The sequence below is a fragment of the Miscanthus floridulus genome, chromosome 9 (assembly GCF_019320115.1).
Source record: "Miscanthus floridulus cultivar M001 chromosome 9, ASM1932011v1, whole genome shotgun sequence".
Lineage (NCBI taxonomy): Eukaryota > Viridiplantae > Streptophyta > Magnoliopsida > Poales > Poaceae > Miscanthus > Miscanthus floridulus.
This window is the reverse complement of record NC_089588.1, coordinates 85,137,900-85,255,700: the sequence shown is the minus strand read 5'-3', so window position 1 is coordinate 85,255,700 and position 117,801 is coordinate 85,137,900. Positions and strand designations below refer to the sequence as shown.

The following is a 117,801-nucleotide window of genomic DNA, read 5'->3' as shown; positions in this document are numbered from 1 at the left end:
ACCCATTCACGATCAGTCAACGGTGTCTCAACTGGATGCCATTGGATGCTTAATGGGGTTGAAGTCCGAGTTAAACTTGAGTCGAGAAGGCTTCGATAAGATGTTGGCCGTGATTGGCACCCTGCTTCCGGAGGGCCACATTCTGCCAAAGAGCATGTACGAGTCACAGAAACTCCTTCGTGCACTTAAGATGCCATATGAGCAGATACATGCTTGTCCCAAGGGGTGTGTCCTATTTAGGAAAGGACACGAGCATGCAAAGTTTTGTCCAAAGTGTAAATCCTCTAGGTACCTGGAGGTAGACTCTGATGATGGCCAGAAGAGGCAACTTACGATCCCCGTGAAAATCCTACGGTACCTTCCGTTCGTACCGAGGATCCAACGGCTATACATGACCGAGGAATCCGCGAAACAAATGACATGGCATAAAAATGGCAAATGGTACAATCCTGACAAGATGGTACATCCATCCGATGGTGAAGCTTGGATCCGCTTTAATGATAAACATCGTGACAAAGCAGATGAGGCTTGTAATGTACGTGTCGTGCTGGCAACAGATGGGTTCAATCCTTATGGAATGATGGCTGCCCCATACACATGTTGGCCCATCTTCGTTATCCCCCTGAATCTCCCCCCTGGTGTCTCCTTTCAATGACATAACATATTCTTGTCGTTGATAATTCCTGGACACCCAGGGAGTAATATGGGTGTGTTCATGGAGCCCGTGTTTGATGAATTGGTCCGTGCTTGGGACGAAGGGGTATGGACATACGACCAAGCTACAAAGACAACCTTCAAAATGCACATTTGGTACCACTACTCCCTGCATGACTTCCTGGCGTATGGGATATTCTGCGCCTAGTGTGTTCATGGGAAGTTCCCATGCCCAATATGCAAGGAAGGTGTTAGGTTCATTTAGTTGCAGAAGGGTGGCAAGTATTCATCATTCGACAAACATTGTCAATTCCTACCTCTTGACCATCCATTCAGACAAGACATCAAGAACTTTACAAAAGGTGTCGTAGTGTCAGACCCTGCACCGTGGATGATGACTGGTGCCAAGGTTCATGCTCAGATAGATGCTCTCGTGGCCAATCAAGAAGGTGGTTTTGTGGGATATGGTGAGCAACATATGTGGACTCATAAGTCGGGCTTGACAAGGCTCCCCTATTTTGATGACCTTCTTCTGCCACATAATATTGATGTAATGCACACTGAAAAGAATGTCGTCGAGGCACTTTGGACAACACACATGGACACTAAAAAGTCTAAGGACAACCCTAAGGCTAGAGTGGACCTGGCAACGTTATGCGATAGACCAAATCAAAAGATGCAGCCTCCTAGAGGCGGAAAGAATTGGAGAAGGCCTCAGGCCAATTTTGTCTTGACTAGCAAACAAAGGAGGGAAGTACTTGAATGGATCCAGACGCTAATCTTCCCTGATGGGTATGCAGCGAATCTAAAGAGGGGAGTGAACTTATCTACTCTGCGAGTCAACGGGGTGAAGAGTCATGACTACCACATATGGATTGAGTGGCTTCTTCCGGCAATGGTTTGAGGCTATGTCCCTGAGCATGTCTGGCTAGTGCTGGCAGAGTTGAGCTATTTCTTGCGCCAACTTTGTGCCAAGGAGCTATCTTGGATCATCAATGATGACATGGAAAAAGCGGCACCTGTGTTGCTCTGTAAGTTGGAGAAGATCTTTCCACCCGGCTTCTTCTTGTCGATGCAGCATTTGATTGTGCACCTTCCGTATGAGGCACGAATGGGGGGCGTGCAGGCCCATTGGTGCTATCCAATCGAGAGATGTCTAAAGACTCTTCGCAAAAAATGTAGAAATAAAGCCAAAATTGAGGCTTCCATTGCAGAGGCATACATTCTGGAGGAGGTGTCAAACTTCATAGAAAAATACTACACTGAGAACCTTCCTAGCGTGCATAATCTGCCCCCTCGTTATAATGCTGGCGAAAATGAATTGAACCTCAGCCTTTTCCAAGGGCAACTCGGAAGCGCAAGTGCATCGACCACTAAGCACTTGAGTATTGAAGAGTGGCGCAGTATCATGCTATATGTGTTGACCAACCTTGTCGAGGTGCAGCCGTATGTGAGGTAAGTTCTCAACGAACTTGTTTCAGTATGCCATCACTATTCTGCATCCAACTCCCTTGTTTCTCGTTGGTACAGGAAATTTCTTCGTGAATCCTGGCATCAATCAAGGGATCCTACCCCACAGGAAAATGATACCCTTCTTTCACAGGGTGCAGGACCAGGGAGGTCTGGTTTCATTTCTTGGTTCAAAAATATGGTACCGTCCAATTTAGCTCGTACTTAGTTCGACATTCCAAGTTGCTCGTATGTTCGAATAATATAACGATCTATCCTGCTTGAGCTTGCAGGCCCAAACCGATGCGTCTATAAGTGATGAGTTGAGACAGGTTGCAAACGGCTATGCCTTAAGGGTCAGGTCATTTACCAGTTATGACGTGAATGGATATCGCTTTCACCCAGCAAGCTATGAGCAGAGTCGGCCTAATAAAAAAACCACAAATAGTGGAGTTTTTACGCCCGGCACTGATGGCCTCAACTATTATGGAAGAATTGAAGAAATATACAAACTTTCATTTTATGGTGCCAAACCTTTTTATCCTGTCATATTCAAATGCCATTGGTTTGATACTCTAGTAACGAGACGGACCCCTAATCTTGGGCTAGTCGAAATTCGACAGGATTCCGTCTATCCAGGAGATGATGTCTATATTGTGGCTCAACAGGCCACGCAGGTTTATTATACGTCATACGCGTGCCAAACCAAAGGGCATCTTAAGGGTTGGGATATCGTGCACAAGGTCTTGCCACATGGTAAACTACATGTCCCAAACGATGAAGATTACAACTTCAACCCACACACATATGACGGAGAGTTCTTTCAAAAAGAGGGGCTAGAAGGGAGGTTTGAGATAGACTTAACCGAAGCCATCGGAATGGAACTAGACAATGAAAGGGTTGATGACGAGGACACTGGAGATGAGGTGCAAAATGTGAAGGACTTTGAAATGCTTGAGCGATTACGTTTAGGCAATGACAATGAAGACAACATTCCTCCTTCGGATAGTGTTGATTATTTGGGCAATGACAATGTTGATAGTGATGACGAGACCTATGATCCAGCTAATCCCAATCATGAAGATTATATCTAATACATGTAATACTATGTTTTTGTAATTATGTTTTGTTTATTTTGCATCTATTTCTATTTCTAATTACGTCTTGTTTATTCTTTTTAATTGCAAGTGATTGAACAAAGATGGTGGGCCGAAGTGACTGTCACAGGGACGTGTCCTCGCTTTACCAAACACGACGCACTGCAGATGCCGCTCTAGGTGAGGGGCTGTTGGACAGGAGGAGGAGGAGCAGCCGCCGCAGGAGGCAGCCGCCGCCACCTCCTACCACATAGCGTGAGGAGGACGAGGAGGAGGCGAGGCCCGGGGACGATGACGAGCTGGTTCGGCAGACGGACGAGGAGGAGGGGGCGCACGAGGGGGAGGGGACGCACGAGGAGGATGGTACGGGTTTCGCTTCCTCTGGTTCGTCCAACGTCTACTTGCGAGGTTCGGCGAGCCTCCCTCCGGTTCTACTTCCTCACCAACTGTCGGTGTTTCGTACAAGCACCGGCAAGTAAATTTATAGTAATGCGCGTTAGGCTCGGATGGTGTGCTAAAGGACACAGAATTTATACTGGTTCGGGCGGAACGTCCCTACGTCCAGTTTGTTGCTGCTTGTGTTATTAGCACCGTGATCGGTCTGTAGTAAGGGATACAAACTGCCGAGAGAGGGACTGGTCCCAAGTCTCTTGATCGAAGGGCTGAGAGGTGGTCAAGAGCTTCGTAGCTGCTTGAATGTATGTAAGTGCGTTCTATTGTTCGGTCCTATTTTTTGCCCTCCGTTTGATGGAGGATATGCCTCCCCTTTTATAGATGAAGGGGCTGGCTTTACAAGGGTGAGAGCTCTAGGATGCGTACTCTTACCTTGTGGCTCATGTCTACCTGGTCCGGTCCTTCCTTCTGATGAGTGTGAAGGAAGATAAGTGCTTAAGATGTCGTCAATATCTCTGTAAGATGTCAGATCAGTCACAGCATGCTGCCCCCAGGGTATGGGCTGTAGTACCGTGGTTTTGACTTAGGGGCCTCCCCTAGCCTTGCTCCACACGCCTTCTGGTTCCCATGATTCCTGTTGGGAGAATTCGGGGTCGGGGTCCGGTGTAGCGCCGTGGCCAAGGCTCTCTGACTTGGAGGACCTGAGGGGTCGGGAAGAGGGCCCCCCCCCGCTTCCTCGGGTCCACAGCGCGGTGATGGAGTATCCGTCGTTCGTGGAGATAGCAAATCCGTTCTTGGAGTGTAGCGGTTGTCGTATATCTTCGTTGGGTTCCGCGTCCCAGAGCTGAAGGCGGCGCCTACAACTCTACAGAGTGAGGTGCACGCGCCTGTAATGCCTTTTGGGCTCTGCGGCGCCCGGAAGGGTCTAAAGCGTCAGTCCTGTTGTTCCCTGGCAGTTCTTTTCTTGTCAGGGTGCAGGGTATGGTCGTTGGAGCCATGGTTGACCCGAACGTCTTGTCTTGTCCTGTACCCATCGTTATGAGGGACAGATATCGATCAGGGCGAGGTTCGTTCTGGGCCGTCGGATGAGACGGAGGCTAGTCCCTATCTCTTGGGCGAGACTAACCCTATCCCTCCGGGATCGGGCGAGGCGGAATCTATCCCTTAGCCCTCGGGCGAGACCGAGCCCGCCCTATAGGCGTCGGGCGAGACGGAGATTAGCCTTGAACCTTTGGGGCGAGGCAGGGTTATCCCATAAAGGCGTCGGGTGAGGCTGACCCCACCCCTCCGGGATCGGGCGAGACGGAACTCATCCCTCAGCCCTCGGGCGAGACTGAGCCCGTCCTCAAGGCGTCGGGCGAGACGGAGCTTATCCCTCGGTCCTCGGGCGAGACCGAGCCCGTCCCAAGGGTGTCGGGCGAGGCAGAACCGAACTTCTGTCATTCGAACAAAGGATGACATGGCGCCCTTATGCGTCCAGAAGTTTTTTACGTTCGGTGGTTATCGGTTCCACCTTCTCGGGTACCCCGGTATTAGGTCCCCGATAGTAGCCCCCGAGACTCTAGGTGATTCGGGCAGAACCGCCTGGAGGGTGTTTTTTGATTTCGCCGAAGCTAAATTGCCGGAGGGTGCGCGCGAGCGCACCCGATGGGTGTAGCCCCCGAGCCCCTGGGTGACTGGAGTAGAGTCGCCCGGGGGGTTGTATCGGCCCCTTCGTGGGTAAGGCTGAAGGACTTAGTTTTGCATCAACTTGGTGTTTCTCCGAGTGGGTCATGGCGTCCCGTTCGCTAGGGACTGATTCGGAGCTGTCCCAACTGGCGCTTCTGCCCTTGATGGCGGATTGTTCACGGATTCCTTCTTAGTTGGGCCGGCCGGCGAGTTTCTGGGCTCTAGGTGGGCCAAAGAGAAAGGAACTAGCCTTTGTGGCCTGCGCTTCCCCGGTGGTAGAGAGTCTGGATTTGTTTGGGGAAGGCGAACTGTCCGCCGAGATTTTTGGGATAAGGAGATAGGGACTGCGGGCGCGTATCCCGTGACGCGACGTGGGGGCGCGCGTGGCAGGCCCGGAGATCGAGGCGGACGGTTGCCCTTCTCGTGTCCGTCGCCCCCTATAAAACCACGGGGTTCGCCCCCAGGGTTCCGTATTTCGCTCCCCTTCCTTTGCGTTCTGAGACATCCGCCGCCAATCTTCCCAGCTCCTCACGCCCGCATCGCCACCGTCGACCGGCCTGCGTTCGTGTTCCAGCCGCCGTTAAGCTCGCGCCTGCCCTTCCCCCCTACTGCCTCAATGGAGTTGTGGGGCAGATCAAGCATCTCCTCCCGGCGTCTGGAGGGCCTCGTTCGCCGTGGCCTTCTCCGCCCACAATCCGCCGTCCAGGAGTGGTTGCTTCCTGGCGATGAGGGCGAGCCGGTGCCGCCTGAAGGGTATGTCGTCTCTTTTGCCCTCTTCCATGAGCGGGGATTCGGGGTACCCACGCATAGATTCCTTCGGGGGCTATTAGATTACTATGAGGTAGAGCTGCAGCATCTAACTCCCAATGGGATACAGCATATGGCAGCGTTTGTTGCCCTGTGCGAGGGTTTCCTGGGGATCAATCCCCATTTTGATCTGTGGCGGCATTTCTTTAGCGTTAGTCTATCGAAGAGGAAGATTGGGGGGAAAGAAGTAGACGCACCGATGGGGTGTGCCAGCATTCACCTGCGCCATACCCGATCGAAGGGCTACCCGTACATGCGTCTGGCCACATCCAACAAGGGATGGCATTCGCAATGGTTTTATGTTAGGGATGATGCGAGTGCCCCCCTGCCGAAGTACACCGGACGTCTTATCGTGGATGCTCCGGCGTCATGGGGCTGGGGCGTCCAGACTAAAGACAAGAAGCACATCTCCGACCTTCTCTCCGCCCTCCATGCTCTGAAGGGTTGGGGTGTAAAGGGGTCGGGGATTATCGGTGCTTACCACGCGAGGAGGGTGGCGCCACTGATGGCGCGCGTGCTTCCCCTGCATCGGATGATGCCAGGGATATCGTTCGAGGGAACGGTGCTCGTTGACGAGGCGCTCCCTTATTCGGAAGTGGCGCAGCGTGTCAAGGAGGCGACGGAGCCGACGAAGGATTCTGCCGGCATGGTCCTCGACATCGTGTATCCGGTGCCCGGGCATCCTCCAATGCGGCCGGAGCCTGGGTTCTTCGAATTCGTAAGCCCTCTTCCCCTGCACTCTTTTCTTTCTCCTGAATCTCCCTTTTTAATACTTGCTTTTGTGATGTTGGGGCTAGCCGAGGGGGCTAGTCTTCAAGGATAGTCCGGCTCCACTGCCGAAGGACAGGGCTGTGGCGGCGGCGAATCGACTCGCGGCCGAGCGGGACAAGAAGGCAAAGGAGGAGATGAAGAAGGCGAAACGACTGAAGCAGGAGGCACGGGATCGGGGAGAGGACGTGAGCAGTGAGGATGACGATGATGATGATGATGATGATGGCGACGACGAGGTAGCCGTCGACGTGGATTGGGGCGTCCTGGAGGATGAGGAAACGCTGACAAGTGGCCACCCATCCGTGCAGGGGCCCTTTGCTTTTCACGCAGAGGGAAGTGAATCAATGAGATCGGTGGAGGCCGGCGAGTCCGCCGCTTCGCACGGCGTGCCGGCCGAAGATCGGTGGACGGGGGACGCTGGGCCTGCTGCCGCCGACCCTGAGGCGATCGTGGAAGAGGGTAGTACCGGGGCCGCGCCCGGCTCTGATGCCGCGCCCTGCGAGGTGATGGAGGGGAGCAGCTCCGGTGCTGCACCCCGCGAGACGAGGGAGGGGGACGGCTCCGGTGCCGCGCCCGACGAGACGATGGAGGGGAGTGACTCCGGCGCTGCGCCCGATGAGATGAACCCTCCTGCCCCAGAGCAGGGGGCAGGCAAGAAACGGTCCCGTCCGGACGAGTCAGGACAGGGATCTGGGGATCCGTCCCCAAAACGCTTCCGCCGGCCGAGGACATCAACGTAAGCTCCTGACTCCTCTGTGTTCATCTTTTTTCCATTTTTATTTTGACTTAATCGGTTATTACCTTTGTGTAGGTTCCTGCGAACGGGTCACCCCCTGGGGCTGGCGCCCAAGAAGAGTCTCGCCCTTCAAGCGGGACAGACGGCGTCGCCTGGAGTCACCCCTGTTTCGGGCAGGGGTGGTGCCGATGTAGGGGCCGCGTTGGCCGAACCGACGGCGTCCACGGCGGCTCCCACGCCCGCGGAGGCTATTGAGCGAGCAGCTTCTTTCGTGGCGGGCGTGGAAGAGCCGGCCGAGGACCGTGTGCCGCCGGTGATCGTGACTGCGCCGAGCCAGGATCAGCCGGGCGCGGTCGGGGTGGCACCCGAGGGCGTGGTGCAATCCACGCCGCCAGGTGCCCATGTGGATCCGCCCGTGGCGCCCGAAGTGGTCCAGACGGAGGAGGGTCCGGCCGGAGGGTCCTTGAGTACGGCGGTGGTGCCGCACAGGGTCAGGAGGGAGCCACCACCGGCCCCTTTGTCGGGAGGAAGCCGCTCCCCTGCGCGGGGGGAGCCGCCGCTTCAGTGGATGGCTGCTCAGGACCCGACGTCGGCTCTTTTCTCGCTCGATGATCATTCCGAGAGTATGGAGCGAGAAGGTCTTGACATCGGGATCTCGACCATGCTGAACGCCCTGGACCAGGCCAGAGGAGCCCTCCGTGAGATCGTTATCCCTACCTCTCAGGTATTTTCTGGACTTTTTTTTTTCTTCGTGTGTTTGTGGGTTCTCGCATTTTTGATATCAGTCTTCTTCTTCAGATTCTTGTTGCTCGTAGCCGGAAAAAATCCCAATTCCTCTGCGAGCAGAAGGCGGAGCGGGATCGCCTCTCCGAGGAGGCCCGGCTGCGAGCAAACATGGCCGCCCAGCTTGCCATCGTCCAGGAGCGGGAGGCTCAGGCGCGTCAAGATGCGGAGGAGGCGCACGGGATGTTCGAGGACCTGTCGGCGAGGTCTAAACTGGATGGAGAGGAGATTGCCAAACTCACAAAAGAGCGAGACGAGCTGCTGCAGAGGAATGCCGCGGCCAATGAGAAGGCCGGCGAAATCCTGAAGGAGCTGGAGACGGAGCGGGACCTCCGGCAGAAGGCCGAGAGTAGGGCCACAGCCCTCCAGCAGAGGGTGGACGAGGACGTCGAGGTGATCCGCTCTCTCCGGGCGGAGCTTGATGACGCGGTGAAAGGAAAGTTGAGTGCCGAGAACGCCGCCACCAAGCTGGAGAAAGAGGCTGCCTATACGCGCAGGGCCCTTCAGGCGGAGAGCGATGAGCATGATCTTCTACAAACTGCGGTCGGGGTGGTCCTTAACGCCCTGAATGTGACGGAGCCGGTGGAGACCAGCCCGCTCGCGGCTCGTGTCGGAGGTATCACGGCTCGGGTGGGCCAACTTGAGGAGAGTGCCTTTCACGCCGGGATTACCCAGGCCTTCACCGTCGCCCACGCCCATTATGAGAAGGAAATAAACCTGAGGGTGATGAGCGAAGGCTTTCCGTCCACCTACGAGGATGAAGAGCTGGAGGAAATGGAGAAGATGGTCGCTCCCCTTGCGAAGAACCTGGCAGACAGTCTGAAAGAAATGGTTCTCCCTTCGCGGGAGTAATTAGTCGAACAATTTTGAGAACAGCTTATATGTAATATGTGGACAAGTGTCGGTATTTTCGAGTCTGGACGCCTTTCGCGCTTTTGCGTCTTAATTTCGTTTTGTTTGATTTTTTGCGATTTGATTTTTTACGGTCTTACCAATATGTTCCCCTGAACTATGCCGCTGATTATAATGCGAGGAGATTGAGGAGGTAGCCGTACCTTAACAGCCCCCGAGTAAGGTCCGACCCCCGCACCTGCCTGGGGTCGGGTGTTACTGGAGACCGGAATCGTGGTTTTGGTGACAATGGACGTCATCGCAATAATCCCCGCCCTGTCTTCCAACAGAAATCCCAACTGGGGACTCTATGGGCTCGGCAAGGTAGGGCCTTTGTCCCTGCATTGTTTGGCCCGAGCCCCCGAGCCTTGTCAGGGTCTGATAGGGGTCGGCCGTTATTTGCGTGTTACCCCGTCCTCGGTTTTCGCAATCGGAGGGGCTGAGTGAACGACACTTGCCTCGACGGCTTGAGTACCGCGCTCAACGAGCTCGCTAACGGGTGCGTTCGTGCGGAATCCGGGTCCATCATTTGCTGATGGGGTCGGCAGAGCCCTCTGGTGGCACTCCACAACTTCTTAACCCGCCTCCCGGCAGATGCCTGAGTCGTTCGATAAGCTCAGGGGGCCCGATGGCCTCTCCTCGATGGAGATTCTGTGGGTTTGGCTCGAGGTTAGAATCGAACGAGAAAAGGTCGAGACGTCCCGGTTTGCTTCTGAGCGGGGTCGGGCAGGGCCGCTGAGGCTCGTCTCGGTTATCTCTCCCTGGCTCTGTTCGGCGTGAGGCGGCCTCGAGCCCTTCGCGGGCCGACCTTCGAACCTCAGCCTGTTGTTGCCTATATCGGATAAGGCGACAGCCGGTTCGTGGTGCGACACGAATCTTTGGGATGCAATTTTTTGCATATGAAAATGTTTTGAATGCAAGATTTAATTGAAAATAAAGGCGGTGACGTTACCTTGGTGGTATGAGTGGCGGAAAAGCTCCTACCAGATGGGTTCGGGTCCTGACGTTTGTGACGAGGTTGGAAAAACCTGCGTAAGAATTGCCATTTTTTTTGTGTCTCGGTGACGATCCGAGCCGTTCGATTAACTTGGGCAACCTGACAGCTGTAGGCGGACCCCTCCGATCCCTTCTTTGAGAAAGGCGGACGTCGGAACTAGAGACGCGAGAGGCGTTTGAGCATGATTTTTCTGGTGAACAGAAACATCGTAGCTATCGGGGCGTAGGGTTTGCTAGTTCGTCCAGTTTTACTCAAAGCTTTGTGCCTGAATGTCGCGCCCTTAGTTTCAAGCGTACGGAGGGGTCGGGTGAAGAGGATGTCTGGATTGGTAGTCATCCTCGACAGCCCCCGAGTGATGTTCGCGCCTCTGCTATTTGACGGGGTCGGAATCTTGCGAACAAATTTTAACGCATAAAATATGAAAGCTGAGAGGCTTATCTTTCTTTGGTCGTTCGTTCGTCGTGTCTTCTGGGCCGAACGGTCGACCCAGGAGATCTGAATGGTCCCGTCATCGAGTCGTCCGTGGTCCTGCATGGGGAGGCGAAAAAATTGTCTGCCTATGTGGGCGCCTTAATCGCCGCGTCCGAAGCGGGTCAGTGGCGGGCCATACCCAGGCAGTGTTCAGTCTGGTCAAAGAGGGACGCTTCGTAGACCGGGGCTCGTCCCGTCACTTCTGGCGCGTCCCCTCAGATATCAATCAGCATTGATTGCGTATTAAAAAAGGGGAAGGGAGAGGGTTTTTCGTCCGACCTTTCGCCTTTCCTGAGTTACTGCGCCTCCTCCTTAAATAGGGAGGGGGAGTGGAGTTCTCATCCCACCTCCCCTTCTGCCTCCGAGCCGCTATCTCTCCTTCTTCTTCCTTTCCGTCCAACGCGTCCGTGCGTCGCGGTGGTTCCTGAGTGAGGAAGAGTAATGCCAGGGAGAGATAGAGAACTTACAAACTTGCTCGTGATTCTGGTGCGTGATGTCGAGCCGGAGGTTATCCAACGTAGATGAGATGGTACGTGCGGCCCTTGGTGAGGAGTCGCTGCTGCTGAAGGAGAAAAGGCGTCGGTGGGTGTCGTGCGTCGTTGACTGCGCCGTCGTTCGCTGCGCTCCTCCCTTGGCTGGAGGCGTTTCCTGCCCCTACGCCGTTGTCGGGGTTATGGCTGGGGATGATGGCGTAGTCCCCAGACGCCATGACGGTGGCGTTGCTGCCGGGGTTGCGGCTGACGACGATGGCGTAGTCCCCGGACGCTCCGGCGGAGGCGTCATAGATGGTGGCGCCTTCGAGGGTCCAGCGAAGATGTCGCCGATGGAGAGCGTGGTACGGCGCCCGCAGTAGATGAGCTGGCCCGTGTACATGCCCTCGACGTCGCTGATGGAGAGCGTGGCACGGCGGCCGCAGTGGACGAACTGGCCCGTGTACATGCCCTCGACGTCGCCGATGGAGAGCGTGGCACGGCGGCCGCAGTGGACGAACTGGCCCGTGTACATGCCCTCGACGTCGCCGATGGAGAGCGTGGTACGGCGATCGTAGTAGCACTCGTGGTAGAGCTGAGCCGAAACTGTAATGAAATAACGTTGTGGGGAAGCCCCCGAGTAAACAATCTTCAGGGTATATTGTTCCTCCACATGTAAACTACATGTCCCAAACGATGAAGATTACAACTTCAACCCACACACATATGACGGAGAGTTCTTTCAAAAAGAGGGGCTAGAAGGGAGGTTTGAGATAGACTTAACCGAAGCCATCGGAATGGAACTAGACAATGAAAGGGTTGATGACGAGGACACTGGAGATGAGGTGCAAAAATGTGAAGGACTTTGAAATGCCTTGAGCGATTACGTTTAGGCAATGACAATGAAGACAACATTCCTCCTTCGGATAGTGTTGATTATTTGGGCAATGACAATGTTGATAGTGATGACGAGACCTATGATCCAGCTAATCCCAATCATGAAGATTATATCTAATACATGTAATACTATGTTTTTGTAATTATGTTTTGTTTATTTTGCATCTATTTCTATTTCTAATTACGTCTTGTTTATTCTTTTTAATTGCAAGTGATTGAACAAAGATGGTGGGCCGAAGTGACTGTCACAGGGACGTGTCCTCGCTTTACCAAACACGACGCACTCAGATGCCGCTCTAGGTGAGGGGCTGTTGGACAGGAGGAGGAGGAGCAAGCCGCCGCAGGAGGCAGCCGCCGCCACCTCCTACCACATAGCGTGAGGAGGACGAGGAGGAGGCGAGGCCCGGGGACGATGACGAGCTGGTTCGGCAGACGGACGCGGAGGAGGGGGCGCACGAGGGGGAGGGGACGCACGAGGAGGATGGTACGGGTTTCGCTTCCTCTGGTTCGTCCAACGTCTACTTGCGAGGTTCGGCGAGCCTCCCTCCGGTTCTACTTCCTCCACCAACTGTCGGTGTTTCGTACAAGCACCGGCAAGTAAATTTATAGTAATGCGCGTTAGGCTCTGATGGTGGTGCTAAAGGACACAGAATTTATACTGTTCGGGCGGAACGTCCCTACGTCCAGTTTGTTGCTGCTTGTGTTATTAGCACCGTGATCGGTCTGTAGTAAGGGATACACTGCCGAGAGAGGGACTGGTCCCAAGTCCTCTTGATCGAAGGGCTGAGAGTGGTCAGAGCTTCGTAGCTGCTTGAATGTATGTAAGTGCGTTCTATTGTTCGGTCCTATTTTTTGCCCTCCGTTGATGGAGGATATGCCTCCCCTTTTATAGATGAAGGGGCTGGCTTTACAAGGGTGAGAGCTCTAGGATGCGTACTCTTACCTTGTGGCTCATGTCTACCTGGTCCGGTCCTTCCTTCTGATGAGTGTGAAGGAAGATAAGTGCTTAAGATGTCGTCAATATCTCTGTAAGATGTCAGATCAGTCACAGCATGCTGCCCCCAGGGTATGGGCTGTAGTACCGTGGTTTTGACTTAGGGGCCTCCCCTAGCCTTGCTCCACACGCCTTCCTGGTTCCCATGATTCCTGTTGGGAGAATTCGGGGTCGGGGTCCGGTGTAGCGCCGTGGCCAAGGCTCTCTGACTTGGAGGACCTGAGGGGTCGGGAAGAGGGCCCCCCCCCCCGCTTCCTCGGGTCCCACAGCGCGGTGATGGAGTATCCGTCGTTCGTGGAGATAGCAAATCCGTTCTTGGAGTGTAGCGGTTGTCGTATATCTTCGTTGGGTTCCGCGTCCCAGAGCTGAAGGCGGCGCCTACAACTCTACAGAGTGAGGTGCACGCGCCTGTAATGCCTTTTGGGCTCTGCGGCGCCCGGAAGGGTCTAAAGCGTCAGTCCTGTTGTTCCCTGGCAGTTCTTTTCTTGTCAGGGTGCAGGGTATGGTCGTTGGAGCCATGGTTGACCCGAACGTCTTGTCTTGTCCTGTACCCATCGTTATGAGGGACAGATATCGATCAGGGCGAGGTTCTTCTGGGCCGTCGGATGAGACGGAGGCTAGTCCCTATCTCTTGGGCGAGACTAACCCTATCCCTCCGGGATCGGGCGAGGCGGAATCTATCCCTTAGCCCTCGGGCGAGACCGAGCCCGCCCTATAGGCGTCGGGCGAGACGGAGATTAGCCTTGAACCTTTGGGGCGAGGCATGGTTATCCCATAAAGGCGTCGGGTGAGGCTGACCCCACCCCTCCGGGATCGGGCGAGACGGAACTCATCCCTCAGCCCTCGGGCGAGACTGAGCCCGTCCTCAAGGCGTCGGGCGAGACGGAGCTTATCCCTCGGTCCTCGGGCGAGACCGAGCCCGTCCCAAGGGTGTCGGGCGAGGGCAGAACCGAACTTCTGTCATTCGAACAAAGGATGACATGGCGCCCTTATGCGTCCAGAAGTTTTTTACGTTCGGTGGTTATCGGTTCCACCTTCTCGGGTACCCCGGTATTAGGTCCCCGATAGTAGCCCCCGAGACTCTAGGTGATTCGGGCAGAACCGCCTGGAGGGTGTTTTTTGATTTCGCCGAAGCTAAATTGCCGGAGGGTGCGCGCGAGCGCACCCGATGGGTGTAGCCCCCGAGCCCCTGGGTGACTGGAGTAGAGTCGCCCGGGGGGTTGTATCGGCCCCTTCGTGGGTAAGGCTGAGGACTTAGTTTTGCATCAACTTGGTGTTTCTCCGAGTGGGTCATGGCGTCCCGTTCGCTAGGGACTGATTCGGAGCTGTCCCAACTGGCGCTTCTGCCTTGATGGCGGATTGTTCACGGATTCCTTCTTAGTTGGGGCCGGCCGGCGAGTTTCTCGGGCTCTAGGTGGGCCAAAGAGAAAGGAACTAGCCTTTGTGGCCTGCGCTTCCCCGGTGGTAGAGAGTCCTGGATTTGTTTGGGGGAAGGCGAACTGTCCGCCGAGATTTTTGGGATAAGGAGATAGGGACTGCGGGCGCGTATCCCGTGACGCGACGTGGGGGCGCGCGTGGCAGGCCCGGAGATCGAGGCGGACGGTTGCCCTTCTCGTGTCCGTCGCCCCCTATAAAACCACGGGGTTCGCCCCCAGGGGTTCCGTATTTCGCTCCCCTTCCTTTGCGTTCTGAGACATCCGCCGCCAATCTTCCCAGCTCCTCACGCCCGCATCGCCACCGTCGACCGGCCTGCGTTCGTGTTCCAGCCGCCGTTAAGCTCGCGCCTGCCCTTCCCCCCTACTGCCTCAATGGAGTTGTGGGGCAGATCAAGCATCTCCTCCCGGCGTCTGGAGGGCCCTCGTTCGCCGTGGCCTTCTCCGCCCACAATCCGCCGTCCAGGAGTGGTTGCTTCCTGGCGATGAGGGCGAGCCGGTGCCGCCTGAAGGGTATGTCGTCTCTTTTGCCCTCTTCCATGAGCGGGGATTCGGGGTACCCACGCATAGATTCCTTCGGGGGCTATTAGATTACTATGAGGTAGAGCTGCAGCATCTAACTCCCAATGGGATACAGCATATGGCAGCGTTTGTTGCCCTGTGCGAGGGTTTCCTGGGGATCAATCCCCATTTTGATCTGTGGCGGCATTTCTTTAGCGTTAGTCTATCGAAGAGGAAGATTGGGGGAAAGAAGTAGACGCACCGATGGGGTGTGCCAGCATTCACCTGCGCCATACCCGATCGAAGGGCTACCCGTACATGCGTCTGGCCACATCCAACAAGGGATGGCATTCGCAATGGTTTTATGTTAGGGATGATGCGAGTGCCCCCCTGCCGAAGTACACCGGACGTCTTATCGTGGATGCTCCGGCGTCATGGGGCTGGGGCGTCCAGACTAAAGACAAGAAGCACATCTCCGACCTTCTCTCCGCCCTCCATGCTCTGAAGGGTTGGGGTGTAAAGGGGTCGGGGATTATCGGTGCTTACCACGCGAGGAGGGTGGCGCCACTGATGGCGCGCGTGCTTCCCCTGCATCGGATGATGCCAGGGATATCGTTCGAGGGAACGGTGCTCGTTGACGAGGCGCTCCCTTATTCGGAAGTGGCGCAGCGTGTCAAGGAGGCGACGGAGCCGACGAAGGATTCTGCCGGCATGGTCCTCGACATCGTGTATCCGGTGCCCGGGCATCCTCCAATGCGGCCGGAGCCTGGGTTCTTCGAATTCGTAAGCCCTCTTCCCCTGCACTCTTTTCTTCTCCTGAATCTCCCTTTTTAATACTTGCTTTTGTGATGTTGGGGCTAGCCGAGGGGGCTAGTCTTCAAGGATAGTCCCGGCTCCACTGCCGAAGGACAGGGCTGTGGCGGCGGCGAATCGACTCGCGGCCGAGCGGGACAAGAAGGCAAAGGAGGAGATGAAGAAGGCGAAACGACTGAAGCAGGAGGCACGGGATCGGGGAGAGGACGTGAGCAGTGAGGATGACGATGATGATGATGATGATGATGGCGACGACGAGGTAGCCGTCGACGTGGATTGGGGCGTCCTGGAGGATGAGGAAACGCTGACAAGTGGCCACCCATCCGTGCAGGGGCCCTTTGCTTTTCACGCAGAGGGAAGTGAATCAATGAGATCGGTGGAGGCCGGCGAGTCCGCCGCTCGCACCGGCGTGCCGGCCGAAGATCGGTGGACGGGGGACGCTGGGCCTGCTGCCGCCGACCCTGAGGCGATCGTGGAAGAGGGTAGTACCGGGGCCGCGCCCGGCTCTGATGCCGCGCCCTGCGAGGTGATGGAGGGGAGCAGCTCCGGTGCTGGCACCCCGCGAGACGAGGGAGGGGGACGGCTCCGGTGCCGCGCCCGACGAGACGATGGAGGGGAGTGACTCCGGCGCTGCGCCCGATGAGATGAACCCTCCTGCCCCAGAGCAGGGGGCAGGCAAGAAACGGTCCCGTCCGGACGAGTCAGGACAGGGATCTGGGGATCCGTCCCCAAAAACGCTTCCGCCGGCCGAGGACATCAACGTAAGCTCCTGACTCCTCTGTGTTCATCTTTTTTCCATTTTTATTTTGACTTAATCGGTTATTACCTTTGTGTAGGTTCCTGCGAACGGGTCACCCCCTGGGGCTGGCGCCCAAGAAGAGTCTCGCCCTTCAAGCGGGACAGACGGCGTCGCCTGGAGTCACCCCTGTTTCGGGCAGGGGTGGTGCCGATGTAGGGGCCGCGTTGGCCGAACCGACGGCGTCCACGGCGGCTCCCACGCCCGCGGAGGCTATTGAGCGAGCAGCTTCTTTCGTGGCGGGCGTGGAAGAGCCGGCCGAGGACCGTGTGCCGCCGGTGATCGTGACTGCGCCGAGCCAGGATCAGCCGGGCGCGGTCGGGGTGGCACCCGAGGGCGTGGTGCAATCCACGCCGCCAGGTGCCCATGTGGATCCGCCCGTGGCGCCCGAAGTGGTCCAGACGGAGGAGGGTCCGGCCGGAGGGTCCTTGAGTACGGCGGTGGTGCCGCACAGGGTCAGGAGGGAGCCACCACCGGCCCCTTTGTCGGGAGGAAGCCGCTCCCCTGCGCGGGGGGAGCCGCCGCTTCAGTGGATGGCTGCTCAGGACCCGACGTCGGCTCTTTTCTCGCTCGATGATCATTCCGAGAGTATGGAGCGAGAAGGTCTTGACATCGGGATCTCGACCATGCTGAACGCCCTGGACCAGGCCAGAGGAGCCCTCCGTGAGATCGTTATCCCTACCTCTCAGGTATTTTCTGGACTTTTTTTTTTCTTCGTGTGTTTGTGGGTTCTCGCATTTTTGATATCAGTCTTCTTCTTCAGATTCTTGTTGCTCGTAGCCGGAAAAAATCCCAATTCCTCTGCGAGCAGAAGGCGGAGCGGGATCGCCTCTCCGAGGAGGCCCGGCTGCGAGCAAACATGGCCGCCCAGCTTGCCATCGTCCAGGAGCGGGAGGCTCAGGCGCGTCAAGATGCGGAGGAGGCGCACGGGATGTTCGAGGACCTGTCGGCGAGGTCTAAACTGGATGGAGAGGAGATTGCCAAACTCACAAAAGAGCGAGACGAGCTGCTGCAGAGGAATGCCGCGGCCAATGAGAAGGCCGGCGAAATCCTGAAGGAGCTGGAGACGGAGCGGGACCTCCGGCAGAAGGCCGAGAGTAGGGCCACAGCCCTCCAGCAGAGGGGTGGACGAGGACGTCGAGGTGATCCGCTCTCTCCGGGCGGAGCTTGATGACGCGGTGAAAGGAAAGTTGAGTGCCGAGAACGCCGCCACCAAGCTGGAGAAAGAGGCTGCCTATACGCGCAGGGCCCTTCAGGCGGAGAGCGATGAGCATGATCTTCTACAAACTGCGGTCGGGGTGGTCCTTAACGCCCTGAATGTGACGGAGCCGTGGAGACCAGCCCGCTCGCGGCTCGTGTCGGAGGTATCACGGCTCGGGTGGGCCAACTTGAGGAGAGTGCCTTTCACGCCGGGATTACCCAGGCCTTCACCGTCGCCCACGGCCCATTATGAGAAGGAAATAAACCTGAGGGTGATGAGCGAAGGCTTTCCGTCCACCTACGAGGATGAAGAGCTGGAGGAAATGGAGAAGATGGTCGCTCCCCTTGCGAAGAACCTGGCAGACAGTCTGAAAGAAATGGTTCTCCCTTCGCGGGAGTAATTAGTCGAACAATTTTGAGAACAGCTTATATGTAATATGTGGACAAGTGTCGGTATTTTCGAGTCTGGACGCCTTTTCGCGCTTTTGCGTCTTAATTTCGTTTTGTTTGATTTTTTGCGATTTGATTTTTTACGGTCTTACCAATATGTTCCCCTGAACTATGCCGCTGATTATAATGCGAGGAGATTGAGGAGGTAGCCGTACCTTAAACAGCCCCCGAGTAAGGTCCGACCCCCGCACCTGCCTGGGGTCGGGTGTTACTGGAGACCGGAATCGTGGTTTTGGTGACAATGGACGTCATCGCAATAATCCCCCCGCCCTGTCTTCCAACAGAAATCCCAACTGGGGACTCTATGGGCTCGGCAAGGTAGGGCCTTTGTCCCTGCATTGTTTGGCCCGAGCCCCCGAGCCTTGTCAGGGTCTGATAGGGGTCGGCCGTTATTTGCGTGTTACCCCGTCCTCGGTTTTCGCAATCGGAGGGGCTGAGTGAACGACACTTGCCTCGACGGCTTGAGTACCGCGCTCAACGAGCTCGCTAACGGGTGCGTTCGTGCGGAATCCGGGTCCATCATTTGCTGATGGGGTCGGCAGAGCCCTCTGGTGGCACTCCACAACTTCTTAACCCGCCTCCCGGCAGATGCCTGAGTCGTTCGATAAGCTCAGGGGGCCCGATGGCCTCTCCTCGATGGAGATTCTGTGGGTTTGGCTCGAGGTTAGAATCGAACGAGAAAAGGTCGAGACGTCCCGGTTTGCTTCTGAGCGGGGTCGGGCAGGGCCGCTGAGGCTCGTCTCGGTTATCTCTCCCTGGCTCTGTTCGGCGTGAGGCGGCCTCGAGCCCTTCGCGGGCCGACCTTCGAACCTCAGCCTGTTGTTGCCTATATCGGATAAGGCGACAGCCGGTTCGTGGTGCGACACGAATCTTTGGGATGCAATTTTTTGCATATGAAAATGTTTTGAATGCAAGATTTAATTGAAAATAAAGGCGGTGACGTTACCTTGGTGGTATGAGTGGCGGAAAAAGCTCCTACCAGATGGGTTCGGGTCCTGACGTTTGTGACGAGGTTGGAAAAACCTGCGTAAGAATTGCCATTTTTTTTTGTGTCTCGGTGACGATCCGAGCCGTTCGATTAACTTGGGCAACCTGACAGCTGTAGGCGGACCCCTCCGATCCCTTCTTTGAGAAAGGCGGACGTCGGAACTAGAGACGCGAGAGGCGTTTGAGCATGATTTTTCTGGTGAACAGAAACATCGTAGCTATCGGGGCGTAGGGTTTGCTAGTTCGTCCAGTTTTACTCAAAGCTTTGTGCCTGAATGTCGCGCCCTTAGTTTCAAGCGTACGGAGGGGTCGGGTGAAGAGGATGTCTGGATTGGTAGTCATCCTCGACAGCCCCCGAGTGATGTTCGCGCCTCTGCTATTTGACGGGGTCGGAATCTTGCGAACAAATTTTAACGCATAAAATATGAAAGCTGAGAGGCTTATCTTTCTTTGGTCGTTCGTTCGTCGTGTCTTCTGGGCCGAACGGTCGACCCAGGAGATCTGAATGGTCCCGTCATCGAGTCGTCCGTGGTCCTGCATGGGGAGGCGAAAAAATTGTCTGCCTATGTGGGCGCCTTAATCGCCGCGTCCGAAGCGGGTCAGTGGCGGGCCATACCCAGGCAGTGTTCAGTCTGGTCAAAGAGGGACGCTTCGTAGACCGGGGCTCGTCCCGTCACTTCTGGCGCGTCCCCTCAGATATCAATCAGCATTGATTGCGTATTAAAAAAGGGGAAGGGAGAGGGTTTTTCGTCCGACCTTTCGCCTTTCCTGAGTTACTGCGCCTCCTCCTTAAATAGGGAGGGGGAGTGGAGTTCTCATCCCACCTCCCCTTCTGCCTCCGAGCCGCTATCTCTCCTTCTTCTTCCTTTCCGTCCAACGCGTCCGTGCGTCGCGGTGGTTCCTGAGTGAGGAAGAGTAATGCCAGGGAGAGATAGAGAACTTACAAACTTGCTCGTGATTCTGGTGCGTGATGTCGAGCCGGAGGTTATCCAACGTAGATGAGATGGTACGTGCGGCCCTTGGTGAGGAGTCGCTGCTGCTGAAGGAGAAAAGGCGTCGGTGGGTGTCGTGCGTCGTTGACTGCGCCGTCGTTCGCTGCGCTCCTCCCTTGGCTGGAGGCGTTTCCTGCCCCTACGCCGTTGTCGGGGTTATGGCTGGGGATGATGGCGTAGTCCCCAGACGCCATGACGGTGGCGTTGCTGCCGGGGTTGCGGCTGACGACGATGGCGTAGTCCCCGGACGCTCCGGCGGAGGCGTCATAGATGGTGGCGCCTTCGAGGGTCCAGCGAAGATGTCGCCGATGGAGAGCGTGGTACGGCGCCCGCAGTAGATGAGCTGGCCCGTGTACATGCCCTCGACGTCGCTGATGGAGAGCGTGGCACGGCGGCCGCAGTGGACGAACTGGCCCGTGTACATGCCCTCGACGTCGCCGATGGAGAGCGTGGCACGGCGGCCGCAGTGGACGAACTGGCCCGTGTACATGCCCTCGACGTCGCCGATGGAGAGCGTGGTACGGCGATCGTAGTAGCACTCGTGGTAGAGCTGAGCCGAAACTGTAATGAAATAACGTTGTGGGGAAGCCCCCGAGTAAACAATCTTCAGGGTATATTGTTCCTTTTTTGTAATGACATCGCTTTGTAAGTGGTGAATTCGTGCAAAAAATGAACAAAACTACATCCTTTGCTCGTGGCAAGTCATTTTAGCGCTTTCCAACTCTTCTCATGGTCTAAGTCATAGGAGGCTAGGAACGTGGGCGAACTAATTCTGATTGAACTGGTGAGCAAAGAGGTTGTAGCCGCTGGGGCGTGGGTGTCTCGCAGTCCTACCAGTTGTATTCAGAATTAGCTCCCAAGATCTTAGCCCTCGAGACTCGTTTATGAGGCGAATGGAAAACTTAGAAAAATGTTTGCAAGTATAACACAGGGATTTTTTACAAGCGTAATACTTGTACTACACATGACATATGTTACGATCACATGCCAGCCCCCGAGTGAGGTCTGACCCCTCGCGATTTGTAGGGGTCGGAAATCACTATGGATCGGGGTTCTATTAAGACAAAAACTGATAAAGAAAAGTGTAAGCTTATTTTAAGGATAGAAACGACGTAGCTGCTCAATGTTCCAGGCGTTGGCGAAGACCTCCCCTTTGATGGTTTTCAACCGGTAGGCGCCTGGGCGAAGTATTTCCGCGACGATGTAGGGCCCTTCCCAGGGCGGGGAGAGTTTGTGACGATCCTTGTTGCTCTGTACAAGACGGAGGACGAGGTCTCCGACGTTGAAGGCTCGACCCCGCACCCGTCGGCTGTGGTACCGCCGCAACGCTTGCTGGTACTTGGCTGAATGGAGGAGGGCGATGTCGCGGGCCTCGTCCAGCTGGTCCATGGCGTCTTGGTGAGATGCCCCGGCTCCCTTAGCGTCATATGCTCTGATTCTTGGCGCTCCATAGTCGAGGTCCGTCGGGAGAACGGCCTCGGAGCCGTAGATCATGAAAAAGGGTGTGTAGCCGGTGGCCCGGCTAGGAGTCGTCCTTAGGCTCCAGAGCACAGCCGAGAGCTCAGCGAGCCAACGCGCGCCGAATTTGTTCAACCGGTTGAAAATTCTGGGTTTGAGGCCTTGAAGGAGCATGCCGTTTGCGCGCTCGACCTATCCGTTCGTCCGGGGGTGCGCGACGGCTGCCCAATCGATTCGGATGTGTTGTTCGTCACAGAAACGAACAAATTTCCTACCGGTGAACTGCGTGCCGTTGTCTGTGATGATGGAGTTCGGTACTCCAAAGCGATGGATGATGTCGAGAAAGAACAGCACAGCTTGCTCGGATTTGATTGTGGATACTGGCCGAGCTTCGATCCATTTTGTGAACTTGTCTATGGTGACAAGCAAGTGGGTAAAGCCTCCGGGCGCTTTTTTAAGAGGCCCGACCAGGTCAAGCCCCCAGACTGCGAAGGGCCACGTGATGGGGATCATCTGGAGAGCCTGGGCCGGGAGGTGTGTTTGCCGAGCGTAGTATTGGCACCCTTCGCAGGTGCGTACAATTTGCTCGGCATCGGCTACTGCGGTGGGCCAATAGAAACCCTGTCGGAATGCCTTCCCAACCAAGGTTCTTGGTGCGGCATGGTGTCCGCATGCCCCACCGTGGATGTCGCTCAGTAGGAGTTTTCCCTGTTCGCCAGGGATGCAAAGCTGAAGAATTCCGATGTGACTTCGTTTGTAGAGTTCGCCCTCTACAAGAACGAAGGATTTGGCGCGTCGCGCGAGCCGTCGGGCTTCTGTCTCGTTGGTTGGTAGTACATCGTGGAGGAGATAGTCGATGTAAAGCGTTCTCCAGTCATTGGGAGGATCGGACTCCGTTGCTGGGTCTTCTTCAAGCTCCATGACCTCGGGGTCAGGAGGAACAGTTGGCGGATCGGCCTTGGGGGTCGGACTAGAAGGGCCATCGTCGGCTTGTTCCGACCCCGTGTAGCGTACCGAGGGTTTGTGTTGATCACTGGCAAAGACGCCTGTTGGAACCGGCTCTCGGCTGGATGCCGCTTTTGCGAGTGTGTCGGCCGCTTCGTTGAGGCGCCTGGGGATATGATTGAGTTCGAGGCCGTCGAATTTGTCCTCCAGACGTCGGACCTCTTGACAATATGCCTCCATCTTGGTGTCGTGGCAGCCCGACTCTTTCATGACCTGGTTGACGACCAGCTGAGAGTCGCCCCTGACGTCAAGGCGTCGGATGCCCAGCTCGATGGCGATTCGTAGGCCGTTGATGAGCGCTTCGTATTCTGCAGTATTGTTTGATGAGGGAAAATGAAGCCGAACCATGTACCTCATGTGGACCCCGAGGGGGGATACAAAGACTAGTCCTGCTCCGGCGCCCTTCTTCATCAGCGATCCGTCGAAGTACATTATCCAGTACTCTTGATCGACGGCTGCTGGTGGCATCTGGACCTCGGTCCACTCCGCGATGAAGTCAGCCAGCGCCTGAGATTTGATCGCCGTTCGGGGGACATAAGAAATGCCCTGATCCATCAGCTCGAGCGCCCACTTTGCGGTTCTTCCCGTAGCGTCATGGCTACGAACGACCTCGCCGAGGGGGAACGACGTCACTACTGTCACGGGGTGTGACTCGAAGTAGTGGCGTAGCTTCCTTTTGGTGATGAGGACGGTGTAGAGGAGTTTCTGGATCTGGGAGTAGCGGGTTTTGGAGTCGGATAACACCTCGCTGATGAAATATACAGGGTGCTGCACCTTGAAGGCGTGCCCCTCTTCTTCTCGCTCTACTATCAAGGCGGAGCTAACCACTTGGGTGGTGGCCGATATATATAGTAGGAGAGATTCTCCATCGCATGGAGGAACTAGGACCGGCGGCTTGGTTAAAAATCATTTAACCATGTCAAGTGCTTCCTAAGCCTCGGCTGTCCACTCGAAGCGGTCAGTTTTCTTCAGAAGTCGATAAAGGGGGAGTCCTCGTTCGCCGAGGCGTGAAATGAATCGGCTGAGGGCGGCAAGGCACCCTGTGATTCGCTGAACCCCCTTTATGTTTTGGATCGGGCCCATCCTCGTGATGGCCGATATCTTCTCTGGGTTGGCTTCGATGCCACGCTCGGAGACGATGAAGCCGAGCAGCATGCCCCTCGGGACCCCGAAAACACATTTTTCGGGATTGAGCTTGATGCCGTTCGCCCGGAGTTTCGCAAAGGTACGCTCAAGGTCGGTGACAAGGTGGTCAGCCCGCTTGGATTTGACTACGATGTCATCGACATAGGCCTCAACGGTTCGCCCGATGAGATCTCCGAAGCAACTAAGCATACAGCGCTGGTACGTTGCCCCAGCGTTTTTCAAACCAAACGGCATCGAAACGTAGCAGAATGATCCGAAGGGCGTGATAAAAGATGTCGCGAGCTGGTCGGACTCTTTCATCGCGATCTGATGGTAGCCTGAGTATGCGTCAAGGAAACTGAGGGTTTCGCACCCCGAGGTGGAATCGACTATTTGGTCTATTCGGGGCAAAGGAAATGGATCCTTTGGACACGCTTTGTTGAGACCAGTATAATCAACACACATTCTCCATTTCCCACTCTTTTTTCGGACAAGAACAGGATTTGCTAACCACTCTGGGTGGTATACTTCCTTAATGAATCCTGCGGTCAGTAGTTTGGCTATCTCCTCGCCGATGGCCCTGCGTTTCTCCTCGTCGAAGCGGCGCAGGCGTTGTTTCACCGGCTTGGAGCCCGGGAGGATCTGGAGGGTATGCTCGGCGACCTCCCTCGGGATGCCCGGCATATCCGAGGGTTTCCACGCAAAGATGTCCTTGTTGGCACGGAGGAAGTCGACGAGCGCGCTTTCCTATGCGGAGGAGAGCGCGGTCCCGATTTGGACTTTTTTGCCCTCGGAGCTACTGGGATCCAAGAGGACTTCCCTGGAACCCTCTGCTGATTCGAACGATCCGGACGACTTCTTTGCGTCGGGTGTCCCTTCAGTGACCTCCTCCCTGAGGGTGGCGAGCTCTTCGGACGCGATGACCGCGGATGCGTGTCCGCAGCATTCGACCTCGCACTCGTAAGCGCGCTGGAAGGAGGTGCCGATGGTGATGACCCCACAGGGGCCCGGCATCTTCAGCTTCAGGTATGTGTAATTGGGTATGGCCATGAACTTCGCGTAACATGGTCGCCCCAGAATGGCGTGGAAAGTCCCCGGGAATCCCACTACATCGAAGGTGAGGGTCTCAGTCCGGTAATTGGATCGATCCCCAAAAGTGACGGGCAGGTCAATCTGCCCTAGTGGCACGGCTTGCCTTCCTGGCACGACGCCATGGAAAGGTGCTCGGACGGGGCGGAGGCGTGTTCGGTCGACGCCCATCTCGTCGAGCGTCTTGGTGTACATGATGTTGAGGCCGCTGCCCCCATCCATCAGTACCTTGGTGAGCCGCTTTGGACCGACGATCGGGTCGACGACAAGCGGATACCTTCCCGGGTGTGGGATGGCATCCGGATGGTCGGTCCGGTCGAAGGTTATGGCGGATTCCGACCACCGGAGATATGCAGGCATAGCCGGTCCTGCGGTATAGACCTCTCGACGTGCGACCTTTTGGCGGCGCCTGGAGTCGTAGGCCGTTGATCCTCCAAAGATCATGAGGGCACCGGTCGGTGTTGGGAAGGTGTCGTCCTTCTCCTCCGTGTCGTTAGTGGTGGGAACAGGCTCCTTCCCCTGCCCCTCCTTGTTCAGACCCCCGGCCAAGTATTTGCGCATAAGGCCGCATTCCTTGTATAGGTGCTTGGCCGGGAAGGCGTGATTTGGGCATGGCCCCTCGAGCATTTTCTCGAAGTGGTTAGGGGTGCCCTCCGCGGGCTTCCGGCCACCTTTGCGGTCGGCAGCGGCCGCGAGTGAGCTGTCGCGCCGTTGCTTCTTATTTTTTCCTTTGGCGGGACGGTTGGAGGCGCCTTCGCTAGCGTCCTTGTCCCGCCTTGTCTTTCCGTCGGAGCGATCAAAGATGGCTCCGACCGCCTCCTCTCCAGAGGCGTGACTGGTGGCGATGTCCAGAAGTTCCTTGGTAGTTCGCGGGCCCCTGCGTCCCAGCTTGTGGACCAGGGATTCGCAGGTCGTTCCGGACAGAAAGGCTCCTATCACGTCGGCGTCGGCGACGTTCGGGAGCTCGTTGCACTGTCGGGAGAAGCACCGGATGTACCCGCGGAGGGTTTCATCGGCCTTCTGACGGCAGTTCTTGAGGTCCCATGGGTTTCCAGGGCGTTTGTACGTGCCCTGGAAATTACCCACGAAGATCTCAGTAAGATCCGCCCAACTCTGAATAGCATCGGACGGCAGGTGCTCCAGCCATGCTCGTGCTGAGTCGGCCAAGAACAGTGGGAGATTGCGAATAATGAAGTTATCCTCATTCGCACCACCGGCCTGACATGCAAGCCGATAGTCTTCGAGCCAAAGCCCGGGATTTGTTTCGCCAGAATATTTAGGAATGTTCGTGGGTGGTCGATACCTTAGAGGGAACGCGGCGTTGAGGATGTGCCGGCCAAAGGCCTAAGGGCCTGGCAGGACGGGGCTCGGGCTTCGGTCCTCGTTGCTGTCGTAGCGCCCGCCATGTCGGGGATGATAGCCGCGGCGCGCTGCTTCTCCCTCGTCGCCGTGGGCACGTCTCCGAGCGTCGATGATGCTGCGCACGTCGCGGCCACGGCCGAGGCGTTGATGTACAGGGACGACGGAGGGCTGCCCGCCGGCTGGCGGTGTTTGGTGTACGGATGCGTCCTTGGTGGGACGCACTGAGGGTGCGTGCTGGCTGGTGTCCGGTTCGCGTCGTCGAGACAACGAACTTTCCGCCTGTTGCGCGGCTGCACGCTCGAGCAACGTGCGAATCTCCCGATAAGCGCGTCGATCTTCGGACGTTGCGGCCTCCGGGAGGCCATGCAGCAAGGCGGTTGCTGCGGCGATGTTCTGGCTGGCTCGAGCAAAGTGAGGAAGGGCCCCATCGTCGGTGAGGATCCTTTGATGTACGGTGCGGGCTGTGGCGCGCGCGCGCCCCCCGTCTTTGCGGCGTTCAATCTTGCGATTGATGTCCGCGTATTCCCGTGCGAGCCCTTGCCCGGCCTCATTGATCTCTTGCTAACGAGCCCTTAGCTGCTCCATCCTCAGGTGAGATGGGGCTGTCCCATCCTCCCCGGATCTGCCGTCAGGATTGTTTGTAGGGGTGGCCTCTTCCCTGGAGGCGCTTTCGACGTGACCCTCGGGGGTCTGCGTCATGTAGCATTCCCGGGAAGGGTGGTGGCTCCCCTTACTGGAATCTGAGCTGGAGAGCGATACAGGCTTCTCGTTGAGGAGCTCGTAGAGGGTCTCCGAATCGCGCTCAATCACCCCCACGAACTCGATATCCGTGGGTGATTGAACCACACGTAGCGCCCAAGGGCGGCCGGCGGTCGCCGCAGCGTTGCGGAGACCGAATGGAAACGTTGTCGGGGCGCTCCATACGGACCTTTCCGGATATATGGTGGTGTCGTGGGAAGCCCCCTTGGGTGACGGGACTCCCCGGGAGTTGTCTAGTGGGCCCTCAAGCCTGAGATGGTTGAGGTTGATGGAAGGGGGAGAGGGGGCGGCTGTGTGAGTCAGCGTCAGCTCTCCTCCTAGCGTGACGATGAAATCCAGGTTGCCAAAACGCACGTGTGCGCCCGGGGCCCAGGTGATTGCGTGGGTGGCCATCCGAGACCTGATTTGGAACGCGCAAAGCCCCTACCTGGCGCGCCAACTGTCGGTGTTTCGTACAAGCACCGGCAAGTAAATTTATAGTAATGCGCGTTAGGCTCGGATGGTGTGCTAAAGGACACAGAATTTATACTGGTTCGGGCGGAACGTCCCTACGTCCAGTTTGTTGCTGCTTGTGTTATTAGCACCGTGATCGGTCTGTAGTAAGGGATACAAACTGCCGAGAGAGGGACTGGTCCCAAGTCTCTTGATCGAAGGGCTGAGAGGTGGTCAAGAGCTTCGTAGCTGCTTGAATGTATGTAAGTGCGTTCTATTGTTCGGTCCTATTTTTTGCCCTCCGTTTGATGGAGGATATGCCTCCCCTTTTATAGATGAAGGGGCTGGCTTTACAAGGGTGAGAGCTCTAGGATGCGTACTCTTACCTTGTGGCTCATGTCTACCTGGTCCGGTCCTTCCTTCTGATGAGTGTGAAGGAAGATAAGTGCTTAAGATGTCGTCAATATCTCTGTAAGATGTCAGATCAGTCACAGCATGCTGCCCCCAGGGTATGGGCTGTAGTACCGTGGTTTTGACTTAGGGGCCTCCCCCAGCCTTGCTCCACACGCCTTCTGGTTCCCATGATTCCTGTTGGGAGAATTCGGGGTCGGGGTCCGGTGTAGCGCCGTGGCCAAGGCTCTCTGACTTGGAGGACCTGAGGGGTCGGGAAGAGGGCCCCCCCCCGCTTCCTCGGGTCCACAGCGCGGTGATGGAGTATCCGTCGTTCGTGGAGATAGCAAATCCGTTCTTGGAGTGTAGCGGTTGTCGTATATCTTCGTTGGGTTCCGCGTCCCAGAGCTGAAGGCGGCGCCTACAACTTTACAGAGTGAGGTGCACGCGCCTGTAATGCCTTTTGGGCTCTGCGACGCCCGGAAGGGTCTAAAGCGTCAGTCCTGTTGTTCCCTGGCAGTTCTTTTCTTGTCAGGGTGCAGGGTATGGTCGTTGGAGCCATGGTTGACCCGAACGTCTTGTCTTGTCCTGTACCCATCGTTATGAGGGACAGATATCGATCAGGGCGAGGTTCGTTCTGGGCCGTCGGATGAGACGGAGGCTAGTCCCTATCTCTTGGGCGAGACTAACCCTATCCCTCCAGGATCGGGCGAGGCGGAATCTATCCCTTAGCCCTCGGGCGAGACCGAGCCCGCCCTATAGGCGTCGGGCGAGACGGAGATTAGCCTTGAACCTTTGGGGCGAGGCAGGGTTATCCCATAAAGGCGTCGGGTGAGGCTGACCCCACCCCTCCGGGATCGGGCGAGACGGAACTCATCCCTCAGCCCTCGGGTGAGACCGAGCCCGTCCTCAAGGCGTCGGGCGAGACGGAGCTTATCCCTCGGTCCTCGGGCGAGACCGAGCCCGTCCCAAGGGTGTCGGGCGAGGCGGAACCGAACTTCTGTCATTCGAACAAAGGATGACATGGCGCCCTTATGCGTCCAGAAGTTTTTTACGTTCGGTGGTTATCGGTTCCACCTTCTCGGGTACCCCGGTATTAGGTCCCCGACACCAACGCCCAATGATTCGCCCCAAAGGGCAAATGTAAGTAACTTTAGATTTAATCACCACCACTTCATATGATATGTTGAAAATCGATAGAGAAACTAATAATTTTATTTAAATTACTTGTGCAGGAACTGGACGATTATGTCGGGTGGTGGTCACGGACGCCTGGTTAATGGCGTCCTGGGTCTTTTGTGTAGGCAACACTATCCTGGCCTGGTTGACTACACCAGCAGGAGGGAGCCAGCCTAGACGTTTGACCACTACGCCGCCTCCCCCGATGTGGGTTACCCCCAACAAGGCGGAGCGGGTGAAGGCGGAGTTTTGGGTAAGTCTCCCTCGCACTACACTGCTCAATACATCGGATTCATTGGACTTTTCTTGAAATAATGAATGGATACATCGCGTCTGTATGCAGACTTATTTCAGATGCGAGGAGGGATCTGAGGCCAGGGCAGATTTGGTGGCTACCAAAGCCTGTTAAAAACTCGTCACCGACATGCATCACGAGACGCGCATCCAGAGCATCATAACCTACTACGGGTCAAAACTTGGAGAGAAGGTCAGCAAAGAAGAAGCAAGAAAGATGACATTGACCCGGGACCAGTACCTTGAGGTAGATAAAGAACATTAATATTGATTCGTTTTGAGATTAAGTTGGTTTAATTTGATCTTTTTATATGTCAAATACTTGATGATGTGTAGATGTGTCCCTAGTGGTGCTCCTCGTATCCCGAGTGCTGGGAGATGATCGTGGACAAGTGGTTCACGCCCGCGTGGGCCGAGATGCACGAAGCTGCCTGGGAGCGGCGTTTGCAAATGCAAGGTCCAGCACACCATCAAGGCAACCACAACCTCACCGGATACAAACAATTATGGGTACATGAATTCATTTTTCTATTCTGACGCTCAATTATGCCTGATTTCTAATAATCTTGCTGTCTTTCTCGTAGTCGGAGGCACATGGTGGCCAGCAATGCTCTGACTTCCAGGCATGGTGTATGTCCCACAAGGGCAAGGCGACGTCCGCCGTCTCCTACAACCCGGAGGACCCGCCCATGGCGTACACCAACCCGAGCGTCCACACCCACATCAGTGAGTACACGTCGACGGCAAGGTCGGTCCATGGGCCACAGTATGACCCAAGCACCCAGGACTTTGATGCAGAGATCGTCATGAGGGTGGATGGAGGCAAGAAGCATGGGTGGTACTGGCTTGGTGACGGCGTCATCGACTCGACCTCTACTCCCTCTCTCTCCCAGATCCGAGCATGGAGCATGAGTGAAGGCCCGGCCATACGGCCACGGCCAAGCGCTTCACAGCAACGGGTCGACGCACTCGAGGTTATTCCTATTTTACTCGTCGTAGATTGATCTTTACATACCTTAATTAGCTTTGCATTATTGAAACATTGGAGTGAAATATTGCAGGCCCGGCTGGAAGAAGAAGCAAGGCAACGTCAGAACCTGGCGGCCCAGCTGCAGTCCGAGCGGGCCACGCGAGAGGCCCAGGCGTAGAGGATGGCGGAAATGATGCAGTTCATGCAGACTCTTAGGCAACATACGGGTCTAGCTATGCCACCTGGGCTGTTCGCTCCACCTCCAACTCCTGCAGTTGCAGCTACTCCTGTGAGTTTTCGCTTGTGCTTTGCTTGTATGACCTAGATTAGCTATCCAAGTAATCTTGTCTAACACATGCAATATCTTCTCCTTTATGCAGCCTCAGTCAGAGGGTTCAAATATCCAGCTCATGCGCCTCTGACTGATCCAGCTTTTCCTTCACCAGAAACTCAGTTTCCACCTTTATGATGAGTAGCATTAGTTGTATTTGCATTTGTTGTTCACTTCGTGATGGATTTCTGATATACTTGTCATGCACTAGTTGTATATTTGGATAACTGTGATATATGCGATAGATGTTTGGATTAATGTATGTGGTATATGTGATGAATGTGATATATGCGATGGATGTGATAAATATGTGATGCATATTTGGATGGATGTGAGATATATGTGATAATTTGTGTTTGTCGTGATAGAATTTTAAAAATGAAAAAACACTATTTTTGGTCAGTTTGCCGAGTGCAATAGTCACTGCACTCGGCAAAGCTGGAAAATGTAGCAACCCGTTTCCCAGCTTTGCCGAGTGCCATGACCATAGCACTCGGCAAAGATTTAAAAAAAATTAAAAACTTTGCCGAGTGCCACCCGTCCGGCGCTCGGCAAAGAAAGTTTTAAACAAAAAAAAACTTTGCCAAGTGCCATCCCGGGAGGCGCTCGGCAAAGAAATTAAAAAAAAAATTAAAAACTTTGCCAAGTGCCATCCCGGAGGCGCTCGGTAAAGAAAGAATTTTAAAAAACTTAAAAATAAAAAACTTTGCCGAGTGCCGTCCGGGTTGGCACTCGGCAAAGCCGCCGTCACTATTTCCTGGGCCGTTTTCTTTGCCGAGGGCTGGCTCAGCACTCGACAAAAGCTTTGCCGAGTGCCCGACAAATGACTCTCGGCAAAGGCTGCTTTGGCGGCCATTTTTTTCCGAGTGGCCATTGCCTAGTGCGGCACTCGACAAAGACTTTGCCGAGTGTATTTAGGGCTTTACCGAGTGCTGCAGGCACTCGACAAAACGCCTGAATCCAGTAGTGATGGGTATCCATCGTCATTTAAATTTTTTGAAAACTCATAACTCCTAAGTTTGTTTTTCTATGGATCTTTACGATTCCAACGAAGAAGCGGTTACACTGAATATTTTTCTAAGATTGGAATGGCCCATGGGCCCACATGACAGCACATGCAAATGTGCTCTCATCGACGCTTCGAAGTTGCAATTGCAGCTGAAGCTGGAATGGAGCCACATCGATGATTCGCCGACGACTGATAGAACTAGCATTTTCAGCCTTGGGTACCAGCGATTTGCAATACCATCATCTCGACGGTGACCCCCGGACCGATCTCCAGCGAGATCCCCCACTCGCAGTCACCATCTTGGCACCGGCGCCTTATCTCGTCGAGAACAAAGAAGACCGTCGCGCCGAGCATGTTGCCGTACTCGCTCAGCACGTGCCGGGAGGCTGCCAGCTTGCCGGCATCCAGCGTCAGCGCGGCCTCGCAGCTGTCCAAGATGGCACGGCCGCCGGGGTGCACAGCCCAGAAGAGGCCATTCCAGCCGGCACCTGGGACGACTGGGAGGCCTAGTGGCGCCAGCATGTCCGCCAGGCACCCCTTGATGGTGCCACGGAGAAGCGCAGGGACCTCGGCAGATATGCCGGGCTCCATGCCGCTTGTCCCGAGCTGCATAGACAGGGCATGCTCTGTCCCTGGCAACGTTGCCTGCGAAGTGGACACCATGTAAAAGATGGGGCGCTCGACGGCTGTCGGCTCGCCGGCGCCGATTATGACGGCGCCAGCACCGTCGCCGAACAGTGCCATGGCGACGAGTGCCTCCAGGTCAGCCGCGTCCGGGGCGCAGAAGGTTAACACCGTCCCGACCTCGCTGCTGGCCACCAGCATGTCACCAACACGCGTGCTCCAGGTACCGTCGCCACTGATGATTCTGAACCTGTTGGTCAAGCTGGCGGACCTGAACCTGATGACTCTGAAGCTGGCGGGAACATTCAGAGGGTCGCGCGCAGCAGGCGGCCCAATCCTTTCATCTACTGGACGAATGGGCATAGAAGAGCAGGAACTCGAGCCTGAACCTGAACCGAGCTATTTGGCGTCGGTGGCGAGCTCTCGGCGATCGCCGGAGTGTCGAATCGAGTATCCCCGAGCTAGCTATCCTCAATCTCCTCAAGTTCGGTTACATCCGGTATCAGAGCCATCGCACCATCTCCATTACCTCGATCTGGAGCCGTAATCCCTGATGGCAGGCTCTCCTCTGTGATTCACTTCGGTGTTGATCGCGAGGATCCGTAGGTCCCCGCCGAGGTTGGCTTGATCGGTAAAGGATGACGACGGACGACCAAACCCACCACAACCACCCGCACCTCACCCGACAATCCTCTTGGATGTCGCCTGAGGAACAATTTGGGCAGATACTGGCCCTATTTAGTGAGAATTCTAAGGGGATCTCAGAGCTAGAGTCGTCGATGTCGAAGATCCGGGCGGCGAAGGAGGAGATCGAAGCATGAAAGCCGGAGGTCGACAATCGCATCACCAATTTGGTGAAGGCGGTGAACCACCTCGGTGACCGGGTTGAGTAGCTCTTCTCCGACTACGGCAAGTGTTCACTCACCGAGGGAGTCGTCGACCCCACCACACACCCCGCGCCTGCTCACTCCAAGGTTGGGGCGACAATGGTGTTGGGTTCTGCCCATCTGGAACCGTCCCTATCTGGGGCAACATCAGGGCCAAGTGGCCACCGTGAAGAACCTCATCACCGGAGTGCTGGATTTGCGGTGGTGTATACCACCCTAGATCTGCCTCCGGTCACAAGTGCAATGAATCACATAGACCCACCTCTCATTAAGTTTGAATGTGATGATTTTGCATCTGATGGCCGGCACATGAAACTTTTGCATAACCCTGCTATGCCTGATTTGCCTTTCCCCAAATTTGATGGCACGAACCCCAAGCTTTGGATTAAGAATTGTGAAACCTTCTTTGATGTGTATGAAGTAAACCCACGTCTATGGATTCGTTATTCCACTATGCATCTTACTGGCTCTGCTGCTCTTTGGTACCAAACTGTCCAATCTACTCTGCTAGCCATGACTTGGTATGACTTTTGTGCTACAGTTTGTGCCAAATTTGATAGGGATGAACATAACCACCTGCTCAGGCATTTCTTCCATATTCGCCAAACTCATTTTGTGCATGAGTATATAGATCAATTCTGTGATTTAGTCCATCAACTTCTAGCCCATGATCCCACAATAGCCACAGCCACCATCACCAATAGATTTGTGGATGGCCTCAAGAGAGAGATTAAGTCTGTTGTAATGATGCATAGACCTCAAGATTTGGACTCTACGAGTTCTCTGGCTTTGTTGCAGGAAGAAGCTCTGTTGGGCCCAATTGTGGGGGTATGGCCCCCGATATCCACAAGACAAGACATGGGTCGTACCATCAGAGGTGGCCCAGCCCACAAGATCAAGGCGTGCACGACACTGCTCGGCGTGCACCGTAAGATATTGTATAGTACCAAATAGGATACTTTCCTTGTAACCCTACCCCTCCAGACTATATAAGGAGAGGTAGGGGTCCCCTAGCGGACATGCTACATCAAGATACATACATCTGCAGTCATGCAATATCATACGATAGCTAATACAAACCAACAGACCATAGGAGTAGGGTATTACGTCATACTGACGGCCTGAACCTGTCTAACTCGTGTGTCTCTGTTGCCTTCTTGTTCTTGATCTCACGCTTCCCTGCCGATCAATCTACCTTCGTGGGATACCTTTCGGATGACTGCCGACGATATTCTGTAGACACCAACCAATAGTAGCAGGAGGAGTGAAGCTACTTCCAATTTCAAGAAGTTTTCTCCAGAAAATACGAAGGGCAATACTTATTCAGCTGGTATTTTCCAAGATATTCTCCTAGCCCTGGAGAAGAGAAAAGAGGAGCTAAATCCAGCAACAGTAAGACAAATGAAGATAGACTGTCAACTCTGAAGTCCTACAAAAAAGCTAAGGGGCTATGTTTCAAGTGTGGTGAGAAGTGGAACCCAGGCCACAAATGTCAGACAGTGTCCTTGCATGCAATGGAAGAAGTTTGAGAATTCTTGTCTCACAGTCCTTTAGAGCAACTGGAACCTGAAGAAGAGGAAAATGATTTAGGGGAAGACTTGATGGCTGTATCTGTGAAGGCAATGAAAGGGATTGAAGGAGCCAGAACTATGAGGTTGAGGGGATTCCTTGCTGATCAAGAAGTGTATATGCTGGTAGACTTAGGCAGCACTAACTGTTTCATTAGTGAAGAATTTGGGGCCAGAATTCAAGAGAGAAGAAGGCCTTAACAAATCCACTGCAAGTTAGAGTAGCTAATGGGAATTTACTTCAGTGCACTCATGAGCTACCCAATCAGATGTGAAATTTGCAGTGTATCACATTCAACAACACATTCAAGATAATATCACTCAGCAGCTATGATGTGGTATTAGGAATGGATTGGCTGGAGAGTAACAGTCCTATCGAAATCCATTGGGGAGAGAAATGGCTTCAAATTGAGCATAAAGGCAAACCAGTTAAAATCCAAGGGATTTTGCCTTAAGCTATAGTGGGGCCATCTATTAACCCCAGTCAATTGGATGCTATGGTTAAGCAGGATTCTGTACTCTATTATGTGCAACTCAACTCAGTGGAAACTTCTAAACCTAAGGAAGGCACAATTCCTGAAGAAATCCAGACTTTAATTGAAAGGTACTCATCAATTTTCCAACCCTTGCCTGGTTTACCTCCCAAGAGAGATGGGGATCATACCATGCCCCTAATGCCTGGGGCATCTCCATTCAGATTGCGCCCATATCGGTATAACCCATTTCAAAAGGACAAGATTGAGAAACAGATACAAGAAGTATTGGACAAAGGGCTAATCAAGCACAGTTCTAGTCCATTCTCTTCACTAGCACTTTTGGTGAGAAAAGAAAACAGGAGATTGGCGTATATGTGTGGACTATAGGAGGCACAATGCTTTGACTATAAAGAATAAATACCCTCTACCCATAATTGATGAGTTGCTTGATGTGTTACATGGGGCTGCTTGGTTTTCATCTCTGGATCTTTGCTCAGGATTTCATCAAATTAGAATTGCAGATAGACATGAATATAAAACATCCTTCCAAACTCATAATGGACACTATGAGTATCAAGTAATGCCATATGGAGTTACTGGGGGACCTGCCACTTTTCAAGAGATAATGAATACCATCTTAGCTCCTCTACTCAGAAAATTTGTGGTTGTCTTCATAGATGATGTGTAAATCTATAGTGCAACTTGGAATGAGCATTTGCAGCACATTGAGGCAGTGTTCCAGATCTTACAACAACACCAGCTTTATGTTAAACTATCCAAGTGCTCCTTTGCCAAGCAATAGCTGAGCTATTTGGGTCATGTTATCTGTCCTGAAGGTGTGTCCACTGACCTAAAAGAGATCCAAATTATTGCTGAGTGGCCTTCTCCACAGAATGTAAAAGAGTTGAGAAGTTTTCTAGGAATGGCTGGGTACTACAGAAAATATGTCAAGAATTTTGGACTTCTTTCCAAACACTTGACAAGCTTGTTGAAAAAGGGGAAAATTTATGTCTGGACATCTGAAGCTGAAGCTTCTTTTCAAACACTCAAAACCTCTCTTATGACAGCTCCTGTACTAGCACTGCCAGATTTTTCAAAACCTTTTGAACTGGAGACTGATGCATCAGACAAGGGTATTGGGGCAGTGCTTCAGCAAGAGGGCCAACCAATAGCCTATGTTAGTAGGGCTCTAGGACCCAAGGCTCAGGGACTTTTAACTTATGAGAAGGAGTGCCTTGCTATATTGCTTGCAGTGGACCATTGGCGCTCTTATCTTCAGCATTCAGAATTTATTATTAAAACTGACCAGAAAAGCTTGATTCACCTTGATGATCAGAGGCTGGCTACTCCCTGGCAGCATAAGGCATTAACTAAACTAATGGGTCTCAGTTATAAGATCATTTATAAACAAGGTAAAGAGAACAGAGTAGCAGATGCCCTATCTAGAACTACCCATGCTTCCGATCATGAGTTATCAACTGTGTCCACTGTAACACCTTCTTGGGTACAAACTCTTCAGGAGGCTTATGCTCAGGATCCTGACTCTGCTAAGTTACTGCAAGAGTTGGCAGTACAATCACCTTTTGGCCATTTTGCTTTAACCAAGGGATTGATCTATTTCAAATCCAGGATTTGGATTGGCAATGCTCCTCAAATACAGCAGCAGATATTAGTTGCACTTCACTCTAGTGCAGTAGGAGGGCATTCAGGATTTGAAGCTACATACAACAGAATCAAGAGTTTATTTGCATGGCCTCACCTCAAGCAATCTGTCAAAGACTATGTGGCTCAATTAATGTGTTGTTTGTCAACAGGCTAAAATTGAGAGAGTGGCCTCTCCAGGACTTATCTCTCCTCTTCCTATCCCTGATGGCTCATGGAAAATTATCACAATGGATTTCATAGAGGGGCTCCCAAGATCACAATCTTTCAACTGCATTCTGGTGGTTGTAGACAGGTTTTCCAAATATGCTCACTTCCTTCCCCTGTTTCATCCATTCACAGCTTTCCAAGTAGCAGTACTATTCATGAATAACATTTTCAAGTTGCATGGTTTGCCACAAGCAATTGTCTTAGATGGAGACAAGATATTTACTAGCAATTTGTGGCGGGAGTTGTTCAAACTTCTTGGCACCAACTTGCAGATGAGCAGTGCCTATCACCCACAGACAGATGGTCAGTCCGAGAGAGTCAATCAGTGTCTGGAAACTTATCTAAGGTGTTTTGTTAACTCTAGTCCAACCAAGTGGTCCTCTTTGCTATCTCTAGCGGAGTTCTGGTACAACACCCCTTTCCATTCTTCCTTGGGTAATACACCTTTCTATGTTCTGTATGGTCATCAACCCCGTGAGCTGGGAATTGAAGTACCAGGGTCCAGTGATCATTCCGACTTGGATACCTGGCTCAAGGACAGAGATCTCATGCAGCAGTTTGCTCAGCAGCACCTTCTTCGTGCCCAGCGTAAAATGAAGACACAGGCTGATAAACGGCGATCATTTCGCAATTTTCAAGTCGGGTATTCTGTCTTTGTCAAGATTCAGCCCTATGTACAGACTTCACTGGCAACTCGCTCATCAAACAAGCTTTCATTCAGATACTTCGGGCCATTCCAGATTGTGTCCAAGATCAATGAGGTCGCTTATCAGCTCCAACTGCCAGAAGGCTGCTTGATCCACCGTGTATTCCATGTGCGACAACTGAAACAGGCCATTGCATCTAACGTTTCGGTTAGCAAGGAGCTACCCGATCCATCTTTGCATTTTCAGGTGCCTCAGCAAATTCTGGACCGACGCCTTCATCTCCACAACAATGCTGCAATACCACAAGTGTTGGTCAAGTGGTCTCATCTTCCACCAGAGCTTGCAACGTGGGAAGACGAAGACGCCTTGCGCCAGGAATTTCCCCGTGCACCGGCTTGGGGACATGCCATGTCTTGTGGAGGCTGAGATGTCACCAACACCCGTTCTCCAGGTACCATCGCCACTGATGATTCTGAACCTTTCGGTGAAGCTGGCGGACCTGAACCTGATGACTCTAAAGCTGGCGGGAACATTCAGAGGGGAGCGCGCAGCAGGCGGCCCAATCCTTTCGTCTACCCAGACTACTTTTTCTTTTCGCTTTAGGCCCATGTAATGGGCGAGGACGCCGGTCGGCTCCTATGTAATGCCTTGTCCTCGAAGAAGAACTCTGAACTAGAACCTGAACCTGAACCGAGCCGTTTGGCGTCGGCGGCGAGCTCTCGGCGATCACTGGAGTGTGGAATCGAGTATCCCCGAGCTAGCTATCCTCGACCTCCTCTAGTTCGGTTAGACAGTACACGCGAGCCGCGGTTGTTCTCCGCGAGTTCCATGGCCACCCGGAGTGCGCTGCAGCCGCCGAAGCAGCCATGGAGGTATAGCAGCGTGCGCTGCACGGTCGGCCCAGGCCGAGGAGCGTGGCCACCCGGAGGTCGGTGCCGGCGTGTGGGCGCTGGAGTTCGTGGTCACCACGAGGTGCTTGATGTCGGTGCCCGAGCGAGCCCACTCCGCCATCGCCCTCGCCGCCGCCGTCGCCGCGGCTAGCTCTGGTACGGCGTCGTGATGCCCAGCTGTGCGTCCGGCGAAGGATCTGGGATTCGACCGAGATAGTCAGAATTTCGACGAAATTCGTCCATTTCAGTTAGGTCCGAAACGAATTTTGTGCTTCAAATCTTAAAATTCACCGAATTAAGTCCGAAATTTACCGAAATTGGTCCAATTCGGTTGGGACCGAAATTTTTTCCAAAATAAATCTGAGAACCTTAAATCACGCTTCTTGATGCCCGATTTCTCACCTGCATGCGTGGACACAACATAACGAAAGCATGCAGGGGTTGTTACTGCAGTGCAGATCCTGATGAGAATCTTTGATGGATTGAAATTTTTGTTGTAACCATCAGAAGTACATATTCTCTTCATTTTGTTGTTGAGCGTGGTGAGGTGGTCGCTCTTGGTGACACGGAAGTACCAGTCGGCGCACTCGTCCTGGCCTAGGCAGTTTGCCGGGTTTGCCGTGCCTATGCCTAGCACGGCGGCGGCAGAGCCGTTGAGGAGCTGCGCCGGCTGGGACTCCTGGTCCAGGAGGGTGGTGCCAAGACTGTGAGCTGCAGCCATTCTCGATCACCGACTGACAAGCCGAGCTCTTCTTGCTACTGGCGTGATACTGATGACCTGAGCATTCAGGTAAACCTCTGCGATATTAAAAAGAGATGGAGTTTGTGGTTCGTAGTTGGCTGCAGAACTGCCAACGAATTAGGCCCTGTGTGATTAGATTGTGAAATCCAGTCTGTAGGTTTTTTTTCCTCTTTTTTTATAATAACTCAAAAATTTATCAGTGCGTCGCTATGAATGAAGTATATATGGGAATGGCCTGGCTGACCCAGTGGTCAGTGCCGACTCAGTACCTCCTTTTGGGGTGGTCAGAGTTCAAGTCTCAAGAGACTGACTCTTTATTTGTGGCTTCGACAGCAGTGACAAAGGAAAAAAAACTCTCTCGTTTGCCCCACATCCAAAGCATAGGTCTGTGGCCAGCTCATCTCGTGGAGTTGCGGTGTCGCTGTGTATGAGTGGGACAGGAGTTCGAGGGTTTTCTCGATCTGTGTGAGAAGATTTTTTTTCTTAAGCCGAAATTCCGGGGGCTGTCCAGTCATCGCGATCGAGTTTTTTTTTGAATGAAGTATATACACATGGATTTATTTGTGAAGTGAATCATCTTTTTTAATAAAAATGTATTTACTTGGCTATGAATTTACATGCGTGCATGTAATAGGATAAATGACAACGAATTCGAAATAACTTTTTGTGCCATTCACATGAGTGTGCTAATTAGAGAAGAGTTTTGATTTGAACGAACCAAATACTTATAAATTGCATAAATCAAGCAAATTGATCATGACTTCTTATGGCCAAACCTGAGCTGAAGTTTTTGGATTTATATTTTATTATGCAATGCATGATTTTCTGTCTCTCTCTCTTTTACTTTTGAGAATAAACAATAGAATTTGTGTTATGGTCGGTGTGTTAACTTCAGGTTCCTAACCTAAAAACAACCATAGCAATTGCATGGCAAAATTATATGGAAGAGCTAAGTAATAAGCATGCACATAAAAGCCATACACGTGACCACCAAAGGGCTGGTTTGGTAGAGCTTCACTTCTTCATTCTCCGAAGGAGTGATTCTGATGGAAAGCAAGCTGGGGAGCATGTGAAAATCAATTCTGAAGTGATTCCCACCACGTCAAAAAGGATTTTTAGGGGCGGTCGTAGACCATTTGTAGGGGTAGTTTACCTAGCCGCCTCTACGCAAGAGTCTCTACAAATCATGTATTTGTAGGGGCGGTTCCCAGACCGCCCCTACAAATCGATTTGTAGGGGCGGCTGGTACTGTAGCCGCCCCGGGAACACCAGCCGCCCCTACAAATCGATTTGTAGGGGCGGCTACAGTACCAACCGCCCCTACAAATCATTTTCCGCAAAAAAAAAATTAAATTTACAAATATAAATCAGAAGACAACCATGCAAATATAGATCGAATGAGAACTCATCTGTTCTACTTCTCTCTGATCTCTATAATTCAGAAGACAACCATCTCAATTGCTATTTGGTCATCTCAAGTAACAAAAGAAAAAGAAGATCAATAAATTACTGCATGTGACAACTATCCTTCATCAGAAAATAACAGACACTGCATTCAGATGAGGTGTAAATCCATCAAGTTTATACTAGATACATGACATCTTAAGAGACGACTGATTAGATGAGTTTATCGTAGCGATATACACACATGTAGTTGTGCCCAGGACACCAAAAAGATCTATGAGCAATATCAAACAGGATAATTGTTAATGGCATGCCTTTCGTTTTCCTCATTTAAGGCGTGCAAGATGGAGCTCCCACAAGCTGTAGCATGCATGAATCATGATTCATGGCATCCAGTGTCTTTCTAAAAACAAAATAGGAAAAAGAAGAGAAGCGTACCATTAGGCATTCTGGCAGGTCATTGTCCTGCGTCCTCATGTGAGTCTGCATATATGTAAAGAGCTACTCATTAGGCATTTCTAGTCTAACTAGAATCTAAGCATGTGAGTCTATCAAGAGGAGTCACCAAGAGAGAAGTTAGCTGCTGGTATGACTAAAACAAGGCCAGACCTTTATGATAGTGTAGAGATGAGCTTCAGCCTTCTCCTTCTTGTGCTCTTTCTCTTCTTGTTCTTTCTTCAACCTTATCTGTATAAGAACAGTTCAATCAATCACTATCTTCAACGAAAATACTAAGATGATACAAAGAAAAGGTGGAAAGTATACAAGAACTACTTACATGCAAATGCTCAGCAATATCCTTCTCATCGACATTACACATTATTTTCTCCTTGTCACTCTCATGTATATAGACAAGCATATAGGCGTTCGAATACTTTGTGAATTTGAATGGTGTGTTATTGAAACCAGGGTTTATTTGAGGCAACTGTTCCATACAAAGAAGAAATAAGAAGAAAGTTAATAGAAGTCCACAAGTAACTGCATTGTACTGAATGAACATTTGTTATAAAGAATGTTACCTCTTCCTCACCCCCATACTGCTCTTCAAGTGCCTTTTTAGTGTCTTCTTTTGTAACCTGCTCATCATCGAATTTGTACCTAAAAACCAACCAGAAAAATTCATAGAGATGGCAGCTGTAAAACATTTTCAAAGATATAGTAACCGGATGACAATGTGCTGTGCATAAGCAAAGAAAGTGATTCCATATGCCATCTGGTTAAATAAGATATTACTGTGAAAAGAAGGTTCTTTATCACTATGAACTGTCAATGATAAAGCTAACCAACAGATTCAGAGGATTGCATTGCATGTTGACACAAGACACAAGATGGTGATAAAGCCAGCAATGAGTATACTGAAGTTGTGAGCAGGGCTAAGTGTAAATATATACAATACTCAGTTCAATATCATGCAGCTGTTACATATATATCACGCCCATCCATTCTAGGCCCATATTGGCCCATATGTTGTATATATAAGAGAGACATCAAGTCTAATTGGGAGGTTATCTTCCCACAAATTATTCCAAGGTAACAGCAGCATGTAGCATTTTAAGAATCACAAATATGTCTTAAGCTTAAAATGCTGGGCCACAATCAAAATAATGGTGCACGATAGAAAATTATTAAGGCAAACTACCAGAAGACACATCTACCAGCATGAACTGAAACTCATGAGATGGAAACACACCACTGATCCGAGAGTGTCGGCCGAATGAAAGCATAGTAGTGACCACCATGTACTCCCCCACTATGAACAAGAACACTGAATGAAAAAAGACAGGCAACAATGGATCATTTCTGTATGCATGCTGTCAAGAATACATGAATAATGTGAAATAAACTATCAGAACAAAGAAGACAACAATTTTCTTCAAATTTGCACATTTTCCAACACAGCTTCACTATGTAGGCCAAAAGGACAATGTTGCATACATTCAATTTATTGGCCAATTTCTACACTCAGGTTCTTCTGTATTACATGAACCAGAGATCAGCGTCTAGAAAAAAGTAACTGAAACTTAAAGGAAAAGTGCTACACTGGTTGGAATTTCACATTTCTATATACATGAATTAGATTTCTCCATTATAGCTGTTGCACCTATATACCATTCAAAGAATTGGAACAATATATGACAAATAAATTACCTGTGAAGCGTATAGAGGTTTCTAATACTTCGATCTGCATCTGGAGAAAGATATTTTCCATTGTCTCTATCAAGATCAAGTTGAAGAGGAAACTCATAGCGGTCATTAATCTGTAGATGTAGGTAGTTCTTCATCACGAATCCTAGATAATCTTATTAACCATTTCTTAAACAAAAGACATCTAATGTTAATTGTTGAGGAAGCCACACATAGACAATAGAAAACTGAATTAGGCAAACAAGAACATGAAACAGATAATCCTAACAAAGAAAGAACCAGAGCTACAAAAGACATCTAATGTGAAATATGATTTATGAATCATGCACAGTACATTGTAAAGGAATATAACTTATTTTCCTTTTCATGAAGTAACCCTTCATAATGTAGAAGACTATAGCAATTAATATTTAACTGCAATCTAAAGCTAAAAAGATTTAATATCTGGAAACCATAGTACAAAATCAGTTTTCAGATCACTTATGCTTGCCAACTACAGAGAGAAGCTTGATGCGACTTCTGCTTACCTGAGCCACTAATGGGCTTATCACCTGATCCTGATCATCTCAACACAACCAGGATTTGCCGTCGCTGGGAGCCGCCACCATTGAGCCGGTCGACGGATCTGGCCACCCCGAGCTTGCCGCTAACGGATCCGGCCGCCCTGAGCTCACCCATCGACGAATCCGGCCGCCCCAAGCTCGCTATCGATAGATCCGGTCGCCCTGAGCTCACCACCGATGGATCCACTCGCCTAGACCTGGGAGTGTCATCGGGGGTTGTCGCTGCTCGTGCTCAGGGGAGGGAGTGGCTTGCCTGCTGCCTTAGAGGGAGTGGCCGCCCCACCACAGAGAGGGAGCGCTAGGAGAGATGGAGGGATTGAGCACCGGTGGGAGAGAGGGAGGGAGCATCGGGGAAGATCCTGGTGGCGTCGGGAGGGGGAGAGAGCGTAGAGGAGAGAAAGAGAGGGGAGGGGAAGAGTCGCCCTGGCCGCTGCTCTGAAGATATTTTTCGACTGTGCTTTGGAATATATAGTCAGAGTTATTTGTAGGGGCGGCTGGTGATTGAGCCGCCCCTACAAATAGAAACACCAGGGGCGGCTGGTGAGTGAGCCGCCCCTATAAATCAGACATATTTGTAGGGGCGGCTGGTATCACCAGCCGCCCCTGCTGTTCCATTTGTAGGGGCGGCTAGTCTCTAGGCTCCCGAGCACGCCACTGTAGTGGCGGCTCTATCACCAGCCGCCCCTAAAAAAAATTTATCCCGTTGCTACAAACCGTTTTTCACGTAGTGTCCTATGACAAATGAATGAGGAGAAGCGGGAAGCAGTGGAGAGCTAGTTCTTTTAGCTTCCAGTAAGTAGTGTAAATAGAGAAGTGATTCTTGTCAGCTCCACACCAGAATCTAGTTGCATTTTAAGTTGCTACTAACCTTGCAGCTTAAGGCTGACAGGGAACCAAATTCGTTGGGCTTGGATTTATATTTTATAGTACATTTATTCTAATAATATAAAATAAAATAAAAGGGAACACCTCGTCCTCTTATCTAGGGGCTGGTTTTGGAAGTTGGAATACATGAATTTTACAGAATTTGCACAGGAATTTCACTTGAATCAGTTTGATCAGTTCAATTTCACCTGACAAACGTAAGAACAAAAAAAAAATGTCATGTTGTTCCAAACAACATCAAGCATGTGATTATGTGAACCTGTCCATATCCTATCCCCTCCGCCCGGCTCTGCATGAGTTGGGCTCCACACAAGGGGTGGAAAGCGAGCCAACTGTATTTGTTAGCTTCCTTTATAATTGATATAAGCTTATTTGTCATTGTCTCCTCAATTTTATGAGCCGCAACTTTAAACTAAGCTTAACGATCAGAGCCTAACGAGAGTCGAGCCGAATTCAAAAGTCACTCAAAATGAACTCATTTTCATTTCCAAAGAAACATTACCCTAGATTTGACATCACTGCCGGTTCAAAAACCCACTTCACTGTCGGATTTTGAACCGACAGTGGCATACCGGCAGTGATGGGGGTTGACATCACTGTCGGTCCTTAAAAACCGACACTGATCTACAGGAAACAATGTCGGTTTCTGGCTCCGCCCGGCAGTGTCCAGTTGAACAACACTGCCGGTTTGTAGTGCCAATCGATAGTGACGGTTGCTTTAAGAGTGTCGGTTCTTGGCTCAAGCCAGCAGTGTTGAGTAAGCCTACATTGTCGGTTCATAGATCAAACCGACAGTGTTGTAATAAATATCAGTGTCGGTTCATGGATCAAACCGGCAGTGTTCTTGTAACTATCAGTGTCGGTTCATGGTTCAAGCCGGCAGTGTTGAGCAAGACAACACTGTCAGTTTGCTTCTAACCGACAGTGATGGTTACGACAACACTACCGGTTTGTTGCTAACCGACAGTGATGGCCCGTTCGTATTTTATTGTGTTATAATTTATTTTAATTTATATTTTTTATGGAATCGGGTTTCGCTTTATATATGCTACGTAGACGACAGGTCCATCAATATTACACATTACAAATATTACGATTACAATTCAAATGTTCTTATCCATATCTCGATCCTTCAAAATAAAAAAGAAATGTTCTTGGACTTCACACATGCTTCTCGGACATCTTACAATAATCTGGCGAGCCGCTCTGGGCCATACTGGTCCTTGTACTTCACGGATTGTGCAATGGAAAATACTCCATCTTTTTCTAATACCTCAGCTAAGATGAATTTTGCCAGCTCCGATTGTAGTGCGACGATCTCCATGTCTAGCAGCCTTTCGTGCTTATATTTCTTGCACTGTCATTCAAAAAAGATGATATCCAAAGAGGAACAGTAAATCATTATATTGAATTATTAACAGACATAAATAAAATGGGGATTATACACACCAACTTATTGGCTTCTTTCTATTTTCCACCGATGTAGCGAAGCATTGCCCATATTACATAAAACCCACATTCATTGTTTCCCGCCGGCTGTGATAGGTACTTCCCCTCTATTTGGACAACCTTGACTGGGACCGGCGTTCTACCGATATGTCTTCTTCGGACACTGAGCAACATTAAAAGGAGAAACATTAGAATGCGGTATGTGTGATTAGAAAATAATAGTTATTAGGATCGCTTACTAATTCAGCACTATCACTAGTGCATCGAGATGATGAAATGTTTTTTTCTTCGAGTCCCACAACTCCAACAGATTTTTGGCAAGATTAACACAAATAAAGACGAAATGGTTGCTGCAATCACATAATCCTAATTATCGAATAATCTTAACAAAAAAAGAAGCATAAAATTAAAAGCCGAGAACACATACTCGCAGTTGTAGGCTAGAAGTATGTGGGTTTTCTTCTTTATCATGAATTCGTCGAAAACAGCAATCAATCTCTGTTTCAGGTCTTCCACGTCACATCCATAGAGGCCTAGACATGTCATCTCATTGACTCGCATGGGGTCCAAAAAGCCTATGTAATCGCATTTGCTTTTTAGAATGCAAAATTTTGCTATACACCTACATGAAATCATGGGTAGTGCTCAAAAGTTAACAATTTGTGTCTCGAGAGAGTAGTTAATTGTAATATCGTGCGTGTAGGGTACTTACATAGTCCACAACGTCAACATTTGAGCATCAAAAGAGCGTTTCTGGTATAGCTGGAACAAGCACTTCCACTCGACATCGAACTTCTCTTCTTCAGGATATTAGAAAACATGTGGCGAACGGATAATAACATCAAAACCAAAGTTGTCCGTCTTTGTTGCTTGAGCCATGTAATATTCATGTAACTGGCGCATATATGTTGTCAGATTTTTATACTCATGATCGAGAACCAAAAGATTGCCCCTTTCATACTTCATTGCCGGCGTTCCCGTCCCTTGTGCATCATAATAGATGTTCGCGGCCTCTTCCATGGTTAAATCAGGGTTGTCTTCGACTAACTTCATAATGTTCCTTAAATCTTTATTGTGTATTTCTTCGTCTCTTGTTGTAGCGTATTTATTCTATGTCCGCCTTTCGAATTCGGACTTCAACAAAAATGGAGGCAGTGAGGCATATAGATTGAAGAAACTAACACAATCTTCCTTCGAGATGTGTGCTGTAAATTTTTCTTTCATCAAGGTGGTAACGCTGCCACTGAACGACCTTTTTTCTGTTGGTCCACTTTGGGAGCATTAGCGACCGAATACAAGGACCTTTTCTACGACTATGAGGATGTCCTTGATCTTGTTTTGGGCTGATGTGGAGGAGGAGGATGACGACGAGAATTCTATTTTCCTAGCGCTGGTGAAGATAGAGGAGGAGGAGGAGGAGTCTCCTTTCTCGAGGCTGATGAAGATGGAGTCGGACGAGGAGGAATAGAAGGAGACCTCTGTCTTCTCAGGGGTGATGGCTCCGGATGAGGAGGAGAGTGATCTCTATTGGGAGATGGTGAGTGATCATCGCGGGTAGGCGAAGACTCGCAGTCGTCCTCATAATCAGAGGACAATTGATGGTCAAGCTTAATGAAGCGCTTGCACCATGCCACTTGAGAGCCCTTGTTTTGACCAAGTTTTGGCATGTCTTCCACTACGGGGTACTCAATGGGTATCTTATTATACTTCTTATCAAGTATTCTGTCAATGGTGACGCGAGCGTACCCCAGTGGAATTAGGCGGCCATTAATTGTCCCGTCTCCCATAGGCCAGGCCTGGCCAAGCGCCACCTTGTCCTTTGTCCATTCCTGACGGATGTACAACCTGACATTGACGGGTTCAGTGATGTCGTCCACCGGATGAGGCACATTCGCCTCTTCTTCGTCGAGCGGGGTCGATCCGCAGCTGCTGTGACCCCTAAACTATGGGCTAAAGGCACTAGGAGTAGGGTTTTGTGGTACTACTAACCCCTTGGACAACAAAATTTGCTCGACTCATGCTTCAACGGTCACCTCAATCTATGCTTCCATTATGTCTTATATTTCTTTTAGTCTCCTCAAATACTCTGCCTCATGTTCCGCTCTACCCCTCGAGCGACTCCGGTAAGTGTTAGATTCTTGGGGGAATGCTAGTTTCCAAGGAGCAACACCGGTTCCTCTAGTGCGACCAGGGTGCTCCTTGGTTCCGAGTGCTTGGGTGAGCACGTCTTTCTCCCTATTAGAAGTGTGAGTCCCTTGCCTCACCTCCTCAGTTACTTGGGAGATCCTCTAGATGAGTTCGCTCATGGGTTGATTTGAGGAGCTAAAGCTCCCATCCTCAGCGTGTCGTACATTTCTCCCTATACAGTATAATACCGATCTAGGCTCCTAGTTGGCGGTCTTAACCTAAATGCCTTCCTCAGCAAGGCGATCCATCTTTTGAAGTTCTGCTTTAAATTTTGGCATCTTTTTGGCATAGCCACGAGAGCCAAGATGATGAGGATTCGTCGCTTTCTGCGAATTCTCCTAATTCTTCCTGCTCAGTTCTAAGTACTCCTCGGATAACCTGTATTCCTTGAAAGCCTACCAAAAGTCCTTCTGCTTACTAAACTGTCCACCATCGAAATCTAGCTCTTTATTTTGGAGGACAAAATTCTTGTACAATGTCCCCTTGAAATTCTTGAAGCATGTCTCCATAATTTCTTTTGCTTTTTTCTTGACTAACTCCCTGTCATACTCGGCTAGAAATGTGAAATACTCTGGGATCTTGACATCCCATATGTAATCCTTCTCGCTTTCGGTAACCCTCCACCGGTCATCATCTTTCCCAATCCACTTCCTATACTTAATTGGGATGAAGTCCCTAATAAGTAACCCGAGGATAGTCTTGTATTTGGTCAAAGCTATAGGCGGTGAGAGTGGATCCCCGAATTCATCAAACTCAGTAATGTGCCAGTGTGCATTCCTACCAACAGGAATCTTTGACACGCCTCGCTTGGATCTGGCCTTCCTGCTACCTAAACCCTCTGGCTCCTCGGTCGGCGGAGGCTCCTGCTAGAGACACCAAGTAAGCTATGACCCTCTCAATTAATTAGCGTGTATGGCTACATAGTGACATGATACCAAAGTTACCTGGCCATCTTGGTCATTTTGACCCAGATCGAGTAGGCTGGACAGGATTCATGGCTGCTCGTTCTCACCGACCTGATTGACACCGTCACCGTTTGTCGGATCATGTGGCTCTCCCATCCTAGTGATATCAGCTACTTCTTATTGCCGATCAGTTCTTTGGCGACGGGGTAACAGGCGATGATGAGTCATGGCTATGACCCGATCGTGGTTAGTTTTGGCCATGGACAACTACTAATAGCATATGTTCATATATATAATATGTTTAATGCAAAGTCTAATAATAAGTCCACATACAACAAAGTCAAATAATAGCATATGTTCACCTAGAACAAATTCATTGTTTGATTGACCACATACAACAAAGTCCACCTACTGTTCTACGAAACTAAGCCTACATCAACATCCAAATAAGAAAAGCGATGACCATAACCATAAATAAAAGCATGACATCTTTCCAAGACCAAGGAGCAATTCTCCTAATCTTCACATCTCTGGCGGGTGGCTTCTCTTCGATCTCTAGTGCCAGCGAATGGCCATGGTTTACATTCATTGGACCATAGTAGGCCGGTTGCCCACGGTTTGCAAGGTAGGCCGGATGACTATAGTAGGCCCTCAAAGCTTCAGCTTCTGTGTTGTATTTTTTGTGCAAATTACTAGGGTAGCGATTGACTTGAACATAGCAATCTTCCCAGATTTGATAAATCCTAGGCATGTGACTAACATGCACTACATACCATGCCATGGTTGCCTATACATTGAAGTAAATTAGGCATGTGGTAAGTGGTAATGGTAACTCACTAAACAAGAGTTATTATTCAAGTTATATGGCCAAACTAAATCTATTTAATGTTCTTTATCCTTGACATGATAAAAAAATAACCTCAATAATTGGACTGTCTATTATTCGAAGATCAATGTGGTTTAGTAATCATACTTGCTGCTACTGCTGAGCCAATTTTAAAAGTTGTTTTTAACTTTTTTCTGGAACAAACATCTATAGATGCCTTTTTTAAGCATGCTATACATTCCATCAAAATCAATTGACACTCTACCTATAGCGATTATACCTGTACACATTTGACAAGAATCCATCAATTGACACTCTACCTATAGCTAAACCAAGGAGTAACAGCATGTAACTCAATCGAATAGGAATCGGCTGCTATTGGGAAGACAACAACCATGGGGCATTTCATCGAGCACTTAGCAGATAGTGAGCCATGCACTCACCGTGGGGGTGGGAAAGCAGCTATCCGTGCACGCTCCTAAAGGCCTCGGCGGTGCTCCGGCATCTAGCGGTGGACGACGTGGGGAGTGCTCCGACATGGGGCGGTGCACGGGCGTCGACGTCGAAGAAGAGGAGCGTGGGGCTGGGAACAGCGGCGCGGGGGGGGGGGGTGGATAGTTGCTCCGACGTGGGGCAGTGCACGGGCCTCGGCGTCAAAGAAGAGGAGCGTGGGGCTAGGAACGGCGGCGCAGGGGGCGGTGGATGGGTGCTCTGGCTTGGGTCGGTGCATGGGCGTCGGCGTCGAAGAAGAGGAGCGCGGGGCTAGAAACGGTTGGCGCGGGGTTCAACCCACGGCGGGCTTTTATACCAGACCTCGTCACTACCAGTTCTAATTAGAAACCGACAGTGATGGGGGTACATCACTGTCGGTTGTAAGTAGAAACCGACAGTGATGGGGGTATATCACTGTCGAGCCATTCTTTAAACCGGTAGTGATTGCCGTGTAGCGGTTATAGCATAAGTAACTTATCTTTTCCACACTTTTCGAATACCTTCTACTGGCTCAATGGTTAAGACCCCGCAACTCAGCCCCCGATACCCATGTTCAAATCTTGGGCAGCCCAATTTTTTAGTTTAATTTTATAATTTATTAAGCATATGTATTCCTATATCGAAATGGCTTGAATTTTTTTTGATTTAGTGTCTGAACTCTATAGCCCGAGACCCGAGCTCAAACCTGAGGGCTGGCATAATTTTTTTTTTAATTTTTTATATATCACTGTCGGTTTTCAAAATAAACCGACAGTGATAACAAGCATCACTGACGGTTTCTTCTCATCACTGCCGGTTTTTTGAAACCGACAATGATGTTTATATATATTAAAAAAATTCTTTTATATACTGAATTAATAGAAGCATATGTATTCCTATGTCAAAATGGCTGAAAAATCTTTGGTAAGCTTGTACACCCAAATTAAGATCGCACATAGGATCTTAGGTTTTTCTAATCAATTTTTTATTAATTATATTTTTTGTGTGCTAAATGAGACAAAAGAGGGTGAATTTCATCTGGTACCCAATAGATTTTTTCATCCACCTCCAGAAAATTCTTATCCCTAAGGCACATTAGAGCCTGTGTAAATGTTTGGCACCATTCTGGATCTTTTCGTGGGTAGACTCAGTTCAACCTATAATTAAACTGTCTCGTCGCGCGGGAATTCAATTAAACCTCAGAAAGTAGCAAATCATGTCCGGAAAATCCAAAACATAGTGTTTCCTTCACACGTGGCACGTGTAAGCCCAAAAAAAGTTTGAGACCAATACAACACCAGAATGCATATGAACCACAGAAACCTTAATAACCTATGTGTATAGTCAAGGTTCAATGAAAAGGCACATGTACCTCTGTGAAGCATGTATACTCAGCCTATGTCGAAATGGCTTGAATTTTTTTTTGGCAAGCTTGTACACGCAAATTAAGACCCCATATAGGATCTTAGGTTTTTCTGAACAGTTTGTTTATTTATTATATTTTTCTCTGTGCCAAATGAGACAAAAGAGGGTGAATTTCTTCTTGGACCCAATAGATTTTGTCATCCACCTTCACAAAATTCTTATCCCTGGAGCATATTAGAGCCTGTGTAAAAGTTTGGCACCATTCCGGATCTTTTCGTGAGTAGAGTCAGTTCAACCTATAATTAAACTGTCTCGTCGTGCGGAAATTCAATTAAACTTCAGAAATTAGCAAACCATCTCTGAAAAATCCCAAACTTGGTGTTTCGTTCACATGTGACACGTGCAATCCTAAGAAAAAGTTTGAGACCAATACCACACCGAAATGCCTATAAACCACAGAAACCTTGATAACCTATGCGTATAGTCATGGTTCGATGAAAGGACACATGTACATCTGTGAAGCATGTATACTTTGCCTATGTTGAAATGACTTGAATTTTTTTTGGCAAGCATGTACACCCAAATTAAGACCGCACACAGGATCTTAGGTTTTTCTGATAAATTTTTTATTTATTATATTTTTCTCTGTGCCAAATTAGACAAAAGAGGATGAATTTCATCTTGGACCCAATAGATTTTTTCATCCACCTCCACAAAATTCTTATCCCTAGGGCATATTAGAGTCTGTGTAAAAGTTTGGCACCATTCTGGATCTTTTTATGGGTAGACTCAGTTCAACCTATAATTAAACGGTTTCGTCACGCGGAAATTCAATTAAACCTCCGAAAGTAGAAAACCATCTTCGAAAAATTCCAAACTTGGTGTTTCCTTCACACGTGGCATGTGCAAGCCTGAGAATAATTTTAAGACCAATACGACACCGAAATGTATATTTCTAATTGCCCAACAAATGTTATACGAATTACATGCATGACAATAATTAAACACACAAAGTCGTACATATTAAAATTAGAACCCAATTAAACTATGACCTTGAAAACCTAGCTAAATAAATATTAATTACTATCAGAATCACTGTCGGGATCGATTAGGCCACGCACACTAACATGCCTCTGTAGCCATATATGGTAGTTGATGTCACGGATTTTGTATCCGCTTGTATCGATGAAGTTCAATGCCCGTATGAGTGCACTCTCTCATGCCTCACAATACCGAAATAATGGTCGACCATAGATGTAACCTACTGAATGACCATTGCCCCTGTTAGTAATCCTTATGCAGTACTAGCGTCCTTCTATAGTGAGCTGGCCGAGGTTTCCATTGCAGAAGTCCCAATCGTACCCGAGTTGCTCCATAGCTTGGTCTAGAACGGCCCACAAGCCACATGCAGCATAGGTAAGGTCCTGTAGCGCAATCTGCATGCGGAGAAAAAGAAAAAAATTAGAGAATGTTATTACAATAATAAACAACAAATAACCACGACTCAGGTATAAGTGACCATTTTACTACATCTGCATGGTTGTAGCTTGCAAACCATTCGCTTCCTTGTGGGATGGGGATATCACCAGCATTCAAAGCAAGTGCTTTGAAGTGCGAGAAATCAGGCACATCATAGCAAATACGTCGAAGTGCCTCTAAACAGATGCGCACGACACTTAATTAGGCGCTTATCATGTCTGGGCTCTGTATTCCCGTCCCGTGGATATGGTTATGATGATTTGAACCCCTCACATAAATGAAAAAAACTGAGTTCATACATCCATAGCCGACCACTTGCATTAGATGTCGTGTTCTCGATGATGTCCGAGATAAAGAACCAGCTAAGTGCTATTTGCAGCCAATCTATTGGGGGATATAGTCTGCGACATATATGCATGCAACAATGATATTAAACTAATTATACTTATTTGTTAGCATAAAAAACAAAAGATGTTGGAAAATATTTCATACAATAGCTGGAACAGGGAACCGTGGAATGACCACATTAGGAGCGAATGACTCATCGCTAGGGTGGAAACCTGGTTCTTGTGGTGGGGGAGGTCCGTTGTTCATACCACCTGATCGATAAAATGCAAAAAAATATGAACATAAAATATATGCACAAAAAATTCTTCCAAGTAAAATGTGGCAACATAATTAAATATAGATCAAATGCAAGGAATAAGAATATATATAAATGTAGAATGCAAAGAAACATGAATATAAATATAGATCAAATGAATATAGATACAATATTGGAGAAGACAATATATCAATACCATTGAAAAATGCAGGAGCCATGACCAAATCACATAGAGAGAGAGTTGATGTCTTGAGAAGTGAGAGTGAAACATGAGAAATGAGACTGAGAGAGTTCGTGGGTGGGTGGGATCGATGTATGTGGTTGACAGTTTGTTTTATATAGGAGGGCATGGACATCTCTGCCGGTTTTTAAATAGAACCAATAGTGAAGGTGGTAATCACTACCGGTTTCTAAATAGAACCGATAGTGAAGGTGGCTATCACTGCCAGTTTCTAAATAGAACCGGCAGTGAAGGTGCAGATATGTAAATAATATATTTATTTAGATACTACAGTGCGAAAGTTTTAATAAGAACCGACAGTGAAGGCGCTGCTACTACATTGTCTCCCTTCCCAAGGACAACCTCCAGTTTGTTGAGTTCTCGAAGTGTCGTAGGCCCGTCTCGATATTTTAGAGCTAAGCGTTTCTCAATAGCACCATTGAAATCTTTTCTGTTCCTGCGGTAAGGGTGATCCTTAGGTAGGAGCCTACGGTGTCCCATATAAACTATCTTTGAGTTATTTAGCAGATTTACCGCATCGGTGTCGTCCAAGCACTCGACACATCCAGTATAGCCTTTTGTCTTCTCGCCGGACAACGAACCTCGACTTGGCAGGTCGGTGATTGTAGCGATAAGTACTCCCTTGATCGTGACATGTTCCTTTTAGTAATCGTCCCAAACATCCGACACACCCTTTTCAAACATCTCCACTAGTTCATCGATCACTGGTTCCAGAAACACATCGATGTCATTCCCAGGCTGTCTTGGCCCTTGGATCAGTAGTGGCATCTAGATGTACGATCGCTTCATACAGACCCAAGGTGAAAGGTTGTATATACAGAGCGTCACTGGCCAGGTGCTATGATTGCTTATAACTTAGTCGAAAGGATTCATCCCATCTGTGCTCAAAGCAATTACAACTCCACCGATGTCCTTATAGAACATAGTATTGACAGTCCTCCAGTCATGCCCATCGGCGGGATGCCTCATCATTGTATCTTTCTTACGCTCTTCACCATGCCAGCGCAACAGCTTGGCTGACTTTACACATGTAAACAACCTATGCACCCGGGGAGCTATAGGGAAATACCAAACGACCTTTACGGGACCTCCTCTGGTCTTGGTGCCCTCATCTGACGGTTCTTCCTTGTACCGTGGAGCTTCACACTTGGAGCACTTGTCCAAGTCTTTGTATTTTTCTCCACGGTATAATATGCAATCATTGGAACACGCGTGGATTTTTTCAACCTCGAGGCCGATGGGACAAATCATTTGATTGGCCAAGTATGTCTTTTCTGGCAACTCGTTTTTTCTAGGAGCATTTTCCTTATTATACCTAACAACTGATCGAAGTCTTTATCGCTCAATCCGTTTGTTGATTTCAACTCTAACAGCATGATGTCGGCTTCCAGTTTGCTCATTGGACAATTCCTATACAATGGGGTTTTGCCATCTTGTCTTATTTTCTCTAGCCTTCTCAGCTGTCTTTCACTAAGACATCTGGTCTCTACATTACGTAGCAGTTGAGAAATGTCATCATTATCCTCGGTGTCGTTAGCTAGCGTGTTCCTAAACACATTATTAACTGTGGCCGTAGGTTCCGTGTTGACACTGGGTTCCTCATCAGCATCGTGGATGGCTACGTCAGGCATGTCCACATCATCATCATTTTCCTACAGAACATTCACACCAACCTCGTCATGCATAGTCCATATCGTATAGTTTGGCATGAACCCCCTAGTAATCAAGTGCGATCGTATAGACTTAATTTGACGAAAGTTCCTATGATTCTTGCAATCTTTGCATATGCAGAAGACAGGGTTCCCATTCCCAGCATGGGCTTTGGCATCGGTGATAAACTGGCTGACGCCATGCATGTACCGCTTGTCCATTCGGGACAGATGCATCCACTCTCGATCTATCTCTACACAAAAAAATACTAAGACAGTAATTACAAAGAATTAATAAGAAATCGAGCTTTATGAACAACAATTGTAGCTCGAAAGTACCATTTTTGAAAAATATTATTTTACACTAATTATTGGAAAATTGAAATTGGTAGCCCGGCCCTGTAAATTAAAAATCATAGTAAAAAACAATTATTACACAATATTGAAGAACTATTCTACTCTACTTCTAAGAACTAATTATAGCATCACATACTAACAATGATGATCTTGACCACCATGGAATAATTAGCTAGAAATTTAAATGTGTTCATAGACACCAACCTTTTGGATGATGGATTCACCATAATTTGAGCCTGGCACAAATGTTCAATTGGAAAAGTGCTCTCTAGAATGGAGAAAGAACTAGAATGAGAATTAAGCAATGTAGCCATCAAAACGAAGCTAATTAAGCAACAAAATCAAAGGAGTCGATGTTTGTTACTAACCTTAAAGCAAAAAGATCAAGCCATTCTTCAAAATCCAAGCACCAGCTTCATGGTGAAGAGCAGCCGTAATAATGGAGGGAAGGGTCTAAACGCGTGCCTCTGTTCTCGGGATGGAAGAGAGGAGAAAGGAGATGACGGCTGCAACCTTTTTGTGTTGTAGGCTTATCACCGTCAGTTCTTGGCTAGAACCGACAGTGATAGAGCTTAATCACTGTCGGCTCTTGGCTTAAACCGGCAGTGATGAGTGCCCGCCAAAACACTGTCGGTTCAAGCCACAAACCGGCAGTGATATGGTCCTTCACTGTCGGTTTTAGCCCAGCCCCAATCATTTTTTTTATTTTCAAGCTCATAACCGGCAGTGAAGGTACATCACTGCCGATTCTCATAAATCCGACAGTGACGTGCAAATCTGGCGTAGTAAAAAATAAGTTCAATCGAGAATTTTTTAGACGAGCTACCGTCAACAAGTTTTTTTGTTTGGTCGTTCATGACACGCTATTAGATGCTCTAACTTCCACCACTACTTCCATAATGAACTGACACTAATTTTCGGGGATTCGTAGTGCCAAACCCCTTTTATGTTGGTCTTATTACAACTTTCACCCATTTTACAAGATAATATACTTTTTTTACTAACTCCACCATGCAAATTAAATATTAGTACTTATGCTTATTGTTGTATAAATTTGACCAAACTTAATATGGTCTGACTTATAAGAGAGAAAGGTAACATTTGCATGGTGCGCCGACTACGTAGCAAGCTGTGATGAGCTAGTCGGCTAGTCCTCGTCCTGGTTACCGAGGGCACGCAGCACCATGGTCTCGATAGTGAGCCCCGGTCCAAGACCCAACATGACGCCCCACTCGCAGTGGACATCAGCACCACCTTCACCTTGGCGGCGGCGTCGCCTCAGCTCGTCGATAACAAAGATGATCGTCGCGCCAAGCATGTTGCCGTACTCGCTGAGCACATATGCCGGCTGACCGCCAGCTTCTCGGGATGCAGACCGAGAGCGGCGTCGTAGCTATCCAAGATCGCACGGCCCCCGGGGTGCACTGCCCAGAACAGGCGGTTCCAGGCGCCGGAACCGCATCCCTCGAGGCCCAGCGGTGCCAGCGCGTCCACCAGGCAACGCTCGACGTTGCCGCGCAGCAGCGCCGGCAGCTTGGCGGACATGCGGTAGTCGAGGCCGTTCTCGCTGAGCCGGAACCAGACGGCGCGCTCCGTCCCCGGCAACGTCGCGCCTGCGACGCGGACGCCATAAGAAAGATGGGGCGCTCAGAGGAAGCCGCCGGGTTGGCACCGACGATCACGGCGCCGGCGCCATCGCTGAAATGGGAGTAGGCAACGAGCTCGTGGAGCTGAGCCTCGTCGGTGGCGCGGAATAAGGTGATGGCAGCGACGTCCGCGCAGGAGACGAGTACGCGCGCGCCCAGGTTGTTCTCGGCGAGGTCCTTGGCGACGCGGAGCGCGGCTGAGCCTGCGGAGCAGCCGTGGAGGTTCAGCACGGTGCGCTGCACGTCCGGGCGGAGTCCCAGGAGCGCAGCCAGGCGGACGTCCGGGCCTGGCTCGCCGGCCACGGAATTGGTGCTCACGACGAGGTGCGTGATGTCTGTTAGTAGTAATCCCAGCGCATTGGCTGGCTCAGTTAGTTAGGACTGCATGTTTCTTATTCAGTTTTGCATGCGGATGAGCACTGATCTGTGGTTGCCGTCTCGCGTAGAAGTAGCAGCGGGAGTGGCTCGCACGTCCTGAGGATGACCGGTGTTTGAGCGGCATCGTGGGCACGGGGATGGACGTGCTCGCCGCACGGTGCGCGCCTGACCACTGCGTGGTCCTGATAGTCTGTAACTCTGAATAAATAGAGAAGAGAAAGAACAGAAAACGCTGCTTGCAGTTCGCAGCACCAAACCCAGTGTCCCAAGTGTTCACGTTGTGTTTGAGTGCTTCTGTGATTTGCATTTGACGATTGCAAGCTCACCGGCTGTCAAGAACACCGGTTTAGAGCTGACAATTGGTATCAGAGCCGTAAGAGGAGGACCTAGCGCGTCGCGATGGTGTCGCTGAAGGGCCGAGGCGGCACGCCGCCGTCGGCCACGAAGGAGAAGGGCAGCGGTTCCGGCAGCAAGACTCCAACGCGCTCGCCGTCTCCAAGTCGATCACCACCGCGTCGTTCGCGGACTCGCCGCGGTGGCCGCTCGCGAACGCGGCGCCCACGGGAGGTCGTCGTCGAGCGCGTGGTCTAGGAGACGAGCGGCTCAGGCAACTGGCCGCAGCTCACGAAGACAAACTACGACTCCTGGTCGCTGTTGATGAAGCCGAAGATGCAAGCCCGTCATCTCTGGGAAGCAGTCGAGGACGAAGATGTCGACTTCCACGATGACCGAAGCGCACTGGAGGCGATCTGCTCCGGCGTTCCCCAGGAGATGGTGCCCACCCTGGCGACCAAGCTGTCGGCCAAGGAGGCGTGGGAGGCGATCCGGGCGATGCGCATCGGCGACGACCGGGTGCGGAAGTCGACTGCGCAGAGCCTGCGTGCGGAATACGAGCAAATTGCTTTCCGCGACGGGGAGTCCGTCGAGGACTTCGCCTTGCGACTGTCCAACATTGTGCAGCGCCTGGCGATCCTCGGGGACCCGGAGCCGGAACCGAAGGTGGTGGCGAAGTATCTCCGCGTCGCGCGTCCACGGTACAAGCAGCTCGTCGTCTCAATTGAGACCCTCCTCGACATCGACACGCTCTCTGTTGAGGAGGTCACCGGGTGGCTCAAGGCGGCAACCGACGACGAGCCGTCACTGGCGAAAGACATCTCCGGCAAGCTCCTGCTCACGGAGGAGCAATGGCTGGAGCGGTACAAGAAGAAAGACGGCGAGGCTGGCCGGGGCGGCTCGAGCTCCGGCGGTTGCGGACGAGGACGCGGTCACGGCAGGGGCCGTGGACGCAGCGGTGGCGGCGGCAACGAGCAGCGGGCCGGGACGAACTCGGCCCAAGGCATCGGCGATGATGCCTGCAAGACCTGTGGCAAGAAAGGCCACTGGGCCAAAGATTGCAGGAGCAAGAAGAAGCTGGAGCAGGCCTACATGGCCCAGGATGACGAGTCCACTCTGCTCCTTGCAGTGGACTGTGAGCAGGGGGAGGGGTTTTTTTCCCCAAATCGAGCAGCTGCCGCCGTCGGAGCCAAGACCGGCGACTCCACCACCGATCCGTGCCGACAGCCAGCTCCATCTCACAGAGGGCAAGGTGTTCGCCGTCTTCGACGAAGCCGGCGACCGGGATCCTAGGAGATGGGTCCTGGACACGGGCGCATCGAACCACATGTCCGGGGCAAGGTCCGCGTTCTCCAACATCGACTCCGGCGTCACTGGTTCCGTGAGGTTCGGCGACGGCTCCGTAGCGCGCATCGAGGGAGTCGGCACCATCCTTTTCTCCTGCAAGACGGGGGAACATCGCGCCATCGACAATGTCTACTACCTTCCCCGCCTCACCGCGAATATTATCTCCGTCGGTCAGCTGGACGAGTCCGGCTACCAGGTGCTGGTTGAGAGTGGGGTCATGCGAGTGCGCAACGAGGAGCGCCGGCTGTTGGCCAAGATCCACCGCAGCCCAGGACGCTTGTATGTGCTCGACGTCAACATAGCACAACCGGTGTGCCTAGCGGCGCGCGGAGAGGAAGAAGCCTGGGTATGGCACGCCAGGTTCGGCCATCTGCATTTCACGGCGCTGCAGAAGATGGCCAAGGACGGGCTCGTCCGTGGCATGCCCTTGATGTCACAGGTGGAGCAGGTGTGCGACGCCTGCCTCGTCGGCAAGCAGCGCCGTGCGCCGTTCCCTCAGCAAGCTCTGGGATGGTCGACGGAGCCACTACAGCTTCTTCACGGCGACATCTGCGGCCCAATCACGCCGCCTACCCCAAGCAGGAACCGGTACTTCCTATTGCTTGTTGACGATTACTCACGGTATGTGTGGATCTGCCTGCTGCCAACCAAGGATGCCGCGGTTGCCGCAATCAAGCGCGTTCAAGCAGCAGCTGAGCGCAAGAGCGGCAAGAAAGTGCTGGCCCTGCGCACTGACCGCGGCGGTGAGTTCACCGCCACCGACTTCATCGAGTACTGCGCCGAGCTGGGTGTTCATCGTCAACTCACGGCGCCGTACACGCCACAACAAAACGGCGTCGTGGAGCGGCCGAACCAATCCGTCGTTGGAACCGCGCGCAGCATGCTCAAGGCGAAAGGGCTCCCCGGCAAGTTCTGGGGGGAAGCGGTCACCACGGCCGTCTACTTGCTCAACCGTTCCTCGTCCAAGAGCGTGGGTGGCAAGAGCTCTGGACGGGTAGCGTTCCTGGCGTCCAGCACCTGCGGACATTCGGCTGCGTCGTGCATATGAAGGTGACAACGCCTAACCTGAAGAAACTTGATGATCAAAGCAGGCGTACAATCTTCGTTGGCTACGAACCCGGCTCCAAGGCGTACAGGGTCTATGATCCTGTGTCTCAGCGCGTGCACGTGAGCCGGGACTTGGTGTTCGAGGAGGCGGCGCAGTGGTCCTGGACCCAGGGGCAACGCAGCGAGGTGAGTGACTTCATGGTCGAACACCTGCCATTGCCCGGGTCAGCCACCACGACGGCATCGACGAGTTCGACTACGTCAAGCGGAGCTGCTACCACATCTCCGACACCACCAGCGTCTCCAGCCCAGGCTTCACCAGCACATGGTGCTGGGAGCTCCTCATCACCTACCTCGCTGGTTCACGCCTCGCTAGTGTTCAGCGCTGGGAGCGTGACGCCGGGCACGCCGCCTCAGCCTGAGCCGGACCTAGTGGAGTTCGTGTCACCACCAGGCACCGGCGCATCGCAGCTGCTGGATGTAGACCACGACGACGATGCCCCACTGCGATACCGCAACGTCGACAACGTGCTCGGTACGGCCACGCCGCCGGGTCTCGCTGCACGTGAACTGGAGGAGCAGCTGCTGCTTGCAAGTGAAGCTGAGCCGACGATGTTCTAGGAGGCGCTGCAACATGAGAACTGGTGCCATGCCATGCTCGACGAGTTCACTTCATTGAGGTGAACGACACTTGGGAGCTCGTGGATCCTCCACCAGGCGTGCGCCCAATCAGCCTCAAGTGGATCTTCAAGACGAAGCGGGATGAAGCCGGGCTCGTCACCAAGTTCAAGGCCCGGCTCGTCGCCAAGGGATACGTGCAGCGCCAAGGCATTGACTTTGATGAAGTGTTCGCGCCTGTGGCTCGCCTGGAGTCAGTAAGGCTCCTGCTCGCGCTCGCTGCAAGTGAAGGGTGGGCAGTCCATCACATGGACGTCAAGTCCGCCTTCCTGAACGGTGAGCTTCTGGAGGATGTCTACGTCGAGCAGCCGCCGGGGTTCGTGGTGAAGAATCAAGAGAAGAAGGTGCTGCACCTGATCAAGGCTCTCTATGGGCTTCGTCAAGCCCTGCGCGCCTGGTACTCCAAGCTCGATGAGTTCCTGATCAAACTCGGGTTCACGCAAAGCACATCAGAGCATGCTGTCTACCTCCGCGGTGCGGGCGCACGGCGTCTCATCGTGGGCGTTTACGTGGATGATCTGGTGATCACCGGTGGCAATCCAGGCGACATTAGCATCTTCAAGGAGGAGATGAAGGCGACTTTTAGGATGAGCGACCTTGGCCTTCTCCGGTATTATCTCGGACTGGAAGTGATTCAGTCTGAAGAAGGAATTTCAGTCTGTCAGAGTGCCTATGCTGCGAAGATACTCCAGACTGCTGGGCTGGAAGGGTGCAATCCAAGCCATACCCCCATGGAACCTCGACTGAAACTCAGTAAGTCCAGCTCTGCTCCTTCTATTGATGCCACAAAATACAGGAGCATTGTGGCTCTCTCAGGTATTTGGTGAATTCAAGGCCAGATTTGGCTTACTCTATGGGGTACATTAGTCGGTTCATGGAGAACCCAACTACAGAGCACATGGTGGCTGTCAAAAGGGTGCTGAGATATGTGGCTGGAACTTTGCACTTTGGCTGCCATTATCAGAGGAAGAAGGGAGCTCATCTCATTGGCTATAGTGACAGTGACTTAGCCGGTGACATTGATACAAGGAAGAGCACCACAGGAGTCATCTTCTTCCTCGGCTCCAGCATCATCACATGGCAGTCTCAGAAGCAGAAGGTGGTGGCTTTATCTTCCTGTGAAGCCGAGTATATAGCTGCCACCACTGCAGCCTGCCAGGGTGTTTGGTTGGCCTGTCTGCTTGCCGAGTTCAGAGGTGAGAAGAGCAGGGCCTTCAGTCTGAAAATTGACAGTGAGTCTACACTTCAACTGAGCAGGAACCCAGTTTTCCATGACCGCAGTAAACACATCGACGTAAGATATCATTACATCAGAGAATGCATTGAGGAGAACCGGGTGATGCTTGAGTCCATTGGGACTGTTGAGGAACTGGCAGACATCCTGACGAAGGCTTTGGGGCGTGTTCGTTTCTGCGAGCTGCGGTCCAAGATCGGCATCATCAACATTCAGGCCATGCGCAAGAATTAGGAGGAGAAATGTTAGTAGTAATCCTAGCGCATTGGCTGGCTCAGTTAGTTAGGACTGCATGTTTCTTATTCAGTTTTGCATGCGGATGAGCACTGATCTGTGGTTGCCATCTCGCGTAGAAGTAGCAGCGGGAGTAGCTCGCACGTCCTGAGGATGACCGGTGTTTGAGCAGCATCGTGGGCACGGGGATGGACGTGCTCGCCGCACGGTGCGCACCTGACCACTGCGTGGTCCTGATAGTCTGTAACTCTGAATAAATAGAGAAGAGAAAGAACAGAAAACGCTGCTTGCAGTTCGCAGCACCAAACCCAGTGTCCCAAGTGTTCACGTTGTGTTTGAGTGCTTCTGTGATTTGCATTTGACGATTGCAAGCTCATCGGCTGTCAAGAACACCGGTTTAGAGCTGACAATGTCGACCGTCGGGCGGCCCCACTCCGCGATCGCCTTCTCTGCTGCGGCTGCGGCGAGCGCCAGCAGGGGCTCGTTGATGCTCAGCCGGGCGCTGAGAGACGGCAGTGCCTGGTCCAGGATCTCTGGGTGGCGATCGATCATCGCCTCTGTATGGTGGAAATGGAGCTTCTTCACGCCTGATTTTTCACCTGCACGCAAAGCGGTGATTATTGCAGATCCTGGAAAATTCGTGACGTGGTTAAAAGGGTAGATAATTCTTTTTCTCATTATCGGTACATATTCTCTTCATCTTGGCCTTGAGCGTGACGAGGTGGTCGCTCCTTGTGACGCGGAAGTACCAGTCTGCGAACTCATCTTGCGGCACCCAGTTAGCTGGGTTCGCCGTGCCTATGGCCAGTACGGCTGCCAAGTGGGTCTCCTCAAGGACAGCTGATGCCACCATGGTCGCTTGATGATGGCAACAACGTCGCAGCGTGTGATATATATTGCTACAGGTGAGGTGGATCTTCTAGTTCATTCATTTCTGTGCGTTGGTAAGTGATCGGCAAACTGCCAACAACCATAAATTGTAGGAGCTGCAAGATTTTTGGCAAGCTCAATCAAGCAAAAAATTGTTGGGAAAGGCATCCCGAACAGGGTTGAGAGGTGGAGACAGGAGGCTCCTCGGTGAAGGCTAGCTGGTGAAGGTCTCCTGACAAAGACCAGGTGAAAACCCTAGTTTGATTTTGGACAATTGATGAAACCTAGAACTAATCTTTGATCTAAGTATGTGAATTAGATAAAGTAGTCCAATCTAAGTGGTGGAGCTCGATGATGGTTATGGTGAAGGTGATGGCCACAAAAAGATGGATCAAGTGCTTCACATTTGGAAAAGAAGAAAGAGAAAAACAAAAATAGGTTCAAGGCAAAGGTATAATGCTATGAGCCATTTTTTGTTTGCACTCAAGACACCATAGATAGTGTGAGTAATTTAGGATCGATAACCGTACTATAAAGAGATGAAATCTTTGGCTAAGCGGTTATCGAGTGCCACTAGGTGACATGATTCTTGCATATGCATTAGGGACCTAGTGTGCTAACCATTGACCCTTGTAAAATGCTTTAAAAAATACTAACACACGTGCACACAAGTTCTACACTTTGTGGTTAGCAACTTGGAAGCAAGGATGAAGTGGTTATGGAGATAGAAAAAGAAAAAGGTGGAGACAGCAGTGACCGGACTCTGGCGCCAGGGTGTCCGGACTCACCCCGGGCACGTCCAGTCAGTCAACGCAATGTCATCGGACGCGGTGGATGCGTCCGGTCACTCGGTCCAGAGGAGGCGCAACACGAAGTGTTGATCAGATGCTGGAGCGGTAGGGCGACCAAACGCGCAGGGGCTGCGTTCGATCGCATGTGACGAATGGTGACGTAGGCAGCTCGGTGACTTGGCGCGTGAGACAGAGAGGACCGGACGCTGGGGCGCGTCAGGTCACCTCTGACCTGACGCGTCTGGTCTGAGAAAAACCTCTCGGTGTAGTTTCTGGAGTCGATCTGACACTCGGTGGTTGAGCGTCCAGTCGTTCGAGGGTCGCATCCGGTCTCAACTTAAGTGCTGACGTGCGAAAACTTTACCGTTGGAAATCTAACGCGTTGGATTCAAAGGAGTGACACGTGGCGGGCATCGGAGGACCGAACACTGATGACTGGACACTAGGGTGCGTTTGGTCAGTGAGTTCGGTCGTCTCTGCGAGCTCCCAATGGCTCTCTGAGTCTTGGGGGCTCTATAAATAGAAGTGCTTCGCCTTGGGCTCACTCTCTTGGACATTTTCACCTACGATACATCCTTGTGAGCCTAAGCAAACACCTTCCACTCATCTCCATCATGAGATTGGGGGTGATTTCTAGTGCATTTGCTTGAGTGATTGCATCTAGTGGTACTTGGGGATCATTGCGGCTGCAAATTTCTTGTTACTCTTGGTGGTTGCCGCCACCTAGATGGCTTGGAGCAGCGGAGGAGCATCGGCATGAGTTGGTGATTGTTCATGGCCGTCTCCTAGTGATTGTGAGGGGTCTCGTGCCTTTTCCGGTGGAGAGCCGAAAGGTAACTATAGTGGATTGCTGGTGTCATTGAGTTACCTCACTTGTGGTAGGTTCTTGCGGCACCAAGTATTGGCTAGGTGTGTAATACCAATTAGCCGCCGAACTACTAAATGTTGGTCGACACAACGGGGATTAGCATGTCAGCAAGCACGTGAACCTCAAGAGAAAAGTCTTGGTGTCCATTGTGATTAGAATTCTCCTGGTGATTGAATTGGCTTTCATATTATGATTGGTTTATTCCTCGACACGGCGGTAGAATCACCTTACTCACTTCCTTACATTCTTCGCAAACTATTTGTGTAGCAAGCTCTTTAGTATAGCTAGTCTTGAGAGCTTGCTTGCTAGTTTAGTTTCACCTAGTGGAGCTCTTTAGTGTAGCTTGTTTGAGAGCTTTTAGTGAGTAGTGACTTAGCCTCTTGTATGCCTAGAGATTATACCAACTAGAACTATTGAGATAGGTGGCTTGGAACCCTTGTAGAGCTAAAGCAAAATCACATTACACCATTTAGTGTACTAACCTCTTGTTCTAGCGAATTTGTAGAGAATTTTTATAGGCTATTCACCCCTCTCTAGCCATATTAGGACCTTTTAAGTGGTATTAGAGCCATGGTCACCGTTTGATTGAAGGCTTAACAACCTCAGTGTCAAAAGATGGCTTAAATTTTGTTCAACCATGTTGGGGGTAAACCACCATATTTTGATGGCACATACTATGATTATTGGAAGAGAAAGATGATGATGTATTTAGGTTCAATCAATGACAAAGTGTGGGAATGATTATGTGATTCTTGATCCCACCAATCCTACCCCAAGAGAGTTAGAGAACAAGCAATACAACACAATGGCACTCAACACCATCTACAATACCATTGATTCAAAGGTGTTTGAGAAAATCAAGGATCTTGATAGAGCTAGTGAAGTGTGGAAGAGGTTGGAAGAAACCTATGAAGGCACACCGATAGTCAAGAGTGCCAAGCTATATATTCTCAAGGACAAGTTGACAAGCTTTAAGTGAAGGATGATGAGAGTATCCCAGAGATGTTCCATAGGCTCCAAGTGATTGTGAATGACTTGAAGGCATTGGGTGAGAAGATCAATGATGATGATGTCTCTCATCAGTTCTTGACGTGCTTACCTCCAAGATTTGAGACATTGAGATTGATCATCATTAGAGGAGGATTGAAGCAACTAACCCCCAACCAAGTAATAGGTGATGTCATGACACAAGAGACATACCGTGTGAAAAGGGAAGGGGTTGATCAAGATGAGAAGAAGGATAAAGACAACAAAAAGAAGAGTGTAGCATTCAAGGCTAGCTCATCATCCAAGAACAAATGCAAGTCCAAGAAAGAAGAATCAAGTGAGGATGAAGATGCTAGTGACATGATGATGAGGCCATGGCTCTCTTTGTGTGCAAGTTTGGCAAGTTCATGAAGAAGAAGGGCTATGGTGCAAGGAAGAGAAGAAACAACAATAAGAGGAAATATTATGTAAGAAGATGCTACAATTGCAAGAGAAAAGATCATGTTGTAGCGGATTGTCCCTATAATAGTGACAATGATGAAAATGAGAAGAAGAAGAAGAAAGAAAAGAAAGAGAAGAAGGAGAAGAAGATGATATTCCAAAAGAAGAAGAAGGGTGGAGGCTATGTGGTGACATGGGATAATGATGGGTCATCAGAGGATAGTGACTCTAGTGATGATGACAAGAAGTCCAAGAAGAAGGCACCTGCAAGCATTGCTATCAACAACAAGGCTTCTCTCTACGACACTCCATCATGCTTCATGGCTAAGTCTACCAAGGTAGAAAAGGATGAGAGTGATAGTAATAGTCTTGAGATGAAGAGGAAGGAGTGCAAAGAGTTGCGGAAAGAGCTCAAAGCTCTGAAGCAATCCTTTGATGAGTTCAATGCTTCTCATGAGAGTCTAAAGGAAGACCATGAGGAGTTTGGCAAGGCTCATACAAAAGCTTGAAAAAGCTCACTCCTCCCTCCTTGATCAAGACAAGAAGGAGGTTGTTCTAACATGTGATGTGGGTTCTACTTATGATCTAATTAATGAATCTTTTATGAACCTATCATTGTTGCTCCTACTAACCCTTCTTGTAGCACTTTCATTTCTACTTCACCTTTGAGTGATGGTTTCACTTGTGATGCCTCACTAATGGTAGAAAATGAGACCCTCAAAAGGAAGATGAATGAGCTTACTTGTGCCTTAGGCAATGCCTATTGTGGAGATGCCCACTTGCTAAAGTGCTTGGGTAGCCAAAGGTTTTCTCTCAACAAAGAGGAACTGGGCTATACCCCTAAGAAAGGGAAGGCAACCCTTGTCCCTCTTAAGACTAGTTTTGTGAAGGGCAATGGTCGGTTTTACAACAAATGCAAGGAAGTTGGGCACTTAGAGCAATATTGCAAGAGCAAGAACAAGAATGCTAATGTATCCTCAATTAAGTTTGATTCTTGATATTTACTTACCAAGGGTGTGAATGGTGTGTATGCTAAGTTCATTGGTACACCAATTGTGGGCTCAAATAAGAAAGCCATATGGGTGCCAAAGACCTTAGTCACTAACCTTCAAGGACCCAAGCAAGTTTGGGTAACTAACAAGAATTGATCTTCTTTTGTAGATCAATTATAAAGCCAGAGGAAGGTATTGGGTGCTTGATAGTGGGTGCACACAACATATGATAGGTGATTCAAGAATGTTCAGTTCAATTAACTCAAATGATAGCAATGGGGTTGATAGTATAACATTTGGTGATAATGACAAAGGCAAGGTCAAAGGGCTTGGTAAGATTGCAATATTCAATGACTTAAGCATTTCCAATGTGCTACTAGTAGAGAGCTTGAATTTCAACCTATTATCGGTAGCTCAATTGTGTGATCTTGGTTTGAAGTACATATTTGGTGTGTATGATGTAGAGACCATAAGTGTAGACATCTCTAACTTGATATTCAAAGGATTTAGATATGAGAATCTATACTTAGTTGATTTCAATGCTCGAGAAGCTCAATTGTCAACATGTTTACTCACTAAGTCTAGCATGGGTTGGTTATGGCATAAAAGGTTTGGTCATGTTGGAATGAAACAATTGAACAAATTGATTAAGCATGACTTAGTAACTGGCTTGAAAGATGTCATATTTGAGAAGGACAAGCTATGTAGTGCATGTCAAGCCAAAAAGCAAGTTGGTAGCACACATCCTAAGAAGAGCATGATGAGTACATCTAAGGCATTTGAGTTGTTGCACATGGATTTGTTTAGACCAACCACATACACTAGCATTCATGGAAACAAATATGAATTTGTGATAGTGGATGATTTCACTAGATATACATGGGTATTCTTTTTTGTTGACAAGAGTGATATGTTTGCAACCTTCAAGACATTCATCAAGAGAATACACAATGAATTTGAAATAACCATCAAGAAAGTGAGAAGTGACAATGGTAGTGAATTCAAGAACACAAGAGTTAATGAGTTATGTGATGAATTTGGAATTAGACATCAATTCTCGGCCATGTACACTCCACAATCAAATGGCCTAGTTGAGAGGAATAATAGAACTTTGATTGACATGGCAAGATCAATATTGAGTGAGTACAATATGAGTCATTCATTTTGGGCCGAAGCAATCAACACGGCTTGCTACTATAGCAGCCGCCTCTATTGTCACCTAATGATGGAGAAGACACCATATGAGCTCTTGACTGGAAGAAAGCCTAATATTGCATATTTTTGGGTTTTTAGTTGCAAATGCTACATATTAAAGAAAGACACTAGATTGACCAAGTTTGAGAAAAAATATGATGAAGTCTTCTTGCTTGGTTACTCCACTACTAGTAAAGCTTATAGAGTTTAGAATTTAGCTAGTGGTACTCTTGAGGAGGTGCTTGATGTTGAATTTGATGAAACCAATGGTTCTCAAGAGGAAGATGAGAATTTAGATGATGTGAGAGGCACTCAATTGGTCAATGCAATGAAGAAGATGGACATTGGTGATATAAGGCCTAGAGAGGTGATTGATGTTGAAGATGACCAGAATCAAGTGCTCTCTATCTCAAATGTGCAAGCTAATGGTTCTCATGATCAAAATCAAGCTAGTACAAGTGATGACAAAGAGCAAGATCAACAACAAGTGGCTAGTACATCATCTCAACCAAATGATCAATCAAGTGTAAGCAATCAAGTTCAAGTGCTCCAACTAACCAATATTGCAAGAGATCATCCTTTGGACTCTATAATCGGTGATATATCAAGAGGCGTGCAAACTAGATCAAGATTGGCATCATTTTGTGAGCACTTCTGATTTGTGTCATCCATTGAACCAAAGATGATAGATGATTCTTTGAAGGATGTTGATTGGGTGAATGCTATGCATGAAGAGCTAAACAACTTCACAAGAAGTCAAGTATGGAGTTAGTTAAGAGGCCTAAGGATTAAAATGTGATTGGAACCAAATGGGTCTTTTGAAATAAGCAAGATCAATATGGGATAGTAGTAAGGAACAAAGCAAGATTAGTGGCTCAAAGTTACTCTCAAGTTGAAGGTCTTTACTTTGGAGAAACATTTGCCCCAATTGCAAGATTGGAAGCAATTAGTTTCTTGTTAGCCTATGCTTGTGCCCACAACATCAAGTTGTACCAAATGGATGTGAAGAGTGCATTTCTCAATGGGTACATCAATGAGCTAGTCTATGTTGAACAACCACTGGTTTTGAAGATGAGAAGAAACTCAACCATGTCTATAAGTTGAAGAAGGCTTTGTATGGATTGAAGCAAGCACCAAGAGCGTAGTATGAGAGGTTGAGGGATTTTCTACTCTCTAAGGGATTCAAGATGGGTAAGGTTGACACCACTCTCTTCACCAAGAAGATAGGCAATAACTAGTTTGTATTGCAAATCTATGTTGATGACATTATCTTTGGATCAACCAATTAAGATTTTTGTGAAGAGTTTGGAAAGATGATGGCAAGTGAATTGAAGATGTCCATAATTGGAGAGTTGAGTTACTTCCTTGGTCTTCAAATCAAGCAAATGAAGAATAATACATTTGTGAGTCAAGGCAAGTACATCAAAGACATACTCAAGAAGTTTGGAATGGATGATGCAAAAGCTATTAGTACACCAATGGGGACAAATGGAAACTTGGATGGTGATTTTAGTGGCAATATGTTGGATTAAAAGATGTATTGGTCTATGATTGTATAGCAAAACCATCCAATTTATAAAAGCACAAGTATAGTGACAGCCTGCAAGCGGTCGCACAGTCATACTTGAGCCCATATAAACACAGTAGTCCGTCGAGTACCACGAAGGGTCTCGATTCAACCAACATACAACCAAGATCATAGATGATTCAACATACATGTTACATGTTACATAAAATTCACATATACAGTTCCATACATCAGAGTACGATTAGAAGTTATTACAAACCAAGTTCAGATAAAATAGTAGTGGAAGCAATTAAAGTTTGAAACCAACATCTCCATCGTTGTTCAAATACTGTGCCAGCTCATGATCACAATCCCCAAAAGCATAAGAGAGGGATTAATAAGAGATGCCTTGCCAAGGGCCCTACTCCTCGTCCACGGTGGAACAGAAGCAATTCTTACAGTAGCCATGATACATCATGTTATCTGCAACAATGGGAAATAAACCCTGAGTACGAGAAGGTACTCAGCTAGACTTACCCATCATAAACCAAAAATAAAGTGACTCCAAGGATCATGCAAGGCTTTATAAGTGGAGTTAGCTTGACAACATTTGCATAAAAAATGACTAATTCAATTATAAATTTATAAGTCGGTCATCAAGTTAATTATAGCTATTCATCTCTAGATTAGCAACTAACCTGTGCCAAACATGTAGTATATCATTTAGTATCAGGAAGTAGTAACCATAGCCGGTATAATAGTTCCATATTCATCATAACCATCATTCCATAATCCCATTACTATGTTGAAGGGGGATCTGCCAAGTTTCTCACTATCTAGGGGAGACGACGATTCAAATCAATTTCAACCAGCTGAGAATTTATTCCTAACACAAACCCAGGTAAACCAGATCAATGGTCACCTTTGGTATAACTCAGCACATTTCACGGGTTCGAATAGCGCCGCACAATTAGGGACAACCAACTGCCAGGACGATCATGACTACCCTGCCCTTGGGTTCACATCTTGCTCCCCGCACATCCTTACTACCATCTAGAGTGTGCACTTTTACAGAACGGGGCCTGGCCTAAGTTGAGCTACTCGGCTTTGCGGTCGGAACGAGTTATCCGACCAGCTAAGTGAGAGGCATGCGTTTAAAATGACAAGAGGGCCTCCAACGGTATGGTCCTTAATCGGCACAGATAGAATCACATGAGTCAACCTACACATAGACTCCATCCGACATCCAGTTACATTACCACATGGTTCTTTTCCATGATAGCAAAATATAGCCAACCGTGCTTTGGTATCCACCTATATCTCGCAGGCGACAAGAAATCACCCGACTTCTACCGATCTAAGCATGGCTAAGCATATATTCGATTCTGGATCTACACAGGGTTAAAGGTATATATATCTGGATAAGGTGGTGCTATGCATCAAGTGTTTCCAATCAACTCTTATAATCTAATGCATCAAACATAAAGGACTCAGTGATATTTTGTAAAACATAGGAGGCTTAAAATGCTTCGGGGATTGCCTTTGATAGAAGAAGTTGGCCTATGGTCTGGGCACTCGGGTAAGTCTTCAAGAGTTTGCTCCTCTCCTTTTGGACCTATGGCTTGAGGTGCCTCCTGTTGTTCCTCCAGCTCTTCTTTGAACTCCAACAGAGTTATCCCTTTAGACGATACTATATGCATGAGCACGGAATAAGATATCATGGATGCATATATAATGACATGTATAATATGATATGATGTGATGAATGCATCCTCATAAGTGTTCTTAGCAGCATTGCATTAAGGTGATAACAAGTTACATTTTCTTTTACTGAGTAGGTGCATATCTCTTCTCTAGTAACTTAACAAACACTTATGTAAATCATTTTTTGGACTACAAGATAGAAGCCACTTGTTTTGACCATAACTGGAGTTATACACATCAAAATAATATTGTTATGGACATTCAAGAAAGCTTATGAAATTTCCTACAACTTTATTTTAATCATCTTAATATGACTCAGCAGTTATCTAGGTCAAACAATTAAATCTTTTAGATCTATCTAGAGAGCAAGCATTTCAGATAGCAGACTTCCGACCACCATAATTCTCAAACTATAAGGGCTATGACTATGAAAATTTAACACAAAGTAGATAAGTAAGTTATCTACAACTTTGTTATTTACCATCTTTACAGAAAAGGTAATTATCATTATGAAATCATCACCACAATAGAAACTATAGATGCAGTCATCTAGTTGAATTATAAAGCAATAATTAACTAGTTGCCTATAAACAAATACTTCTAAGCCTCACTAATAGTATCAACAGATTATATGCATCACATACACCATAGAAAACATCATGGTTAAGCCAAAATAATTTATTTATATTCATTTATTAATTTCCTTAGATAATAAGGTGATTTACAGAGTAAATATTTTTATTGCTCCATAAATTCCGATAAAATTACAGTAGGCTACATTTGATCCTAATAGTCTATTGTACTAATTTCATGCCATTTGGATAAGTATAGCTACCTCTACAAAATGACAAATTATATAGGCTTATTTTAGCAAAAATAGTTTAGCCTAATGAAAAGTGTCAAGCAACAAATTTAATATTTTTCTTACTTTCCTCCTAGCACAAGAATACTATGTAAAAATTTGTATTATCATATGTTATGCATTTTTACCCCTATTAATTTCACTAGAATCTAGCAATTAATTAAGATTAAATAGGAAGACCATACTACAAGTATGTCTACTGTAGGTTTAGTATTTTCTCTAGCTATAGCATGTCAACACAAGATCAGAGAAACTGGAATCACAATTTTATCACTTTCCTAGCTCAAGTTATGCATTTTACAAGATATAGACTACTTTAAAAGCACTTATCTTGCTCAATTTAATTCTCCCCAAAAAATACACTAAGAAGTAGATTTCATATTTTTATCAAATATTACACTTCGTCATGAATCTAACAAAGTTTGGTTCGCCCCATTTGGATACTCCTAGCCCTAGATCCAATTTTGTGAAAATCTGTGAAAATAAATAAAGAAAATCAAATTTCCAACTGGGAGCCTACAACTAGGTGCATCCGGTCTATACACCCATGGTGGCTGATAGCGGGTCCCGCAGGTCAACCTGGCCCCACACACCAGTGAGACCGACGCAGAGGCGGTGGTTGACCGGCGAAAAGCTCGTCGACGGCGGTAGCGTCACCCCCGACGTGTTCCCCAACCCATTCCGCATCTACAGGTGCCATTGGTTGGCTTAGAGGCTCGCCGGAGCTAGCTCGACAGTGGCCATGGTGGGCGGCGGTGCTGCACTTTAGCAGGCTCATCGTCCTCGGTGATGGCAAGCCAAGGCGAGCACTGCTGCGACTTTAGGGCTACCTAGTGAAGACCTAGGGTTAGGTGAGGGCGACGGTGGAGTGGCGGTGAAGCTTGGCCGTGTGCATGGCATGGCGGCGACGAGAGCATGGCGGTGAGCAGCCGCGTTCCAGTGCCAATGTGCCAGTGTTGGCTCGACGACCAACGGCATGAGATAGATGTGACCCTGGGCTAACCCTAATGAGAGAAAAGCATGTGCGAGATGGCTCGGTGGAGCACGACCATGGTGAGCGCGAGCTCGGCGGTGCTCCGACGATGGCGCGGATGATGACAACTCGAAACTTATGGCCTCACCTAAGCTTGATTGGCATGGCTAGCGGCATGAGAAGGTGGAGCGCTCATGGTGGAGCTATGTGCACGAGCTATTGAACAATGGCATGACGGTGGAGGCGTGCGCGTGCAGTCGGAAGCTCGGCGGCAGATGGCACGACACTGTGGTTTTGCACGATGGGTGCGAGAGAGAGCGAGGCGAGGCGAGGCGAGGCAGAGGGAGTGAGCTGCGTGAGAGTGAGCGGGAGGGAGCGACGCCCTTATCTGTCCTGTGTTGGCCTGACTAGTGGGGCCATTTTCGGTGGACAGGCCACTATGCACGTGGATGCGGCATGGCGCGGTCGGCCACTGACACCGGCCGATTCAAATTGGCTAAGTGCCGACTCAGTCCATTGACTAGTGCTACTTTGAGCTCCTAAATCTCCTAATCATGGTGATTTAGTAAAAACTTCGTTAATAGAAATTGTAGAGCTATGTGAGTACTACAACTTTACTATAATGATAATGGCCTTATTCGAGCTAGTTTTCAAACTACAGTGCTCCAAAGTGGGGTACTCTGAAACTATAAACTAGTTTAGGACTTAGCAAAATTTTCTAAGTTACAAACAACATTAAGTTGAAACTTGTGAGTTCTTTTTGACTAAGTTAGGCACTGAATTAGGTCATGACCCTTAAATATAGTTTGTTACCCATGACAAGAACTAAAACTTTTATTTAGGTCACACAACCATGCAAACACTCTAAGCTACTGTTCAACTTTGGTCAAACTAGTATCATGAAAATGGCATTTCAAATGAAACCAACACTTAGAAGCAAATTTGGTCTATGTCATGAATATAAACATTGTTCCAATTATCATTCTAGGTTTTTCTAAGGTGTTTTCATGACCTCACAACCATTTCATACATTGGTCATACGTGATTACAAACTTAAGCATATATATATAATCAACATTTCATGCGATAATTTATAAGAATGAGATGAAATTTCATATGCTCATATTCATGATTGCTTGGATGATGCTTGTGCTCATAAATGCAAGTGTCAAATGCAATGCTTAACACTAGGGTGTTACAGATTGGAAGCCTACTCTATGGGACCGCATCAAGGTCGGATGTGATGTTTAGTATAGGCATGTGTGCTAGATTTCAAGCCTCACCAAGAGAGAGTCACTTGAAGGCAACCAAGAGAATATTGAGATATTTGAAGCATACACAAAATGTTAGATTGTGGTATCCTAAAGGAGCTAGACTTGAGTTGATTGGATATTCGGAACTCCGATTATGTGGGATGCAAGGTTGAGAGAAAGAGCACATCGGGTACTTGTCAAACTATTGGGAAGATCACTTGTGTATTGGTCATCAAAGAAGCAAAATAGTGTAGCACTTTCAACCACCGAAGTGGAGTACATTTCGGCTAGTAGTTGTTGTGGTCAATTACTTTGGATGAAGGCTACTTTGAGTGACTTTGGAATCAAATTCAAACAAGCGTCATTGCTATGTGACAATGAGAGTGCCATGAAGCTCACCAACAACCTGGTTCAACATTTAAGAACAAAGCACATAGATGTCTACCACCATTTCATTAGAGATCATCAACAAAATAGGGACATTTGCATTGAGAGTGTGGGCACCAATAATCAACTTGTCGATATTTTCACCAAGCCACTTGATGAGAAGGGGTTTTGCAAGCTACGGAATGAATTGAACATACTTGACTTCTCAAATATGTGCTGATGCACCCCATTGTGCGACATGCCTCTCCTTCAAGCAAAGGAAGGTAAAATTGATTGACATGTCACTCATACATTGCTAAGGACTTGTTTAGTGCATCTAGTCATTTCTTAAGTCATTCATAAAAAGCAAAAGAATTTGATGCTTGTATGGTACCACTATTGCTTCTATGATTGAAATGATCTAGTGATAGCATATGACATGTTTATGGGCTTGTGAACCTAGTGTTTAATCTAGAAAATGAGCTATAAGTGTTTAACTCAACATGGTCAAGATAACCCTTGAAATAAGGTGTGAAGAAGCTTGCCTTGGATCAAACCGAGTTAAATATCTTTTGCAAGTGATCTAGATTGAACCAAATATGGAAAATGATCCTCAAATAATATGGTTTTACCCCAACCTATCTAAAATTTGAGCTCACCTTTTATGGTATTTGATGCTAAAGGGGGAGAAGTCATTCACAAAGATAGTAAGATAGGGGAGTAAACAAATGAAATGACATTGTAAGGGGATTAATTAAAATTTTTGAAGCACACAAGTAGGGGGAGCAAAGCTCATAATCTTGTATGTGCATTACATATGTTTGCTTGCATGGCAAAATTTTTTAAATTCCATATCCTTGCTTGTGTGGTGTATGCTAGATAGTAGAAAATGTTTGATGAAATGAAAACTAGAATGCATAGGATGATAGCTAGATATTCACATGCCTTTTCAAATGGTACTAGAGCCTTGCTTATAATGTTGATCTCATGAGGTATTTAGTGTTTTTGTTTTTACAAGTGGTATCTAGAAAATCATGGTGCTAAGGATGGTATTATTGGCTACTTCGATTGGTATCACACTTCAATGGTCCATTCTTTACATCTTAGCATCATTTGGTAGACATTACTTCCCCACACTTCCTAATCCATGCATATGTGCAAGCTTTCAATCCAAACTCTTAGCACATATGTAGGGGGAGCTAATGCTACCAATTTGGGTTTATGAAACTTGTCCATATCCTTAATACATGGTAAAATGCTTGGGCAAGCAACATGAATCCAAGAAAATTTTATTGAATTCTTTGTGAAAAGGTTGTCATCAATTACCAAAAAGGGGGAGATTGAAAAGCCCTAGTTTGATTTTGGATAATTGATGAAACCTATGACTAACCTTTCATCTAAGTATTTGAATTAGACAAGGTAGTCCAATCCAAGTAGTGGAGCTAGATGATGGTCATGGTGATGGTGATGGCCACAAAAAGATGGATCAAGTGCTTCACATTTGGAAAAGAAGAAAGAGAAAAACAAAAATGGGCTCAAGGCAAAGGTATAATGATACGAGCCAATTTTGGTTTGCACTCAAGACACCATAGAGGGTGTGAGTGATTTAGGATCGATAGCTGTACTATAAAGAGGGAAAATCTTTGGCTAAGCGGTTATTGAGTGCCACTAGGTGACATGATTCTTGCATATGCATTAGGGACCTAGTGAGCTAACCATTGACCACTGTAAAATGCTTCGAAAAATGCTAACACACGTGCACACAAGTTCTACACTTTGTGGTTAGCAACTTGGAAGCAAGGGTGAAGTGATTGCAGAGATAGAAAAAGAAAAAGGAGAAGACAACAGTGACCGGACTTTGGCGCCGGGGTGATCAGACTCACCCCAGGTGCGTTCGGTCAGTCAGCACAGTGTGATTGGACGCTGGGATCAGACATGGTGGCTATGTCCGGTCACTTGGTCCAAAGGAGGCACAGCGCGAGGTGTTGATCGGACGTTGGAGCGGCAACATGACCGAATGCGCAGGGGCTGCATTCTATCGCATGTGACGAATGCTGACGTTGGCAGCTCGGTGACTCGGCAAGTGAGGCAGAGAGGAGTGGATGCTGGGGCATGTCAGGTCAGCTCTGACCTAATGCGTCCAGGCTGAGAAAAACCTCTTCGTGTAGTTTCTAGAGTCGATCTGACACGCGGTGGTCGAGTGTCCGATCATTCGAGGGTTGCGTCCGGTCTTAACTTAAGTGCTGATGCACAAAAACTTGACCGTTAGAAATCTAACACGCGGGATTCAAAGGAGTGACATGTGGCAGGCATCGGAGGACTAGACGCTGATGACTGGATGCTAGGGTGCGTCCTATTCGTGAGTCTAGTCGTGTCTACGAGCTCCCAACAGCTCTCTGAGTCTTAGGAGCTCTATAAATAGAAGTGCTTCGCCTTGGGCTCACTCCCTTAGACATTTTCACCTATGATACATCCTTGTGAGACTAAGCAAACACCTCCCACTCATCTCCATCATTGATTCATCATCATAGTGAGATTGGGAGTGATTCCTAGTGTATTTTCTTGAGTGATTACATCTAGTGGCACTTGGGGATCATTGTGGCTGTGGATTTCTTGTTACTCTTTGTGGTTGCCACCACCTAAATAGCTTAAAGAAGTAGAGGAGCAATTGGCATGAGTTGGTGATTGTTCATGGCCATCTTCTGGTGATTGTAAGGGGTCTTGTGCCTTTCCCGACGAAGAGCCAAAAGGTAACTCTAGTGGATTGCTCGTGTCATTGAGTTACCTCACATGTGGTAGGTTCTTGTGGTGCCCTGTGTTGTCTAGGTGTGTGATACCTATTAGCCACTGAACCACCAAATGTTGGTCGACACAATGAGGACTAGCGTGCCGGCAAGCACGTGAACCTCAGGAGAAAAATCTTGGTGTCCATTGTGATTGGAAGTATCTCGGTGATTTAATTGGCTTTTATATTGTGATTGGTTCATTCCTCAACATGGTAGTATAATCACCTTACTCACTTCCTTACATTCTTCGCAAACTAGCTGTGTAGCAAGCTCTTTAGTGTAGCTAGTCTTGAGAGCCTGCTTGCTAGTTTAGTTTCACCTAGTGGAGCTCTTTAGTGTAGCTTATTTGAGAGCTTTTAGTGGGTAGTGACTTAGCCTATTGTGTGCCTAGAGATTATAGCAACTAGAATTATTGGAATAGGTGGCTTGCAACCCTTGTAGAGCTAGAGCAAAATCACATTATGTCATTTAGTGTACTAACCTCTTGTTCTAGTAAATTTGTAGAGAATTTTTATAGGCTATTCACCCCCTAGCCATATTGTACCTTTCACCGAGGGAAGGTCTTTCGACGAAGGCCTGACCGGAGAAGGTCGCTCGATGAAGGCCCGGCCGGAGAATGTCCTCCAAAGAAGGTTGACCCAAGGAGGTCCCTAGACTAAAGCTAGTTCGGGGAGGGTCTTACGATCAAGGCTCCTAGATGAAGGTCCTAGGGACAAAGGTCCTGAACGAAGTCCCAGACGATGGTCCTAGATGATAGTTCTATGTAAGGGCTCTATGGAGAAGGCTCTACAGCTGAAGGGTGAAGGCTGTAACGCGTGAGGGGAGAGTGAGGTGGCAGCTAGGGTTTGCGAAAATGAGTGGGAGAAGAGACATCCCTTCTTGCCCTCATGCCCTTGGCATTATATAGGCAAGTGGCAATTTACAAGCGATCCCTTAGTAGGGGAAGATTTTACAAGCTACTACACTAACTTCTATTGGGCCTCTTCAAGCGGGGAGTTGGCCCATGTGAATATGGGCTTGCCCAACAAAATTATACTAAGCTATCAGAGAGTGCCATGCAGGTTTTCTCAAATTCATATAACTACAACCAAAACAAGAAAAATAAAAAATAGAGCAGCAAGGGAAGGACTTTCTAGAACCCGCCTCCACGTCGCTCACCTGAGCGACACTGGGCAACCTCCCCTCCCCAATCATCGGAGGCTATCCTCTCTAGGCCCTTGTGCTCGCCGCCAGCTAGAGCACAAGGATGGTGGCATGGGGCCACCCACTTTCTCCTATCTCTTTCTCCATGAGTGGCAGCCATGGAGGGATGGGCCGGTGGTGGCTTGCTCTGGAGCCCCACCACCGAACTGGTGCCCCCTTCACTGGATCCAGCATCCTTGTGGCCGGATCTAGCGGGCCCAATGAGGATAACATCAGCAGTGTTGGGTTATTTAAGATGCGCACATATAAATCCACAAGCGCATGGATACCGCTGTAGCTTCACCTGAAAGTATTACAAGTATTATCCACATGGAAACATGTGAGATTAACTATAATCTAACTTAACTAGGGGTAGCAACAAGGCTAATGATAAATTGGAGCGTAGAACAAATTACTAAGGTTCTCTAGTTCTAACTTGGGTAAGCTATATCTTCTACTATTCAACTGGGGACATTAATAAGGAAAGACAATAGTAGAGGATGCTATCCATAGTAACTGGGTCCTAATCATCCTACAAACGGGAGGTGGACTACGAAGGACTCAACGATGAAATATAGTCACCCTTTCGATCTACCACCGGTCTAAAATGCAGGGCACGTCCACTAGTAACGAAGCCTAAGCACCACCCTTACACTACTAATTACTACTTTAACCTATGGCCAATAGATTAAAGCACTCAAAAGAGTTATAAACCTGAAGAACAATATAAACACGATACTTACTTGAATCAGAAGTTGATTACCAGAGAAATCACAGACGCAAGCTCAAGTAGGAACTTGAATCCACCAAGGTACAAGCTATAGAGAGAGCACCGATAGGCCTAGCACTTCATCCAAACTCTTCCCTCACTCTCTATCTCACTATTTCTAGTTACAAGACTAGATCCTATGGAGGACTAATCTTCTCTTGATAGCTAGGTTCTGATCCTAATGAGGAGGATATAATTAGGGTTTCAAGATGGCTTCAGGTAGGGGGTAAGGGTTGCTTTATATAGGGGGCAATGTCAATTCTAGACCCTCGGCTCAAACCGACTTAAAGCAACGACATAGATTTGATTTTTATGGTGGTGGGAAACTGACGTAGAAAGGAGATGCTGACAGGTGGTCCCACTGAGCCAGTCGACTGGCAGCCTCTCGGGCCAGGTCGTGTTGGGTTGCCTTCTAGTGTCTTCTGGAATCTTCTTGAGTTGTTTTGTCATCGATAACCATGATTTACTTTGACAAATAGGTCCTCCTTGATGGTTTTCTGTTTAAATCCTCCTACAGTCATGAAACCACCAAAACTTGTGGAATTCATTAGTTTAAACCTCTATACCTATGTTGGTGATAGAATTAAGTATATATAGGATATGTTGATGGTTTATGATTGATGTTAATGACCGTCAACAAGCTCCCCAAAGCTTACCCTTGGCCTGTCCCTGAACAAAGCTAAACTCAGCGATGGATCAGGAGTTGCTACAATGATTTCACGCCTCAAAAGAACACATGTTCAAACAAGAATTCTCCTCCGAATTAGAATAAACTGTTATGACTTTCAAACTTACCCATATTACATTCAACCATGGGTCTTCTTAGCCTTCACTTGGGTCTTGAGCAATTGAAAGACAGAACGATCAAGTCAAGCACTATGTCTCAAGTTCTTTGTTCAACCATTGTTCTAGAGTTTTTATAAGTTTTCAAAATAAAACTCAGAGATTCCATTGTATGAGACTCTCAAGTCTCTCAATATATGTGGTATTTGTGGATCCTCACCAAGGCAACTAAAGACATTATGCCTTTTTCTATTCCTACCACTAAGGCTTTATGTGGAGTTCATAGGTAAGGAGAAAGCTAGAGCATACTTGCAATGCATAAATTGTAAAGTCAAACCTTGGATCCAAAGAGAGTTGAGTCATACAATCAAATCAAGATGTGCATGTGTGTGGATATATGTTTGGTGGATAAATGGTTGAATCCTAATTCTACTTTGCTCCTTGAAACTTTATCTCTCTTTTGAAACATGGAAACATTTGCTGGAGAACAGGGACTATCTTATTCATCTCTTGTCTCTCCTTTTTTAGGCGGGTATCTCAGTACCCATTGTTTTCAATATCTCGGACACTTTTGTGTCCATTTTTTCAACTCTCTTTATTTTTTTTCTTTTTTATGAATAACTTTTGCATAGCCCCATGCCTCTTTTCTACAACAAAACTTTTTAGAGATAGCAACAAGAAGTTGGAGCATTTATTTGATGGATGGAAAACCTATCAAGCATGTTTTTGGTGTTCACTCCTAGTGTAGGAGTAAACATTTTTGGTTGGATCCTAAATGGATGACATGTTTTTGTGCCTACCCCCAGTATAGGAGTAGTGCATATCTAGGTGGTGTGTCCATGATCTTGAATTTTAAGAGCATGACAAACCTCTCATAAGGGTCAACAAAGCTTGACCAAATTAATGCAAAAGCATGCAGCATATATGTGGAAGTTTTTCTAGCCTAAATAACTTGTATGGCTCTAGTGGGAATTCAAGCTTTGTCATACAGGAACTCATCATGTAGTATTTTTGTGTTTTTTTCAAAAAGTAAATCTCTAGAACTTTAGTGTCACTTGGAACAAGATAAACAGCAGCTCATACCTTCTTATATCATATCCATCAATTACCTAGACTTAGATCAAGCATATGATACCCACGAGTTTCAAGTTTAGAGTAAATCCTTATATCAAAATAGTCGTATCCAAAACTCAGGAGAATTCAAGGCTGAAAACTAGGTACTTGAAAGGAATTAGAATAGAGCAACTATTCATCATTTCCATTTAGGAGATTAAAACAAACTATCATACACACTTTTTATTTTGTTTTTCATTCATCATTTAAAAGAAACTAAAACTAAAATAACAGGGAAAGAATACTTACCTGGATACACAAGAGTGCTTCTCCCCCAAGCTAGCTCTTTCGGTGAGGGTTCGGTGTTGTAAGTCCTTCGAACCGGACTTCTTATTGTGAAGTTTATTGATCAAGTACCTCGGTTTGCTCCAAATACGAGGATTCTTGTGATGACACCTCTAATGGTGATGCCACCTTCTTCCACCAAACCTATCTTGGTTTTGAGTTTGGATTTTGGTTTGACAGGTTCAGAACCTTCACTTGTAAAAATTTGGGGAATCGACGAACTCCTCCACACTTTGCTTGAAGTGTGTCCTGCTCATAAAGACAAGGTAGAGATCAAGTGCATGGGCTCTATTGGTGGGAAAACACCAACAGAACCAAAACTTTATCCTTCTTCTCTAACCTTAAGCACATTGAACAAGATGAAGTTGATGCTTATGTGCTTTGTTCATTTATAACATGGGTGATAATATCAGAAGATTGAGCATGAACGTAGCATTTAAATATATTTGGCAAAAAGGATTAAATTGCTTAACCTATGGAAGGATTGTCTATCTACATAATGTATCAACCTTTACATGATTATGACTATCATCTTCATAGATAAGATGTGCACTTATTAGCTTATTTGGTTAAGACTATGAGATCAAGAAAGTGGTGCTAGGAACAAGCTTAAAGAACTAAGCATGTTGAGTTAATCAGGTTAGATCAAGTAAGTTATAACTCAAACATGTTTATTTCTTATTTATGTGCCTACCAGAATTAAGGATTTTTTTCAAATAATGATCATTTACCTTAGGATGTTACCTTTGTCATTGGAGCATGATGACACCATATGACGAAGGGTAGATGACTTGTGATGGTCCTTCCCTTTTGCTTGAAGTTTTTCTTGTTCGGCTAGCCTAGCATCTTGAGCTGTTCTTGAGCTTCTTGTCTCCTAGATTGCACCCTTTCTTTCTCATACCTTTCTCATGCCATCTTTTTGCTCTTTGATCTTAACATCTTGTTGGACCTTCGCCACTTATTGTTTTATGTCTGCAATAGATTAGTGGACAACACATACCCGATGGAATATACAACAATTCAAAGCAGAGGTAGTGTTGGCATAAGGCTAAAGGTCATATTTCTATGCTATAGCAAAACTAGTTTTAACATTAGCACAAAACTTTTATCCTATGTTTTAAATGATGTGCCTTGCTTCAACTCTAATTTGAATTCATCTCGTGACTTACCCAAATTGAATTTGAGAGTTTCTTACATGGGTTTGTCTACAACCAAATTCTATACAAGCATATTTTGATCCAATAATCATGTTCAATTACTACTCCAAATCAAAACATACTAGTGTAGAAAAGATAGTATGAAAGTACCATAGAGATTTACTCAAATGGAGATGAAAGAGCATGATTATTATTTAGCAAATTGAGCATGGCTTAATGGTAGAGACAACCAAGATAAATTAGCAACATGGCAAGAGATGTTTTTAGAGAGGTCTATCTCCAGCTTGAGTTTTGCAAATGCAAAATCAATTTTGGATGGATGTGATTAAATGTTGCATGATAATTGGTTGAACATATCTTGCGTTGTCATCCTTCATTCTTTTTGCTTCAAACCTACAATGGTTAGTGACAAAAATACCTGAAGGAATATTCTCACAATTATATTTCTATGCTTATTTCACAAGGGCATTACAGCAAAATGTGAAAACCCATGTTACTCCCAAAAAGTGCTTGTTTTAGGACAAAAAGCTCATCCTTGGGAAACCTTCGAATTGTGCTTCAAGTTGGTGAAGTGGTTTCCCCTCAAACACCAGTCTTTATGTACCTATCTCAAGATCCAACATAACGAGATCTGCAATATTTATGATAAACAAATGCATCTACAACCACCCTTTCAAAAAATTATGAACACGAAGTATGAAGGGGTTGAAGATCTCATGTATGGTAATGTTGGAGAGACCAATTAATTTAGAAGATTTATTATGTGAGCATGGATTTGATGAGGTGTTCATGAAGTAGCTTCCATGCTCGTTGATGTCATCTTCTTTTCATGCTCCAAGGTTGATTCTTCATGAATGTCCAAAATTTCCCTTGGATTGGTGACTCTCGGGTTGATCTTGTCTAAGGCCTCCTCCAAACTCAGATGAATCATATTTATTAAGGAGATTGACTTAAGCTCACCCTTTGGATCTAAATCTGGTTTGGATTCTACCCTTAATGATTCGGCCTCATCCTAAACTTTCTTTTCTTACAATGGCATATGAGTCCTTAATATCGTCCTAGCCATTGTCATTGCTCTTCTAGGTCATCCTTGTGGCCTTCATGACTCTTATGCTTTGGGTATCTTAGTGGATTTCTAGAATCATCATGAGGCTTAGGAGAAAGAGCACAAGAGGGATCATCGGGGTTAAGGATGGGTTTGGATAAGACATCTAATGTGGGTATAGAAGGGGAGAAGATAGATAGGATTGGCTTCTAAATGACTCGGCCCTCCTTCTATGGCATCACTTGACATGCCACCCTTGAGTTTTTCTAGATGTCCCCCAAAGGAAATTTGATTTAAGATGCTTTTTAAGAGATCTTTTCTTAAGAGGATTTGAATTATATTCACTCGAAGGTCTCTTATGTAGCAGAAAGTTTAAGTTTTTCCTAAAATCAACATAAAAAAGATCATCCTTAATTTCAATAGGAATTTCTAAAGGATAGAATTTCTTCTTCCCTTGGAGGATTTTGGGGTATTGATGGTTCAGGATTGATAGCTAAATCTTGGGATTTGAATGGTTGTGATTTGGCTATCAAAACTTCCTCTTCTTGTTCGGGAGATGATTCTTTCTCTTCCTCAGGGAGTTCATCATGAATGCTAGTGTAGGGAATGCGTCCAATAATTTTGTCAAAGATAGTCCTTGCCTTACTAGTAGACAAATGAAGGAAAGCTCCTCTAGAGGCCATATCAAGAAAATTCATAGAATCCTTAGTTAAGACCCATGTAAAAATGTTAAAGAAGTATAGGGTCTTGAATGGCAAGGTCAGGGCCAGTGATGATGAGGTCATTAAAACAAGCTCATGACGTGCCAAGAGATTCTTGTTCTTTTTGTTTAAAAGATAGAACCTCAAATCGAAGGCGGATAACTCTAGAGATGGAAAAGAAAGCTAAACAAAATTTAGAGCATAGCATTTTCCAATCTCCTTGCATACTTCCTACGGTTTGTCTACATCATCGTTTAGCTCTTCCCATCAAGAAGAATGGAAAAAATTTCCATCTTAAAGTTTTGTCAGACATGTCAGCGAATATACAAGCATGCACAGGTCTGCTCAAACTCTCATAGGTGTGAGTATGGGTTTTCATCACCTTCTCCCGAGAAGGAATTGTTCCCGAATCATTTTTAAAAAAACACAGGCATAGCTCATAGCCAGGTGTTAGGATAGGCTCTACAGATTTTGGTGGCTCTAGGCTTGTGCTTCGTGGGTTTAGGCATATTGATATATAGGTGTGTTATCCATGCTAAAAGAATAAAATTAAAATAAAAGTAAATATACAAAGTTAAGCTAGGCTCATAGTTAATTCAGCAACCATTTCCTCAGCAACGGGGCCAGAAAGCTTGTTGGTATATTTAAGACATATATAGATAAATCCGCAAGCACACGGATACCATTGTAGCTTTCACCCAGAAGTATTCCAAGTATCGTATCCACATGGAAACATGTGAGATTAACTACAATCTAACTTAACCAGAGGTAGCAACAAGGCTAAGGATAAACTGGAGCATAGAGAGGATTACTAAGGTTCTCTAGTTCTAACTTGGGTAAACTATGTCTTCTACTGTTTAACTAGGGACATTACTAAAGAAAGACACCAGCAGAGGATGCTATCCATAGTAACCGAGTCCTAATCGGCCTACAAATGGGAGGTGGAATACGAAGGACTCAACGAGGCTATATAGTCACCCTCATGATCTACCAGCAGGTCCAGAATGCGGGATACATCCATGAGTAACGAAGTCAAAGCAATATGCTTACACTACCAATTACTACTTTAACCTATGGCCAATAGATTAAAGCACTCAAAAGAGTTGTAAACCTGAAGAACAATAAAAACACGATACTTACTTGAATCAGAAGTTGATTACTAGAGAAATCATAGATGCAAGCTCAAGTAGAACTTTAATCCACCAAGGTACAAGCTGTAGAGAGAGCACCGGCAGGCCGACGCTTCCTCTAAACTCTTCCCTCACTCTCTATCTCACTATTTCTAGTTACAAGGCTAGATCCTATGGAGGACTAATCTTCTCTTGATAGCTGGCTCTAATCCTAATGAGGAGGATATGAATTAGGGTTTTAGGATGACTTTCAGAGAGGGGGATAGGGGCTGCTATATATAGGGGGAAACGTCAATTCTAGACCCTCGGATCAAATTGACTTAAAACAATGGTGTAGATTTTATTTTTATGGCTGGTGGGAAACCAACATAGAAAGGAGACGCTGATAGGTGGTCCCACTGGGCCAGTCGGCCTATAGGTGGCAGGCTCTCAGGGCCAAGGTCACGGTGGGTTGCCTTCTGGAATCTTCTTGAGTTGTTTTCATCACAGGATAACCATGATTTACTTTGATGAACAGATCCTCCTTGACAGTTTTCTGATTAAATCCTCCAGCGCTCATGAAATCACCAAAACTCCTAGAATTCATTAGTTTAAACCCCTATACCTATGTTTTGTGATAGAATTAAGTATATATAGGATATATGTTAACGGTTTGTGATTGATGTTAATGACCGTCAATAGGTGGCATGAGGCTGGTGGTGACGGGCACGACAGGTACCTGGGCGGCGGCCTATGCATGGCGTTGGCCAGTGCAGACCACGCCATGCGTGCACTCGTTCGCCGCTCCAATGACGTCTCTAACCTGCCCACAACGTCGACCTAGACTATGATGGTGTCACCGACGCTGAGTCCCCCACCGTGGTCAGAGAGCCCTGGTCATTGGCCCCTGGGCACGGTGATAACGACAGTGGCTCTGGGCAGCAAATCCAGTGCCCTGGAGGCCAGATCCGGCACTCTCGGTGCTAGATCTGGTGCTCTAAAGGTGGCAGCACCAGCGATAGGGACAAACACCAGCGTTGGCTTCGAGTACGATGGCTGCCTCTAGCGTCGATGATGGCAGCCAGCAGCAGGAGCAGGGTTGGCTTCACTAGCGAGGTGGCAGCTGGCGCAGTAAGTATGGGCCTTGGCCACTTCCACGCACAGGGTTGAGGTGCCTTGGCGAAAGCTATGTCCATTAGACCAATGGTGGCGATGTGTTTGGGCACCTGTGTTCTTCCTTGGACTATGATTTATTTGTTGTCTGTCATTCTAGTATAGAGAAACCTATAGGGAGCTCTAGCTCTGTGCTAACCTAATTTATTTGGTGATTTACCGATGAACTATGATTTTCAAGAATTTAGCCATCTCTTGAATAAATATTGACTGCAAGATGTGACATCGGTCTATTTATTTAATTTGTGTAAACGTGACTTTGTCACTTCTATTGATCTAAATTTGTTGATGAATCGGTGAACATGATGAATGCAATGAATATAATGTTGGGCTTATTGTTTTGTAATCTAGATTGTCTATGCTAGATTGGACTAGTAAAAACATGGTATGTGTTGGCAAACAAATTGTTGTTTGCACTAGATAGAAAAAAGTGGCATGGGCTAGCATAGAAAAATAAGGCGTGATTAGGCTAGAAAAATATCGGCCATGGATGTGTCAATAGAAAATGCGCAAGTGAATGGACTCGGCCTCATTGAATAAAAATATTGGGCTAAAAATCATAACTTGAATGCGTTTGGCTAAAAAAATCATCCCAAACAAAGGGCTTGACCTATTATATGATTGTTTCTATATGGGCTTTAATAGGCCACAATTTGGTTGTGACGTTTTTAGGAGTAGCTATGTCAACATTTATGACATTTCTCATCCTATGGGGAATTCACCTACGTGGCATGATTCAAGATTTTGTGACGTAAAAACAAGTGTCCTAAATCTTTATGACTGCAACACCAATGTCATAGATGTGTGACATAGCTACACAAATATCACAAAACATGGTTAGAGACGCATCATTGGTGACACAAGCTTGTTGTTGTGTAGATGTCACAAAAGTTGAACTTTGACAAATTTCAGATATTATGACTTGTGACACCTATGGTGGCACGCAGAAAGATCCAAAAGTGCACGGATATACTAGCTTTTCAAGAGTATTATCAAGTATTGTATTCATAGGGAAACATGTAAAATTAATGATAGATTAACTTAACCAGGGATAACAACAAGGTTAAAGATAAACAGGACTATAGAGAGAACTCCTAAGGTTCTTAACCTCTGACTTAAGGAAGAGTTGTATTCTAGTGTTCACCTGGAGACATTACTAAGGAAGAGCATAGAAGAAATATAACTTCTTCCGTCATAACACAGGTCCTACTAGGCCTATAGATGGAAGATGGAACTATAGAGGATCAACGAGATTGTCACTCCCTGCGATCTACCACATGTTCCAGATTGCAGGGTGCATCCATGAGTAAGCCAAAAGTCTAAGCACCATGCTTATAATAACGATTACTACTTTAACCCATGAGCTACAAGGATTATAGCACTCAAACGAATCGTGATCCTGATGAACACCAAGAACACAATAGTTACTTTGGACACAAGGCTGAGATGTCTTAGACACAGGCTCGAGTAGAACCTGAATCTACCAAGGTACAAGTTGAAGAGAGAACACCGATAAATCCTAGTATCTTCTCTAAACTCTTACCTCACTCTCTATTTTCTATGTACAAAGAACAGAACCGTACTATAGAGGACTATTCTTCTCTTTAATTGCGATGCTTTTTAAGGGGGGTCTGGGGGTCCTTTTATAGGGGCACCCGGCATCCTATGGGCCCATGAATCCATGGTAGGGCTCCATCTCGACCCTCCATTCCAAACCGACTTGAATATATGCTGAAGACTGATCTGTGGAGGTGGTGGAGGATCCCTGTTTCATGTAAGAGGAAATTGGTGGAGCCATTGGGTCAGCCGACCTATAGGTGGGGTCGGACCGACCCCATCTGTCTCCTCTATCGTCCATCTTCGTCGGTAACTCTTGTACGGTGGATTAGAGCCCAGTGGGGTCGGTTTCGTAGCGGATAAAGCATGACCCACTTGGTCCATTTTCTAGATAAACCCTCCTGCATTAATAGAGTCACCACAACTCATGGAAATACTTAGTTTGAACGACTACTCCAATGTTGGTGATTGATTTTAAGATGTAGGTCATATATATTGACGGTTTATGATGAATGTTAACGATCGTCAACAATGACATGGATATGAATTAGCCTATTTGTTAGTCGAGCACTTCAACGTTGTTCAAGACGAGGAATCTACTTAATTACACTTTGGATCTAAAAAATATATATTCGAAAAGACCATGGAATTTGTAGAAATATATAAAACTATTAAATGTGAAGGGATGCGTCAATATGATTTACATTTTCTATAGGGTGTTGGTAGATGGGCTGCTATTATAAATTAATTCCATAGTTTGATAAGTTGGTCGATCTAGTGATGAGGTTACTCAAACAAACATAACAATAGAGAGTGTAGGATACATGAATTAGTCTGCTAAAGGAGTTGCATCTTTGAAGCTCACTGTTGCATAGAAAAAATTATTTAAAGCATTTTTCATTGTAGAGATGCAAGGTAATTATAGTGCTATAATTAGAAGTGATTAGATTCAAGCAAACCCATGTATCTCTTTTATGTTGCATCAATTTATAAATCAATGGTATGAAATGAAGTAGAGACCATGCAATGCAGATCCATTGATTGATGTTGTTGTGGCTAATACTCCACCAATTCTTCTATAACAAAGTTAATTAAATGCTGAATGGGATTGGAATTTCAGAATACTACATCCTAAATGTTAACGTATTCCAATATGGTTTTGTACCAGTTACTGCAAAGCTGGTTGAAAATCATTGAATCATCATGCGAACCTATAGAATGCATAGATAATGAAATATTATGGCCCCCTAGAAAAATTGGCCTATTTAACGGTCCTCATCAACCTAAGGAAACATTGATCCAAGGCACTATTTTTCTAGCACATAATTAAGTCTTTACCAAAAATAAGGGGCATACACCACATGGGCGACTTGAGAGTATCATATGAGGAACTTAAGCTCTCTTTTTGGAAAATCTTGCAAAAAGCTCCAAACTTCTGTAGAATGAGAAAACTAGTGTTCAAGTCAAGTTGTTCTTTCTCTCAACATTGCTAATCTTTCCACTCATGGAAGAATATGTTTGTTGTACACATGGTACTCTTGAAATGTAAACTAGTAGCAACTCCTAATCCACGAGCAAAGGTTAAGTTTATGGAAGCTTGTTGACGGGAAAAAAGACATGATTTTACATCTTGAAAACATCGTCAACATACCTCGGAATAAAAGGTAATAAGCTAAGCTAGCTGATCAGTTCTCTAGTTCAATTTTATGTAAAGAGGCTCCGGCTCCGGATGCAATTCGGGCCCTCTTTTGTAACGATATGTTAAGATAATATAATGCTTTCTGTTTAAAACTAGGGCCATCTCGTTTTTCAGATAGGTGCTGCAAAGTGCGTTTCTCTATATCCTAGTTTCTATATATCCTGCACAAGTATTTGGTCTGTCATAACTGCCAACAGAGAGGTACCAACCCGACCAATGTTGTGCCATGACGTTCGCCATAGGGCCAAGGCGATGAAGTAGACAATCAAATTGTCGGAGGCTCAGGTGCGCAGTATGAGCGGGTGGTGGGTAGAGCACACGCGATACATATTTTTGTCTAGGTAGTATTTTTTTCATTTCAAATTGTAAGTGGCTTTTGTTGATACGGTTGTTATAATATATCTAAATCTAAATTTATACTATGTCTACGTACATAGTAAAAGGTATGTATATGTAGAAGTCAAAATGACACAATTTGAGTCAGAGAAAGTAGGTACTCCCCATTTTTTTTTCAAATTATAAGATATTTTATTTTGTTAATCCATTTTTAGTGTATATCTAGACATAGTGTATATCTTAGCGCATAGAGAAATCTATGTATAAAAAAAATCAAAGCATCTTATAATATAGAATTGAGGGAGTGATATTTTCATCTATATATTTGGTGAAAGTTAAAAGTGCTTAACTCCTTGACAAGCAAGAGCGACACTTATTTTGAGACGGAGGGAGCCGTACAGACGAACAGCATGTCGCTTGCACCACCAGAGAACTGAGATTTTTTAACACTTTTTGTAAACTAATTTTAAATCTAACACTGTATTAATTTTTTTTTCTAAAACTAACACTTTTGGCCGCGCCTATTTCCGTGGCGCAGCGAAACGCCTGTGTCGCGCCATGCATGGTGGCGCGGTGAGAGGGATGATGTGGCGACGACCAGTGATGTGGCAGGGTCTGCCGCGCCACCGATCTTGGCGCGGCAGTGACACGCCCATGGTCGGCGGCGCGACAGAGCCGGCTAAAGGCCCACGGCCTAGTCCCGCCTGCCTGCCGCACCTGGCTACCTAGCCGCCGCGCCTGCCCACCACCGCGCCTGCCTGCCCGCCACTCCCAAGTGCTGTCGACGTCCGGCCCTCTGTTGCCGCCTCCCTCCCTCCCTTCCCTTCCATTCCCTGGCCACCTCCCTCCCTCCTCGGCCTCGTTGAAGGTAATGACGCACTTTTTGTTTTGTTTGAATGATGGATTGAAATATTATGAATGGGAGTTAAGGTTAGGAGGAAAATTATGTTTGGGAACTATGGGCTATGGTTTGGAGGAAGATATTAGTTTGATTTTATCGATGTTAAGGTTAATTATTTAGTTAGAAGTATGTTTACCATGTATATTTTTGTTGCTATAAGTGTTGGTTATATTATTTGAGTTGCAATGCAAATCATTATATTTTACATGAATTTGCGTTGTTTTGATTGATGTTTAATTTGAACCATTTTATTAGATGGAAGACATGTTTCGGGAGTAGTTGTGGCAAAAACAGGGTCGTCCTAGAGAATTGTACCCCGACGAGTCTAGCAGAGATGCCCCCGTCCCTCCTGACCACCCTGTCCGTAACTATGATTGTGGTCGTCCGGCCGACGTGTTTCAATTGAGATATCCGGACACAGCAGGCTCGTTGCTTGTACACATGCAGTCGTTTTAATGTAAGTAATTGTTTCCAGTATGTTTTTTTCTTCATTTGGATTACTAGGTTACTAATATTTTGTTGGAATTTTATTGTGTAGGCCCATGAGAGGTGCTTTTTCTTTCAGTGGATCGATGGTGCAGACAAGTTTGACCCAAGGTCCCTCCTTTTTTACGATTGGTGGAGAGGGCGACATCCACGAGAGCACTTCGAGCGGTGGGTTCCACCTCCCCCTAACCCTCCTCCAATGACGGCTAAGGAGAAGCACTTAGCCACAGTTAGACAACTCGAGGAACCTCCTCTGTGCGATTGCGGAGATTGAGCTATCATAAACCCTGAGAATACGTTGGAGTTTGTGTGTCCAAACAAGCATGAAGTAAGTGCAAAGTGTATGTGTTGAAATGTTGAGCTATATGTGTTCATGTACTAATGTCTCCTTATTAGGTGTTTTCAATGGCGAAGTGTCATTTCAAGGAGTGGTTGTATGGTCCTAAGAACTAATGGCCGGAAGAACCGCCAAAGGTTAAGGAAATGAAGAAAGAAAGGGTAATATACAAAGCACCTCCTGTCATCTGCGAATGTGGTGTTAAATTCAACTATGGCCTAGTCCCTTCGGATCTTGGAATATGCCATTATTGCGGCCATATGGTTGACTATGACGAGGTTGGTCATTTTTGTGGTAAACATGAAATCGTATTTTGTTTCTTTTGCTAAAACATATATGACATAATTTTTTGTTTGAACAGAGCACTAGGAAATGCAGGTGGGAATGTTATGATGGTCAAGCTAAGTTCTTAGATGAACTGAAGGGGAGGCAAGTAATTGCACAGAAGAGGGGATATGGACCTGACTACATCAACCTATTCATTAAACATCACAAAGACAAGATGCGTGAGTTTGCTAGAGAGCGTGGTATTCGTAACCTGATCGATGTTGGGATTGACAAATGGGGATTGGAGAGATGGAGGGTATTAGAGGAGGAGAGATCAAGCAAGGAGGCAAGGGAGGAGACAATAGTACAGATGCAGGACTTGAAAGCCATTTTTTCGTTGCCTGATTTTAAATGTAATATAATCATGTTGCTAACTGATTGTATTTTATACATGAAGGGATTGGATGTAGCGAGGACCATGACAGAGAGGTGGCTCATGCAAGGTATGAGGAAAAGAAGTTAGATGAGCATAGAACGCGAGCTGGTCGCACCGTTCAATCACCGATTGTGTTGTCTGATGAGGGGAACGAGGATGAGGACAACACTACCAGACTAAGCGAGCTCATCGCTCTAGCAGAGGTAGGCTTATAGGCGGAGGAGGCTGAGGGCGACACTGGTAGACTCAGTGAGCTCATCGCTCTAGCAGAGGCGGGCTTGCAGGCGGAGGACGCTGAGGACGACACTAGCAGACTGAGCGAGCTGATTGCTCTAGCAGAGGAAGGCTTGCAGGTGGAGGAGGATGACGATGCGTTCTTCACTCAGGCCGTAGAGGCCGCAGATGAAGCGGAGGCCACTTACTATAGGCGACACGCAAGTCAGAGCAATCTAGGTGAGCCTAGCCACATGAACGAGGAGGAAGAGAACGCATTCTTGTCTCAGGCCGCAGATGAAGCAGAGGCCGCTTACTACAGGTGAAAGGTAGATCAAGGCAATGTAGGTGACCCTAGCCACAGCAACAAGGTTATGGTAGAGGATTGGTACTCGGACGGCGAGTTGCTTACTCAGTATATTTCTGACTGAGGGTTTTTTATTGTGCCATCTGTTAGTTCCATGCTTTATTAATGATCAATGTAGCTATGTACTAGAACTTTCATTGTGTTGTCTTGTTTTCCTTTTGAACTATTGATATATTGTACCTATGTATCATGTACTCGGATTACCCATGGTCGATCTTAAGTGATCCCATCCATTTGTCACTCTCCGACCCATCCGTTTATCGCTCTCCGACGCATCCAAGTTTTTTTAATAATAGCGAATGCATTGAGAATTTCTAAAACGAACAAAATCAAGTGAAATTATTTCAAATACGGTTGGCTGGCATATATATCTTGCATGTTTCCCATGTATTTTAAAATAGTAGCGTGTAATTTATGTTATTAGCATTAGATTAATGTAAAATAACAAGGCCCACGACGTGGCACATTTGGTAGATTGATGTTCTTGTTTGGCACGCACCCCTAAGCCTAGGTTATACCATGCCATAGCCCATGGCACAACACTGACGCGCTAAGGCCCATGACGCGGTAGGACCTGGACGCAGACAGAAACCAACCAACCTCAATTCCAATTGAACAGGAGCTGATGTCGGTGCTGTAAACAACTACAAGTGCTACCGCGACACATTGAAATGAATATGAAGCAAATAATTGGAGTCTGTGCGTAAGTTGATAAGTTGCGACATAACATTTTCATTGGTTGATGAGTCTGCACATTTTGAACGACAATATTCATTCGACATAAGTTCAACATAACCAACTAAGTCTCAGGAGTGTAAGGATCCCTCGGACGCCTCTGTCTCTTCGGATTTGTAGGCAACACAGTGGGAGTGTAGCCAACGTCGGTGTGGGGCCTTCAAAGGAGGCAAGGGCACCACTGTGTCAGTGTCAGTCAAGAAATATGCTCGGTGTGGGTCATCGTACTCCACCTCAAGAAGGGGGTACAACTAGTGCTGCTTGGGAGGGGCCATCCTATTAGAAATTGATAAAACAAAGGGTTAGAGTATTCAAATTAACAATATTCAAATTAATGTTATGTAGCATTGCAAAATTTGAACTTCTATGTATGGACCTACTGCCCTCGTCTTCTATGCCTGCTAGCCTTGTGACCAGGGTCTTTGCAAATAGAGCAAAGATTTCTACCACGGGTCTCATTGAAGTCTCCCCCTCCGTACATGTCTTCGTTGTACCCTCTCATAGCATCCATGTCCTCCTTGAGTCGCTTCTTCTTCCTCCTACCCTTCCCTACCTTCATTAGATCTGGATGCGGCACATAGTCATAACCATTATAAGGTGGCCATTGTGTCGGGTCAAGGTATGGCTCGAAGCTCATCTCCCAAATACTAACGGTGTTCGAACAGAGATACAAGGGGTGACATATATGGCAGATCCTCATAGTTGTACCCACGAACCCTGCAGGCTGTGATCATATGAGAGCAAGGGGCATGCATGATCTGAGGGACATTGCAACTGCACTCTACATTTTCAAGATCAACTCGGTAGTTTCATCCACCATAACATTTGCCGCCCAAGCTTGTGCCACCCTTGCCTCGTACACTAAAGATATGGCGGCGAGGTCCATACGGCTTGGCAGTGTGCTACTTGGCCAATTCCTCAGCCTCCTTCAAATGTTCTGCTCTGGCCTTTCCAAAATGCCCCTACTCAGCTATATTCCTCTATGGAAGTTCCCACCTCTTGACAAAATATTTGTTGCACTTTTGAAAGGAGAACTCAACAATTCCAGACATAGGCAATGATCAAACTCTGGTGAATACACGGTTGAAGGACTCCGAGGAGTTAGTGGTCATGATGCCATACCTGAAATCCCCCTCGTCATATGCTAACGCCCACTGAGCTTTTTGTTCCATCTGCGCCTCTAACCAGACCTTTTTCGCTTCATTTACCATCTTGTCTAGTTCTCTCTTTGCCTCCTTGAACTGGTGCTCTTTACGTACACAACATAGAGCCTTTACCTTGTCACATACCACCTGCTTGACGCTGCTAGAAATTAGCGGCAAAGTGTCTCATGCACCATCTATGCACTAGAGGTGGGAAGCCATCTATATGCTCAGCTGCAGCATTAAGAAGCCCTGGGTGACGGTCCGAGATCAAACATATAGTGCGAGATGGGCCAAGCACTTGTACACGTAGAAGCCGCATGAACCATGACCATGATTCATTGCTCTCTCCCTCTGCCAAAGCAAATGCCATGGGTACTATCTGGTCCTTAGGATGAACAACAGCAGCCATCATCAAGGTGCCCCTATAGTTTCCTGTCTAGAAAGTGCCATCAACAAGTATGGCTGGCCAACAAAACTAGAGTGAATGTTCCGTTTGCGTGAACGACCAGAACACACGATAGAGGACATGCCTCAACGGGTCCCGAAAACACATCCCTCTGGTGTCCACAAACCATTTCAAGCCAGGGTTGTAGTAATGCATTACACATAAGATGCGGGCCACCCTGTTGTACACTTTCTCCCAACTACCCCAATGAATCGCTAGGACAATTTGCTTAGCACGCTAAGCCTTCATGTCGTTATTGTCATCAACGAGCCCCAACATACGACGGGCAAGGTAACGCGCAGTGAGCTGCTGATGATTTTCCTTCCCCCTATTTGTTAGACAAGTATGGGGTTCAACAACTTTACTTATCCTCACTCTGTCTCTTTCGTGCATTTAACCTCCACATACAACCGTTTTTGCATATCACGTGGTACCTCTTCTAGTTCGAACTCGTTCACATCAAAATCATTGCTTATACAGCCTACATGACTTGACTGAAACTGCTCCTTTGTCAACTGACCGTCCAAATTCATGTTACCCTGAGCTACTTCCCCTTCGACCCCCAATTCTTGCTCATTGCCTCCAACACTGTCAATGGACGGCCCGTCCTGGACACCCTACATCCTGTACCCATTCTCCACCACCACCTTAGCCATGGGCACATTGGAACCTTAGAGCACCCTAGTATAGAGGGACCAGTGAGCAGGGTCGCGCAAGGCCATGAGGACATAGTGTGCCCTAGTCTTGGCAGTATCAAACCTCCCCTTTAGTGTGAAATCGCCACCAAACTTTGCATTCAAATGGACACAAAGGTCATTGAAGCTAGGAGGTTCATCAAACCATTCCAATTATTCTTCCATATCCTCAAACATACCATCTTCTCTCCTAACACTTCCTCTGTAAAAAACTCTAACACAACAATCCATCTACAAAAGCATTTCAAGAAACTTCATCAATTCATCGAAATCATCGTACGTAATGTCCATAGTAATATTAATACCTATTCTAACTATAACAATACTAACTAATCTAATATTAACATCTATACAAGGCTAGCTATAACAACTAATGTATAACTAGACTCACTAACTGTACTAACTAAACTAACTAACTTTACTATATTGCCTATACTAACTAAAATAACTAACTATACTAACTATACTTTACTAATTATACTAACTTTATTTATTTTACTAACTCACTATACTAACAATGTCGATTCAATCAACAAATACACTAGAGGAGTAACTCGAGGCAGCGGCGCTCGTCCTCGCGGCGGCGGCGCGCTAGACCGGGCCAGGAGGCGTGGGCGCTGGCCTCGGCGGTGGCGGTAGGTGGACACGGGATAGAGAGAAGGGTGTGCGACAGTTGGTAGCGGTGTACAGCGCGACAGTGAGGGCAGTGGTGGGCGTGGTGGGCGTCCGTGGCGCGGCGGGCAGCCGCCGTGCGTGGCCGGAGGGCGCGGCGGGCGGTCAGAGGGGATGGTGCGGCGGGCGGGCGGTGGCCGTGGCTCGCCGGCATTCGTGGCGCGACCGGCGCGTACGGGCGTGGCGGGAGTGGCACGCCCAGTGCGGCGAGCGGCGTGCGTCCACGGTCGGTGGCAGGCACGACGGGCAGGCAGGCAAGGCGGGCGCGACAGACGAGTGGGACTAGGCCGCGGGCCTTTAGCCGGCTCTGTTGCGCCACCGATCAGGGCGCGTCACTGCCGCGCCAAGATCGGTGGCGCGGCAGACCCTGCCACGTCACCGATCAGCACTCCGGTCGTCGCCACGTCATTCTTCTCGCCGCGCCACCATGCATGGCGCGACACAGGCGTTTCGCCGCGTCAGAAAAATAGGCATGACAAAAAGTGTTAGTTTTGAAAATAAAATTAAAACAGTGTGAGATTTAAAATTAGTTTACAAAAAGTGTTAAAATTAAAAAAAATCAGAACTGAGCTGTTTGTGAACCACATTTCAGAAATGTGAACGTCCAATCTTTTCGTCAGGAAACTGATGGCCGGCACATTGATTTTATTACCTTCGCAGAACTATGACCGCCAACCTAATTCATTCCGGCATAATTCATTCGAGCCCAAGCATTCATTCCATGTGCAGAACTAATTTCATAACTGATTCCACGTGTAATGCATTGTACATAACCGCCAACGTTAGAAGGGGCGGAACTGATGAAATTCGAATATAAAAAATGTTGGTGATTCCACCTTTTTCTTTTTTAAAAAAAAAAACAGATCTATCTTTGGATAGAGAAAAGTAATAAAAATGGATTTAGATGCTTTCATTTTAAAATTCTTATTACAATAAGATACAGATAGGGATAGCTATATGGATTTTTAGCGAATATGAATTTAAATAATTCGTATTTTCGGTATATGTTTCCACTGCAAAACTTTACTAGGCCCCGCTGCTTTCGTTCCATTAGAAATATACAACAACATAAGTCTATCTAAAAGTGAAACTCTTTTACCTTTCGGTATATATATGAAGACAAATATATATAGGTTAACATTACATGATGCAAATTACTAGATTCATTATAAAAATACTTCCATAATATATAAAATTATAAATATAATATATATCGTTGTTACTCAGAGTGTAATTATATTGAAAATGATATTGTGTTATATGTCAAATGGGTTTAGGGGTTATAGATTAAAAAAAAAGGAGAACGCCAGTGCGGGTGCGTTGTTGTTGGCAGCAAGCCGGCCAGGATTCAAGAGTTTATAAAGGGTTTAGTTCTTCGCATATATATAGTGTATAATAACAAGAGCTGATTCTCAGTCAAAGCTAACCCTCCCCTCTAGTCTGCCGGCTAATGTAACAACCCGGATTTTTCTGGAAACCAAAAATTACGAACTTTTTTAAAAAAATTTCCTGTAATCATGTGAAGCATGTAAACGTTAGGTCCAACACGAGTCAAACCCGCTAACGAAACGTTGCAGGCATACAGAATTGTTTGTAGAGATTTGCCAGAGCTCTTGTTTCAGTCTTGGTTTCGTTTTGGAGATGCACAATCTATAGCAACTCCCTTGGATTCCTCGCGAGATTGTTCCGACTCTCCCTTGAACCTCTCTCTCGAATTCTTCTCATTAAACAACCATAACCCGACACTGTTGTTGCTGTGGACTTAACCCTAAACCCGTAGATAACCCCTAGAGGACCCCACTAGGAGCTGTACATGTTGGCAACACGTGTATACCAATTTAGGAGCTTTTGGAAGTAAATATAATAGAGGAATAAATAGATAAGGAATTAGAAAAGGGGAAAGGAAAATAGGAAAGCCAAACCGGCCCAACCAGCTCAGCAGTTCGGCCTGCTCGCGCCTGACCGGCCCAGCCCGCCCCGCCAGCCCACTCGCCCTTCCTCTCCCTCGCGGCCTGCCTCGCGCGCGCAGAGAGCCCAGCTGCTCGGCCTAGCAGTGCGGAGGCCCGCTCACGCGCATGGCCAAGCGGCCCAGCAAGGTCGGCCCAGCTGCCCCCTTGCGGCCGCCCCTTTCACCGAGCCCCCCCCCTCTCCTTGCCCAGCCGGCCCAAGCCGCCCCTCCGGAACCCTAGGCAGAGCACGCCGCGACCTCGCTCCCACGCCACCGCCGCTCGCCCGCTGCGAGTTTGCATGCGCGCAACGCCAGCCCCGCGCCCTCGGCTCACTCCGCACCCCTCGCTCGATGCGCGCCGTGTGGCCGGGGAGCGCGGACCCCGAGAATCGCCGCCGTCCGTGACCCCTGGCTGCCCTAGCCTGCGAGCATAAATAGCGCCACCCCTCTTCTTCTTCCTCCAAGCCGCCGCCACATGACACGGTCCCGCCACTGCCAGCCGCACGCTCGCCACGGCCGCTACCTCGAGCCCGTGTCCCCAGCCACAGCCGGTCTCGCCACCACCACAGTCTCACCAAGCTGATGACGGCGCACGCGCTCACCGTCCTCCACCTCGAGCCCACGCTGCCACCGGCGCCTCACCACGGCGACATCATCCACAGCCACGCCGAGCTCGACCTCCACTGCGTCTGCGAGCTCCTTCTCCATTTGCGGCGTCCACCACGCCATGGCCTTGCCACCCTGAGGTCGCGACGGCGCCAACCACACCACTGCCATGACACAGAGCCTTCGTCACGTCAACCCCTCCTCTGCGTCAAGCAGCAACCCCACGAACATGACTCGGCGTCCTGGGCCACGACGTCACCCACCGTGCTGCCGGAATGACCGCCGAAGCTGCTGCTGAAGCCGCGGCCCTGCCCACGATGCCGTGCTCCCCGGCCGCCCAACGAGCGTCGTCCTAGGACCTGAGGCCGAGCCTAAGGACCCCCGCAACATCCACCTCAATCCCCTGCTCCACGCCTCGTCCTCGGCCACGGCCACGGCCACGCCAATCCCGTCGGTGAGCACCCAAAGCCCAGGACCCCATCTTTTCCCCTCCCTACCATCACTCGTGCTAAGCCCGGCCTTCGTGCCGCTGTTCCTACTATCGCAGGGAGGAAGCGACCCCGCAACGCCACCATGCCAAAGGACGATAGCACCACCTGGCCATGTCCATCCTTGTGTCCGGCCTTTGAGCTGTGCAACTCTATGTGTAGGGAAGAAACCAGCCCCTTGCAGCATCTTTCGCGAACCATGGCCGAGCTCCATCCAACAGCCACCACCGAGACCCTCTTTCCAACCCCGACTTTGCTTACCGGCCATGGCATTCCAACCATGGGACGCATAGACCGAGGCCACCTCCGGCCTTTGGACACAAGCACACACACACACACGTGACTAACCTAAGCCAAATCGAACCACCAGAGTTCCAAGAACACCAGTGTGGTTGCCGACTACCATTGAAGCATTCTCTAGAGCCATGCCTCATCCACCGTGAACTACGCCCGAATGAGTCAAGCCTTGATGGCCGTCTTTGACGTTGCGACGGAGCTCTACCGCTCCTAGACACACCCGCACTCACTAGCACGAGACCGGACTTAGCGAAACGGATCCATGGAGTAGGAGATGCTGGAAAGGACTTGTCGCCTGTAAAAAAACCGTCGTGGCCAAGCCATGCCGCGGTGAAGAGTTACCATGACCTCATCATGAGCCCCGAAGCCGTAATTGGACCACGTGGTAATGATCGCCGCACCATGGACTACAGGATTCCCTTTTTGGTTGCCCTGACGGCTCCGTGGAACCCTGTGCCCATGTTTCACCACTATTCTAGCTACCTCGAGTCATGAGAACATGCCGTCGAGATCTACCAGGACCCACACTAAAGGCCTCTTGGAGTAGTCACGTTGCACAACTCATGAACAAAAGCCCTGGTATGCACTGCATGACCTAGCACCGTTCCGTCGAGGTATTGAGTCCGATCCCGACATTCCGATAGCCTCGTTAAGCGAGGGCAAGCCGTTGAGAAACCATGTCATCCCTAGCATCGTACCAATGACAAGTGGAGTCTTTCTGACATTTTGGTCGCCTTGCCTTGCAAGTGCGTGCCGTTGAGGAGATATCATGACCCCGTCTATTACGAGCCATAACCTTTGGACCATGAACCTTAGTCGTATGTCTTATCGAGACCATGGAGAGCCCCATCTCGCATCTTTCCGTATACGCATATCTACCTTGTTGGGCCCTATTCTTACGACCTATCTGTCCATGACTGTCTTACAGGAATTCATCTAACACCCAGCTATGGAATGTGCTGCTCCGCAGTCATGTCGAGTTGTTGCGTCTTTCGGTCGTGTTTGGTTCTTATCGCGGTGTTGTTGCCTATGTGCCGAGCCCTCGAGCCGGCTAAGGGATCGTACCACGTTCGGACATTACGATCACGAGATCTGTCTCGCCATGACCGTGATGCCGAGTGTAACTCGACCCCTCGCTTTTTAGTTGACTTCATAGTACCATGAGTGTTAGCTCCTGTCTTCGGCCCTAGAACATGGTCGTGATGGATTCAATGTCGATACTAACATCGATGCGGATATCACCCGCACGCCTTGAGCCACCAGCGACCAAGTCCTATGGGAGATGACCTGGGAGATAACAATCGTGGAATGATGGATGCCAACACGTGTTGATATAGCTTGTGGCTGCGAGTCCGCCTCATCATGATCATGGAGCTATGCCTCTCTCTTTCATTTGCTTCTTCGTGCTCAAGCCCTTGTGTGTTTGTGCCCCGTTCGACCATCGCGTTTCTTCGATTCTCATGGTGACCACCGCACCGTGATGAATCAGAGAGATGACTTAGTGCCAGTGCACCCAGGTCGGGTACCCTATGAGTGGTTTGCGCACTTGTATTCTTTAGTGAGTCGCTCCTTCCAATGCCCTGTCTTCTGTCGTGGCGTGTGTGATGGAAGGAGAAAACCTCCGTTCTTTGCTATTATTGCCCTATTAGGCCGCTCTGTTCGATTCCGACTCATCCATGGCGAATGGATCAAAGACCGGACTATCTCTTTTTAGTTAGCCAAGCTATAGTCTATGTCGTACCTCAGACCCATGCGTGTCGACCCGATCGGCCGTCTAAAACCATCTTTCCTGAAGATATGTCTAAGAACATGACATGGATGTGCCGAGCTAACCCCCACATCTCTAACCGTGTTGAGCGACCCTCTTCTCGGCTCCCAATGTTATTGTGTCATGTGGATCGAGGGGAAACGTTGATGTTCAATCTCTTTGCGCTACCATAGCGGACGGGCCAAAGTACATTGGAGTCAAGTCACAATAGTGTTAATTGCTCTTGTATGCTACTCGTGTCCAATTGTGACTTGCGGGATAAGGCTATAAGAGCCGAACCCCGTCATTCTTCTTTCTTGGGGCCCGACTTCCAAGCCCCGTCAATTCAATGACACCGGATCGAAAGATCGTGAGCCGTGGTGTTTGCTCCAGATTAGCTCTAGCTTAAAACCGTTTATCGTAAAGCCATACTGGCTTGGCCATGACTTAAGCTTGTGCTCAGCATACCACCACTCGTGTTTCTTTGGCCTGAGGGAATCGGACAACCGCTGAGAGGGCTAAGCCGTGTATCTTTTATTGTCACGTTGGTGTTATTGGATCTTCGTGCGCCTTGTCGTCTTTTCGGGTGTCGAGTGTTCTTTTGCCTTGCGTGACGCTTAGCGGAGTAGCTCGCGATCGGACCAATAGAACGTGGACGACGATAAGGACTGCAGAATGGAGTCGACGCAGGAGGAGATGACCCCGCTAATGGAACACCAACAAATGGAGAACTGTACCACTACTACCTCTACATCGCAGGTGTCATGGCAGCACCCTCTTTTAGAGAAACCCATTAGACATTGCATAATATCTAGAACTGCTAGCGCTTTATATTTAATCATTTGCTAGTATATTGATGCATGCTACTACCTGAGCCATTATCACCCTGATGCAACCCACTCTACCATGTCACCCTGCTTTGTGCATTCGCTCACTTATACATGCTGACTTTGCCTGCTTGCTTGCATATTACACCACTATACTTATTATTAACTCTACTTCGCATTATATCGGGGATGTGAAGCTGGTGGTGAACCCCCTGGGAATGGATTGGCTATGGGTGCCGGACTTGGTGGTGTGTGAGCATGCTGCGTGTGTCTTGGGTGTGTGGAGAGTGAGGGTTGTGTCGACCGAGCTGGAATAACGACGAGCCTGGGGCAAGTCTTGCCATGTGGTTCTACCTGGGCACTTGGATATGGAGTACCTATGGCGGGTAAATGGTAATTGGAGGTGTCCTTGGGTGTGAACCTCGGAGAGGTGGAGCCCAGGGTAGAGGTGTTGTGGTGGCACGTAAAATGGAAACCCTGATGAAGACATTCTGGCTTGATCAATCCCTAAGGACTTACTAGTACTCAGACTCACCGGGAATCCTTTACATCCCACTCGCCCTATATAGTGCGGGACAGTTGGACTACTTGGTAGAACTATGCCACTACTGCTAGGCGAACGTGTGCAAAGAGGTACGGGGCGCGCGGTTTCCCCCACACCCTTCCGAGACTTTAGGAGGCCTTGTGGACCTGGCTCTTGACATCCGAAGGGCCCCGGCTCTGTCTACGACTCATAGTATCAGCCATCCCAGACTAGACTTGGGATGTTCCAGGGCTGAGAGGTAGGGTGGCATGGTTCTAGGATAGCAAGCGGCCGGAATTAGCCTAGATGGGGCACCGTCGAGGATGGCTATCGTGTGGGTATGTGAAACCTCTGCAGGGTGTTTGTTTGATCGATCGATACATATGCCGACTTGTCGGCTATGGACCTTTCCTGGGTTTCGCTTAAACTAGATAGGAGATGAGTCCTTCTTTCCTCCCTCAGGGTTGGGGTATTTTCCGGTCGTGAGCCTCGGGGGCTGCAGGCTGTTGAGACAAGGCCGAGAGGGAGTTGGCCTGTCGACCTGAGTGTGTGAGATGAGATATGGTGCGGTGGTGTGGAGATGGTTTGGGATGGATGGATGGTGGATGGATATGGATGGTGTGGTGGTGAATGTGTTAAAAATTGGGTATTATTATATTACTAATGTTACTTACTTCTCATGCGCTAAGGATGCAAACCACAGCCAAATGTTAGGATCGCCAGATCCCTTGTTTATCTTTTCCACTAAAGCTCATCGGTGCTGACCATGGCCTATACACATCTGGCGGTGTGCAGATTTTCTGCTTCTTAGAGATGCTGACTTTAAAAGGATTAGAAGATCTCATGACAACGCTCAAGTTTGGTTCGGAGATGGAATCTACATTGCACTACTCCAACTCTGACGATGCCCATGAAGGAGGAGCCTTCACTCGATAGTCTTTCGCTAGATTAACTCTGTAATAAGGTGTGTTCCCCAGTGATGTAATATCTTGTATTCTTGTAATCTTACGATGTATGACTGTGACATCAACTAAAATATGATAATATGATGGAATCAGTTTTTGGTTTCAGCTACCATGGCTACCATCGCCGAACAGGTCACCGTGCTTGAGGATCTCCGCGGAGCGCAGCGTGCGAATGGCCCTGCCACCATGCTGGCCATCGGCACGGTGACCCCGGCAAACTGCGTGCTACAGGACCAGTTCCCCGACTGGTACTTCAGTGTCACCGGTAGTGACCACCTCACGAAGCTCAAAGCCAAGATGAAGAGAATATGTATGGTTTCAATCATTCTCAATAGTCAAAACATTCTACTAGAGAGAGGGAGAAAAAAGATCACAATGTTTGCTTCAATCTCAGGTGACAAGTCAAGCATCAAGAAGCGCTATTTCCACCACACGGAGGAGACGCTCAGCAGGCACCCGGAGTTCCTAGACCGTGCACTGCCGTCGCTCGGCGCGAGGCTGCGAGCCACCACGGACGCCATGGCAGAGCTCGCCACGGCCGCGTCGGCAACAGCGGTCGCGGAGTGGGCCCCCCAGCGGCTGACATCACGCACCTTGTCGTCGCCACCAACTCGGGCGCCGACGAGCCGGGCGCGGACCTCCGCCTTGCGATGCTACTAGGACTCCGTCCGACGGTGCGCCGCACCCTGCTCTACCTGCACGGCTGCTCGGCGGGGCTCATGGCCATCCGTGTTGCCAAGGACATCGCCGAGAACAACCGCGGCGCCTGCGTGCTCGTGTCCTGCGCCCACGCCGTGCTCCTCAGCTTTGGCGTGTCGGATGAGGCCCGCCTTGACGCGCTCGTTACCACGGCGCTGTTCGCCAATGGCGCGGGCGCGGTCGTCGTCGGCGCCGACCCGACGCTGCCCGTCGAGCGCCCCGTCTTCCACTTCATGTCCTCGTCACAAGTGACACTGCCGGCGATAGAACGTACCGTGGGGATCAACCTCGGCGAGAGCGGCGTCGAGTACGGCGTGTCCATGGAAGTGCCGATGCTTGTCCGCGACAGCATAGAGCGGTGTCTGGCGGACTCGCTGGCACCGCTTGGCCTCGCGAACACAAGAGACGGCGGCGGTTGGGACTAGAGCAGCCTCTTCTGCGCGATGCACCCTGGTGGCCGCGCGCTCTTAGACAGCTACGAGGACGCCTTTGGCCTAGATGCACGGAAACTTGCGGCTAGCCGGCACGTGCTGGCCGAGTACGGCAACATGTTGGGGGCGACCATCATCTTCGTCCTCGACGAGATACGGCGACACCGCCAAGATGATGGGGAGGAAAGGGAGGACTGCAGGTGGGGGATCAAGTCGGGACTTGGGCCGGGACTTACAGTTGAGACTATAGTCTTGCATGCTGCCGGCAGCCGGAGCCAAGACTTTCACTACCGGAACACATGATTCGCCGAGTGCCAAAAGCTTGGCCGAGTGTATTTCATCGAACACTTGACAAAAAAGCTGTTTGCCGAGTGCATCAGAATCTACACTCAGCAAAACAACAACACTCGGCATACCAATATGTTTGCCGAGTGCTGAAAAAAGACCACTTGGCAAACTAGTAAAAAAACACTCGGCAAAACAGAGACACTTGGCAAAATACCACCACGTGGACATTCGTCAGCTAGTGTGCCTACCGTTAGGAGTTTGCCGAGTGTCCATTAGTGGCACTCGCAAAGAAGTAAGTTTGCCGAGTGTTTTTCTTTAGCACTCGACAAATAATTATTTTTGCCGAGTGTTTTTGTGGCACTCGGTAAATAGATAAGTTTTTTCTCTCTTCTGGCCTTGAAACTTTTTCTACTGTCCACATACAACATGTGGTACTCTATGTTAAGATTTTGATATATTTCTCGATCCGTTTGCTATATTTAATTAATTTATTGCATTTCAAGGTACTTTTTGGTATAAATCAAATTTGAACTACAAGTGATTCAAATAATAGAATAAAATGAGTAGAAAATAATATTCATGTTATTGAGTCCGGTGTGAGGCCTTACCTAGGAAATGAAAAGAAATTTCGAATATCTTGTTCAGGAAACACGACCACGAACGTGTGGCCGAATGGTTTTTAAATTTTAAAAAAAGCAAACGAAGCCTGAAAATCATGAGATTTGTCAAGATCTCGTGATATCATACGTGGAGGCCGTGGTAAAAAATTGAGAAGGTTTCGCACAATCTATCATGTACGATGTTTACAAACTGAAATATCTCATATGAAGAATCACTACGCCAGATTTGCACATCACTACTATCCTCATCACTGTTGGATTTATGAGAACCAGTAGTGATGTACCTTCACTGCCGGTTATGAGCTTGAAAATAAAAAAATGATTGGGGCTGTGCTAAAAACGACAGTGAAGGACCACATCACTGCCGGTTTGTGGCTTGAACCGACAGTGTTTTGGGGGGCACTCATTACTGTCGGTTTAAGCCAAGAGCCGACAGTGATTGGACTCTATCACTGTCGGTTCTAGCCAAGAACCAACGGTGATAAGCCTACAACACAAAAAGGTTGCAGTCGTCCTCTCCTTCCTCCTCTCTTCCATCCCGAGAACAGAGGCGCGCGTTTGGACCCTTCCCTCTATTGGTGCGGCTGCTCTTCACCATGAAGCTAGTGCTTGGATTTTGAAGAATGGCTTGATCTTTTTGCTTTAAGGTTAGTAACAAATATTGACTCCTTTGATTTTGTTGCTTAATTAGCTTCGTTTTGATGGCTATATTGCTTGATTCTCATTCTAGTTCTTTCTCCATTCTAGAGAGCACTTTTTCAATTGGACATTTGCGCCAGACTCAAATTGTGGTGAATCCATCATCCAAAAGGTTGGTGTCTATGAACACATTTTAATTCCTAGCTAATTATTCCTTAGTGGTCAAGATCATCATTGTTAGTATGTGATGCTATAATTAGTTCTTAGAAGTAGAGCAGAATAGTTGTTCTTTAATGTTGTGCAATAATTGTTTTGTACTACGATTTTCAATTTACAGGGCCAGGGCTATCAATTTTAATTTTTCAATAATTAGTGTATAATAATGTTTTCCAAAAATGGTACTTTCGAGCTACAATTGTTATTCATGAAGTTCGATTTCTTATTAATTCTTTGTAATTACTGTCTTAGTATTTTTTTGTGTAGAGATGGATCGAGAGTGGATGCATCTGTCCCGAACGAACAAGCGGTATATGCATGGCGTCAACCAGTTTATCACCGATGCCAAAGCCCATGCTAGGAATGGGAACCCTATCTTCTGCCCATGCAAAGATTGCAAGAATCATAGGAACTTATTCGAGACCAAATTATTGCCGCTCAGAAAGAAAACAAGGGTATAGCCCATATCAAAGAAAGAGTCAGGAAGGGAAAAGCAGAATGCTTTAGAATAGATGATGCAGGTGTGCTATGGTTCAAGAATCATTTAGTGGTACCAAAGGTTCATGAGTTGCGACAGTCAATTCTTGAAGAGGCACATACAACCAGGTTCTCTATTCATCTGAGAAGTAATAAAATGTACCACGACTTGAAACAGAGATTTTGGTGGACCAAAATGAAGATAGAGATTGCTCGATATATAGCCAAGTGTGATACTTGTCAAAAGGTAAAAGCTATACATTTGAGGTCCGCTGGAGAGTTACAGCCATTGCCTATTCCAGCTTAGAAGTGGGAGGATATTAGTATGGACTTTATCGTCGGTCTACCCAAGACATCTAAAGGTCTTGACTCAATATGGGTTATTGTAGATCGACTAACTAAGTCAGCACATTTTCTTCCAGTCAAGAGTATATATCCTACTGTCCAATATGCCAAGATGTATTTAGCGAGAATCGTGAGCTTACATGGTATACCAAAGACCATTGTGTCGGATAGAGGTACACAGTTTGTCTCCAACTTTTGGAAACAATTGCATGCGTCGTTAGGTACCAAACTTCTATATAGTATAGCTTATCATCCACAAACTGATGGTCAGACTAAAAGGGTAAATCAAGTACTTGAAGATATGTTAAGGTGTTGTGTCCTTAACTATTCCAATAAGCGGGATGAATGTTTGCCTTTGGCTGAGTTCTCATAAAATAATAGTTATCAAGAGAGCATTAAGATGGCTCCGTTGGAAGCACTCTATGGTCATAGATGTAGAACATCGCTAAATTGGTCTGAACCCAGGGAAAGATGGTTCTTTGGAATTGACCTTGTGAAAGAAACAGAAGAGAAGGTTAGGCAGATACAAAGTAATTTGAAGATAGCTCAGTCCCGACAAAAGAGTTATGCGGATAAATGACATAGACCCTTGGTGTTTAACAAGGGAGATTTTGTATATCTGAAAGTATTACCAATGAAGGGAGTTACCCATTTTGGTGTTAAAGGCAAGTTGGCACCTCGTTATATTGGACCATTTCAAATAATGGAAAGGTACTGAAAGGTGGCATATCGCTTGAAGTTGCCTGAACATCTCTCAGCGGTACATGATGTGTTCCATGTTTCTCAATTAAAGAAATGTCTTTGAGTGCCTGATCAGAATATTGAGGTTGAAGGAGTGGAACTTGAACCTGATTTGACCTATCCCGAATATCCTATCCGAGTTTTGGATCAGAAAGATCATGTCACTTGAAGGAGGACAATCAAATTCTACAAGATACAATGGAATCAACAATCCGAAGAAGAAGCTACGTGGGAATCCAAAGAATAATGTTAGTTGTGCTCTATCATTACAAATCATGTTGGTAATGGGACCTTCGCTGTTTTATGAACAGGTTTTGAATGTTTTTGGATTGACACATTTCCTTTTCCATTACTTTATCCTAGGACTTTAAATCTCAGGACGAGATTTCTTTTAGGGGGAAAGATTGTAACACCTCTAGTGTTTTTAACCCTAAAACATGCCATGTCATCATATGCATTGCACATCATTTTGGCGTTAGTGAAAACATTGATATGCACTCACTAAAACAAGTTTACTTTCATGTTATATGTGTTGACTTGTATGGAATGAATCAATTTCAAAACATTTGTGTTGATTTGGATTTCCGAAAACCCTAATTTCCAGCATTTAATTTTAGCCTGGAAAACCTAATTCAAAATCTAAGCACATTTTGGGGTCGAGCCTAAAGGGAAAAGTGTAGAGCTTGTCATTTTGTACAAAGTTGGTTTTTGGAGTTTTCAAAGTTGTTATATCAAATTTGAAGTAATTTGAAAAGGCGATATGTTCTTAAAGTATCCCCTTTTGATTTTAAAATTGCATTTCAAAATGTAGACATAATTTGGGTATGGTTATTAAAGCAAAGTTGTAGAACTTTGATTTTGGAACAACTTTTGGTTTTGGAGATATTTGAGTTGCCATACAAATTTGGGAGTAATTTGTGATTTAAATCGAGTGGCAATTCGGTAATTACTTGGAACAGTACCCGCGGGCGACACCTCACCGTCGGTGAGCTTCCGACGTCTTCCAGGCGCGCCTCTGGCCATCTCCGGCTTCGCGCTGGCAGGGGAAGGCTGCTACATGGCTTCTTCTTGCTTCTGAGCCACGCTATAAGGCCTACGGCGTCGCCGTTCTTCTCCGTTTTCTTCCTCTGCTTTTCCCGTCGAGCCACCGTTGCTCCGTCGAGCTCGTGCCGTCGCCGTAGCGCCTTTCTAGTCTCGGCAAAGCGTGTCACAGCTCTGCCTGCTCCTTGCAAACCTAACTGACCAGTCCTTGAAGCCGGACTCCACTAGGAAATGCTATGCATGCCTTTCTTCCTCGTGGCCGGCAGCATCGCCGTTGAGTGCGTGTCACCGTGGCCAGCACTCTACGGTGCGTCTTTGCTCTTGCTCAGCGTAGCTCCAGCTTCGCCATGTTGCCGTGATGTTTTGTGCCTTGTTGGGTGACCTTTTTGTCCACTGCAGCCACCGAAACACCACCATCGACGTAGCTTGCTCTGCCGTGTCTGCTCTGATCGTCGACCCGCTCCTCTGTTGCTCCTCCAGTTCCCCTTTTAGCTTGGGCGTGTTTGGGGTGAGTTACTGAGTCCTCCCAAGCTTTTTGTTTAACCGCTACCGGCTTCCCTTCGCCGGCGTAGCGCAGCTGCACCGCCGTGTCCGCCATGGCCGGCGTCGAGCTCGGGTTGTGCAACGATCAGTGCAATTAGTGCCACCAATAGGCGCGCCTTGTCGTAGAGATCACGCCGGTGCCTTGGCCGTCACCGGAGACCTCGCCATCGGCGAGAAAACGTCGGTCAGTAAGCCTCGCTGCCGCGGTCTACATGGGAACACTGTGCCGACATGTGGGGTTACTCTGTCAGTGACTGTGTATTCGAAAATGAATTTTTCTATTTTGCAGAATTGTTTAAATAGTGTTGTGTTTTGTTATTTCTGTGTAGAATTGAATAGAGCTCCAAAAATTATGAAACTTTTTGTGTGACCTCTCTGAGATGTAAACTATTTAGGAAAAATATTAAATTTTATTTTCCAGTACATTTTGAATGTGATAAAAATTGCTCAAATTAATTAATAAATGGGTTTCCATGATTTTTCTAGGCTTATATAATTATCTAAAAATTATGAAAATTGTTTTGCCACTTAGTTATCATGTGATGAGCCTTCACAAAAATTTTGGAAAATTTTGAGCTCATTTGGAAAAATTTTGATAAAAATTATGAAATAAATCAACTTCTTCCAAATGAGCTCAAAATTTTTCCAAATGAGCTCATCACATGATAACTAAGTGGCAAATCAATTTTCATAATTTTTGGATAATTATATAAGCCTAGAAAAATCATGGAAACCCATTTATTAATTAATTTGAGCAATTTTTATCACATTCAAAATGTACTGGAAAATAACATTTAATATTTTTCCTAAATAGTTTACATCTCAGAGAGGTCACAAATTTTCATAATTTTTGGAGCTCTATTTAATTCTACACAAAATAACAAAACACAGCACTATTTAAACAATTCTGCAAAATAGAAAAATTCATTTTTGAATACACAGTCAGTGACAGAGTGACTCCACATGTCGGCACAGTGTTCCCACACTGACCATGGCAGCGAGGCTTGCTAACTAGTGTTTTCTCGCCGACAGCGAGGTCTTCGGTGATGGCCAAGGCACCGGCGTGATCTCTACGACAAGGCGCATCTATTGGTGGCACTAATTGCACTGATCGCTGCACAACCCGAGCTCGACACCAGCCATGGCGGACACGGCGGTGTGACTACGCTATGCCGGCGAAGGGAAGCCAGTAGCGGTTAAACAAAAAGCTTGGGAGGACTCAGTAGCTCAACCCAAACACGCTCGAGCTAAAAGGGGAACTGGAGGAGCAACAGAGGAGCGAGTCGGCGATCAGAGCGGACACGGCGGAGCAAGCTGCGTTGACGGTGGTGTTCTAGTGGCTACAGTGGACGAAAAGGTCACCTAACAAGGCACAAAGCATCATAGCAACATGGCAAAGCTAGAGCTACGCTGAGCAAGAGCAAAGACGCACCGTAGAGTGCTGGCCACGGTGACGCGCACTCGAAGGCGATGCTGCTGGCCACGAGGAAGAAAGGCACGCGCAGCATTTCCTAGCAGAGTCAGGCTTCAAGGACTGGTTAGCTAGGTTTGCAAGGAGCAGGCAGAGCTGTGACACGCTTTACCAAGACTAGAAAGGCGCTACAGCGATGGCACGAGCTCGACGGAGCAACGGCGGCTCGACGGGAAAAGTAGAGGAAGAAAACAGAGAAGAACAGCGACGGTGTAGGCCTTATAGCGCGGCTCAGAAGAAAGAAGAAGCCACGCAGCAGCCTTCCCCTACCAGCGTGAAGCTAGAGATGGCCACAGGCGCGCCTGGAAGACGTCAGAAGCTCACCGACGGTGAGGTGTCGCCCGTGGGTACTGTTCTAGGTAATTACTGAATTGCCACTCAATTTAAATCACAAATTACTCCCAAATTTGTATGGCAACTCAAAAATCTCCAATAACAAAAGTTGTTCCAAAATCAAAGTTCTACAACTTTGCTTTAATAACTATACCCAAATTATGTCTACATTTTGAAATGCAAGTTTAAAATCAAAAGGGACACTTTAAGAACATATCGCCTTTTCAAATTACTTTAAATTTTATATAACAACTTTGAAAACTCCAAAAACCAACTTTGTACAAAATGACAAGCTCTACACTTTTCCTTTTAGGTTTTCCAGGCTAAAATTAAATGCTAGAAATTAGGGTTTTCGGAAATCCAAATCAACACAAATGTTTTGAAATTGATTCATTCCATACAAGTCAACACATATAACATGAAAGTAAACTTGTTTTGGTGAGTGCATATCAAAGTTTTCACTAACACCAAAATGATGTACAATGCATATGATGACATGGCATGTTTTAGGGTTTAAAACACCAGAGGTGTTACAATCTTTCCCCCTAAAAGAAATCTCATCCCGAGGTTTAAAGTCCTCGGATAAAGTAATGGAAAAGGAAATGTGTCAATCCAGAAACATTCAAAACCTGTTGATAAACACAGTGAAGGTCCCATTACAAACATGATTTGTAACGACAGAGCACAACTAACATTATTCTATATTGACGCAAGAAACTCCAGAAACTTTTCTAGCAAGTAATCTTCAGATTTCCACGTAGCTTCTTCTTCGGAATGTTGATTCCATTATATCTTGTAGAATTGGATTGTCCTCCTTCGAGTGACACGATCTTTCTGATCCAAAACTTGGATAGGATATTTGGGATAGGACAAATCAGGTTCAAGTTCCACTCCTTCAACCTCAATATTCTGATCAGGCACTCAAAGACATTTCTCTAATTGAGAAACATGGAACACATCGTGTACCGCTAAGAGAAGTTTGGGTAACTTCAAGCGATATGCCACCTTTTCATACCTTTCCAATATTTGAAATGGTCCAATATAACAAGGTGCCAAGTTGCCTTTAACACTGAAACGGGTAACTCCCTTCATTGGTGATACCTTCAGATATACAAAATCTCCCTTGTTAAACACCAAGGATCTACGTCGTTTATCCGCATAACTCTTTTGTCTGGACTAAGCTATCTTCAAATTACTTTGTATCTGCCTAACCTTCTCTTCTGTTTCTTTCACAAGGTCAATTCCAAAGAACCATCTTTCCCTGGGTTCAGACCAATTTAGCGATGTTCTACATCTATGACCATAGAGTGCTTCCAACGGAGCCATCTTAATGCTCTCTTGATAACTATTATTTTATGAGAACTCAGCCAAAGGCAAACATTCATCCCGCTTATTGGAATAGTTAAGGACACAACACCTTAACATATCTTCAAGTACTTGATTTACCCTTTTAGTCTGACCATCAGTTTGTGGATGATAAGCTATACTATATAGAAGTTTGGTACCTAACGACGCATGCAATTGTTTCCAAAAGTTGGAGACAAACTGTGTACCTCTATCCGACACAATGGTCTTTGGTATACCATGTAAGCTCATGATTCTCGCTAAATACATCTTGGCATATTGGACAGTAGGATATATACTCTTGACTGGAAGAAAATGTGCTGACTTAGTTAGTCGATCTACAATAACCCATATTGAGTCAAGACCTTTAGATGTCTTGGGTAGACCGACGATAAAGTCCATACTAATATCCTCCCACTTCTAAGCTGGAATAGGCAATGGCTGTAACTCTCCAGCGGACCTCAAATGTATAGCTTTTACCTTTTGACAAGTATCACACTTGGCTATATATCGAGCAATCTCTATCTTCATTTTGGTCCACCAAAATCTCTGTTTCAAGTCGTGGTACATTTTATTACTTCTCAGATGAATAGAGAACCTGGTTGTATGTGCCTCTTCAAGAATTGACTATCGCAACTCATGAACCTTTGGTACCACTAAATGATTCTTGAACCATAGCACACCTGCATCATCTATTCTAAAGCATTCTGCTTTTCCCTTCCTGAATCTTTCTTTGCTATGGGCTATACCCTTGTTTTCTTTCTGAGCGGCAATAATTTGGTCTTGAATAGTTGATTCAACAATTATATTGGTCAAACTACCTTGTTGAATTATCTCTATTTTCAACTTCTCCATCTCTTGACATAAAATCAGATCCATTGTTTTTACTGCCAGATAATTGCAATGACTCTTATGACTGAGTGCATCTGCAACCACATTTGCCTTACCAGGATGGTAATGCACCTCCAAGTCATAATCTTTAATCAATTCTAACCATCTTCTTTGCCACATATTCAATTCCGATTAAGTAAAGATATACTTTAAACTTTTGTGATCTATATAAATATAGCAAGTATTACCAAGCAGGTAATGCCGCCAAATCTTCAAAGCATGGACAACTGCTGCTAACTCCAGATCATGAGTTGGATAATGTTATTCATGTTGCTTAAGTTGTCTAGAAGCATAGGCAATAACTCGGCCTTCTTGCATCAATACACACCCAATACCAATACCCGAAGCATCACAATAAACGTCAAACGGCTTTTCGATATCTAGCTATGCTAACACTAGGGCAGTGGTTAATAATTTCTTCAAAGTCTAGAAAGCTTCTTTACAGTCAGTTGACCAGACAAACTTGGCTTGGTTTTTCAACAATCCCATGATGGACTTGGATATTCTAGAGAAATCTGGAATAAAACGATGGTAATAACCCGCCATTCCCAGAAAACTCCAAACCAGATGAACAGTGTTGGTGGTTTCCAACCAAGTACATCATTAACTTTGCTTGGATCTACTACAACTCCTTTAGCTGACAAGACATGTCCTAAAAACTGTACTTCCTTTAGCCAAAAGTCACACTTACTAAACTTGGCATATAACTGATGTTCTCTTAGGTGGGTCAGAACAATTCTGAGATGTTCCACATGTTCTTTCTTGTTCTTGGAATATACTAAGATGTCATCAATAAACACCACTACAAACTTGTCTAGCTTAGGCATGAATATTGAATTCATCAGATACATGAAATGAGCTGGGGCATTCGTCAAACCAAAAGACATTACCAGGTATTTATATAATCCATATCTGGTGGTAAATGCCATTTTGGGAATATCTTTAGGCTTGATTTTGATTTGATGATAACCTGACCTCAAATCAATCTTGGAAAAAACTTTGGCTCTAGCCAGTTGATCAAAAAGTAAATCTATCCGAGGTAAGGGATATTTATTGTTAATGGTCACTTCATTCAATGGACGATAATCAACACACAATCTCAGGGTCTCATCTTTTTTTCACAAAAATAGCAGGACATCCCCAAGGTGATGAACTAGGTTGGATAAACCCTTTATCAATCAACTCTTGCAACTAAGTCTTCAACTCGGCTAATTCCTTAGGAGGCATCCTATAAGCTCTCCGAGAGATCGGAGCTGTTCTAGGTTTTAGATCTATGTTAAACTGAACATCCCTATCAGGTGGTAGATCGGGTAAATCTTTATGAAAAACATCTAGAAATTCACCAACTATAGGGATATCTCTAATCTCCTTGATAGAAGTTGCACAAACGTTTTCCACTGATCTCTTTAAGGTTGGAAGTTGGATAAGAAGCTGAGAATTACTATCTGGCAAACTCAACCTTATTGTCCTATTTAAAGTATTTATAACAGCTTTATGCTGATACATCCAATTCATTCCTAAGATCACATCTATATCCTGATCTTTTAGAATAATCATGGTGGTGGGAAAAATATGCCCACCTAGGTTTATGGGTACCTGGTATACCATTTCCTTAGTACACAGACGTCCCCCGGGTGACTGTATATTGAAATTTTCCTTTGTTACCCCAATTGGAATTTCATGCTTTATGACAAAGGTTTTATTGATGAATGTATGAGATGCACTAGAATCAAAAAGCATAACTATAGGATGATCGGCGATAAGAAACATACCCAGCATCACGGGTTCCCCTTCCAGGATCTCCCCAGCTTGAGTATAGAAAACCCGCCCTGTCTTCTTTTCATTTTTGCCCTTCTGAGCATTTTGATTGTTGTTCTTGTCCCGAGCTTGACCCTGTTGTTGATTTCCAAGAGCCATCTGAAAATTTGGCTTATACTGCTTAGGATATGGACATTCCCTTGAGAAATGACCTGACTTCCCACAATTGAAACATGGGTAATTGTGGCCTTGTGGTGTTGGGGCACGAACACTAGGAACATTTGACTATTGGGAGTTTGGATAAGTCACAGTAGGACAAACATTTGGTTGTTGACCGACTTGGAACTATGGCGGACGATAAGGAGGACGATAGTGATTTACTGGATGATAGATTATCTTCTGTCTCTTTTGATTGCCACTAAAAGACCCAGATGGCCCACTCTTTTTCTTTTTAATCTCCTTATGCTGCCGATATTTCTCCTCTGATGCAATAGCAATGTTAACTGCCTCATGATATGTGACATTGGTACATGTAGTCATCATGGTCTGAAGTTTGGTATTAAGGCCACGCATCA

The 117,801-nt window shown here is 47.6% G+C and overlaps 1 protein-coding gene, 1 long non-coding RNA gene and 4 pseudogenes across 2 annotated transcripts; 3 read left to right on the top strand and 3 right to left on the bottom strand.

Moving 5' to 3' along the window:
• The first annotated feature begins 7,183 nt into the window (after positions 1-7,183).
• LOC136480212 (uncharacterized) lies at positions 7,184-7,579 on the top strand. The gene has a single exon (XM_066477823.1). It carries the CDS (start codon positions 7,184-7,186, stop codon positions 7,577-7,579), a length of 396 nt encoding a protein of 131 aa, XP_066333920.1.
• Positions 7,580-31,860: 24,281 nt separating this feature from the next.
• Positions 31,861-39,338, bottom strand: LOC136480210 (bisdemethoxycurcumin synthase-like; annotated as a pseudogene).
• Positions 33,264-35,007, top strand: LOC136483875 (uncharacterized; annotated as a pseudogene).
• A 2,470-nt stretch (positions 39,339-41,808) lies between the features above and the next one.
• Positions 41,809-43,023, bottom strand: LOC136483248 (uncharacterized). The gene is made up of 3 exons (XR_010765375.1): positions 42,912-43,023; positions 42,454-42,528; positions 41,809-41,861 (listed from the first exon to the last, which is right to left on the bottom strand). It is a non-coding gene; the product is annotated as an uncharacterized lncRNA (long non-coding RNA).
• Positions 43,024-56,836: 13,813 nt separating this feature from the next.
• Positions 56,837-58,037, bottom strand: LOC136480209 (bisdemethoxycurcumin synthase-like; annotated as a pseudogene).
• A 47,463-nt stretch (positions 58,038-105,500) lies between these two features.
• On the top strand, positions 105,501-106,822 carry LOC136480208 (bisdemethoxycurcumin synthase-like; annotated as a pseudogene).
• Positions 106,823-117,801: the final 10,979 nt, after the last annotated feature.

Excerpts from the sequence above, each read along its gene's own strand:
- LOC136480212 (XM_066477823.1), top strand. The coding sequence starts at position 7,184 with ATGAGATCGGTGGAGGCCGGCGAGTCCGCCGCTTCGCACGGCGTGCCG.